Source organism: Oncorhynchus keta, chromosome 22, assembly GCF_023373465.1.
Source record: "Oncorhynchus keta strain PuntledgeMale-10-30-2019 chromosome 22, Oket_V2, whole genome shotgun sequence".
NCBI classification, from domain to species: Eukaryota; Metazoa; Chordata; class Actinopteri; order Salmoniformes; family Salmonidae; genus Oncorhynchus; species Oncorhynchus keta.
In genome coordinates, this window is record NC_068442.1 from 5,170,167 (window position 1) to 5,314,345 (window position 144,179).

Sequence of the window (144,179 nt, forward strand, 5' to 3'; positions counted from 1 at the left end):
CAGATCTGGGGAAGAGCACCAAAACATGTCTGCAGGATTGAAGGTCCTCAAGAACACGGTGGCCTCCATCATTATTAAATGGAAGAGGTTAGGAACCACCAAGACTCTTTCTAGAGCTGGCCGCACGGCTAAACTGAGCAATCGGGGGAGAAGGGCCTTGGTCAACTCCATCAACCACACCTACCATAAATGTCGTTCTTGTTAGCATGTTTCATGTAGAATTTCAACTGCTATTTTTAACCATCTCCATGTTGAATTATCATTCAAAAGCTTGTTTTCTGGAGCATATCATTAGCTAGTCCATTTATGGCTATATCCTTTGTAAACGTAGTGCTTCGTGTTAATTTGTAATTTCCTGAAATCCAATTGGTTACTGGCATTTAAAGGCCCTTTCCACCAACCTGATTGGTTCCCCTCTCTCTCAGATGAAATCTCGCGTCTTGTGACGGCCGGCCGCCCAACAACCTGCCCGCTTGACCCTATCCCCTCCTCTCTTCTCCAGACCATTTCCGGAGACCTTCTCCCTTACCTCACCTCGCTCATCAACTCATCCCTGACTGCTGGCTACGTCCCTTCCGTCTTCAAGAGAGCGAGAGTTGCACCCCTTCTGAAAAAACCTACACTCGATCCCTCCGATGTCAACAACTACAGACCAGTATCCCTTCTTTCTTTACTCTCCAAAACTCTTGAACGTGCCGTCCTTGGCCAGCTCTCCCGCTATCTCTCTCAGAATGACCTTCTTGATCCAAATCAGTCAGGTTTCAAGACTAGTCATTCAACTGAGACTGCTCTTCTCTGTATCACGGAGGCGCTCCGCACTGCTAAAGCTAACTCTCTCTCCTCTGCTCTCATCCTTCTAGACCTATCGGCTGCCTTCGATACTGTGAACCATCAGATCCTCCTCTCCACCCTCTCCGAGTTGGGCATCTCCGGCACGGCCCACGCTTGGATTGCGTCCTACCTGACAGGTCGCTCCTACCAGGTGGCGTGGCGAGAATCTGTCTCCTCACCACGCGCTCTCACCACTGGTGTCTCCCAGGGCTCTGTTCTAGGCCCTCTCCTATTCTCGCTATACACCAAGTCACTTGGCTCTGTCATAACCTCACATGGTCTCTCCTATCATTGCTATGCAGACGACACACAATTAATCTTCTCCTTTCCCCCTTCTGATGACCAGGTGGCGAATCGCATCTCTGCATGTCTGGCAGACATATCAGTGTGGATGACGGATCACCACCTCAAGCTGAACCTCGGCAAGACGGAGCTGCTCTTGCTCCCAGGGAAGGACTGCCCGTTCCATGATCTCGCCATCACGGTTGACAACTCCATTGTGTCCTCCTCCCAGAGCGCTAAGAACCTTGGCGTGATCCTGGACAACACCCTGTCATTCTCAACTAACATCAAGGCGGTGGCCCGTTCCTGTAGGTTCATGCTCTACAACATCCGCAGAGTACGACCCTGCCTCACACAGGAAGCGGCGCAGGTCCTAATCCAGGCACTTGTCATCTCCCGTCTGGATTACTGCAACTCGCTGTTGGCTGGGCTCCCTGCCTGTGCCATTAAACCCCTACAACTCATCCAGAACGCCGCAGCCCGTCTGGTGTTCAACCTTCCCAAGTTCTCTCACGTCATCCCGCTCCTCCGCTTTCTCCACTGGCTTCCAGTTGAAGCTCGCATCCGCTACAAGACCATGGTGCTTGCCTACGGAGCTGTGAGGGGAACGGCACCTCAGTACCTCCAGGCTCTGATCAGGCCCTACACCCAAACAAGGGCACTGCGTTCATCCACCTCTGGCCTGCTCGCCTCCCTACCACTGAGGAAGTACAGTTCCCGCTCAGCCCAGTCAAAACTGTTCGCTGCTCTGGCCCCCAATGGTGGAACACACTCCCTCACGACGCCAGGACAGCGGAGTCAATCACCACCTTCCGGAGACACCTGAAACCCCATCTCTTTAAGGAATACCTAGGATAGGATAAAGTAATCCTTCTCACCCCCCCTAAAAGATTTAGATGCACTATTGTAAAGTGGCTGTTCCACTGGATGTCATAAGGTGAATGCACCAATTTGTAAGTCGCTCTGGATAAGAGCATCTGCTAAATTACTTAAATGTAAATGTAAATGTAAATGATTGGTGAAAATGCCTCATCTCCCGCGAAGAATCCATGTAGAGAGACAAAATGAGAAAATCTCAAAGAATATACCTACAGTATGTGAGTAAAAATAGGTGATCTCAGTTAGCCAAAGTGAAAAATGCAGTGAATGAAAGATAAAATTAGCCTTACACGGAACCCAAACCAGCTGCGAGCATGCGCCATCGTGTATACATTTATTTTGTCCGCCCACACCAAACGCGATCATGACACGCAGGTTAAAATATCAAAACAAACTCTGAACCAATGACATTCATTTGGGGACAGGTCAAAAAGCATTAAACATTTATGGCAATTTAGCTAGTTAGCTTGCACTTGCTAGATAATTTGTCCTATTTAGCTAGCTAACTGTTGCTAGATAATTTGTCCTATTTAGCTAGCTAACTGTTGCTAGCGAATTTGTCCTGGGATATAAACATTGAGTTGTTATTTTACCTGAAATGCACAAGGTCCTCTACTCTGCCAATTAATCCACACATAAAACTGTCAACCGAATCGCTTCTAGTCATCTCTCTTCCTTCCAGGCCTTTTCTTCTCTGGACTTTATATTGCGGTTGGCAACTATCATAAATTAGGTGCATTACCGCCACTGACCTCGTTTGTCTTTCAGTCACCCACGTGGGTATAACCAATGAGAAGATGGCACATGGTTAGAACTGATTTCTCTGCTCGCGGTGTGGTCAGCCTGTCAGATTAGCCTTACCGTCCGTTCGAGGCAGTACAGGTAGAGGAGGAAAAGGAGGTAGCGCAGCAGCGCGTTGAGACCCAAATGAATTGAGATTAAGATGACAACTTGCAGCGATCAACCGGACAGCAGCCAGCCAACAGTGGCTTTTATTCCACATGTCATAAATAAACCAATTTGTACATGATTTGATTTGCCCTAAGTGTCTAAACACTGGACTGAAATCACCATAGACCCCACCAACCAGGGATTCTGTAATTCTGTCATGATAGAATGTGCAAACTGTGAAGGTGATGGTGATGAATTTAGGAGTGTTTACACTTCCTCCCGGCTGCAGGAGTGCTCCAGGGGAGATGTGGCATTTGATATAAATGTGAGGATGGCTCTTCTAGCCAACAAATTTGGACTTGGTTATGCAGCTCATTTCTTCCTTGCTCCAGCAAATGTATTCAAAGTGAATAAAACCGAGTGATGGGAAAACATAACTATGCAATGAGACTGTCACATAGGCCTACAATGTCAGGGCTGTGAGAAATGAGCTTTACATAAAGTAACTACATGCTAATATGCTAATATTTACATAGGGTAACATGCTGATATTTAGTCCCTGCAGTTATGACTGTACCCCCCACTGCAGTTGCAGAGATTCAGAGAGGGCTACAGTCTGGTGAGTGCTGCAAAGATAATTAGATGAGCATACGCAGATATAGACCCAGACATAGCAGAGTTGCTGAAGGAGGATGAGGATGCCATCATTGACATGCACGTATCCTTTGATGGCACTTCGCACAAGAGAGGGTAACATGTCCAACGACGGGATAGGTGTGTGTGCGAGCCCTCGAAAGTGATGAAAATCCACCCCGTCACAAAGGCCATACAATTTTTAATAGAGAGGTTGCACAGAAAATGGTACTTGTATATCATAGGATGTCAAATGATAACCTCCTCAAAAGAATGTAGCACGGAGGAACCCAGAATGCAAATGAATGTCTGAACTCAATGCCCCCAACCGGTCTTTGTGGGCAAAAGCCGCATTAACGGGAGAAGCCAGTAATGGCAGTAGCCACGTTCAATGAGGGAGAAACTGCTATATCAAATGTGATGATCACATTGTGGCTTGACAGCACTCTAGTGACACTGGAAGCAATCAGAGAGGAGGATGTGAGAGCTGATGCTGCTTCAATGGAGTGTGCCAAGCGGAGGCGCAGGTGCTATGTCACAGTCAACAAAGTCAAGTGGTACCAGCAACCACTCAGAGGGCCTTACATATAGGGCAGGCATAGCTGATTCATGTTCTGTGCATTTCAACAGCCATACAAAGTTCTTGAATGTGACAAATTGAGCAAAGTGATGTGAGAATTTGCCCAACAGACCAGTATTCAAGTGATATGCTCTATTGCTTGAAACAAATGTATTAAATGTGCTAATGTATTTTTAAAAGGTATATTTGATGTTTAAATATCAGTTTAGAAGTGATATATGAATGAGAGTTTAATTCATGTGACAAATTGTCATATTTATGGAAAGTACATTTTAATAATAATAATAATCATAACATTTTAATAATAATCTTTATCGGAGATTAAGCGCCCATTCATTTTTCTCAGTCTTCAAAGATGTATATTCACATTATTTTACACACAGGTTCTTAGGTCTTATAGTTAGATTCTTACAGAGCCTTTTTTTTTATATCTTGTGTCGTTTTGATTTTAAATGTCATTTTATTGTGTAAATATATGCAAAATATGCATCAGCCATACATGTGAAGTGTTTCTTAAATAATTTCATGAAATGACAATATTTTGACAAACTGATCAGTAAAAGTGTGACCATTGAGTGTCTAATAACAACAAAACAAAAACATTCTGCCTTGAAGCAATGCGTTGAAAAACGTATTCTCGTAATATGCAAATTAGCGCATATTTAAGGAGGGTTTGCATAATTTGCACATTTACATTTTTAAATAACTAAAACCTGTAATACAATAATATATTGTACTTATGTATACTTTCAACTGGTAAAGTTTCAGTCTGATGAGAGTAAAGACAAAAAACATATTATCCTGTGGTGCCTGGCCTTAAATAATATGTCACCCTATAACATATTTCCATGTGTATATTTCCACATACAGTTGAAGTCGGAAGTTTACATACACTTAGGTTGGAGTCATTAAAACTCATTTTTCAACAACTCCACAAATCTCTTGTTAACAAACTATAGTTTTGGCAAGTCGGTTAGGACATCTACTTTGCGCATGACACAAGTAATTGTTCCAACAATTGCTTACATACAGATTATTTAACTTATAACTCACTGTATCACAATTCCAGTGGGTCAGAAGTTTACATACTCTAAGTTGATTGTGCCTTTAAACAGCTTGGAAAATTCCAGAAAATTATGCTATGGCTTTAGAAGATTCTGATAGGCTAATTGACATCAGCCAAGACCTCAGAAAAAAAATATAGACCTCCTCAAGTCTGGTTCATCCTTGGGAGCAATATCCAAACGCCTGAAGGTACCACATTCATCTGTACAAACAATAGTACGCAAGTATAAACACCATGAGACCACACAGCCGTCATACCGCTCAGGAAGGAGACACTTTCTGTCTCCTAGAGATGAACGTACTTTGGTGCGAAAAGTGCAAATCAATCCCAGAACAACAGCAAAGAACCTTGTGAAGATGCTGGAGGAAACAGGTACAAAAGTATCCATATCCCCAGTAAAACAAGTCCTATATCGACATAACCTGAAAGGTCGCTCAGTAAGGAAGAAGCCACTGCTCCAAAACCGCCATAAAAAAGCCAGACTACGGTTTACAACTGCACATGGGGACAAAGATTGTACTTTTTGGAGAAATGTCCTCTGGTCTGATGAAACAAAAATAGAACTGTTTGGCCATAATGACCATCATTATGTTTGGAGACTAAGTGAGAGGCTTGCAAGCCAAAGAACACCATCACAACCGTGAAGCACGGGGGTGGCAGCATTATGTTGTGGGGGTGCTTTGCTGCAGGAAAGACTGGTGCACTTCAGAAAATAGATGGCATCATGAGGCGGACAATTATGTGGATATATTGAAGCAACATCTCAAGATATCAGTCAGGAAGTTAAAGCTTGGTCGCAAATGGGTCTTCAAAATGGACAATGACCCCAAGCATACTTGTCACGCCTTGGTCTTAGTATTTTGTGTTTTCTTTAATTATTTGTTCAGGCCAGGGTGTGACATGGGGTTATTGTATTTTCGTATTGGGGTTTGTTGTATTTGGGATCGCGGCTGAGTAGGGGTGTTGTATCGGCTTGGCTGCCTGAGGCGGTTCTCAATCAGAGTCAGGTGATTCTCATTGTCTCTGATTGGGAACCGTATTTAGGTAGCCAGGGGTTTCACTGTGTATTTCGTGGGTGATTGTTCCTGTCTCTGTGTAGTTTCACCAGATAGGCTGTAATTAGGTTTCACGTTCCGTTTTGTTGTTTTGCATTTGTATAGTTATTTCATGTATCGCTCTTCCTTTATTAAAGACATGAGTAACCACCACGCTGCATTTCTGTCCGACTCTCTTTTGACAAACGAAGAAAGACGTTACAATACTTCCAAAGTTGTGGCAACAAAGTAAAGGCATTGGAGTGGCCATCACAAAGCTCTGACCTCAATACTATAGAACATTTCTGGGAAGAACTGAAAAAGCGTGTGCGAGCAAGGAGGCCAACATACCTGACTCAGTTACACCAGCTCTGTCAGGAGGAATGGGCCAAAATTCATCCAACTTATTGTGGGAAGCTTGTGGAAGGCTACCCGAAACGTTTGACCCAAGTTAAACAATTTAAAGGCAATGCTACCAAATACTAATTGAGTGTATGTAAACTTTAACCCACTGGGAATGTGATGAAAGAAATAAAAGCTGAAATAAATTATTCTCTCTACTATTATTCTGACATTTCACATTCTTAAAATAAAGTGCTGGTCCAAACTGATCTAAGACAGGGAATTCTTACTAGGATTAAATGTCAGGAATTGTGAAAAACTGAGTTTAAATGCATTTGGCTAAGGTGTATGTAAACTTCCGACTTCAACTGTATATTCCCTGCCCACGTCTCGGTCTCCTTTTTGACGCCGCAGTCCATACCTCCAGGAACTGTGCGTTGATCTTGAACTCGGGCATGGGACGTCCCTGCTCTTTAGCAGCCTGCTGGCGCTGCTCGATGCCCCTGAAGAGGTGGGTGACTGCCCGGGGAATAATGCCCAGCTCCTCCTCCCCGATGTTCACATCAAACCCTGTACCCATGGTGTACGTCTTACCTGACCCCGTCTATAGGAGGAGGAAGAGGAGGATGATAAGACAGTGGTGGAGAGGAAAGATGAAGAGACGGGTGAGAGGGAGATAGGATAAAGCGGGGAGGATGAAGAGGGGGAAAAAGATACGGATTAGGAAAGGATGGGGTGGGGATGAGTATGGCGAGAGAGAGAAAACTAGTTTAATTTATTTCACATAATTAATTTATTGAAGTTTCATTTACATCTGTTGTGCTTGTATTCAAGTGAAAAGAACCCTCTGATTACTGGGTCAGACTGTGGGGAAAGTGTTAAAGCTGGATTAGTCCATCCCAGTACAGACTAGACAGACACATATTCTACCAAATGTCCTCTACAGTCTGAGTAAATACACAGGGACAAACTGAACAGAGCTGGGCTTGGTCAAACCGGGCTACCTAGAGCCTGGGTCAACCACTGTAGCTACTGTACATACAGTATGGATGACATACAAATAGGTTACCATCAATGCAGGAATGGAAGGGGGAAGATGAGCTTATATAAAAACAAATGTATGGATATCTTAGATGTGTGCGTGGCTACTTAACCGCATCACTTAAGACCCCACACCATTTAAATCCCCCTCCCATCAAACAGACTTAGTTCTAGACAGCCCCTACTATTGGAGAAAAAGGCTCAGTTACCAAGGCAACCGGGGTGAAGGGGAGAGAAGCCCAAATGTCAATGCAATTTCCATTGCTACAGAGTGAGACTGCCAGGAAAAGGAAAGACGCAGCTTGAGAAGAGTATGAATTGGTTCATTTGTAGGAAACGAGAGGGAGGGGGATGGAGGGGTTGCTTTGGTGGTGTTACTATACATAGATTAGTGCTTTATGATGGTTTGCAATGACAGAAGCACCGCCAGTACTCTCAGAAACCTTTTGTAAAAACTATACAACCACTCCAAGAGCTAATAAGTATTGGAGGGGGTCCGTGAGTTTTCAGGACCTCACAAACACATGTGTAAGGCAGGATTATGATATCAGTTCAGTCTTTGACTAGTGATCCAACATGAGCTTTTGCATTTCACAAATAACCCCAATAACTAATAGCTATAACCCCAATAACTGCAAACTAGGGGAATATGGGACAACTGCTATAGCCTACTGCTATAGCCCAGAGTTGTTCCTGGTCATGTGCCTATGGAAATATCAACAGGTTACACGAAAATATCCCCCAAAGGACCAAACGGCCATGCAGTAAGAACAATCAACCAAGATCAGTTGAGAAGTCTTTGAAGGCCATCGTGTAGACTTGCCTGGCCGTAGGCAAAGATGGTGGCGTTGTATCCTTCGAAGCAGCCCTCGATCAGTTTCTCAGTGCAGTCAGCATAGATGCTGTCCTGACAGGAGTCCATGTCGAACACATAGTCGTATGTAAACGCCTTGTCTTTACCCAGCATCACCTGGGGCTCCCCAGGGGTCACAAACGTACAGATGTGACATCCCTCAATCTTCTCCCGTGCCAGTTGAGGACGGATCCTGGTGGAGATAGGGAGGGGGAAAGAGAGCGAGAGAGAGAGGGAGAGATAGAGAGAGCGAGAGCGAGAGCGAGAGCGAAAGAAAGAAAGAGAGAGAAATGTCACTGTCAATAAAAGCTGAACATACTGTAATTGGTTTAACCTATGTAAATATAATGTTGTTTTTAGTCTGCACATTTGTTTGTGTGTTAAGTGTTCAATATGTACAGTAACATTCCTCACTGTTGATCTAAGTTGTTGTACTATTAAATGGACTCTTCAAACAAGGAGTTAACAAAGGCATTAACTTCCCTTACAAGCCTATAAAAAGGCCAGTCTAGCAGCTCGAGGTCGACCGAAGAATCGGCATGGCTGATTAATTAGGGCCGATTTCAAGTTTTCATAACAATCGGTAATCAGTGTTTTTGGACGTCGATTACGGCCAACTACATTGCACTCCACGAGGAGACTGCGTGGCAGGTTGACCACCTGTTACGCAAGTGCAGCAAGGAGTCAAGGTGAGGTGCTAGTTAGCATTAAACTTATCTTATAAAAAATAATCAATCTTAACATAATCACTAGTTAACTACACATGGTTGATGATATTACTAGTTTAACTAGCTTGTCCTGCTTTGCAAATAATCAATGCGGTGCCTGTTAATTTATCATCGAATCACAGCCTACTTCGCCAAACAGGTGATGATTTAACAAGCACATTCGCGAAAAAAGCACTGTTGTTGCACCAATGTACCTAACCATTAACATCAATGCCTTTCTTAAAATCAATACACAAGTATATATTTTTATACCTGTATATTTAGTTAAAATAAATTCATGCTAGCAGGCGATATTAACTAGGGAAATTGTGTCACTTTTCTTGCTTTCTGTGCAAGCAGAGTGAGGGTATTGTCACACCCTGACCATAGTTTGCTTTGTATGTTTCTATGTTTTGTTTGGTCAGGGTGTGATCTGAGTGGATGTTGGATGTCTTGTTTGTCTGTTTCTGTGTTTAGGCCTGATATAGTTCTCAATCAGAGGCAGGTGTTAGTCATTGTCTCTGATTGGGAGCCATATTTAGGTAGGCTGTTTTGTGTTGGGTTTTGTGGGTGGTTGTCTCCTGTGTCAGTGTTTGTACCACACGGGACTGTTTCGGGTTTTCACATTTCTTATTTTGTAGTTTATTCATGTATAGTTTCATTATTAAAGAACCATGAAATATAACCACGCTGCATTTTGGTCCGCCTCTCCTTCTCAGGAAGAATCCCGTTACAGGTATATGCAGCAGTTTGGGCCGCCTGGCTCTTTGTGAACTGTGTGAAGACCATTTCTTCCTAACAAAGACCGTAATTAATTTTACAGAATTTTACAGAATTATGACATAAAATTGAAGGTTGTGCAATGTAACAGCAATATTTAGACTTATGGATGCCACCCATTTGATAAAATACGCAATGGTTCCGTATTTCACTGAAAGAATAAACATTTGTTTTTGAAATAATAGTTACCGGATTTTACCATATTAAGGACCTCGTATTTCTGTGTGTTATTATATTATTAAATTATAATTAAGTTTATGATTTGATATTTGATAGAGCAGTCTGACTGAGCGGTGGTAGGCAGCAGCAGGCACGTAAGCATTCAATCAAACAGCACTTTCCTGCGTTTGCCAGAAGCTCTTCGCTGTGCTTCAAGCATTGCGCTGTTTATGACTCAAGCCTATCTCCCGAGATTAGGCTGGCAATACTATAGTGCCTGTAAGAACATCCAATAGTCAAAGGTACTGTACATGAAATACAAAGGGTATAGAGAGAAATAGTACTATAATTCCTATAGTAACTACAACCTGAAACTTCCTACCTGGGAATATTAAAGACTCATGTTAAAAGGAACCACCAGCTTTCATATGTTCTCATGTTCTGAGCAGGGAACTTAAACGTTAGCTTTTTACATGGCACATATTGCACTTTTACTTTCTTCTCCAACACTGTGTTTTTGCATTATTTAAACCACATTGAACATGTTTCATTATTTATTTGAGACTAAATAGATTTTTATTTATGTATTATATTAAGTTAAAATAAAAGTGTTCATTCAGTATTGTTGTAATTGTCATTATTATTACAAATATATATATAGAAAAGAAATCTGCCGATTAATCGGTATCGGCTTTTTATGGTCCTCCAATAATCGGTATCAGCGTTGAAAAATCATTATCGGTCGGCCTCTACTAGCAACAGGAGGTATACAGTAGTCGTCCTTACGCTACCCTGAATCTCTGACCCAATACTCTGCCCCATACAACCAGCTAGCTGGCTTCATATGTATGTTTGTGTGTGTATGTCCGTGTGTATGTCCGTGTGTGTGAGATTGGGAGTGTGTGTGTGGGGAGTACGAATGTGAGCTAGAGACGCACTAAGCTCCAATGCTGAATCTCAGTAATGCCCTCCTGATAGCTGGCCAACTAAAAGCTGGATAATGGATAATTTAGCCTGGTTAAAAGTGAGAGAGTAGGTTGGATAATTTAGCCTGGTGTAGAAGTGAGAGAGGAAGTATACACTGGGCATATACCGTTGGGGAAATTCCCCCCGGACCCCCTCGAAGTAAATGCTTTTTTATCAGAGTAATCATCACTTAAATAGCTGGTTTCAGAGCATTTCTGTGTCTAGTTGAGGAACTGAATACGCCCCAACCTGCTGTCTATTCCTGCACCCCCACCATCACCAACTCCACTCCCTGCCGCTTCTCCAACACCACTGCACTCTCTCCATAAATCATTAAGGGCTGTGCGTATCGAGGGAGAAGATCGAGGGAGGAAATGAGAGGTGGGGTTGAAAGGCTTCTTTATGCACATTTCTGCAGAAGGGAAGGGAAAAATAAGGCAGAAGAAACCTTCAAACACGAATACAGCACTCAGCACCGATGGTGCAACAGAGCAGTCCAGTTTCACATGCTTCGTTGTCCTTTAGGGAAGAACAAAGTGCAATTGACTAGTGTACAAGGAGGCCAGTGGGCCTGGGCTAGAGGCACAGTGGGTCTGGGCTAGTGTGTTCATCACGTAGCATGTGATAGATCTGGTTAGCTCCCTGAGCAGTCAGCTTTCTCTCCTAACACCCATTCTGAGTTTACAGTCACTGGGACAGATACCTTCAGAAACGGCTCTACACAGAGTGAGAGCACAGACGGGGAATACTGTCTGAAGGGGCTCGGAAGAGCTCTACTGTGTGTCTCACACACAAACACATCCTTGCATGCCCACACACATGTATGAGACAGTGCCAGTACGTGTAGTGTCACTAGAGCCAAGCGTTGGTCCAAGCTTTGATCCTAGACAAAGACCTGCAGCCATGTAGTTTTATTCACTATGAAGGAATACTGGGGTTCCTGAAACTCAGCTCTGGTCAATCATAACTATAGTGTTTACCAATAACAGTGCTCAATTTACACCTTCACAGTTTAAGCATTTCGTTTAAAATACTTAATTTAAGTGTTTGTGGAGGACAGTGTCTGCTGTCTAACAGTCTGCAGTGTGGGCCTACTGTACTGTTCTTTGTGTTGCGCTGGGTGACTTTAAAAATGGGAAGAGGTTGCCATGGATACTTGTTATGGAAGTGGCAGTTAAAGGAATAATACTATCGAAGCAGGATATCATGATACCAATGAGCCAGTTAACCAGTCTAAGTGATGTGTCCCAAATGGCACCATATTTCCTATATAGTGCACTACTTTTGACTATGGGTCAAAAGTCCTGCAGTAGGGAATTTGGTGGCATTTGGGACACAGGTTCAATTACGTCAACCAGAGCATCAACCAGCATCATACTTTACAGGCATTTTTAGTATGGCTCTAATAGCTCTTACAGAGCTGAGCTTATTCTTGATTATGAGTACACTTGACTAAGTATGTGTTAGTTATGAGTGACATTTGGAAGCAACAACAAGGGGACAGAATAGTAGGGCAGATTAAAGCTTAATGTTTCAGTCTTGGTGAAACGATAGGCCCTACAGTGCAACCCATGGTAACCCCTGTTCCCCAGCACAGTATAATCTCTCCATAGCAAGTCTAGTTCTATGAATCCCACGTTCACCATCTGTAGTATGTTGTCATCAACCTTGCCGTTTAAGCAACACATTCCAAATGTAGTTACTCCGCAATACTAAGTCGAAAGAGCACAGCAAAAAGAGCACGGCAATCAACGACGGTTGCATGTCACGGGCCGTGGAAGCCGAAGACAGCAGCCTGCCGCAAAGTAGCCTACATTCCCAATGAGAGGCCCGGAGCGGATACCAGCAACGAATAGCTTCGCCGCCCTGGATCTTCCTGCACCTTCGTCGCTGGGGTTACCTGTGTCTGTGGCCATTGTGCCTACTCCTACTCAAATCAAATCAAATGTTATTTGTCACATACACATGGTTATCAGATGTTAATGCGAGTGTAGCGAAATGCTTGTGCTTCTAGTTCCGACATGGCACTAATAACCAACGAGTAATCTAGCTAACAATTCCAAAACTACTACCTTATACACACAAGGGATAAAGAATATATACATAAAGATATATGAATGAGTGATGGTATCGAGTACAGTATATACATATGAGATGAGTATGTAAACAAAGTGGCATAGTTTAAAGTGGCTAGTGATACATGTAGCACAAAGATGCAGTAGATGATATAGAGTACAGTATATACGTATACATATGAGATAAATAATGTAGGGTATGTAAACATTATATTAAATAGCATTGTTTAAAGTGGCTAGTGATATATTTTACATCAATTCCCATCAATTCCCATTATTAAAGTGGCTGGAGTTGAGTCAGTGTGTTGGCAGCAGCCACTCAATGTTAGTGGTGGCTGTTTAACAGTCTGATGGCCTTGAGATAGAAGCTGTTTTTCAGTCTCTCGGTCCCAGCTTTGATGCACCTGTACTGACCTCGCCTTCTGGATGATAGCGGGGTGAACAGGCAGTGGCTCGGGTGGTTGTTGTCCTTGATGATCTTTATGGCCTTCCTGTGACATCGGGTGGTGTAGGTGTCCTGGAGGGCAGGTAGTTTGCCCCCGGTGATGCGTTGTGCAGACCTCACTACCCTCTGGAGAGCCTTACGGTTGTGGGCGGAGCAGTTGCCGTACCAGTCGGTGATACAGCCCGACAGGATGCTCTCGATTGTGCATCTGTAGAAGTTTGTGAGTGCTTTTGGTGACAAGCCAAATTTCTTCAGCCTCCTGAGGTTGAAGAGGCGCTGCTGCGCCTTCTTCACGATGCCGTCTGTGTGGGTGGACCAATTCATTTTGTCTGTGATGTGTATGCCGAGGAACTTAAAACTTACTACCCTCTCCACTACTGTTCCATCGATGTGGATAGGGGGGTGTTCCCTCTGCTGTTTCCTGAAGTCCGCAATCATCTCCTTAGTTTTGCTGACGTCGAGTGTGAGGTTATTTTCCTGACACCACACTCCGAGGGCCCTCACCTCCTCCCTGTAGGCCGTCTCGTCGTTGTTGGTAATCAAGCCTACCACTGTTGTGTCATCTGCAAACTTGATGATTGAGTTGGAGGCGTGCGTGGCCACGCAGTCGCTTCCCCTACGATTTCGAAGACGATGTCGGCAACCGTCCGTCCCTGCTCTGGATCGAGCGGGGCTTCTCCGTCTCTCGGAGACCTGCACCATCCTGTGAAGCGTGGGAGTGTGCCGATTTCCTCAACCTTTTCGCCAGCCGTGATTATGGGCAGCTCCATGTTAAGAAGTGTGACTGTTCCTGGTGCAAAAACAATGTCCTACCCCGGAGCTAGAGTAAATGACATTACTAAGCTGCTCCCGGATGTATTACGCCAGGACAGGGACATCGATTCTATCGTAGTCCATGTTGGTTTTAATGATATCATGAAGGGCAGCTCTGAAGAGTTGAAACTGGATTTCAAGGAGCTGATTGACTGTCTGCTAGACACTAATAAAATAGCCGTCATATCTGGCCCTATACCCTCTCTGAATCGGGGCCTTGAACGCTTTAGCGGGATTCTCACTCTTCACAACTGGCTACGTGATTATTGCAGCTCAATGGGTGGAACTTTTGTTGAAAATGTTGATACTTTTTAGAAACAAAACACGTTTTATAAGGAGGATGAAATCCACCCACACCTTTTGGGTTCCTGGATCCTTTCACAGCATTATAAGGCTGCGTTGAGACAATAACTTATCAATGACCCAAGCCCAGCTCAGTTAATCCATATAATTGTGTTGCTGATGTCACACCCTGATCTGTTTCACCTGTCTTTGTGATTATCTCCACCACCCACCCAGGTGTCACCCATCTTCCCATTATCCCTGTGTATTTATACCTGTGTTCTCTGTTGCCAGTTCGTTTTGTTTCGTCAAGCCTACTTTTCCCCTCTGTCCTGTCTCGCGATTGTTCATGTTTTCTAGTTGTTTTCCTGGTTTTGACCGGTTTCTGCTTGCCCTGACCCTGACGCTCCCTGCCGTCCTGTACCTTTTCCCCACCTATCCAGATTACTGACCCCTGCCTGCCCTGGACCTGTCTTTTGCCTGCCCCTGTTGGAATAATAAACTGTTGTTAATTCGACGTTGTCTGCATCTGGGTCTTACCTTAAAACGTGATAGCGGAGTCATCATAACGCTTTAGCAAATGTACATTATACCAGGGGCATTGGTAGACACAATGTAAGGAACCTAATTTTACGTCCCTCTAACTGCCCTGAATGCATCTGCCGATCTTACAGCTATTGTATGCAGCAATCATGTGTCTATGAACCAGATTTATGCTGTTAGCACTGAGGCAGTGTGTCCTAGGATCGAATCCCAGAGCTGACAAGGTAAAAATCGGTCGTTCAGCCCCTGAGCAAGGCAGTTAACCCACTGTTCCCCGGTCGCTGAAGATGTCGATTATGGCAGCCTTCCGCACCTCACTGATTCAGAGGGGTTGGGTTAAATGCGGAAAGACACATTTCAGTTGAATGCATTCAGTTGTACAACTGACTAGGTATCCCCCTTTCCCTTTCCATAATAGGACGTCCACTGTGTGCAGCTCACCCTGCACTAACACAAATAACATAAGAATATCTACTTCTGATAAGCTTCCTAGTAAAGCAATGAAAACAAGCAAGCATTGCAGGAGTGGTTCAAAATAGCCTGTTAACTGCTAGTCACAGACAACATTCGTAATGTGACTATCTCTGAAACTCACTTAGGCAATACCTTTGATGATACAGTGGTAGCAATACAAGGTTATAACATTTAAATAAAATACAGAAATGCCAGTGGTGGAGGTGTTTATATTCAAGTGCTAACAGTCAGTATCTGGATAATATGTGTGAAATGCTTGTAATGTATGTGATATGAACAGAGGTATATTTTCTGTGTGATTTAAATATTAACTGGCTTTCATCAAGCTGCCCACTCAAGAAAAAGCTTCAAACTGTAACCTGGTTCAGATTATCAGTCAACCAACCAGGGTAGTTACAAACACAGCAATGAAATCATCAACGTGTATTAATCACATATTTACTAATGCTGCAGAAATGTGCTTGAAAGCAGTATCCAGATTCATCGGATGTATTGATCACAATATAGTAGCCCTATCTAGCAAAACCAAAGTTCCAAAGGCTGGGCCTAATATAGTGTATAAATGTTAAACAATAAGTTTTGTAGTTATTCCTATGTTGTTGATGTAAAGAATATTTGTTGGTCCGTGGTGTGTAATGAGGAGCAAACAGACGCTGCACTTGACACATTTATGAAATTGCTTATCCTAGTTACTAATAAGCATGCACCCATTAAGAACATGACTGTAAAAACTGTTAAATCCTTGTGGATTAATGATCAATTTTAAAATGATATGGTTGTGAGGAATGAGGCAAAAGGAATAAGTCTGGCAGTACAAGCGATTGGCAAACAAACTACAAATTGAGAAATCATGCGACTAAACTGAATTTTAAAAATATAACTACACTATGAAACAAAGATAAATTACATAAATAATGAAGATAAAAAGCTTTTGAGCACCTTCAATGAAATGTTGGGAAAAAAGGCAAACTCAGCAACATCATTCATTGAATCAGATGGCTCATTCATGACAAAACCCACTGATATTGCCAACCGCTTTCATGATTTTTGTTGTGCAAATATTGCAAATATATAAATATAATGCAAATATTATTTGTACTACATACGTAGATCTACTTATTGTCACTTTAGTTCAGAGAGAGGAGGGAGGGATGGGGGAAAGAGAGAGAGATAATGACAGAGAAGAGAAAGAGAGAGAGGGGGGGTGAGCAAGAGAGAAAGAAAGAGAGAGAAAATGAGCAACATGTTTGCATGGGTGTGGTGTACACATGCCAACCAATGTACTGTATAATTACCCAAAATGTGTTTTGCTTGCATTCTTAGTACAAATCAACAACAGTAGGAGGGTCTCCATTCTGCTCCATAAACATGTCCGCAATCGCAAAGTTTAAGTCCTATTGGGTGGATGCGTCTTGGACTGGCAGAATGCGCTGACACCTCAGAGGTCATGATACATAGAACAGAGTTCTTCCAGAAATGCAGTGGTGGGAGACAGTCTATTTTGGAGAAAGTTCAGTTTAAGTGTAGGCTATGTGCTGCCTCGGAAATAAATAGCCTTCAGTTCAGAAAGTGGGTCCTCATATACTAACACTTCACAGTGTTTCACTTCAGTTACAGGACATTTGAACTTAAGGAAAGGACTATAATTAGGCCTACATTACATATCAAAATTATAGGACTGGACTATATCATGTGCATCACAAACCAGCATACGCATACTGCTAATGCGACACCAGAAACAATACAACTTAGTGGTCTTATTCAAAGATACCAGGACTGAGGTATTTACTGTAGGTGAGGGGAGTGACACAATATACCCACCCACCCACCCACACACACATCCGTCCAGATACCATTACATGTCCAAAAGTATGTGCTCGTCGAACATCTCATTCCAAAATCATGGACATTAATATGTCATTTGTCCCCCCTTTGCTGCTATAACACCCTCCACTCTTCTGGGAAGGCTTTTCACTAGATGTTGGGACTTGCTTCCATTCAAACACAAGAGCATTAGTGAGGTCGGGCACTGATGTTGGGCGATGATGCCTGGCTCGCAGTCGGCATTCCAATTCATCCCAAAGGCGTTTGATTGGGTTGAGGGCAGGGCTCTGTGCAAGCCAGTTAAGTTCTTAACGAACAATTTCTGTATGGACCTCGCTTTGTGCACGTGGGCATTGTCAGGCTGAAACAGAAAAGGGCCTTCCCCCCAAACTGTAGCCACAAAGTTGGAAGCACAGAATCGCCTTAAATGTCATTGTATGCTATAGCGTTAAGATTTTCCTTCACTGGAACTAAGTGGGCCTAGCCCGAACCATGAAAAACAGGTTCATACACCTGTCAGTAGCGGGTGTGGCTGAAATATCCAAATCCACTCATTTGAAGGGCTGTCCACATACTTCTGTATATAAACTGTACATAATGCTGGAGTGAAGCAAGTTGTTCTTATTTTCTTGACTTACATATTGACTTTAGTATTTTGACACTGAAACTGCCCTATCCTGCTGCAGAAACTATAGGCTAATATTGGTAGAAAGGAAATACTTCAGACTAGGGATGCATGGTATATCGGTGAACATATGGGAATCGGCCGGTATTAGCTAAAAATGCCAACATCGGTATCGGCCTGATGTCTAGTTTAACGCCGATGTTAAAAACCAACGTCAAAGCTACTGTGCCTACCTATATAACGTAGGTACATGACGTAGAATGTTGCACTACACATGCAACACAGCCTTCCTAACCTAGCCCACAATGTCTGCTGTGTGGATCGAGCAGTCAACAAGTCGTGCAGTCATTTGAAAGAGTAAGAAGGTTTCAGAAAGACAACTCAAAGGCGAAATCCATTAAAGCCAAGATAATGGAATTCATTGCCCTTGACAATCAACTGTTCTCTGTCACGGGTGATGTTGGCTCTCGCCGACTGGTTGAGCACTGGTACACACTACCAAGTGCGCTATTTTTCAGATGTTGACCTACCGGAGTTACACAGTAATAGCGTCACTGCTATTAGCTTCACAACATACATACTATGGAATGCCGTTTGGGTCTTTGCGTGTCAAAAAAGATATAGTTACACTGTCAAAGTTGTACAAAAAAGTGTGCAAACAAACAAACAGCAGCCACGAATGCTGTGTTTACAATACTTGTAACGGCGTTCTTCGTTTGTAGAAAGAGAGTCGGACCGAAATGCAGCGTAGTGGTTACTCATGACTTTAATAGAAAAAATGACACATGAAATAACGATACAGAAAACAAAACAACAAACGGAACGTGAAACCTAATTACAGCCTATCTGGTGATACTACACAGAGACAGGAACAATCACCCACGAAATACAAAGCGAAACCAGGCTACCTAAATACGGTTCCCAATCAGAGACAACGAGAATCACCTGACTCTGATTGAGAACCGCCTCAGGCAGCCAAGCCTATACAACACCCCTAATCAGCCGCGATCCCAAATACTACAAACCCCAATACGAACATACAATATAACATAAACCCATGTCACACCCTGGCCTGATCAAATAATATAACAAAAACACAAAATACAATGACCAAGGCGTGACAGAACCCCACCCCCCCCAAAACCAAGGTGCGGACTCCCGGACGCACCTCAAAACCATAGGGAGGGTCCGGGTGGCTGTCTGTCCATGGTGGCGGTTCCGGCTCGGGACGTGGACCCCTGTAAGTCTCCATTAAAGTCATAGTTCCTCCCCTTCATAGTTCCTCCCCTTCGCCCTGGGATAATCCACCCTCGCCGCCGACCATGGCCTAATAGTCCTCACCCAGAACCCCACTGAACTGAGGAGCAGCTCATGACTGAGGGGCAGCTCAGGACTGAGGGACAGCTCGGGACTGAGGGGCAGCTCGGGACTGAGGGGCAGCTCGGGACTGAGGGGCAGCTCGGGACTGGGAGACTGGGGGGACTGAGAGACTGGTTGACTGGCAGATCTGGAAGAGACTGGTTGACTGGCAGATCTGGAAGAATCTGGTTGACTGGCAGATCTAGAAGATCATGGCTGACTGGCGGATCTAGCTGCTCTATGCAGACTGACAGCTCCTTGCAGACTGACAGCTCTGGCAGCTCCATGCAGGCTGACAGCTCCTTGCAGACTGACAGCTCTGGCTGCTTCATGCAGACTGACAGCGTCATGCAGACTGACAGCTCTGACTGCTCCATGCAGGCTGATAGCACCCTGCAGACTGGCAGCTCTTTGCAGACTGACAGCTCTTTGCAGACTGACAGCTCTGGCTGCTTCATGCAGACTGACAGCACCTTGCAGACTGACAGCTCCCTGCAGACTGGCAGCTCAGGCTGCTCCGAACAGGCAGGAGGTGTTCAAATAGTGTTATTTGACATGTCAAAGACACAAACGGCATTCCATAGAAATCCTGGTTGAGAAAAAAAAGACTGAACTAATGAACAACGAAAAGCACAGCAAGTGAGTGAAATAAATAGGTTTTGATTACGTTTTACTGGTAATGGGGACATATGTAAATGCCAACAAAATAACTTTTTGGTCAGTGTGTGTGTGTGTGTGTGTGTGTGTGTGTGTAACCTTTATTTAACTAGGCAAGTCAGTTAAGAACAAATTCTTATTTACAATGATGGCCTGGACGACGCTGGGCCAATTGTACTTTCCCTATGAGACTCCCAACCACGGCCGGATGTGATACAGCCTGGATTTGAACAAGGAGTGACGCCTCTTGCACTGAGATGCAGTGCCTTACACCACTGTGTCCATGTGTGTGTGTTAACTATTTAACTGTACTAGAATGCTTAAAAGGCCGCAAAAATTGTAAATATCGGTTATCAGTATCGGTATTGTTTTTTTTGGCAAGGAAAATATCGGATATCAGTATTGGCCAAAAATGTCATATTGGTGCATCACTACTACAGACTGAAGTTCTGTGTAGCAGAGCCGAAAGTGCATTACCGGCTTGATGTGGATGTTATCATAGGTTGTGCTTATTTGGTGTGTGTGTGTGTGTGTGTGTGTGTGTGTGTGTGTGTGTGTGTGTGTGTGTGTGTGTGTGTGTGTGTGTGTGTGTGTGTGTGTGTGTGTGTGTGTGTGTGTGTACAGGCCTATAGAGAAGTAATTACACGATAGTAAGGATCAACTGAAAGCCAGTTATTCTGGTAGTCAACACCTGTCTTACAAATGAATAGTACACACATGCACACGCACACACGCACACACAAAACACACATGCACGTGTACAGGCACGCACAAACATTTCAAATAAGGTGGTACTGTACACACACACACACACACACTCCCACGTCTCTCATCACCTTGACTGAAAGACCCCTGCCATTATGCTACAGTACGTGTAGTTTATGTACTTAACATTGAAGTAATTACCTTATCTGGATGGTTGAACAAGTACCTCTCCACCTCAACTCCTCCCCTCATTCCAACGATGTGTGAACAACCATTAAAACTGTGTCCTGGCTCCCTATTTATGTATACACACACACACACACAAACAGGCACACACACTCTTTATAATCATAAACACACCCCATAAGAAAAAGTTGGCTTATACAGTGTATAGGTTTAGCCACGCGAGTTGGAACGCACATGTGTTGGTTGACCCCAATTCTAGGGGAGTAATTTAGAAGCATGTAAGCAGTCGTGAGGAAGGCAGCTACAGGGTTAGACTATAGTGGTGAACTGGAGGCAATAATAAGTACAACTATTTAGGCCCCCTGGCCTATGAGATTCCCCAAGTAGGGCTTTTTACTAATGAAAAGATAACATTGTCGGCATGGGTTTAAATCCGTCCCACTGCCATGTTGGTGGGACTCTTCCTATCTTTCCATTGTATCCCTCTATTAGTATTTGTTTAATTTAAAAAATCTGAAACCACGGAAAAATAATATCAATAAATAGGGTACACATGCACCACACACACACACACACACACACACACACACACACACACACACACACACACACACACACACATACACACATACACACAGGGGAGCCTGGGTCATATGTACAAATGCGCTTACAGTGCCTTGCAAAATTATTCACCCCCCCTTGGCATTTTTCCTATTTTGTTGCCTTACAACCTGGAACTAAAATAGATTTTTTGGGGGGTGGTTGTATCATTTGATTTACACAACATGCCTACCACTTTGAAGATGTTTTATTGTGAAACAAACATGAAATTAGACAAAAAAACTGAAAACTTGAGAGTGTATAACTATTTACCGTCCCCACAAAGATAATACTTTGTTGAGCCACCTTTCGCAGCAATTACAGCTGCAAGTCTTTTGGATTACGTCTCTATAAGACAGGCACATCTAGCCACTGGGATTTTTGCCCATTCTTCAAGGCAAAACTGCTCCAGCTCCTTCAAGTTGGATGGGTTCCTGCTGGTGTACAGCAATCTCACACTCAATTGGATTGAGGTCTGGGCTTTGACTAGGCCATTCCAAGACATTTAAAATGCTTCCCCTTAAATCACTCGAGTGTTGCTTTGGTAGTATGCTTAGGGTCATTGTCCTGCTGGAAGGTGTACCTCCATCCCAGTCTTAAATCTCTGGAAGACTGAAACAGGTTTCCCTCAATAATTTCCCTGTTTTTAGCGCCATCCATCATTCCTTCAATTCTGACCAGTTTCCCAGTCCCTGCCGATTAAAAACATCCCCACAGCATGATGCTGCCAACAACATGCTTCACTGTGGGAATGGTGTTCTCGGGGTGATGAGAGGTGTTGGGTTTGTGCCAGACATAGCGTTTTTCTTGATTGCCAAAAGGCTCAATTTTAGTCTCATCTGACCAGAGTACCTTCTTCCATATGTTTGGGGAGTCTCCCACATGCCTTTTGGCAAACACCAAACATGTTTGATTATTTATTTCTTTAAGCAATGGCCACTCTTCCGTAAAGTCCAGCTCTGAGGAGTGTACGGCTTAAAGTGGTCCTATGGACAGATACTCCAATCTCCGCTGTAGAGATTTGCAGCTCCTTCAGGGTTACCTTTGGTCTCTTTGTTGCCTCTCTGATTAATGCCCTCCTTGCCTGGTCCATGAGGTTTGGTGGGCGGCCCTCTCTTGGCAGGTTTTTGTGGTGGCATATTCTTTCCATTTTTAATAATGGATTTAATGGTGCTCCGTGGGATGTTCAACGTTTTGGATATTTAAAAAAAAAAAAAAACCAACCCTGATCTGAACTTCTCCACAACTTTGTCCCTGACCTGTTGGACAGCTCCTTAATCTTCATGGTGCCGCTTGCTTGGTGGTGCCCCTTGCTTAGTGGTGTTGCAGACTCTGGGGCCTCAGAACAGGTGTATATATATACAGTGCCTTGCGAAAGTATTCGGCCCCCTTGAACTTTGCGACCTTTTGCCACATTTCAGGCTTCAAACATAAAGATATAAAACTGTATTTTTTGTGAAGAATCAACAACCAGTAGGACACAATCATGAAGTGGAACGACATTTTTTGGATATTTCAAACTTTTTTAACAAATCAAAAACTGAAAAATTTGGCGTGCAAAATTATTCAGCCCCCTTAAGTTAATACTTTGTAGCGCCACCTTTTGCTGCGATTACAGCTGTAAGTCGCTTGGGGTATGTCTATCAGTTTTGCACATCGAGAGACTGACATTTTTTCCCATTCCTCCTTGCAAAACAGCTCGAGCTCAGTGAGGTTGGATGGAGAGCATTTTTGAACAGCAGTTTTCAGTTCTTTACACAGATTCTCGATTAGATTCAGGTCTGGACTTTGACTTTTCCTTTGCCATTCTAACACCTGGATATGTTTATTTTTGAACCATTCCATTGTAGATTTTGCTTTATGTTTTGGATCATTGTCTTGTTGGAAGACAAATCTCCGTCCCAGTCTCAGGTCTTTTGCAGACTCCATCAGGTTCTTCCAGAATGGTCCTGTATTTGGCTCCATCCATCTTCCCATCAATTTGAACCATCTTCCCTGTCCCTGCTGAAGAAAAGCAGGCCCAACCCATGATGCTGCCACCATCATGTTTGACAGTGGGGATGGTGTGTTCAGGGTGATGAGCTGTGTTGCTTTTACGCCAAACATAACGTTTTGCATTGTTGCCAAAAAGTTCAATTTTGGTTTCATCTGACCAGAGCACCTTCTTCCACATGTTTGGTGTGTCTCCCAGGTGGCTTGTGGCAAACTTTAAACGACACTTTTTATGGATATCTTTAAGAAATGGCTTTCTTCTTGCCACTCTTCCATAAAGGCCAGATTTGTGCAATATACGACTGATTGTTGTCCTATGGACAGAGTCTCCCACCTCAGCTGTAGATCTCTGCAGTTCATCCAGAGTGATCATGGGCCTCTTGGCTGCATCTCTGATCAGTCTTCTCCTTGTATGAGCTGAAAGTTTAGAGAGACGGCCAGGTCTTGGTAGATTTGCAGTGGTCTGATACTCCTTCCATTTCAATATTATCGCTTGCACAGTGCTCCTTGGGATGTTTAAAGCTTGGGGAATCTTTTTGTATCCAAATCGGGCTTTAAACTTCTTCACAACAGTATCTCGGACCTGCCTGGTGTGTTCCTTGTTCTTCATGATGCTCTCTGCGCTTTTAACGGACCTCTGAGACTATCACAGTGCAGGTGCATTTATACGGAGACTTGATTACACACAGATGGATTGTATTTATCATCATTAGTCATTTAGGTCAACATTGGATCATTCAGAGATCCTCACTGAACTTCTGGAGAGTTTGCTGCACTGAAAGTAAAGGGGCTGAATAATTTTGCACGCCCAATTTTTCAGTTTTTGATTTGTTAAAAAAGTTTGAAATATCCAATAAATGTCGTTCCACTTCATGATTGTGTCCCACTTGTTGTTGATTCTTCACAAAAAAATACAGTTTTATATCTTTATGTTTGAAGCCTGAAATGTGGCAAAAGGTTGCAAAGTTCAAGGGGGCCGAATACTTTCGCAAGGCAATGTATATACTGAGATCATGTGACAGATCATGTGACACTTAGATTGCAGACAGGTGGACTTTATTTAACTAATTATGTGACTTTGGAAGGTAATTGGTTGCACCAGATCTTATTTAGGGGATTCATAACAAAGAGGGTGAATACATATGCACACACCACTTTTCTGTTTTATTTTTGTTGTGCATTTTTTGAAACAAGTAAATACTTTTGAATACTTTTGCAAGGCACTGTACACACACGATGGAGCCTGGGTCAAAAGACTCTCAGTAATTTCTGATGGCTGGTTACTATGGAGACCGTGGTCGTAAAGTACCATAGAGAACAGTATCAGTCAGCTGGATGTGTCAGCCATTATTAACACATTTAAAAGATAGGGCTAACTTCACAATATTCACACTTAATTACAGTGTGCGTGCGTGTGTGTGAGAGAAAAGAGAGAGAGAGATGGAGGCAGACAAACACAAAGTGAAAGAGAGGCTGGTACTATATTTGTGCCAAATGACCCATTGTGCCACTAGATATTTCTGTCAGTGTGCCACCTCAGCATGTGTCCTCCTAGTAGGGAGCGGCCCTTATTCAGCAAGAACACAGATTTGTGATCACTCATTCATTCAACTGTCTTTATGTGAAAAAGACAAGCCTGTCTCGGGGATTAACAAAGGATTTCAGGATCCAATGACTAACACATTTGATAGCTTTAAGTATGAACAACATAATGCATTCTTTACTGCGCTCTATCTGTGGGTTTATGAGCTCAATAAGGCCATGGCAATGTTTTCTTCACTGTAAACAAAGAATTCATTTCACAGAATCCATTTCACAGTCAGAGCTCTCTAGCCTAGGAAACGGTTGGCTGTCTCTTCCTTGAAGACCGTGACTAAAAGCTCCTTTCATTGATCAACTATCGCTCAACTGTCTTCTTTTTGAAAGGATGCCCGAGACTTCGGGCACCGGGCCAAAGAGCTATAAATGCCAGATCTGTCTTTCCAACAGTTCAGCCGTTACAAAACAAGGCTGATATCATCCATTACTTGACCGGTGTGTGAGGAATTTGGGCGATGGCACTTGCCATTTGTGCACCCTGCAGTTTCTTTTTGGAGGCGTGTGATGATGCTGCGTCATGCATGGATACAGTGTAGGGCCTAACACATTTCTTTAGTAATTCTACGACTCAGAAGCCTTGGGATTGTGGTTTATGTAAACTATCAACTGCAAATTCCTAAATTCATATTGTCCTACGCACAATAGATGCAGTGGTTTGAATTAGCCTATAGTCTGCGTCCTCAAAGACCATAATATCATATGGCAACACATTTGACATAAAAATATAGACCTGTTGGTTACAAACGTATCACAATCTTTCTATGAAATCATAAAGCGCGTAGACTGGACACTGTGGCCCAAAAAAATTATGCAAGGCCTGAGACGAATCTACGTAATTGTGCCGACAGTTATGCAAATGCAAAGCAATTAAATGTAGGGCTTGAAGACTTACCTCAAAGCCACCCGGACTGAGCTTTCGTCCTGTCCCATCGACATGATTCTACAGTTGAGTGATTATCGAATAATAGAAGAACAAAAACGAGTGTAGGCTATCTATCCGTTTATTTTCATCCGACAAAACGGGATGGAGATGAGTGCGCAGCTCCCGGGAGCAAGTTGTCTGAGCAACAGAGCAACTCACCTCGACTTCACTTCAGCCATATTTCAGATTATTATAAGCATAATAGAGATTTTCAATAAAATACTGCGCTTGTTTGGTGCCCCCTTGCATTTCCAGCTATAATGCATTCTTTGGCGGCATTCTGTTGGAGCGTCAATACTGTTGCGTTAAATCCAGTTGCTTTTGCGGCTGGTTTGCTTCCAGGCTCTTTGGATGGGAGAGGGACACACGCCTCCCCGGCACACCGATTCTGCTCGAGTCGCAATGCGTCACCAAACCACGCCTTCTTCGACGGGCTCTGTCTGTGAAGGTTGAGAGTTGACATCACAATGCGCATGAAGCAGCCAGATGACTCAAAATTGACATCGAAATAGAATTTGACGTTTGAAGAAACGTGGATAAACGTCAGAATCGGTAAAAGTCAACTTGGTTAAACCGTGAGATCTAGTTGGATGGAGATCAATTCCAATTTCGACATTTTGAAGAAATGTAGTGAGTGACTTCATGCCAGGTCTTATCTTGGAATATCATCCTCACAAATTAATGTTTTCCACGAGGACCATGATGCTGGTTGTTATCAGTCAGATCATCAAATCTTCCCAAAAAATGATGAGACTTGTCTTCTACTGAATGCATTGTAGAATAGAACATAATAAAATATAACACATTTAGTCGACCATTTGGTTTGAACAGAATTGCTTTCCCCCCCAACACACCCACAATTATACTGTAGGCTACACACAATGACATGGTTGAGAGAAATATCAGTTGGTATGTAATACGCCCCAAGTGCCCTTTCATTTCATTCTAGTCTATGAGATGCTTCTGGCTATCTTGGTGTACCTCTGAGGATTTCATGAAATTTACTTGACTTAAACTCATAGGCAGTTGACGAATGTCCTACATCTCACTCTGTCCTGGACGTTTTTCCAGGTCACACCTGTTTAGTCCACACTCAGTCAGTTTTGTGGGTGAATTACTTGACACACTTGAAGTCCGAAGTTTACATACACCTTAGTCAAATACATTTCAACTCAGTTTTCACCATTTCTGACATTTAATCCTAGTAAAAATTCCCTGTTGTAGGTCAGTTAGGATCACCACTTAATTTTAAGAATGTGAAATGTCAGAATAATAGTAGAGAGAGTGATTTATTTCAGCTTTTATTTCTTTCATCACATTCCCAGTGGGTCAGAAGTTTAAATACACTCAATTAGTATTTGGTAGCATTGCCTCTAAATTGTTTAACTTGGGTCAAACGTTTCAGGTAGCCTTCCACAAGCTTCCCACATAATTTTCCCTCCACATGATGCCATCTATTTTGTGAAGTGCACCAGTCCCTCCTGCAGCAAAGCACCCCCACAACATGATGCTGCCACCCCCGTGCTTCACGTTTGGGATGGTGTTCTTCGGCTTGCAAGTCTCCCCCTTTTTCCTCCAAACATAACGATGGTCATTATGGCTAAACAGTTCTATTTTTGTTTCATCAGACCAGATGACAAGTACAATCTTTGTCCCATTGTGTAGTTGCAAACTGTAGTCTGGCTTTTTTTATGGTGGTTTTGGAGCATTGGCTTCTTCCTTGCTGAGCGGCCCTTCAGGATATGTAAATTTAGGACTCGTTTCACTGTGGATATAGATACCTTTGCACCTGTTTCCTCCAGCATCTTCACCAGGTCCTTTGCTGTTCTGGGATTGATTCGCACTTTTCACACCAAAGTATGTTTATCTCTAGGAGACATAATGCGTCTCCCCTCCTGAGCGGTATGACGGCTGTGTGGTCCCATGGTGTATATACTTGCATAGTATTGTTTGTACAGATAAACGGGTTACCTTCAGGCATTTGGAAATCGCTCCCAAGGGTGAACCAGGCTTGTGGGAGGTCTGCAATTTTTTTGCTGAGGTCTTGGCTGATTTCCTTTAATTTTCCCATGATGTCAAGCAAAGAGGCACTGAGTTAATATAATAATAATATATGCCATTTAGCAGACACTTTTATCCAAAGCGACTTACAGTCATGTGTGCATACATTCTACGTACGAGTTTGAAGGTAGGCCTTGAAATACATCCACAGGTACACCTCCAATTGACTCAAATGATGTCAATTAGCCTATCAGAAGCTTCTAAAGCCATGACATAATTTTCTGGAATTTTCCAAGCTGTTTAAAGACACAGTCATTTTAGCGTATGTAAACTTCTGACCCATGTAAACTTCTGACCCATTGGAATACAGTGAAATAATCTGTCTGTAAACAATTGTTGGAAAAATGACTTGTGCCATGCACAAAGTAAATGTCCTACCCGACTTGCCAAAACTATAGATTATTAACTTATTAACAAGAAATGTGTGGAGTGGATGAAAAACGAGTTGTAATGACTCCAACCTAAGCGTATGTAAACTTTCGACTTCAACTGTACATGATGAGATTATTATGTTTTTTTTTTTAATTATCAAATGGTAGCCAGGCATCTATCATCATGTCACCAGAATAAGACCTTCGATATTTATTGGAAAGGAGCATCACCCTCATCACTGTGGACTTTCACCACACTGTGAAGTTCATCATAACTTAGTTCATCTGTAGCCTAATAAACGGCATGCTTTCCCGAGAGGTTCTGGGAGGACCACACAACATATCATCGCGTGACTCCAAGTTGACTTCGATATGATGGTAATTATATCAATATTTTTGCGTAAAGGCGTTACCACCACCATTTCTCCCATAATTAATGTGATGCTCCAGAAATGTTGTATAATGTCAGCCAGTAGTTTGAAAGTGGTGCTCACGAGCCAAAACTGGTCCCTGTTTTTTTTTTTGTGTGTACAACATCTGTGTTGCCCAACTCCGGTCCTCTGGTCTTTCAGGACATATTTTTCTTGTGGCCCCGAACCACACACCTGATTCTACCTGTCAAATAATCATCATGTTGAGTCAGGTGTTTTTGTCCGGGGCTTCAGCCAACATTTGTGGAGTTGGAAAACACTGTACGACGTCATCCAATTGTGTACAACATCATCCGTTTCATATGATATGTTCCAACTGCAAAAAAATACATTTTGATAATACATTTTTTTTTTGCAATTCGTATGATATGTTACAAATCCACAAACGTATTGTGCTTAAGATCCTGGACTGCACTTTCCATTTTACAGAAACAAAAAGATCCCAACTTGTCTAGTGTACATTTGAGGTAAAAGCTTCGAGTGTTAACGTACAGAAGACCCAGGCTTTTACGAGAGCAGAAATCAGGGAAGCAGAAATCCTCAGAGCACAAGTCAGAATTGGGGCTCGTAACAGTAGACGGGCCAGGGTGTACATTTCCAGATTTCATCAGCAGTAATAGAATCAGGGCACAGCAGGGAACAGAGAGAGATTTGCAGTGTTGAGTTTTTGGGACCTTGAATGTGCATCAGATGGCAACAAGGTCATATTGTACAGCAATTTCATCAGATAACATGAATACAAAGCCGGAGAGAGAAGATTTCAATAGGATGGGAGGCCAAGAGTCTGTGTAACCAATAGAGAGTCAGAGTTGTGAGTGTGGGAACCAACATGGTCTGTCCCACGGTCGGGTAAATGAGCGAGTTCATAGTCAACAAACCATGCACGAGTCATGGAGCAGATAGCACTAAACACAAACAAGAAGTAAAACGGCTTGGGGCTAGCCAAGTTCAAAGAGTCACTAGACTCGCCCAAATAAAATTATGTGAGAGTAGCTCTCTATGTCCAGTCGGCTATAAAAGTCTGAGATAAAATAAATAAATAGTTGGCCTTTGCTAATTAATTAAAGTGTTCCTACTAGAAGCACAAGCATTTCGCTACACTCGCATTAACATCTGCTAACCATGTGTATGTGACAAATAAGATTTGATTTGATTTGATTTAAAGCTCATATAATAAGATTCACAAGTTAAATATCCTACATAAAAAATCCGGTCAGTCCAAAGTCTGTGGTGTATGTGTGTGCGTTTGTGCTCTTAGCTAGCAAAAGCTCGGGAGAGAAGGGGGAGTGAGGCGGGGATACCTGTACCAAGCAGGGGGAGACAGGCCAGGGCAGACAGGAAGCAGATCGCCAGGTGGGATCCCAGCATCAGTGCAGCAGTCAACAGGAGTAGGTGTCACACCCACATGGGAGAAGCTTTTGTCGGGAGGCTGAGTAGGAGAGGAGGCGTTCAACATTACCAGACAGGTGCGTGGTGGTGCAGATAAACTTCCGAAGTGGAAAAGCTGAACGAAAAACATTGGGGCGAAGACCAAACCAAGACGACGGTAAAAAACTAAGAAACAGGAACCAATTTGCCACAGTTCAAGTTTAGCCTACAGTGACTAAATAAATGTGATTTAGGTTCTCTCTCATTAATTGATTGTATAATGTACACACGTGATATCTATTTGTGAGGGTGTGATATGGGTGTATAAGTTTTTTTAAATATTTGAAAGAAAACCTATAATATTATTGGGGTTACTGAGTGGCACAGCCGTCTAAGGCACTGGATCTCAGTGCTAGAGGTGTCACTACAGACCCTGGTTTGATTCCAGGCCGTATCACAACCGGACATGATTGGGAGTCCCATAGGATGGCACACAATTGGCCCAGCATTGTCCGGGTTAGGGTTCGGCCGGGGTAGGCCGTCATTGTAAATAAGAATTTGTTCTTAACTGACTTGCCTAGTTAAATAAAATAAAAAACAATGGCAACACTGCCATGTTGATCTGAACCTTGCTGTTGGATAACCACATTAATGTCCAACTTTCAGCTGTAGCAGATGCACCTCCCCCGACTTCAGTCCTCAGCTTTCTTCTACGGTCGGTTGTTTTAACCTTACTACTCAAACACACCCATTGACTTCAACTGGTTTCAGGTCAATCTGTGATAGCTTTCTGATAATTGGTGTGTGTGTCTGTTGGATGAGGTCTTTTTCTTCACCTCTGCTAGGGATTCAGTCTACCCTAGTTTTTCAGTGGCAGCTGTAAGCCACGGTCTTGTCAAGCAGTGTGTTGTTGCCCAAAACGAAGATTGTCGCCCGAAACTAAGACATTCTGCCAAGTTGTTCTGTGGAATTATTCAAGGAAGGAAAGAGAGGAAGGCTCCACATCACTCTCTCACTTGAATATCTTACCTAGTTATTTTCTGGTTATTTAATTTTGCTTTTTGTAGCTTCCACCACGTGGTGTGTAGAGCGTATCTTGTCTGCACCATGTGCTCTCACTAATGGTGTCCCCAGAGCTCGGTTTTCGGCTCTCTCCTCTTTTCTCTATACACAAAGTCACTCGGCTCTGTCATATGCTCTCATGGTCCCTCCTACCAATGCTATGCGGGTGACACTCAACTACTTTTCTCATCCCCCCCTTCTGTAACCCATATGGTGAAAAAACTTCTCTACATGCCTGGCAGACATCCCACCTTGGATGTTGGCCTACCACCTCAAGCTCAACCTCGACAAGATAGAGCTGCTTTTCCTCCCCGAGAAGGCCTGCCCACTCCAAGACCTCTCCATCACGGTCGACAACTCCACCGTTTCCCCTTCCAGAGTGCAAAGAACCTTGGCGTGACCCTGGACAACACCCTGTCGTTCTCATCAAACATCAAAGCAGTGACTCGCTCCTGCAGGTTCATGCTCTACAACATCCGTAGAGTACAACCTTTCCTCACACAGGAAGCGGTGCAGGTCCTAATAAAGGCACTCGTCATATCCCCTCTGATCTCTTGGCCATCCCACCTCTACTGTAGGTTAGCTCCTGCTCAGTCCAGTCCTGGGACCCCAATGGTGGGACCAGCTTCCCTCTCATGCTAGGGCAGCAGAGTCGCTGCCCATCTTCCCAAAAACGTCTGAAACCCTACCTCTTCAAAGAGTATCTTAAGTAAGACATCTCAGTCTTATTACCCCCCCCACACACACACAAACAACCTTGCACTTGTCTTGCACTATAATAGCACTGACTTTGTCTCACCTAGCTATCTCAAGATGAATGCACTAACTAGATAAGATCTTCTGGATAAGAACATCCGCTACATGACTAAAATGTTAATTCCGATGTACCAAATAAAAAATAGGTTTCCATTGTATATTCAACTATGAGATTTTTCACAAAATAAATGACTTTATATAGCGAATGTGCCCACTCTAGTTTTCACGCATGCACTCTAGCCAACAGCTCACATATAGAGTGTGGGTAGGCTACCTACATGAAGAAATTCCTATTGTGGATAAAAGAGCAGCCAAGCATCGACGATCGGCAGCCAAGCATCGACGATCAAGTCACCAGAATTACACGGAACCCAAACTGGCTGCGTGCATTCCCCATCGTGCATAAATGTATTTTGTCCCCCTACACCAAACGCAATCACGACACGCAGGTTAAAATATCAAAACAAACTCTGAACCAATGACATTAATTTGGGGACAGGTCGAAAAGCATTAAACATGTATGGCAATTTAGCTAGTTAGCCTGCACTTGCTAGGTAATTTGTCCTATTTAGCTAGCTTGCTGTTGCTAGCTAATTTGTCCTGAGGGGACACACAAACTAACGAATACATTATTGTTGTTGTCAGGTTTGTATTCGTTTTAGTTGTATTGTTTGTATTGGTTGTATTTTGTTGTATTTTAAATGTGTGTCACTGTCCTTTGTCTATCAGTGTATGAGTGTTTTACTTCTCATGTTTTGTGTTGTTTTATGGACCACAGGAAGAGTAGCTGCTGCTTCTTTAAAAGCTTATGGGGATATAATGTCAGCAACATTCATTCACATAGTCACATTTGTTTTGTAAACAAATTCCTCCTCCTTTGTCATTTTTTTTTGTGGATAATTGAAAGATCTGATTCTAAGTCCTTAAGAGACATTCTCTCATCTCTCCTCAGATTATTATGTTTGTCTTTCAATAGCTCACCTGCATACTTTTCAAATATGCCGTAGAATGTTTCTATGGAAGCATTGCATTTGGGGGAGGTAAATGGTTCTGTTCTGTACAGAATGTGGTTCTCTCAGAGTTCTCAGGTACCTCAGGTTGACAAATAGCTCCATCTCCTGGTTGACTAATAGTACAGCAGGTAAGTCTATTGATGGACGTGGTAGATAGGATGACGCCGGAGAACATGGTTGACGTTTTACATTCTCCCAACCAATTGTGCTATATTTTTTTTAGGTTAACTTATTGTGTACATAATGTTGCTGCTAACGTCTCTTATGACCGAAAATAACTCCCGGACATCAGACTCATCCTTTAACGAGTCCGACGAGAAGGATATCCTGCTTTCACTGGAACAGGTGCAGATCCACACCTTTTTTTGTGAAAAAAGGAAGCAGGAAAAGGGGCCGCAGATCAGGCAGTCTTCTGAGAATCCGTAGGCAAGCGAGTAAACTCCCACTGCCATCCGTTCTTCTTGCAAACGTGCAATCATTGGAAAACAAAATGGATGACATACGTGTGTCTATTTGTCAATAAAAGCTGGTGGGCGATGTCTAATATTAAAGAAGTCTTGAGGTATTGCTCTCTTGAGGTAGAGTACCTTATGATTTGCTGAAGACAACACTATCTACCAAGAGAGTTCTCATCTATATTATTCGTATCCATCTATTTACCACCACAGAACGAAGCTGGCACTATAACCGCTCTCAACCAACTCTGTAAGGCCATATGCAAAGAAGAAAATTCTCACCCAAAAGCGGCACTCCTAGTGGACGTGGACTTTACTGCAGGCAAACTTAAATCCATTTTACCTAATTTCTACCAGCAGAGAAAAAAACAGAGAAAAAAAAATCCTAGACCACCTTTACTCCACACACAGTGATGCATACAAAGCTCTCCCCCGTCCTCCATTTGGCAAATCTGACCATTATTATATCCTCCTGATTCCTGCTTAAAAGCAAAAACTAAAGCAGGAAGTACCAGCGACTCGCTCAATACGGAAGTGGTCAAATGACGAGGAGGCTACACTACAGTGGTCCTTCTGTGGCTCAGTTGGTAGAGCATGGCGCTTGTAACGCCAGGGTAGTGGGTTCGATTCCCAGGACCACCCATACGTAGAATGTATGCACACATGACTGTAAGTCGCTTTGGATAAAAGCGTCAGCTAAATGGCATATATTATATTATTATATATTACTACAGGACTGTTTTGCTAGCACAGACTGGAATATGTTGTCCTGTTGGAAGGTGAACCTTTGCCCCAGTCTGAGGTCCTGAGATCTCTGGAGTAGGTTTTCATCAAGGATCTCTCTGTACTTTGCTCTGAGCTCTGTCAGAGTGACCAAATACTGTAGTATTTATTATAGTGTTTTTGTTTTATTAACGGAGACTTTCTACCTCAGGAAACCTGCTGACGAAATTCTTGAAGAGCACATTTTCAACTGGGGTCTGAATGGATTGTTCAGAGCTTCTGCTGTTTTCTATAACCTATAGGAAACACAATATATGGTCTATACTTGGCATGTCGGTTTCTTACTTATGGGTAGCCCAAATTGCATAATGGGAGAGAGAAATGAGCAGGGTATATGCAAATAGGAAACTGCAGTATTTGCTATAGTTTTAAAAAGTGTAGTGTTTTTGCAGACTGTAGTATTCAATACATTGTGGGTAATACTGCAGTATTTTATAGTATACTACACAGTGTGTAGTATAGTATTACACAGTGTTCGACAGTTAACTTTACAATTATATAGTAAGGACTGTAGTAGTAAACTGTAATATTTGTTTCATGTGGGAACAGCAGTTGGTGAATGGCATCCCTCAGACAATGAAGGATTAGAGACGTTTGCTGTTGAAGTGTGTGCCAAATTGCCAGTTGAAAGGTGCAGCAAGCTCATTAATGACGGCTACAAGAAGAGTTTGTTGGAAGTTATCTTGGCCAAAGGCTGTGCGAACAAGTACTAGCTCTGGCGTGCCAATAATCGAAGTAAAAATATTCCAATTAGAATGGCTTGTGGCTCAGTAGGTAGAGCATGGTTTTTGCAACGCCGTGGTTGTGGGTACGATTCCCATGGGAGACCAGTTGGGAAATAAAGTGTGAAAACTTCTGCATTCACTACTGTACAGTAAGTCGCTCTTGTCTGCTAAATGACCTACATGTCAAATTGGTTCTGCAGTATTGAAAATGCTATAAAGAGGTGAAGAGACCTTTTTATTGGATTTTCAACCAGAGGAAAATATGAAATGATTTAAGAAAAGTGCAAGAATGGCAATATATGATTTATTTTTAATTTTTTATAATCTACATGGAAAATACATTAGATTTAAACAACAGGATTATGTCATTTCAACATAGACAAAACTTTTACCAAATATATGGAATTTGTTCCTTTAAAACAAGATCAGATAATGTTGTATCCAATATCATAAAAACATTGTCTGGGCAGCACATCCTACTGGAAAATGGATCTATTTAATGTACTGTAGCTATGCTTGGGTCTCCCATTCAAAGTTCTACCCAGCCCAACTATGAGATTTGTTACTGACAATGTGCTATCATGAGAATGATTGTTGAGAGATCTCTACTTAAAAACTAAACCGACTGACTGTTGCTGACAAAGTTGTTCCAAAGGTATAACAGAGAAAATTCAATGTGACCATTCTTTATCAATCATCAATGATGATATTTAGGCTTATTTAGCATTTGCAGTCATCAACAGCAATTGTTTGAATTTAACCAAGAATTCAACTAAAAATGGACAATACAGTAGGCCTAGCGTTTCAACTCTGGTTGATTTCAAATACAATTATATTACGCAACCAAATATCAACATTTGAAGGATATGTACAGTGGGGCAAAAAAGTATTTAGTCAGCCACCAATTGTGCAAGCTCTCCCACTTAAAAAGATGAGAGGCCTGTAATTTTCATCACAGGTACACTTCAACTATGACAGACAAAATGAGAGAACAAAAATCCAGAAAATCACATTGCAGGATTTTTTATGAATTTGCAAATTATGGTGGAAAATAAGTATTGTCAATAACAAAAGTGTTCCGCCATAATTTGCAAATAAATTCCTTTAAAAAAATCCTACAATGTGATTTGAATTTTTTTTCTAATTATGTCTGTCATAGTTGAAGTGTACCAATGATGGAAATTATAGGCCTATCACATCTTTCTAAGTAGGAGAACTTGCACAATTGGTGGCTGACTAAATACTTTTTTGGCCCACTGCATCTTCTGCTTAGGGAGTTCCATCTATGCCATTGACTTGGCTTTAATTCCAGTTTATCTACAAATTAAAAATGTATATGTTGGATTCACAAATCTAGGTTTAACAATGACTAAATTAAATTAAACTTTATTTAAAGTGCATTTAAAGTTTGATATGATTTAGTCCTATTCTGTAATTTCGATTAAAAGGCATGAATCCAACATATCATTTTTTTTGGTGGACAAAACTGAAATTAAAGCCAGACTGGACAGATGGAACTATCCAAGAAGGTACATCTCCTTCAAATGTTAACTTGTCGACATGTTACAAAAATGATATTAGATTCATGTCTCCAATTCAACCAAAAATATAAGGTAAAGAATGGAATTAACTTCTTATGGCTGGGGGGGCAGTATTGAGTAGCTTGGATGAATAAGTTGCCCAAACTAAACGGCCTGCTCCTCAGTCTCAGTTGCTAATATATGCATATTAGTATTGGATAGAAAACTCTAAAGTTTCCAAAACTGTCAAAATATTGTACGAGAGTATAACAGAACTGATATTGCAGGTGAAACCCTGAGGAAAATCAAACCAGGAAGTGGCCTCTATTTTGAAAACCTCATGTTCCATAGCCTGCCTTTGATCCCTTTAGAGGGATATCAACCAGATTCCTTTTCCTATCGCTTCCTCAAGGTGTCGGTCTTTAGACATAGTTTCAGGCTTTTATTTTGAAAAATGAGCAAGAAAGATAACATTGCGTCATTGTATGGCCGGGTGCCAGTAGTGTTTTGAATGTGCAACAGAGTTTGGGCAGCCATTGCCTTTCCCTCTCCTACTGAAAAAGAGAGTTGCGGTTGAAATATTATTGATTATATTCAATATTAGGACTACTTAAAAATAAAAAATAAGGCTAACTTGCAAACTAATGTAACATTCAACCTTAAAACATCCATGGCCACATGTTGAGATTACTGTAACTATACATTTCTTCTTATGTATATAAAGCTTGTATGTTCAAGATAGCATGCACAAGTCATCACAGGTCTGTGTCGATCTTGTGGCTCCTGAGTGGCGCAGCAGTCTAAGGCACTGCATCTCAGTGTTGGAGGTGTCACTGCAGACCCTGATTTGATCCCAGGCTGAATCACAACCGGCCGTGATCGAGAGTCCCATAGGGTGGCGCACAATTGGCCCAGTGTCATCCGGGTTAGGGGAGGCTGGGGTAGACCATCATTGTAAATTAGAACTCATTTGTTTTTAACTGACTAGCCTAGTAAAATAAAATAAAAACACAATTGCTGCAATAATCTGTGCATAATCTCAATTTCACCATGCATTTTTAATGTGATCTCAACTGCAATCCAGGTTATTTGGTTCTGCTATTAGATGAAGCACATTGATATATCATCTGTTGTATAAATTAACAAAATATCTGACAATGTATTCCCATTTGAATTTTGCTGCGCTTTAAAATGGTTGAAATCAGTGATAGACATTTGGGTGACAACTAAACCAAAAATCAGACATTGTTTTTCCAGTGGAATTTAGTTATGCTGTTAGATGGTTGAAATAACACATTTAGTTGAATTTACACTTTGGCTATGTGTGCACGTCCTAACTCAACATTAACAAGAACTCTCAAAATAAAAGAAAATGACTATATTGACAAAACTGGTAAATGGAAAAATAACCAAATACATTTTAACATGTTGTGCTGTTCGCAAACAATGTGTCCATGCCAACAATGAAAACTGGAAAACTGGAATAATAATATTGAATGCATTAAAGTAAATTACCGTAACCAAAGTAACAAATATTGTAGATTAGAAATTATAGAAATAATTTACAGTAAATGTACTACCTACCTGTGATAAAGTATGTAATGGGGAATTTATACACACTGACAAACAATTCACACAATAAAGTTGAATGAGCACAAATTGGCGTGAGAGGGCGCATTCTGGAGAGAGAAGTGCGTTGTTCATCTGGGCGCATGGTCAATCGGATGTCTGCATTGGTCCATGCAGCATTCACGGTGATATGGCCTCAGCAGAAGTCAGGACATTCATAGGTACTTCTTGCGCTTAGCGGAGCAGTGCAGAGCGGTTGTCAAGAAAGTGAGTTTCGTATTTATACAGGATGTACCACCCCACCTACTGTACCTTCAACCAATCATGTCAATGCAGAGCTAAACAGAGCCCTCCCTCCACATTGTTACAAAATATGGGTAGTGAATTGTGAGCTCGATTTGGCCTCTGCATGCCTCTGGAGGCTCCGCAAGTGCATCACACCCTCCATATGGAGCCTCCGACCACATTTTTGGATCAAGCATAAATTAGCTTTTAGTTTAGGCCTCTGCATTGGATTAGTTCACTGATGGGCACAAAAATATATATTTGTTACTGCTCAACTAAAACCAACTCGGTCGATCAACAGCCTATCGGCCAATCAACTAATTGGGGTCAGCTCTAGTGTGTTATTTTTGGAATGAGTTTGGAGACTAAGCAGGTACGAGGAGTAAAACATTTAATAAATAACGGACATGGAACGAGACAGGAACAGCGTCAGCAAACAGGTAACAAACAAAAGACAATCAATGCAGAAGCGGGGAACAGAGCTGGAGAAGTGACAAATATAGGGTGATGAGTGAGTCCAGATGAGTCCAATATCGCTGATGAGCGTTACAAGGAAAGGCAGGTGTGAGTAACGGATGACAGGAGTGCATGATGCAGGGCAGCCTGGCGCTCTCAAGCGCTGGGGAGTGACCGGGAGAAGACGTTACACCGTCACCTTAATTAGCTATCATACTCACCTTCCACCGGGCATTCCACTGATTTCAAAACTGGATCAATGTATCGGCTTTCTTGTGGAGAAGGAGAGTCGGACCAAAATGCAGCGTGATGATGATTCATGATATTTTAATGAAGCGAAAAAAACATGAAGAAACTACAAAATAATGAAATGTGAAAACCGAAACAGCCCTATCTGGTGCAAAGACCGGAACAATCACCCACAAAACGCTCAAAGAATATGGCTGCCTAAATATGGTTCCCAATCAGAGACAACGATACACACCTGCCTCTGATTGAGAACCACTCCAGACAGCCATAGACTTTGCTAGATAACCCCACTAAGCCACACACCCAAAACCCCAAGACAAAACACACCACAATAAACCCATGTCACACCCTGGCCTAACCACATAAATGAAGACAAACACAATATATTACGACCAGGGCGTGACAATCAACTTCTTTAGTTACAACAATACTGTTGATCACCGTTTCAGATGACTCTACAATGTCTGGTTCAATGAAAATGTTTTTACCTAATTCAGGGATTTCGTCAGTCTGATTCATTTTCAGAGTCAGAGAGTCAGCATGGCACGATCATCTTTCAGAAACTGGAGAGCATTAGCAACACATTTGCAGTTCTTCGTGATATCTTTCAAAATGCTGCATTAGCAAGGATACTGAGTGGTTCATGTTATAGACAGTTGCATGCTACATGGCATACCAATCCGAACTCATTTCTTGGCATGTCCAGCCCATCCATTATCTCAGCCAATTACTGCTAGCGGGAAGGTTCCTGACCTTTTCCTTGGCTAAACCAAGTAGGCTCGTAATTTAACAAGTGCATGTTTATCAATAATTGGAAGAAGCAATTTTATAAATTCATCAAGTGCAGTGTCTGGATGCTCCTTATTAATCAATTCAGACCAACAAATATTCTTAACACATCATCCACATAAGTCACAGAAAAATCTTTTGTATGATCTCTTATACAGTATTTTAGGCCCAGCTCTTGGAACTTTGGCTTTCCTGGATATAGCCACAATATTGTGATCACTGCATCCAATGGGTACGGATACAGCTTTAGAACAAAGTTCTACATTATTAGTAAAAATGTGATTAATACATGTGTATGATCTTGCCCCTGTAGTGTTTGTGAACACCCTGGTATGTTGATTAATAATTTGAACCAGATTACAGGCACTGGTTACAGTGAGAAGCTATCTGTTGAGCGGTCAGCTTGATGAAAACCAGTCAATAATCAGGTCCCCAAGAAAGTAGACTTCTGTTTACATCACATACACTATCAAGCATTTCACACATCTGTTTTTTAGATACTGACACCCCAAAAGAAATGTGCCAACCTGCACAACACTTCAATAACATTTGACACAATAACTTCTCTAAGCATTACATGGATATGGCTCTGAATATATACAGCAACCCCTCCCCCATAAGCATTTCTGTTTCTTCTTCTCTGAAGAGGTGAAACAAGGATCGGACGAATACGCAGCGTGGTAGGTGTCCATGGTTTTTAATGAGAAAAACTAAACATGAACACAAACACAAATTCTCTCTTTCTTTCTCTCTCTCGGAGGACCTGAGCCCTAGGACCGTGCCCCAGGACGGTTAATGTCATGATGACATGATGACTCCTTGCTGTCCCCGGTCCACCTAACTGTGCTACTGCTTCAGTTTCAACTGTTCTGCCTTGTTATTATTCGACCATGCTGGTAATTTATGAACATTTGAACATCTTGGCCATGTTCTGTTATAATCTCCACCCGGCACAGCCAGAAGAGGACTGGCCACCCCACATAGACTGGTTCCTCTCTAGGTTTCTTCCTAGGTTTTGGCCTTTCTAGGGAGTTTTTCCTAGCCACCGTGCTTCTACACCTGCATTGCTTGCTGTTTGGGGTTTTAGGCTGGGTTTCTGTACAGCACTTTGAGATATCAGCTGATGTACGAAGGGCTATATAAATAGATTTGATTTGATATACAAAACCAATAACCGTGACCTAACCAAAAACAGTCCCGTGTGGAACAAACACTGACACAGGAAACAATCACCCACAAAATACCCAAAGAATATGGCTGCCTAAATATGGTTCCCAATCAGAGACAACAATAGACAGCTGCCTCTAATTGAGAACCAATCTAGGCAACCATAGACATACAATTTACCTAGACAGGAAACAGCCCCATAAACATACAAACCCCTAGACAAGACAAAACACATAAAAACCCCATGTCATACCCTGACTTAACCAAAATAATAAAGAAAACATAGATAACTAAGGCCAGGGTGTGACACTCAGCTAGAGTTGCTTTATTGAAGGGGGAGTGCGTTTGGAAGGAGTAAGATGGCGGAAGTGGATGCCGAGTTCGAATTACGCAATGCTTCGGGTAAATTTGGTGAAGATGAATGTTCTGAATGGACAATAGTATCATAAACTGGAAGAAAGAGGAAATTGTCTAAAATTGGAGTGGAGGATACATGTGTAAATGACAATGAATCGCTTCTTGTTGGGATGCGTTTGTTGAGAAAGGTTGTATATGTGGGGAAACCCATTTAAGGTGTCGGAAATGGTCGAGTATGCACTTGGAAAAGTGGAGTCTGTCAGAGTGATCAAGAGTGGTCTTATTCTGGTTAATTGTATTTCTCATAGGAAGATTGCAGAAGGCCTCAAAAGAATCCAGACAACATAAGTTATGTTTGAACTTTGGAGTAGAGCACCCGTGACGATGGGTGTTCAGGTTGAATACCTGAAGAGAATTACTGGTGTGGTTGGTGCTCGCGTCTGAACCGCTGGGTGAATGGAGAAAAACAAGAAAGTCTGTCGGTTCTGTTGTTTTTTGATAAAGAGCAAATACCTACGCATGTGAAGCTCGGATTTGTAAGATACGCTGTAAGAGCGTTCATCCCCAAACCACTGCAGTGTAAGAATTTCATTGGATTTTGCCATGTTTCAAGTGTGAGGCGAACAGAGTATACTGAAGAACGGTGTGTAGAAGGACGACGGTGTTGCAATTGTGGTGTGGATCATTATCCCGAGTTCCTGGACTGCTCTGTAAGGGTGAAGGAAATTGAGGTGGCAAAGGTTAGTGAAGCCTATCGAAATCGCCTATTCGAAGGCAATTTCAAATAATTGCGAAAACCAGTGATGCTAGTGAATATATGGTAGTGGATACACCACAGCCTGTAGCAAATGTTTGCTGCCAGACAAAATATACCTTGTGTGTTAAAAAGGTGGATTTTGTTGCATTCATTGCCACAGTTAAACTGTACAGCACAAGTCTCAAAGAAGTCAAAGAGACTGGACATTATTGTGGCTGCGGCAGAAATGGTTTTGGGATTTTACATCTGAAGACTTGCAAGGGGTACTGGCGCCAGAAGCCCCACCCTCCCAGGTTCCCCTTGAGCCTGTGTAGGGATCAGATCTGTTTTATTTTATGTATTCTTTTTTTCAATTATTTTTTCGTAGTTCCGTTTTTGGGGGGAATTATATTGTGTGATCACCAATATACCATAGAAGAAGAAGAAGAGTATTATTAGCATTGGATAGAAACCACTCTGAAGTTTCTAAAACTGTTTGAATGATGTCTGTGAGTATAACATAATGCATATGGCAGGCAAAAACCTGAGAAAAATCCAACCAAGAAGTGGGAAATCTAAGGTTTGTAGTTTTTCAAAGCTTGGCCTACCAAATACACAGCGTCTATGGAGTCAAGTTGCACTTCCTACGGCTTCCACTAGATGTCAACCGTCTTTAGAAACTTGATTCTACTATAAAGGAGGGGCTCATGAGACCTGTTGGAGTCAGTGGTCTGGCAGAGTGTCTCATGCTCATGACGCGCGCTCCCGACAAGGTTAGCTCTCGTTCCAGTGCTTTTCTACAGCCCTAGGAATCCGGTTGGAACATTATTGACGTTTTATGTTAAAAACATCCTGAAGATGGATTCCATACATCATTTGACTTGTTTCTAATACCTGTAACGACTATTTGGACATAAATGATGGACTTTATGGAACAAATCAGTAATTTATTGTTGAACTGTGATTCCTGGGAGTGCCTTCTGATGAAGATCATCAAAGGTAAGTGAATATTTATAGTGTTATTTCTAACTTCTGTTGACTCCCAAAATGGCGGATATTTCTCTGGCTGGAATGGGATCTGAGCGCCGTTCTCAGACGATGCATTTTCCGTAAAGTTTTTTGGAAATCTGACACAGCGGTTGCATTAAGGAAAATAACACTTTTATCTTATCTTTTATCAATGTTTATGAGTATTTCTGCAAAATCACTGGAATCAAAACATTACTACACGTAACGCGTCAATGTAAACTGAGATTTTTGGATATAAATATGCACATTGTTGAACAAAACATACATGTATTGTGTAACATGATGTCCTATGAGTGTCATCTGATGAAGATCATCAAAGGTTAGTGATTAATTGTATCTATATTTCTTCTTTTTGTGACTCCTACCTTTGGCTGGAAAAATGGCAGTTTTTTTTTACTTGGCAGTGGTCTGACATAATCATATGTTGTGCTTTCGCTGTAAAGCATTTTTGAAATCAGACACGATGGGTAGATTAACAAGAAGATTCTTTCATTTGCTGTATTGGACTTGTTAATGTGTTAAAGTTACACATTTCCCAAAAATATTTGTCGAGGTGTTCCGCTAGCGGAATACCTGCGCTAGAAAGGTTAACGTGTAAATGTTCATTCATAGTTGTAACATTGGGTTTGTACGTTTACAGAAGTAATTTAACGGTTAGGTTTCATGTTTCAAGCATGGCTTTTCTTACGATCCTAACAATACATATGTCCAAACTTTTGGCAGCTTTCTGGCTACATAAAAAGATGCGGGAGTTTGTGTTCTTGAAGTATACTACAGAAAATAGTTTCCTCCCATGCAAAAAATAAAATACTGGAATCTTTAGAGCCGATTCGAAGAAGAATCGGATCTTGACACCCAGAAATGGGAGTCGACGGGCAAGGGGTCGAGGAATCGATTATTTTGGAGTCAACTCCCCACCACTAAATGTGTGCCCACAAACTGCCATAGTCTTGTGGCTTGATAATAGAGGGCTGGCAGAAGGGGCGATGATACAATTACTGGGATAAAACCATGCGGCCATCAGCAGCTTTCAAAACTGTCAAACAAACATAAATGAAAAATTGTTTACTAAGTTAGCTAGATGAGTTGATAACGTTAGTTAGCAGTCGCTCTCAGTGATGATAGCTCATTTTAAAAGGTTAGCTAACGTTAGTTTGGCAGATTATAGCCACATTAATCTCAGATGACAATACAAAAAAACTAATAATTTAGGTAGCTACACCAATGACACAGCTCAAAGTGAATGGCAAAAACGTTAGCCTAACTGAAATTCTTTACTGTCACCTCTGCCGAGTCCGACCAAGAACACACTCGGAAAGTTAGAAAACACAGCAGCCACGCAAAACAGTCTTGAGTGGCCAAAAAATCTGCCCATTAGCTGATTCACTTTCCAAACACCCAATTTGGTTAATCCTTCCATTTCTGTTGATACGCCCACTTCCAGAGACATTCCATGTATGCAGTTACCCCATGACTCCCAAAAGGCCTTAAAAAGATCTAAAGACGTTTACCTTATGCACACTAGAGAGCAGTGTAACACAGTTAAATAGGCTGCCTATTGATGTAGCCTTAACTCAATATAATATGAGTGTGTCTGTATCTGTTGTTTGATCTGACTCATGGTTGACATTTCCCTGACAGACAAACGGTGAGATGAGGACAACACTGAACTACATAGACATCAGTGCCAAGCATGGACCAAGTTTGATCTTTAATCTCGAAAGGGAAAAAAATACATTGTGTTTTGAAGCCATTTCATGGAAAAATATTTACAAGTTATCAAGAAGAGTCAAACTCTTTACATAGACCGACAGCACATCAGTAAACAAAAAAAGAGACCAGAGTTAAGGATTTGTAGCACTTCTTACCAAAAAACAAGGTGTTCTGATATCCAAACTATTCAGATAAATATATTTATAATATTTCTATATTATATTTACAGAATACCTTAAATATACAATGCTCACCATGTATTCTATAAACATATTTATTTTACTAGGCAAGTCAGTTAAGAACAAATTCTTATTTTCAATGACTGCCTAGGAACAGTGGGTTAACTGCCTCGTTCAGCGGCAGAACAACAGATTCTTGTCAGCTTGGGGATTTGATCTTGCAACCTTTCAGTTACTAGTCCAACACTCTAACTACTAGACTACCTGCCACCCCAGTCATGTTTAGGCACACATTTTCTTTTAGATCAATCATTTGGGGGGTTCAGTTTCAATGCCATCCTTTCGCTGTTTGCACTATATTGTACTTACATTAAGGAAATGTGGTCAGCATAGCATCATTGTCAACAAGTATGTCATCCAAAGCGCCTACACTGCTACTAATCTCAGTACTCTGGGCCAGTGGTGAAGTCATAATACTGTGGGGCACATACTGTGGACAGAAGCTCCAGTCCCAAATGGAACCCTCACTGGTCCATACATAGCCTATGACCCTTGTTGACTTTCCCTGGCAGAGCCTAGAATCAGGTTTGGGTTAAGTCCATTTCAATTCTATCAATTCAGACAGTAGACAGAAATTCAAATTCATTGTTGTTTTCATAGAGAAGCAATAAAGACCATTTTAATTTGAGTTTACTTACTGAATTTACTTTACAGAATTGAATTCACACCTATCCTGCCTAGCACTATTAGTAGCCTTGGTGGAGTTGGATTCCACCTTATTGCTTACACCAATACTATCCTGTTCTGTCCACTAGGGGGTCAACAAGGTCTCCCGGACTGGGAGCTAGAGAGGATATATTTGGGACTGAGCCAAGGAGCAAATGGGTGGGGAAGACAAAAGGAGATAATATGTACAGTGGACACACCTTTTTAATCGTTTTCACGGCAAAAGGGGACGAGGAAAACATGAAGGGGAGCAGCTACGATAACTACAAAGAATATACTGAAACACTACAAATAAAAATATGCAGATGATGATTCCCATGACTAAACGCAACGGAGAGGGATTGGTTGGCCAGCCAGTAGGGTGGGAGGACCATAGACATCGCCCTACAAGTCGCTCTATAAGTCTGACTCGGGCATGTCTGGCATGTCAGCCATCAGGTAGCCGATGCCGTAGCGGCCGTTGGGTGCGGCATCGGGGACCCCTCCACTCTGCTTACGGTAGATGCTGTTGCCAGGCATGGGAGAGGGCGCTTCGCTGCCGGGCGACTTTGCGTGGATGAGGCTGGCATCATCGTCCTCCTCGGGCCTGACGCTCTCCTTGATGATGCAGCCCTTTTTGTAGGAGATGGTGGACACCACGCCAGCGTTCTCGTCGATGATGTTGAAGTAGCGGAGGAAGAAGACCACGGGCACGGGCATGATGGCCATCACCACCAGGGAGATGCAAACTGCCAGGCCCCAAGTGGGATATTTAAGGGACTTCTCACTGGCCTAGGAGAGACAGGGAAGGATCTTAAATCAGTTTTAAGTGTAACGTCCACTCCTCAAATCTGTGCTGATCTCATAATCCAAGAGGATTGGTGAAGCTAATATGGCAGAGGGCTATCACGTAACCATCCAGGTATCTAGGTATTTTAAAATGAGTGTGGATAAAGGAAAGAAGGCAAGTACAGGAGGCAATATAGGACTATAGAAAAAGAGAAAAGAGATATAGATGTGTAGTTGAATTGTTGTTTTGGTGCTGGAGTATAAAAAAAGCCTGTGTATCCCATTAATTGAACCGAAGGTCCACTGAACTAAAATACTGTATTTGACAGCTGCACCAGAGACCACAGACACCTCACCATGTCCTCTAGCCAGGCACTGTAGCTGGGTGGGGTCATTCCCAGCTGGATCACACTGGAGCCCAGCAGAAGGATGAGCAGCAGGGGGGTCACGTACTTCCACATGTAGTAGTAGAATCGAAACGGAGTGAAGCCCAGCATGTCCTTCAGGTCCTCAAAGAACCTGGGCGGAGGAACAGGGGAGAAGCAGGGAAAGGATCCCACAGAAGGTGAGGATACATAATGGTACACACTTTAGACTGTGTTGAGTTTGGCAATTATGTTTAACATACTGTACATCCTGTACAGGATACCTGAGGTGATAGCGGGTACTATTTAAGTCAAGTGTTGTTCATTCACTATTCATTCAAACTCATTCTGAATACTGAATTTAAAGAATATTTGTCATTGCATTTGGATGGACAGCTTCAAATTTGTAATTATAGTCAATAAAACCACAGATTACTGATATTCTGTATATCATTTGACATATACATACTTGTCAGTCCCGTAGACCCAAGCAACAGCCACATTCTCCAGGATGACCACTATGAGCAGGGGCAGTGTGGCGGAGTAGTCATCAAACATGGCCACCCAGTAGTTCCCAGATCGTTGGACGAACAGCAGGCCGATGAAGAAGGCTAGCAGACAGACACCCACTGTTACAAGAGGGAGAATACACAGACATTAGTCAAAAGGGACAAGGGGGATAAATGCCATCTGGGTGGTGCTTGAATTATGGTGGCATTTGGGCATGGCATTTTGGAAAAAAAAGATTTGATCTTCCCTTTCTAAATCAACTAATATGGCAGCTTAATGAAATGTGTACCATGATAATAACAATATGCCACCACAAGGAGTACTAACACCACCGATGATACATTTGAGGTAAATGTGGATTTTCTGAAATGGAGGCCACAAATGCTAAAATCTAAGGTAATCGCACGTTTTTTACTCACAATGTTATTTCCCTTCATTAAAATGTTCGAACACCAAGTGACACTTTGGATTTAGACACACCAAATGATAAATGAAAAATCCTCAAATGTATGACATATTAAAAGGGTGTGATTAGCTAATATTTTTCTTTAATAGAGACCCCCTCCCTCAATAACAGCTTGCCACTGGATCCTTGTATACCTTCGTAATCAGTGATTTTCAAGGTGGTAACACCAAATGACATAAAACTGAGGAACACATTATACTAGTAAAAAAAAAAGAAGGTATTTGAATAGCCTTCTTTGTTTTCTTGCATTCCAAATAATAGAAAGATCTCGAAACACCCAAAACATGTCACTACACCTCTACACATTACCAGCGGGACAATTTGCTATCCTCAAGTAGTTCCTACAATGCTTGCAACTAGATATTTTGCAATATTAAGGACTTATACATAAGTGACCTGTTTCATGAAGCTAGACGTATGTCGCACGTCACTACTTCACAGGAGAGGCACTTGAACGTAAACTTTTGTTTTGTTTATTAAAATGTGTTTTTTGTTGTTGTCAGAAAAGCCTTCTGGAACATGAACTTTCAAGTTCCTTAATAACAAAAACGTGTATGCCATTTGTAAATGCAAATACAATTGTTAAATTACGAGCCTAGTTGGTTTGGCCATGGAACAATACAGGAACCTTCCCGCAAGCCATGATTGGCTGAGATAATGGATGGGCTGGACGAGAGATGAGTTCGGATTGGTCTGCCATGTGGAATGCTTGTGTCTATAACATGAGCTGCTCAGTGTGTGTAAATAATCCTTTCTACCGCAGCTTTTTGGAAAGACATGAAGAACTGCAAAAGTGTTGCTATTGCTCTCACCACTGCTGGCCTGAATTTATTAGGCGCCATCGACAAAGATCAGTGGGAAAACGTTGCGATGGACTACTTTCTGGAGGACGATCATGCCATGCTGACTCTCTCTGAATCCCTGATTTAGGTCAACATTTTTCCTTGAACCAGACATTGTATAGTCTTTTGATGACAGTGATGAGGAAGAAATGGCGATCAACAATGTTGTTGTCATGGAAGAAGTTGACCGAGTTTTGAAATCAGTGGAATGCCGGTGGAAGCAGAGTATGATTGAAAATGCACAGGGAGTCAAAAAGAGAACACAGAAGGCTGTTGAATAAAACACCTGTCTCCGGATTACATCTTCAAACTAAGGGCAAGCATGGCATCCATGACAGAGAGGATGAAGTGTTCATCCATTTATACGGGTAAGAGTCTAGCTACATTTCATATTTTTTTGTTTTTAATTTTCTCAGAAAGTCATTTTCACTGCAAGTATTGTGCAGGTGGTGGGTCACATACTGTTTGTTTAATTTTTAAATAACAGTTAAATAAAAACGGAACATGTATTTTGCCCCATTTGTTTTTTTTCATTTTAAAGTGTTCACCACCGCAATTCAAGAATTCATGCACAATATTGATCAACATGTGGTTGTGCTAATTATGAAATTCTCTTTGGTGCCACACATCTACTGTGTATTGGATTAGTATTATGCAATCATTATTGAGCCAAAGGCATTAAAGCAAAGAGCCATAATACGTCACACACATAGGTAATACTTAATTGACCTGTTACTATAGAAAATACACATCAGTATAGTTCAGCTGAGGATACATTGTGGAAAAAGGTCTACCACACACTGACACTCTCTTTTATTTTTCCTCATTTCCTTGTATCTTCTCTCCTTATGTCCTCCTTCACAACGCATCGAGGAAGAAGGTACGATAGGGACCTTCTCCAATACGATTGAGAAGGAAACAAGGAGATAAGCTGAGAGGAATCGCAGAAAGGTGAATTGAGATATAACGACCTATATATATTCCTCCATCCCGTCTTGGACTGACCTGTGAGGAACTCCTTGCGGACTTTGAAGGTGTCGACCAAAGGTGTGATGATGCCCTCGATGGTACCAAACATGCTGCCCATGCCCAGGTTAACCAGCATCAGGAAAAACATGACGGACCAGAAGGGAGATGCAGGGAAGTGGGTCATGGCCTCTGTGAAGGCGATGAAGGCCAGGCCTGTACCTTGCACTGCCTGAGGAGGTGGAGGACAGGAAGGAGAAGGATGACAGGGAAGAAGAAGAAGAAGGTTTTACGTAAATTAGTCAGTAATATCCACTTCTAGTAAGACTATTTGCCCTAAGGTTTCACATGATTGGAATGACAAATCTTGACGTGTGTAGACAACATCTAGAGGCAAGTCTACAGCAGTCTGTGGAAAATAGTATTCAGTAACAGTTTACATTGCACTGTTATGACACAAAGAATGTTCATTCGAAAGGCGTAGCCAGAGCCATATATTTAGGGTGTTCGCAAATTGCCTCCAGTGTGTCAGAGTGTGCTTTGGGTCGTTTTGTAAATTCAGAGCGTTTCGCACTTAGAGTGCCCACTGGATGCTCTGGCCGGGTAGAAGGGGTTTCTGACCTCACAACGGCAGTCAAGCACCCAAGCTAACTGGCTAAAGTTGACTAGTTTGCTAGCTACTTCCAGACACAAATGAGAGGACACCTCACTCTGACCATTTTACTCACTTTTAAACAATGCTATGTACAAGATTCCAAATTCTCACCATGTATGGATGAATGGACTGCTCACCGGCGCAAACATGGCGTCCATTCAACATTTTGGCCCACCTCTCTAAATATATTGCTCTGGGCGTAGCTAATCCTGGTTTGTGACATGACGGTGCAAAAGTCAGTTGTTGTGATGATACCATGTCCGACACCAGTTTTTATGACTGTTTTCTTCAATGACCTAAAAGTGACTGTTATGATCATGAAAGATGCGAAAAGACACAATATTACCATTCTACATTCTACAAGTCCCCTCACCCATTGCCTTATGTCAGATGTTGTGACGGCCCTCTGCACCGACCGACTCGTTGCATTAGAATGATGTAGCTGTCGGAAGACAAAGGATCCTCACCTTGTTGAGCTCTTCCTCGATGCTGCAGGAGTCCAGGCCCAGGCGCGGGTAATCCTTCTCCGTCACCCCTCTGAGGATCTCTGTCATCTGTTGGTAGTCCTCAGCACTCACAGTAGCGCTGAAGTTGATGTGGTGGGGGATCAGGTCGTGGCTGACCTCATTCCCTAGCAAAGCAACTATCTTCTTTGTGTTCCTGAGAGATTGAAAATAATATAAGACCAGATCAAAATGGATACTCTATCATACAAGACCACGCTAATATCGGCCTTGTCACGTGGCTCAGTGGTACAGCATGATTCAAGTACTGGCCACATACATTGCATTGAATATACTGTGTGTCTCTATGAAAAGTATGATCGATAAAAGCATCTGCTTAACTTCAAGTCACAGGCATATTGGCCTACAGTATAATCACCAAAAGTTACGATTTGGGGGATGAGGCTACAGTTGGGGGATTAGGCTACAGTTCTAAAAGTGAGTGGCTTATAGTATACTACTCACAGTGCAACACACTTGGCGTTCATGATGTTGGCCTTGAAGCCGAGTACGGCGAATACCACCAGGGTGGCCAGCACAGAGGTGAAGAAGTTGATGAAGGAGACCAGCACTGCGTCGAAGTGACAGTTGTTATCCCGTTTGTTGTAGCTGGAGAAGGCTATGACCCCTCCGAAGCCCAGGCCCAGGGCAAAGAAGACCTGTGTGGCCGCTTCGCGCCACACTTTGGCCTCCAGCATGATCTCCAACTGGAAAGGAAATAAATTAAGAATGCACATTTAGACAGTGGTGGAAAAAGTACACAAATTGTCATACTTGGGTAAAAGTAGATACCTTAATAGAAAAGGACTCAAGTAAAAGTTAAAAGTCGGCCAGTAAAATTCTACCTGAGTAAAAGTCTAAAAGTGTTTGGTTCTAAAATATACTTAAGTATCAAGAATAAATAATTTCAAAATCCTTATAATAAGCAATAAGCAAACCATATTATGTTTTTTATTTATTTACGGAAAGCCAGGAGCACACTCCAACACTCAGACATAATTTACAAACGAAGCATGTGTGTTTAGTGAGTCCGCCAGATCAGATTCAGAAGGGATGACCAGGGATGTTGTCTTGATAAGCGTGTGAATTGGACCCTTTTCCTGTCCTGCTAAGCACTCAAAATGTAACGAGTACTATTGGGTGTGCGGGAAAATGTATGGAGTAAAAAGTAAATTATTTTCTTTAGGAATGTCGTGAAGTAAAAGTAAAAGTTGTCAAAAATATAAATAGCAAAGTAATGTACAGATATTTTTTACTGAAGTACTTTACACCACTGCATTTAGGTGAGGTGCTAAAGGAAGATAAACTATAGTTCCAGACACATCTCTCCTCGATGTGGATTCATTTGACCAATGTTTGACTCTTTAGGACAACACTACGTCATTTATTGTACAATAGTCTTTGTTAAACTTCTAGTAATGGACAAGCGATTGTTTGGACCAGTGGGGCAGATCAGTCGACATGTGAATCATGATTGAGAGTTACCTCCATTTGTCAAAACTGGAGAAGATCAAACAAGGACCCAGCAAGGAGAACATAACCAGCATGCTACTGCTCTCAAATAGCCAACAGTATAGTTAGAAGGCACACACTACACAACACACAATGAGCCCTGCTTTTGATGTCTTTCTACCTGCATACAGGAGACACAGCAAAGGCCTTTTGAAGTAGAAAGATGTCAGCTGTGTGAGAATCAGCAGACACATGAGACTTTGTTGTGAAATGAATGGAACACGCCGTCGTGGAAGCAACCAAATGAAATGATTCCAATTGCTATTGGTCCACGGCAACTGAGTAGCCAAAGACTAAAGTATTAAAAAAATATTTTTCTGGCACATTTTCAGTCAATTTGGTTTCCTTCCTCGATCAGTAAAGTGAACAACGCAACATTGATCCATAACTGGATCAAACAAATGCATTGGATAAAACTAGTGCATTGGATCAAACAAGTCTGAGTCCTTGACTGGGTCTAGTACAGTATGTTGGCTGTGTGAAGCAGAATTGTGCTGACTGTACGGTACTGTACCTTGGGTATAACCAAGGAGCAGCATTATGGTGACTACCAGGGGTTAGAACCAAAATAATTTTCAATTGTTTAGTTCTGAACAGAAAAAATATTTTTGAGATAGAGCAGCGTGCTATGGTGCGGACAAGCTGTAGTTGTGTCGATGCATTGGACAGACAAGTACGTGAGATACAACTTAAATTTTGCGGGTGGGGAGAGTGCAAGATAGGGTGGAGGCCTGAAGCGCTGGGCATCTTATTATGACATGCATTATCTGAATTAGTCCCACAGAATTATGCATTATGCATACGAATGAGCGGCTCCTATGGAGGAACTTTGAATATCTTTGAACTTCTGAGAGTTGGCTTAACGTTGAACCGGAGCTAGCTAGTCAGCTAACAATCTTGTGTGTGCAGAGCAGCATCAAAATGAACTTTTTGTAGTTAATAAATCCAATGTGAAATGTGTTAACTATAGTATCCTAAACTAGAATTGAAAAAGTGAATCTATTCTTCTCTCATAAAAAATCTCTCTCCCCAATATCTGAATCACGCTTGTAATGTCAGCAGGGTACAGTAGCCTATGCTTCAGAGGGGGATGGGCAGGTAGCCTACACATGCACACACACTGGCAAAGATTTCTAGCTGGCAGGCAGACACTGGAATAAAGCCCCATTTCCACAGGCACTTAAAATTAGGGCCAAATTCAAGTTGGCTGGAATGGAAATCTCACATTCGAGCTGGATCGAGGGAAACCCGGGCCAGCACAGCCCAGTTTCACAACTGGTGCCTGCTCAATTAGAATTTGGGCTGGTGATGCCATTACCATGCAACCGCCAACTTGATCACTGCTGGATGCTGACACAATGTTTAGCTAGCTCGTCTGGGCTTGATGCTGGCAGCTAGCACATGGACAAGCAGTACTGCAGTTGTTAGACAAGGCACAAATAAATCAAGAAATAGAGTTAAGAAAATATTTACTAAATGAAATAAAATCCAAAAGTAACACAGTAAAATGACATAAAAATAACGTTTTATTTATTTATTTATTTTTTTTCACCTTTATTTAACCTGTTAGACCTATAGGGGCAGTATTTAATTTTTGGATAAAAAGACTTTTTAGCTTTTGTCAAAAAGATGCTACTATGCTTGGAATTGATAGTTTTGGAAAGAAGACACTGGTTTCCAGAACTGCAAAGATTTTCATTAGTGCCATAGAACAAAATCTACAGGCAAAACCAAGATGTTTGATCACAACAGGATTTCTGCTGATCTCCTTATATGGCTGTGAATGCGACTGACACACTTCCTATGTTTAGGTGTCTGCAGCATTGTGACGTATTTGTAGGCATATCATTGGAAGATTGACCATAAGAGCCTACAATTACCAAGTGTCCCGCATGTCTGGTGGAAATTGGTGCAAAAGTCAGGTACCAGTATTTTTCCATCCGATCAGAGAAGAATGCAAGGGACGGCATTTCAATGAAGAGATATATGACAAAACACCTTGAGGATTGATTCAAACAACGTTGTTTCAGATATTATGGAGTTAATTCAAAAAAGTTTGCGTTTAGGTGGCTGAAAGTTTCGGTAAAATGCAAGAAAAAGAGTTAAGAAAAAAACTGGACATCTTACTAAATGAAACATCAAAGTTCTTCAAAAAATTATTTTATTTGTAACACAGTAAAATGACATAAAAATAACTTTTTATTTATTTTTTAAGAAAAGGATATTTTTTATTTTTTATTTCACCTTTTGCGTTTAACCAGATCCCGCATGCGGGATGGGGCGGCCAGGTAGGCCAGTTGAGAACAAGTTCTCATTTGCAACTGCGACCTGGCCAAGTTAAAGCATAGCAGTTCGACACATACAACAACACAGAGTTACACATGGAATAAACAAACATACAATCAATAATACAGTACAAAAGTCTATAAACAGCATGTGCAAATGAGGCAGGCTAAGGGAGGTAAGACAATAAATTGGCCATGGTGGCGAAGTAATTACAATATAGAAATTAAACACTGGAATGGTAGATGTGCAGAAGATGATTGTGCAAGTAGAGATACTGGGGTGCAAAGGAGCAAGATAAATAAATACAGTATGGGGATGAGATAGTTGGATGGGCTATTTACAGGTGCAGTGATCTGTGAGCTGCTCTGACAGCTGGTGCTTAAAGCTAGTGAGGGATATAAGAGTCTCCAGCTTCAGTGATTTTTGCAGTTCGTTCCATTCATTGGCAGCAGATAACTGGAAGCAGAGGCGGCCAATGGAAGAATTGGATTTGGGGGTGACCAGTGAGATATACCTGCGTGCTAAGAGTGGGTGCTGCTATGGTGACCAGTGAGCTGAGATAAGGTGGGGCTATATATAGGGGGTACTGGTACCGAGTCAATGTGCGGGGGTACAGGTTAGTCGAGGTAATTTGTAAAGTGACTATGCATAGATGATAAACAGCGAGTAGCAGCAGTGTAAAAACAAAAGGGGGGTTAATGTAAATAATCCGGGTGGCCATTTGATTAATTGTTCTGCAGGCTTATGGCTTGGGGGTAGAATCTGTTAAGGAACCTTTTGGTCCTCGACTTGGCACTCTGGTACCGCTTACCACGAGGCAGCAGAGAGAACAGTCTATAACTTGGGTGACTGGAGTCTGACATTTTTTTGGTCCATCCTCTGACACCAAACGTAGCTGCTCTGTCCTGCCTATGCACGGAGAAGCCAGCCAGCTCTATATTATTTGTCGTCGTTCAGTCACGTCTCGGTGAAACACAAGATACTACAGTTTTTAATGTCCCATTGGTCAGATAGTCTTAATAGTAGATCGGCCAGTTTGTTTTCCCATGATTACATGTTCGGAAGTGGTGGTTTACCTACTTGTCTGCAAATTCTTACAAGGCACCCCACACTCCTCCCCTTTTTACACTGTCTTTTCTTCATGTTGTTGACGTGGATTTGGGCCTTGTCTTGACAAAGCACTATATCCTTTGCTCATTAAAACCTATTTGGGCTATTTTGACGTCCGGATGAAGAGCGTGCCCAAAGTAAACTGCCTGTTACTCAGGCACAGAAGCTAGGGTATGCATATAATTGGTAGATCTGGATAGAAAACACTCTAAAGTTTCTAAAACTGTTAAAATAATGTCTGTGAGTATAACAGAACTGATATGGCAGGCGAAACACAGAGGATTAACCATCCCTTGCAAATTAAAATTCAGCCTACCACTGTTTCCAATGGCTTTCATGTTTATTATGAGGCCAAAACCTCACAGATTGCAGTTCATAGGGCTTCCACTAGATGTCAACAGTCTTTAGAAAGAGTTTCAGGCTTGTTTTTGGAAAAATTTGCTAGAATTTGTAGTTTTTCTAAGTGGCTCCCGTTTTGGCTGTAGTGTTTTCATGCGCGTGGATGAGAGTGCGTTCTTTGTTGTTTATCTCCGGTAAAGACAATAACGATTCTCCATCTCAAACAATACCATTTATTTACGTATTAGGGTACCTTAGGTTAGATTTTAAACATTGTTTGACTTGTTTGGATAAGTTTATTGGTAATGCTTGGGATTCATTTTGTACGCATTTTGAAGGAGGGAAACCGGTGGATTATTGAATGAAGTGCGCCAGCTAAACTGAGTTTTTGGGGATATAAAGAAGGACATTATCGAACAAAAGGATAATTTGTGATGTAGCTGGGACCTTTTGGAGTACCAACAGAAGAAGATCTTCAAAGGTAAGGCATTTATTATATCGCTATTTCTGACTTTTGTGGCGCACCTGCCTGGTTGAAATATGTCTCCATGCTTTTGTATGCAGGGCGCTGTCCTCAGATAATCGCATGGTGTGCTTTCGCCATAAAGCATGTTTGAAATCTGACACAGCGGCTGGATTAACAAGAAGTTAAGCTTTATTTTGATGTATAACACTTGTATTTTCATGAATTTTAAATATTTATATTTCTGTAATTTGAATTTTGCGCCCTGCAATTTCACCAGATTTTGTCGAGGTGGGTTGCTAGCGGCACGCCTGCGCTAGAAAGGTTAAACAAAAAAGATTTGTAATGTTCGAGGTGAGTTATTGCTGAAATATTATGTACAAAATGAGTTACAAACAATGCGAAAAAACAAAACAGCACAGTTGGTTAGTAGCCCGTAAAACGGCAGCCATCCCCTCTGGCGACATTATAATAACCACCATAGCTGGATCTTTCATACATTTTTGCACTCCACAAACGTTTATGACAACATTTAGCCCTTGAATGCAAGCTACCTAATGTTAGCCAGCAAATCAGAGTTGAAACAAGCCAGCTAGCTAGCTAGCTAGCTAAGGTTAGCTAGCAGGAATATTAGCTGGCCAAGTCATATCGAAAGCTAGCTAGCTACATCATATCAAACCTGTTGTCTCGTTTGCTTAGTTAGCTAGCTAATAACCAATGCCATGGCAAGCAAGGTAGGAATTTAGTTAGCTAGCCTGTTATTCTAGCAACGACGCTAACCGTTTAGCTAGCTAGTTAACGTTAGCAAGCGAAATACATTGCTCTGAGTCTGGCTGGTACTATAGGGGAATGTTAGTTACAGCATGGTGAGGATGAATTAAATTATTCAACATCTTCCAATTTAGCTAGCAACATTATCGAAGCCAGCTGCAGTCACATATTGGCAACCTAGCAACATTTCTAATTTCTGGGGGCAGTGGAAACACAATTTGAGCTAGCCCACCAAGGCCAGCCCAACCTTGCTTGACTTCAAATTGCCAATGGAAACGGGGCTTAAGTTTCTGAGTGACAAAAAAATGCTGGAATGTAAAATAATGTTATTAACCAGTTCCCATGCTTTTAAAACAACGGTTTTGTTCCGGAACAGTATAGATCACTTTCGTTCCCGGTTCTGATTCTGTTCCTCTGAAAATGTTGTTATTTTCCAGTTTTCTGTTCTGTTCCCTGAACCGGTTCCAACCACTGCACTGTACTGTACCTTGGGTAAGCATTAGGGTTAGGATACGGTACCTTGGGTGTGAACATGTGTCGGATCCCATCCACGGATCCCTTGAGGAGTAGAGCCCTGACCAGGAAACAGATCAGCACTACGTAGGGGAACAACGAGCTGAAGTACATCACCTGTAAAACAACAACATAAGAACAACCTTATTATAACTCAAACATTACAAAGTGAGAGGCAAACTTGAGACTTGACCCTGACTCGTGTTAAAAAAAATACTCTTGGAGTCTGACTTATGCTCAAAGACTTGACTTGCCTAAAGTTATTTATTGACAAGTCCGGCTTAGACCCAAAGTTTGGGATTAATACCGAGATAGATCCTGTGCACTGATTACTTTTGTGCTTTATCTAAACGGATCTCTGAGGCTGCCTCTTGTTGTCTACTCCTGACCTGTGGACACAGAGAAATACACAGCCTTGCGGAGTGCGGACCACAGTAAGTGGAAGAATATTGTGTTATTGTTCAAGATTATAGACTAACATATAAAAAAATATTTCAAGAGCAGCCTTTTTGCATCTTCGTAACATTTCAAAAATCTGAAACATTTTGTAAAAAAAAAAATCAAAAATGCTAATCCACGCTTTTGTCACTTCAAGATTAGACTAGATTAACATTTTATTAGAAGGTATTATCCAGAGCAATTGACAGTAGAGTGCATACACTTTCATACTTTTTCCACATGTACTGGTCCCCCGTGGGAATCGACCCAAAACCCTGACAAGTGGCAAGTGCCATGCTCTACCAACTGAGCCACATGGAACATACTGCAATGCTCTACTCTCCGGCTACCCAGATAAGGCACAAAACACATTTCAGCTAGCGCTTAACACGACTGCAAGATTCTTGACTAGAACACAAAAACGTGATCATATTACTCCAGTGCTAGCCTCATTACACTGGCTTCCTGTTAAGGCTTGGGATGATTTCAAGGTTTTACTGCTAACCTACAAAGCATTACATGGATTTGCTCCTACCTATCTAGTCGATTTGGTCCTGCCGTACAGACGCATGCCTTCTTATTGTTCCTAGAATTTCTAAGCAAGCAGCTGGCGACAGGGCTTTCTCCTACAGAGCTCCATTTTTATGGAATGGTCTGCTGATCCATGTGAGAGACACATACTCTGTCTCAACTCTGTCTTTACTGAAGACTCATTACTTCTTCATCTCTTGAGTGTAGTCTGGCCCAGGGGTGCAAAGGTGAACTGCAAGGCACTGGAGTGACAAACCACCCTTGCTGTCTCTGCTTGGTCAGCTCCCCTCTCTCCACTGGGATTCTTAGCTTCTGACCCTATTACGGAGGCTGAGTCAATGGCTTGCTCGAGCTCAGCCATCCTTCCTGTCCTTGGGCTTGTGTGGTTGGGGAGATCTTCCTGGACTATACTCGGCCTTGTCCCAGGGTAGTAAGTTAGTGGCCTGTTGATATCCCATTAGTGGTGTGGGGGCAGCCGCACCAATGTGTCGGAGGAAACACTGTGCACCTGGCAACCTTGGTTAGCGCACACTGCGCCCGGCCCGCCACAGGGGTCGCTGGTGTGCGATGAGACAAGGATATCCCTACCGGCCAAACCCTCTCTAACCTGGTTGACGCTAGGCCAATTGTGCGTTTCCCCATGGTCACGAACCCAAAGGTTTCTGTACCAAATATTAAGTTCTGCTTTTCTGATGTATCAAATACTTATGTCATGCAAAATAATGTTAATTAATTACTTAAAAATAATACAATGTGATTTTCTGGATTTTTCTTTTAGATTCCGTCTCTCACAGTTGACGTGTACCTATGATAAAAACTACAGACCTCTACATGCTTTGTAAGTAGGAAAACCTGCCAAATCAGCAGTGTATCAAATACTTGTTCTCCCCACTGTAAATATGCACTTTAGCGAACAAAACATACATGTATTGTATAACATGAAGTCCTATGAGTGTCATCTGATGAAGATCATCAAAGGTTAGTGAATAATTTTACCTCTATTTGTGCTTTTTGTGACTCCTCTCTTTGGTTGGAAAAATGGCTGTGTTTTTCTGTGAGTTGGTGGTGACCTAACAATCGTTTGTGGTGTTTTCGCTGTAAAGCATTTTTTAAATCAGACACCCGTGGGACAGATAAAGGATGGCAACAACTTCCCGAGTTACACCAGGAATGGTGGTGTGTAACAGCATCATCGGAACTGAGCTTGTTGTCATTGCAGGCAATCTCAACGCTGTGCATTACAGGGAAGAAATCCCTCATCATGTGGTACCCTTCCTGCAGTCTCATCCTGACATGACCCTCCAGCATGACAATGCCACCAGCCATACTGCTTGTTTTGTGCATGATTTCCTGCAAGACAGGAATGTCAGTGTTCTGCCATGGCCAGCGAAGAGCACGGATCTCAATTCCATTGAGCACGTCTTGGACCTGTTGGATCAGAGGGTGAGGGCTAGGGCCATTCCCCCCAGAAATGTCTGGGAACTTCCAGGTGCCTTGGTGGAAGAGTGGGGTAACATCTCACAGCAAGAACTGGCAAATCTGGTGCAGTCGATGAGGAGGAGATGCACAGCAGTACTTAATGCAGCTGGTGGCCACACCAGACACTGACTGTTACTTTTGATTTTGACCCCCTCCTTTTTTCAGGAACACTATATTGCATTTCTGTTAGTCACATGTCTGTGGAACTTGTTCAGTTTATGCATGTTAAGTTTGCTGAAAATAAACGCAGTTGACATTGAGAGGACGTTTATGTGATCGTGCCTCAAAGTAATCAAGGTATGAAATGATTGTTATTTTTCACTGCAATCTCTTTTTGGACTTAGTTGTGGTCTACAAATGATTACAATTATTTTCCGGCCTCCCGACCATTCACTCCGACAAAAATACGCCCGGGGCTGAATCTAGTTGCCTACCCCTGCTGTATGGATGGGTTGAAGCTCCATTTGCCTAACCATGTCACTATGCAGCTGAGCTGCTCTTGAACATCTTATTCACGTTGTATCAACCATTCATAAAATAGGAAAATAACAACCGTGGTCACCATGTATATAAAGAAGCTCCTTTCTGCTCAGAGAGTCTAAAAATAAAAAAAATAAAAAAAGGTTTTGTACACCGGATAGGTGCAGTGACTACTGTACCTGCCACCCATATCTAAATGTTGTATATCTGCCTCACCTATCAAAGTTTGTATCTTTATCCCATTAGATAGTATGTCATTTATGTAAGGAGAGGTGATGTCAGTCACAGATCGTAGGCGCCATCTATCATTATGACTATGTATCATCAAGATGTTGCTATGCAACTCAAAACTCAAATTATACCTTGTCAGGTCGTGATAAAAACAATCTTAATTATGTGTACTGTAAGTGCTTTAACTTTGAGGTGTTCTTTTGTAGCTGCACAGAATGCAAGTCCAAATTAGATTGAGTGGAAAATTAATAAGCCATTTAATGCACATGATTGAAGTTATTTTTCTTTCCTTTTTTTGTGAGTACACCCCTCACAATCACACAAAGTAAAAGAGCGCGTATAACCGTGGCAACCACGCTCCCCCTCGGTCTCTCTTGCACCCTCACACCCACACACAGAAATGAAAAAGAAACTGTAGTTCACAGCCTAGGAATAGGCTTTTGTGAACAAGGGGCGAATGCGACATTAATATTCTTTTGTGTGGTAAAGCCCTGATTAAGCTTCAAAGGGTCTCTCACTCTGGCCCCTTCACCAGGAGGGGAATGGAAAGTGCATGGCCATTTTCATGACCTCACCCTCGGCGACGGACGAACAGGACGTGGAAGATCGGGACACTACAGACGGTTTCCCTGTTGTCATGCCATCACCATGGCAGAGGACCAAGATTAAAGCACTTCTGTCTGAGAGGCCAGGGCATCCATCTTGTTTTGTCTGTGTGTTGTGGAGACTGTTTTTGTCTGTGTTTGTTGTGGAGACAGGGGCTTGAATAGAACCAAGCAAACACCAGACAGCTGTTGGGATAAGACCAGGGAGAGGGACAAAGGCTGGATCAAATGCTGCATTAAGATAGCACAGGATAGGGCCATGTTCCTATAAGACCAGAAATACTCTAAAGTGAGTGAAAATGGTCTTTGCTAAAATGCTCAAGGAACAATACTCTAAAAGGAGTAGAAACTTTCTTTGCTAAGACGCACAAGCGATGATAAGGACCCAATGGTGTTCTCAATGGTGTTCTCTTTCAAATACTTGTTTCGATGTATCACATGTGGGGGTTTGCAAGGACCACCTACTCTCTCGGAAACACCTAACAAAAGCATCTGTCGGAGACTGTCACGCCCTGACCTTAGAGAACCTTTTATTTCTCTATGTTGGTTAGGTCAGGGTGTGACTAGGGTGGGGAGTCTAGTTTTTATTTTCTATGTTGGCCTGGTATGGTTCCCAATCAGGAACAGCTGTCTATCGTTGTCTCTGATTGGGGATCATATTTAGGCAGCCTTTTCCCACCTGTTGTTTGTGGGATCTTGTTTTTGTATTGTAGCCTTTTGCACTACAAAGCTGCACGTTCGTTTTGTTACTCGTTATTTGTTTTGTTGCTGGTTCACATTAATAAAAATTATGAAAGCCTTCCATGCTGCACCTTGGTCCAATCCTTTCAACAACGAACGTTACAGAGACAGACAGGTGAGACCCTCACTTCCATAAAAGAAGCCACTCTCCAGGCCTCCAGTTGTTCTTGCTTCTCTTCCTCATGAAGAGTGTCATTACTCTAGCTCTCCTCATATTGACTGTATACCTGTTTGACTGCTTAATCTGCTCACCATCAAACCGTGAAGGATATTGCTGATGAGCGTAGGTCTTCAGACCCTATCGAGAGGTTGAGTAGTAACCGTAAGGTTTATGTTTACGAGTAGAAATTACATTTCTACTTCTCAGTCAGTCGGTTTCCTTCAGCCAGCACTGAGCTAGCCACGGCACACCTTCACCACAAGGTAGCTGCTAGCTAACTAACGCCCCACTAGCCTCATGGCTATAGCGTTATACGGTGATCAATATTGCTAGCAGTTGGCCACAAGGCTCCTAATTACAAGAACCCTTCCCATTTTCCACATTTTGTTACATTACAGCCTTATTCTAAAATGGATGAAATAAAAATGTTTCAATATCAATCTAAACACAATACCCCATAACGACAAAGTGAAAACAGGTTTTAGACATTTTTGCAAACGTAATAAAGTATTTATTTAATTTAAGTATTCAGACCCTTTGCTATGACAATCGAAATTGAGCTCAGGTGCATCCTGTTTCCATTGTTCACCCTTGAAATGTTTCTACAACTTGATAGGAGTCCACCAGTGGTCAATTGAATTGATTGGACATGATTTGGAAATGCACACATCTGTCTATAATAAGGTCCCACAGTTGACAGTGCATGTCAGAGCAAAAACCAAGCCATGAGGTCGAAGGAATTGTCTGTAGAGCTCTGAGACAGGATTGTGTTGAGGCACAGATCTGGGGAAGGGTAAGACGACATTTATGCAGCATTGAAGGTCCCCAAGAACACAGTGGCCTCCATCCTTCTTAAATGGAAGAGGTTTGGAACCACCAAGACACGTCCTAAAGCTGGCTGCCTGGCCAAACTCAGCAATCGGAGGAGAATGGCCTTGGTCAGGGAGCTGACAAAGAACCCGATGGTCACTCTGACAAAGCTCCAGAGTTACTCTGTGGAGATGGGAGAACCTTCCAGAAGGACAACCATCTCTGTAGCACTCCACCAATCAGGAGGCCAAAAGGCAACCAATGGACTCTCAGATCATGAGAAACAAGATCCTCTGGTCTGATGAAACAAAGATTGAACTCATTGGCATGAATGCCAAGCGTCACGTATGGAGGAAATCTGTAACCATGAAGCATGGTGATGGTAGCATCATGCTATGGGTGTGATTTTCAGAGGCAGGGACTGGGAGACTAGTCAGGATCGAGGAAAGGATGAACGGAGCAAAGTACAGAGACCTCAGCACCTCAGACTGGGGCTAAAGTTCATCTTCCAACATGACAACGATCCTAAGCAAACAGCCAAGACAACGCAAGAGTCCTTGAGTGGCCCAGCCAGAGCCCAAACTTGAACTCGATCAAACATTTGTGGAGAGACCTGAAAATAGCTGTGCAGCGACACTCCCCATCCGACCTGACAGAGTTTGAGAGGATCTGCAGAGAAGAATGGGAGAAACTCACCAAATACTGGTGTGCCAAGCTTGTAGCGTCATACCCAAGACGAATCGAGGCTGTAACTGCTGCCAAAGGGTTTTTAACAAAGTACTGAGTAAAGGTTCTGAATAATTACATAAATGTGATATTTTTAAAATATGTACTTAATAAATTAGCAAACATTTCTAAAAACCTGTTTTTGCTTCATCATTATGGGGTATTGTGTGTAGATTGAGGGGGGAAATAAATTATAGAAAAAGTCAAGGCGTCTAAATACTTTCAGAATGAACTGTATATATCTTGGTACACCGTTTACACAAGCTACTATTTGCTAGCCACCAGCATCAGGGATTATAACTATGCCGTCTAACTATGCTGTTCTTACAACAAGAGTTGCTCGGTCCACCTAGCAAGCCTTATTCATCATAATGACCACTGTTATCCTGTCCAAGGATGATCCCTATCAACAAATCAGAAACCTAGAGAGGAACCAGGCTCTGAGGGGTGGCCTGTCCTCTTCTGGCTGTGCCCGGTGGAGATTATAAGAGCACAAGGCCATTAAGGCTAGATCGTTCTCCAAGATTTTCAAACGTTCATATATGACCAGCAGGGTCAAATAATAATCACAGTAATTATAGAGGGTGCAACAGGTCAGCATCTCAGTAGTAAATGTCAATTGGCTTTTCATAGCCGAGCATTCAGAGGTTGAGACAGCAGGTATGGGACAAGGTAGCACAACCAGTGAACAGGTTAGGATTCCATAGCCACAGGCAGGACAGCAGAAACTGGATCAGCAGCACAACAAGGTGGTACGTCTGAACAGGTCAGGGGTCCATAGCCGCAGGCAGAACCGCAGAAACTGGATCGGCACCACAATCAGCAGCATGTTCTTGTGCTTGCGGCTCCATGATAGCGGAGAAAGATTCCCATCCTCTATACATAGGGAACATGGCCAGGAGGCGCTTGAGGACCAGTGAGCACTGCAGACAGCTTACGAGAGCAGGTCTGAAGAAGAGGCTGAAACGTGCTTCTATCTCGCTAGCCCTTCTTGCCTCAGAGCCGACAGCTGAGGCTCAGCTCTCTGCAACGGAGCCCTGTTGGGGTGAGTCATTGATAGCCTTGACTCCCTCCCCCCACTGTCTGACGATGTAGTGTCACGGGAAGGCGAGTTAGGGCATGACAAGGATGACTATGGGATTAATCTCACAAAGATAAAAGAGATTGCGCAGGAATTGGGGACTGACGTCTCCCGCCCACTCACACATGCAGACCTGAGTGCAGTGGAGCTGCCCCTCCTTCAGTGGAGTTTGGCCTCCTTCATGTCTGCAAGTGGGCCACGGCCAGACTCGACATCAAGTCTTCTGTAGGGGCTCAGGGCTGGCAAGGAACATATACGATGGGAAGAGACTCCAGTCCCCATACAGCCCCAATAAAGGAACTGTACAGTACAGACGTGTGTAACATTAAACTAAATGTAAATATCCATTATAGCTACAAAGAAAAAAACGGAAATGACTATTTTATATGATTGCATGGGTAAATAACTGTATGTTTTTATTAGTAACTTTTGACAAAATTACTTTAGACTTGTAGTACCAGCTTGCCTCAGGGAAGCTAAGAGCGTGTGGGGGAAAAAAACCTCATTAGCAGGATTATTGATAAAGGTACCCTGAGTCTGCACATACACATCATGGAGGAATCTGGGTTTAGCAACCCTTCCATGGTGTAGCCATCACTGACTCATCACCTCAGCCATGTTGTTATTAATGACTCACTCCCTGGGAAGGTAGAGTGCTTACCTGCCTCTGTTTCTAGGAAAAATGTACAAGGCATCAGCCCAAGCAATTAGAGCTCTCAATGTGGCCTCTTTATTGTTGGCATATCAGGCTACCTGGAGGAGGTGGGGAAGCAACTGGACTCAGACCCTAGACCCAGATGTTTGGGAGGAGATCTGTATGATTACAGACATGAGCCTCGTTGCCCCCCATAGTGCCATCCAAGGCTGTGGTCATACCATGAACCAAGAGGTGGAGAGAGAAAGGGCACTTTGGCTGAGCATATCCACACCCCAGGAGCCTTCTTAGGTTTTCAGCCAAGGGCAGCAGTCAGCATGGCAGCCTTTCCTCCGGTCTCACTGACACACGCGGCGCAGGAAGGCGAACTGTGGCCCTGTTAACCCCATGCCTATGGCCTTTTGCCTCTAACTGCTATGGCGCGAGCAATCCCAGTCAAGCCATTCAGGGTATGCGCCGTGCTGGTTTTCCCACTACAGGGCTGTACTACTCTGTACAAGGCAGGGAAACCCTAACCACTCTGCTCCCCATTCTACGGGAGGACAGGTTTCCAGGGTTCATTGGGAAACCCTCTCAGCCCGTTTTACTATTCTGAGGGGCGTTTTGTTCCTCTACCTGGCAAAGACAACTTGGCTCTGTTATGGAAAACACTCCCCATTGAACTAGAGATCAGTCTGTATAGTTGTTCCTTACTTTACTTTCTGGATTTCAGGGAAAAGGGGGGTTATCTGGTACTCCTGAGTTAACAAAGCTTTGGCTTTTCCTCGTCACGTTTTAACTGCGATTGGTTCACCCAATCGGGCCGCTGCCTGCTATGCCTACCGATCTGATGGGAGCGAGAGGCTGAGGAACTCTTTGCTCTTGACAACCCATGGAGCAGGGTCAAGACTAACAGTTATGTAGCTATCCTACTGCCCAGGATTAGGAATACTGCGCTGCAGGTGTTTCCTTCTTCCTTTTTCCTGAGGTCTTATATGTCAAGTCGCTGGATACTCTGTCCTAAGAGCTTGCTTTCTGTATCAATCCAGCCTGTAGAAGCAACAATCCCATCCCATAACATGGTGACCATGCCGTTTGGGGCGGAAGACAAAATCAAAAGGTAGATGATGCCGTATGCTTTCCCTCCTAATCTTTGAGACCCTTGATGTGACCATTTGGCAGTTTTACAACCCTGCTCACTGCCCCGGTTGGCAGTTTTACAACCCTGCTTACGACCAGTCCTGGCAGCTATCGTCATGCAAGGTTTATACTCTAGCGCTAGAGGTTCTCAAAGTGGGGTCCGCGGATGTACAGCACGGGGTTCACAGGCAGATCTCAAAATATATTTTGTAAAAACAAACCATTACATTTTTAAAAAATTAATATTTATAGCAACAACAGATGAAACACATTTTGGCCAAGGGTGTTATAAAATACAATGTAATGTCATACTGTCACAGTTTTCATGTGGTGAAGGAGAGTCGGACCAAACTGCAGCGTGTCGATTGCGATCCATGTTTATTTAAACAAACGTAAACACGACTAAACACGAACACTACAAAACAATACATGAAACGAAAACCGAAAACAGCCTATACATGTGTCAACTAACATCAACCAATGACATCAAGACACTCAGGACAATCACCCACAATACAACCAAAGAATATGGCTGCCTAAATATGGCTCCCAATCAGAGACAACGATAAACACCTGCCTCTGATTGAGAACCACTTCAGACAGCCATAGACTCTCCTAGAACACCCCACTAAGCTACAATCCCACTAAGCTACACACCACATACAAAAACCCATGTCACACCCTGGCCTGACCAAATACATAAAGAAAAACACAAAATACTTTGACCAGGGCGTGACACATACTATTAATCTACAAATGATGTTCTTAACCCTGGACAACATGGGCCTGGCTCAGAGGGATATTGGTATCCAGTGCTACACCATTTATTCAACTTAATATTTTGTAAAACAAAATGTACATAAATGCACTGTCAGTTAAAGCTATAATCCTTAGTTGCTACATCCATTTTTGGTATTGAATACCATGATATTGATTCTTGAAGAATATAACTTGCAAATGCCTCATGAGCTTAGTTCAACTGTCATACCCCGTCAGAACTCAAAATATAAGCTTGTTTTATGTACAAACACTGTATATATAGTTATCATTTTGATAGCATGGATGGTCAGTGATTGCATCCATAGCTCTGTCTATGAATTTGAGAGTGGTTACATTTCTCCAGGCCTATCCCTATGTAGAATTGCAGGAAATGAGCTTAAAATTGAATATTTTCTCTTGATACGTTCTGAGAACCATATGTTGCTTGGTGAGAGCGTGGTTGTCCAATGGTTATTTTTGCATATAACCTTCCCACAACATTCTGGGAACGGTGCAGGATACCCAGTTAGCACATAACGTTCTGAGAAACATGTTTCTTAGGTGGGAATTTCAGTACTTACCTACAGGTTTCCTCACGGTTCTATTTAAAGTCATGTTCTCGAATTGTTCCGAGAATGTTAACAAACAACGTTTTTCTGTGGGAGTTTCAGTACTTCAGCATAACGTTTTCTACAGGTTTCCTCATGGTTCTATTTAAAGTCATATTCTCAGAACATTAAGATAACTTTCCATTAAAAAAAACACAAGAAAACGTTATTAACATTCAAAGAATGTTCTAAGAATGTTATTTAAAAACATATACATTACATTCTCAGTGTCAACAAAACTCTCTCTATCCTCTATCTTGTTAAGTGTGCTCATGTGTTGGCCACGCCGACTAATTGTCTACACCTGATCTTAATGAGAGTGTAACGGATGTGAAAAGCTAGCTTAGTTAGCAGTGGTGCGCGCTAAATAGTGTTTCAATCGGTGACGTCACTTGCTCTGAGACCTTGAAGTAGTGGTTCCCCTTGCTCTGCAAGGGCCGCGGCTTTTGTGGAGCGATGGGTAACGGTGCTTTGTGGGTGACTGTTGTTGATGTGTGCAGAGGGTCCCTGGTTTGCGCCCGGGTATGGGCGAGGGGACGGTCTAAAGTTATACTGTTACAAGAGCTTGTTTCCTTTGAAATGTGGCCTGTTTGCATAGACTAAAATTAACAGTCTTAAAAAAAAACACAGCTTGCTAGCTCCATCCTGGTGAGCTTAGTGGACTAATTCCATGGATAGAGAGCAAAAAATCATAGATTTAAACCTCACTGCCATGCCACAATAAAAAATAAGTGTTTGCATGATTAATGCCTAAGCAAATTAATGACGATGTGTCCTATCTGTGCTTGGAGTTCATAACAGTTGAACTAAGAGTCTTATTGAAGCATAATTACACAAAATTATATAATTACCTTCAAATAACCTATAATATCTGTTCTCAGAACATTAATAAAACCTTTCTGTTTCACCAGTCAGGAAACGTATGGCTTCATTCTCAGAACCAACGTTCACACAACTTCTAAGGAACCAAATGTGCTAGCTGGGGGGTGCAATGTGAATGTGCAATCACAAAATGGTTTCCCAGCCCCAAAAATATTGAGAACATGCCCTAGCAATGAAACAATTCTCCAACCTCACACAAATGATTTAGCATTCGGGACATGGCCAGTATATAATTTATTTTAATGGAAAGACAGGCCTGTAAGTCTTAAAGACTGCCAGCCCCTAATACACACTCAGTTGGTGTGTTTTTCTCGTGGAAAAGCTGTGACTATACAGATTGTTCTATCCTACACTCTGTTTTCCATGGTCCTATGCTCCTTGCAGGATCTTTTGGACTGAGATAAGGTTCATCTTGAGTTCATTTTGCCGCTTTCTCTGCCTGCCAAGTACCCGACAGTGATAGTTTATCCATAACTGTAGTGTAGACTAAGGGGGGCACATCGCTTAAGCCTTTAGCTTGTGGGACGTGTGCTTAAATCCTTTCACAGCAGCTATTAGCCACTGAAAAGCATGGAGACTGCATATTGCTCATTTTGCTTTACTACTGCCCTTGGCGTCCCTAAGTGTATGGGGTGGATTTTTCAGGTTAATGTACTTAACCAATCTTTGAGCCGGTCAACTTTTTCCCCATTGTCACACCTTGGAGCCTATGGCTTTTTGCCTGTTGCCTTACCTAGAAAGGCGTCCCTGTTGTCCCGTTTGTAAGTTTCACATTTACTTGGGTTGTAAGTGAGGTCGGGCAAGGGTGTCATGCTCTTCGCTCATTGGGCAACCACCCTTAGAGGGTTGGCCCGTCTCTTTTTGACAATATCCTGCCGGATCATGGGGACCATAATATTTATTTATAATAGTGCAAGGGTGATAGCCTTCGGTGGGGCCAGGAAGGGCCCTCTCCTACAGGGGGGTTTACCTCTCGGACACTGTTTTTGGGACGTCTCATTATACTGAGATTTTGTGCTTCCCCTCGCTTTGTTATGAGGTTTCTCCCAATGGGTTCTCTCTGCACCTTCTCAGAGCTTCGGGACCTCTAAGGGTGGCTGATGTTGGGACTTCCCTGGCTTCGGAGAGCCTAATTTTGCAAAACGGGAGTTAGCCATATCCCCACGTGATACATCGAAATGAGTAATTGAAAGAGAACGTAAGGCTACTTGCGTAACCCCGGGTTACCTGGTAACATGAGTGAGATGTAGCGCCGCATTCAGAGCGTCAGGAAGAGAAGCATGCTTGAAAATATCCAGAGGGCAGGAGACTGGCTCCTTTATGGAAGTGAGGGTCTCCAATCCTTCGCCACTTGAATTGTCAGTCTCCATCAGATGCTTTTGACCGGTACTTCTGAGAGAGTAGGCAGTCCCTGCGAACCCCTACATGTGATACAGCTCACTCATATTATCAGAGAACCATGGTTATGCAAGTAACTTTACATGTTTCACACCTTGGTTAGATTAAGAAAGACCTGACACAGTTTCTCCTGCCTTGGCTCCAGCCTGACACGGAATGAAGGCTTAACGCTAAAAACAACAGCGACGTTTTCATCATAGAATTTTCCGATAGGGATTAAAGCCTTAGAAAGAAAAAAAAGTGTTAGCTGACCTTGTAACTGGCCAGCTAATAGCAGTCATATGACAAGAGAGAACATGGATAAAGGATCAAGATGACCTGCTAAAGAAGATGGCAACGGATGCAGAGCAATGTCGACTGTTAGCCAGTTCGGCTAATCCATCCGGATGCTAGTCACGCTACTCTCAACTTGGCTACAGTAACATCCAAACCCGGATCACATGAGCTCCAGATCCTTTCCAGTCAGTTACCATTAGGAAGACCTGTCAAGGTCTATCAGGTATACAGTAACTAACAAGCTTTCTCTCACAACTCCCATTTGAATGGCTAACTGACTAAACCAGGAATACCGTAACTATCTAGCTCTCTCTCTCTCTCTCAAACTTGCTCCCTTACACCAAGCTCTCTTTCTCACCAAGCTCCCCACCCCCATTTACTCTCTCTCTCTCACCTTCCCGGAGGACTGGATGCCCTTGATCATGGCGAGGCAGACCATGGACCAGGCGGCCAGCAGACAAATGGTCATCCTCCAGTTGAGGCCTCCGCTCTCAGAGATGGAGTCAGAGATGTTCAAAGCCTCACGGTACCAGTAGTAGGTGGTGGCCGAACTCTTCTCACACTCAGGCACCACAACTGGTGGGAGGAGGGACAGACAAAATGGTGGTTGTTACGGATTAGACCAGAGCACGCTTTATAATGGATTGTGTGTCTACAGTATGGCTAATGGCTTACTGTATCGCTTTCACTGGGAAGTATCTAAGCACTATGACTTTATTACCTGTTTTTTTATGAACTTGTATGCTAGTTATGAAGAGCCACCTGTATAGTTCTTGTGTAATGATGATATGAGCGCGTGCTGGATGAAGGTGAGTGTGTGTGTCTTACACATTGTGGTTTTGTTCTTGACCAGGGGACACTCGTGCCATGGCAGAGGCTGCTGGAAGGACTGGGAGAAGTAGAAGAGACTCCACCCAATGATCACATTGTAGTAGAGGGCCACAAAGAAGCACACCTGCAGAACAAAAAGTTATTGTTGAATACACACATATCACATTTGAGATCAGAATTTTAACACCCACAATGTTAAATTGAACACTTTCTTAGGAATTATATTTGACCCACCAAAACAGTGTTAAACTAACACCCCCAGAGGGTTGGATCCATAACACTGTGGGTGTGGCAAATGCCTTGTGACAGAGACATGGATGTTGTAATTCCTATTGGAATCCAGATATAGGGAGGATATTGAAACTTCTCATCACCCATAATCTGCATTCAGAATGAGTGCTATGGTGAGGAATTTGTCAAACAAGATTACCTAAACCATCTAAACTGGAAGAACAGTCTCAGTAATGGGGGCAATAGGCCCAACCACTTACAGATTGGTTTAGAAAACTGTCAGTTATTTATCTTAGATCAAATAATCAATCAATGTGCATGCAGAAAGACATTTAAAAAATAAAAAACTATTATAAAATATACCTGCAAAAAAGCATGCTGGGAAATAGGATATTTATTTTACCTTTATTTAACTAGGCAAGTCCGTTAAGAACAAATTCTTATTTTCAATGACGGCCTAGGAACACTGGGTTAACTGCCGGTTCAGGGGCAGAACGACAGATTTGTACCTTGTCAGCTCGGGGATTTGAACTTGCAACCTTCCGGTTACTAGTCCAATGCTCTAACCACTAGGCTACCCTGAGAACCCTCCCAAGTATTTTTTCACTCTGAGAGAGTTAACGGAAATGAACTCAACATGGTTGAGTAACAACCACACCACAAACTGTTGCTTCATCTGTGATTCAATCGACACTTCATTTATTCACTGCAGGTGGTGTCAATTTCAATCCAAATGGTGTAAACCCCACTAGAATCATCACTCAGATATAATGCTCACAACACTTTTACCTCCACACCGAGTGTAAATGATTGAGGTTTTACAACTAGGTAATGGTGATACCCATCTACTGTCGGACTATGGTTAGAGAGCAGGCAGAGGCAGAGATGCAATTTGCTTTAAGAGTCTTTATATATTCAGGTGATGATACATGGCATGGAATGATTGACAGTTGCTGACATGAGACTTTGTCTTGAATTGGATGGACTAGCCGGTTGGTCTGTAGCAGTGAAGGCTGCTGAGGGGAGGACGGCTCATAATAATGGTTGGAAGGGAGCCAATGGAATGGCATCAAACACAAGGAAACCATGTGCAATGTATTTGACACCATTCCACCTATTCCGCTCCAGCAATTACCACGAGCCCGTCCTCCCCAATTAGGGTGCCACCAACCTCCTGTGGTCCGTAGAGTATGTTTGTATGGCTTCTATTTCAATGACGCATACTGTTTCTTGGTGTGAGAGTTGTATGACGGTGTCCAATTGCTCAACTTTGTCTGGGTGAAGCACCCCGGATTGAAAAGAGGCGCCCTCAAACCTGCCCGTTTAAATACCTGGCCATAGTGTTATATAGCGGGTACACCTTCAACGAGTGCCCTCCATCCTCACGTGACCATAGAGTTGGGTAGGGGGCACACCTGTCACGAATGCCCTCTCCCCACCTCCACATCACCGATCAGGGAATTCTGAACACAGAGATTTTAACCACACATTTGCTGTGCACAATCCAAATCATTACAACCTGAACACAACCAATCCATCTAAAGTTATCGTTATAATGCTTTTATCAATAAAAAAAAACATTGTGACAGCAACCCAAACCTAAACCCCAGAGGAGCAAGGCCAAGGCAACACACTAGTTAAACAACACGGATCCTGAATACAGAATGCTGATCTACATTAAACCATGCTCAACCAACACGTGTTGTCATGCTGGACACGCACTGCCAGTTCGTTCGCAGAATGGTGTCGTGCCCTATTCAATACCCAAAATTTCCTCTGCTCTAAACCTGTTACTCTTTAAAGCAGCTTGTCTTATCCTTTCTCAATTATTGTCCTTTGTCTGTCAGTGTGTGTGTGTGTGTGTGTGTGTGTGTGTGTGTGTGTGTGTGTGTGTGTGTGTGTGTGTGTGTGTGTGTGTGTGTGTGTGTGTGGGCATGCAAAAAATCCTACTTGTGTGTGTGTGTCCTTTCCCCTTTTTCTAAGGTGTGGTGCCCGTAGTGGCAGTGCCGCTGACTCACCACACAGCTGGCAAACCCGATGCCCCCCAGACGAGGGCTGATGTAGTTCCACACCCCAATGCTGCCCCTGCGGATCCGCTGCCCCACTGACAGCTCCAGGAAGAACAGGGGGATGCCAATCACAATCAGAAGGATCAGGTAGGGCACCAGGTAGGCCCCTGTGGAGAAGAAGAAACACACCAGGGTCAGAAACCGTATCTCTCGCGCGCACACACACGCACACGCACACACACACACACACACCCACACACACACACACACACACACACACACACACACACACACACACACACACACACCACACACCATGTAGTGAGTTTCTGCCTCGTTGTGTCCTCGCACGACTCAAGTAATTTTCCCTCATCATGGTGTGTGGTGCCACCAAATAGTATATCAAGCTGGAATTTACTCAGGTCTCAAATTTACGCAAATCGAGCTGTGGTTACTTGAGTCCACATCAGAGAGATAAACATTCCTTATTTCCTTAATAGGGAGAATTACTAAGACACAGCCCGTAATAGCACAGCTCCGTAAAACACAGGGTCTGTCTGTCTCTCAGGAAGATACTCTCAGGGCATCAGAACATACTCAGAAGACATGAGACTGCAACTGGAAGACACATGGTAGATAGAGATCACATAAAAACCTTTGTTCAAAGGAAATGGTGGTTGGCATTAAGCATGTCCTATAATCTTTCAATGTTTTTACAGCAGGAGCCATATTGCCACAAGTAACTGGAAGAGATGAATACAATGTATAGTCAGTAGATCACTTGAATAAAAACAAACCTCCAAAGCCTTTAACTGTTTTGCTTCTAACTAATTTAACTACAAAGTGACTCATTATGAATCATAAATAAGGATATAACATCTGACAATAAGCTATAGTTTCAGAACAAAGTTGTTGTTTTTTTGTCTGGAAAACAAAAAAGTCACTGGTTGAGGAAAATTTGGTCACTGGTTTCAGCCTCCCGAAAACAAGATTAGCTGGCCCGGAACGGCAGATAGGCCGACTCGTCAACCAGGAACCAAAGCACGTTGGAAATGTATCTATTACACGAAACCTACTATATCTCCTCTCATACTGGCTCAACAAGTTTCCAACCCCACTGATCATTTTCACCTTTTTTTCTTCAACCTTTTATGGCCACGCACGTCTCCAACTCAATCATTCAGTTTGTTGACGACACAACAGTGGTAGGCCTAATTACCAAGAATGACAGGACAGCATACAGGGAGGAGGTGAGGACCCTGGCGGAGTGGTGCCAGGAAAATAACCACTCCCTCAAACAAAACAAAGGAGCTGATCGTGGACTTACAGGAGACAGCAGAAAGAGCATGCCCCTATCCACATCAATGGGGAGGCTTGCCTTCAAGTACATTAAGACCTGAAATGGTCCCTTCACACAGATGGTGTAGTGAAGAAGGCTCAACAGCACCTCTTCAATCTCAGGAGGCTGAAGAATTTTGTCTTGGTCCCTAAGACCCTCACAAAATTCTACAGGTGCATCATTGAGTGCACCCTATCGGGCTGTATCACCGCCTGGTACGGCAATTGCAGCGTCTGCAACCGGGATTGTGCGGTCAGCCCAACACATCAGTGGCACACTGCTTGCCTTCCAGGACATCTACAGTACCCGGTGTCACAGAAAGGCCAAGAAGATCATCAAAGACCTCTGCCACCGGAGCCACAGCCTGTTCACCCCGCTACCATCTTAGGAGACAGTACAGGTGCATCAAAGTTGGGACGAGAGACTGATAAACAGATTTTTATCTCCAGGCCATCAGACTTAAATACTCACCACTAACCGGCCTCCGCATAGTACTCTTCCTTGAACCTTAGCCACTGTTACTAGCCGACAACCAACCGGTACTATACCTTGCACCTTAGAGACCGCTTTGCCCTATGTATATCGAGTCATTGAACACTGGTCACTTTAATAATGTTTACATACTGTTTTACCGACTGTATATGTATATACTGTATTCTACTAATGGCTCATCCTATATACGTAATGACTGCTGTACACACCTTTTCCATTCATATACAGTGACTTCAGAAAGTATTTACAGCCCTAGAATTTTTCCACATTTTGTTGTGTTACAGCCTGAACTTAAAATGGATTAAATTGAGATGTTTTGCTCACTGGCCTACAAACAATAGTCCATAATGTCAAAGTGAACAGATGCTTTTCAAAAATTGTACCTAATTATTTCAAATCAAATTGTATTTGTCACATGCACCGAATACAACAGGTGTGGACCTTAACCAACAATGCAGTTCAATAAATAGAGTTAATCAAATATTTGCTAAATAAGTAAAAGAAAAGATTACATAACAATGAGGCTAAATACAGGGGTGCCGGTACTGAGTTAATGTGCTGGGGTAAGCTATTTTGCCACAACTTTGGAAGTATGCTTGGGGTTATTGTCCATTTGGAAGACCCATTTGCAACTAAGCATTAACTTCCTGACTGAGGTATTGAGATGTTGCTTCAATATATCCACATCATTTCCCTGCCTCATGATGCCATCTATTTTGTGACGTGCACCAGTCCCTCCTGCAGCAAAGCAACCCCACAACATGATGCTGCCACCCCGTGCTTCACGGTAGGGATGGTGTTCTTCTGCTTGCAAGCCTCCCCATTTTTCCTCCTAATAAACAGTTATATTTATGTTTCATCAGACCAGAGGAAATTTCACCAAAAATTATGATCTTTGTCCCCATGTGCAGTTCCTGAGCGGTATGACGGCTACGCGGTCCCATGGTGTTTATACTTGCATACTATTGTTCGTACACATGGACGTGGTACCTTCAGGTATTTGGAAATTGCTCCCAAGGATGAACCAGAATTGTGGAGGTCCTTCCCGCCCTCGCCTCCCACCCTCCCCCGGCTAATACAGGGCTTATCTTATGGGTTAATAATGGCTGTCATAGGAAAAAAGCTGTGGATGGATCAATATTGCAGTTACTCCACATAATGTAGGTATTAAGAGTTTGATGAGTCTGACACTGTGGCTGGTTTAACTTGTGAACAATATATTTTCTGTAGCACACCTGATGGTCACTATGGTTTTTGTTATTCCATCCATAAGCTCCCTACATTACTCTCTCCAGAAATAAATCTCTCACTGTTGCCGCCTGCTACCGACCCCCCTCAGCTCCCAGCTGTGCCCTGGACACCATTTGTGAACTGATCGCCCCCCATCTAGCTTCAGAGTTTGTTCTGTTAGGTGACCTAAACTGGGATATGCTTAACACCCCGGCAGTCCTACAATCTAAGCTAGATGCCCTTTGCATCCTGTAGCTCCAACTCCAAAAAGTTCTGGGACACTGTGAAGTCCATGGAGAACAAGAGCACCTCCTCCCAGCTGCCCACTGCACTGAGGCTAGGTAACATGGTCACCACCGATAAATCCATGATTATCGAAAACTTCAACAAGCATTTCTCAACAGCTGGCCATGCCTTCCGCCTGGCTACTCCAACCTCGGCCAACAGCTCCGCCTCCCCCGCAGCTCCTCGCCCAAGCCTCTCCAAGTTCTCCTTTACCCAAATCCAGATAGCAGATGTTCTGAAAGAGCTGCAAAACCTGGACCCGTATAAATCAGCTGGGCTTGACAATCTGGACCCTCTATTTCTGAAACTATCCGCCGCCATTGTCGCAACCCCAATTACCAGCCTGTTCAACCTCTCTTTCATATCGTCTGAGATCCCCAAGGATTGGAAAGCTGCCGCAGTCATCCCCCTCTTCAAAGGGGGATACACCATGGACCCAAACTGTTACAGACCTATATCCATCCTGCCCTGCCTATCTAAGGTCTTCGAAAGCCAAGTCAACAAACAGGTCACTGACCATCTCGAATCCCACAGTACCTTCTCCGCTGTGCAATCTGGTTTCCGAGCCGGTCACGGGTGCACCTCAGCCACACTCAAGGTACTAAATGATATCATAACCGCCATCGATAAAAGACAGTACTGTGCAGCCGTCTTCATCGACCTTGCCAAGGCTTTCGACTCTGTCAATCACCATATTCTTATTGGCAGACTCAGTAGCCTCGGTTTTTCGGATGACTGCCTTGCCTGGTTCACCAATTACTTTGCAGACAGAGTTCAGTGTGTCAAATCGGAGGGCATGCTGTCCGGTCCTCTGGCAGTCTCTATGGGGGTGCCACAGGGTTCAATTCTCGGGCCGACTCTTTTCTCTGTGTATATCAATGATGTTGCTCTTGCTGCGGGCGATTCCCTGATCCACCTCTACGCAGACGACACCATTCTATATACTTTCGGCCCGTCATTGGACACTGTGCTATCTAACCTCCAAACGAGCTTCAATGCCATACAACACTCCTTCCGTGGCCTCCAACTGCTCTTAAACGCTAGTAAAACCAAATGCATGCTTTTCAACCGATCGCTGCCTGCACCCGCATGCCCGACTAGCATCACCACCCTGGATGGTTCCGACCTTGAATATGTGGACATCTATAAGTACCTAGGTGTCTGGTTAGACTGCAAACTCTCCTTCCAGACTCATATCAAACATCTCCAATCGAAAATCAAATCAAGAGTCGGCTTTCTATTCCGCAACAAAACCTCCTTCACTCACGCCGCCAAGCTTACCCTAGTGAAACTGACTATCCTACCGATCCTCGACTTCGGCGATGTCATCTACAAAATTGCTCCCAACACTCTACTCAGCAAACTGGATGCAGTTTATCACAGTGCCATCCGTTTTGTCACTAAAGCACCTTATACCACCCACCACTGCGACTTGTATGCTCTAGTCGGCTGGCCCTCGCTACATATTCGTCGCCAGACCCACTGGCTCCAGGTCATCTACAAGTCCATGCTAGGTAAAGCTCCGCCTTATCTCAGTTCACTGGTCACGATGGCAACATCCATCCGTAGCACGCGCTCCAGCAGGTATATCTCACTGATCATCCCTAAAGCCTACACCTCATTTGGCCGCCTTTCGTTCCAGTACTCTGCTGCCTGTGACTGGAACGAATTGCAAAAATCGCTGAAGTTGGAGACTTTTATCTCCCTCACCAAGTTCAAACATCAGCTATCTGAGCAGCTAACCGATCGCTGCAGCTGTACATAGTCTATTGGTAAATAGCCCACCCATTTTCACCTACCTCATCCCCACACTGTTTTTATTTATTTACTTTTCTGCTCTTTTGCACACCAATATCTCTACCTGTACATGATCATCTGATCATTTATCACTCCAGTGTTAATCTGCAATATTGTAATTATTCCCTAACTCCTCATGCCTTTTGCACACATTGTATATAGACTCCCCTTTTTTCTACTGTGTTATTGACTTGTTAATTGTTTACTCCATGTGTAACTCTGTGTTGTCTGTTCACACTGCTATGCTTTATCTTGGCCAGGTCGCAGTTGCAAATGAGAACTTGTTCTCAACTAGCCTACCTGGTTAAATAAAGGTGAAACAATATATAATTTTTTTTTGTTAAAAACATTGAGTCTGAGAACTGCCAGCACACAGCTGAAATTAAGGAATGTTGCCCACATTCCTTGAAAATCAAATTTTGCCATTCCATTGTGTGGGTCTTAGTTGATGTATCTTGTGTCATTGGGGCTAATCATGATGATTAGAGGGTGGGGGAGGTGGGTTATTATTTCACTTTCCATCTCGTTTTGTCTTTCCACTATCATCAATCTGTAATGATGGACATTTTAAGAAATTCAACATCTACTCTGTCTGCACAGCTTCCCAGGCAACCACAGCTGCATGAATGCGGTGATATAGCTTTCCCAAGGCAAAGAAGGGAGGATATACTGTGAAGACTGAGTCACTGGATTACTGGTGCTCTTCCATGCCGTCCCTAGGAGGGGTGCGTCACTTGAGTGGGTTGAGTCGCTGACGTGGTCTTCCTTTCTGGGTTGACGCCCCCCTTGGGTTGTGCCGTGGCAGAGATTTTTGTGGACTATACTCGGCCTTGTCTCAGAATGGTAAGTTGGTGGTTGAATCCCTCTATCCCTCTAATGGTGTGGGGGATGTGCTTTGGCAAAGTGGGTGGGGTTATATCCTGCCTGTTTGGCCCTGTCCGGGGGTATCATCGGATGGGGCCACAGTGTCTCCTGACCCTTCCTGTCTCAGCCTCCAGTATCTATTCTGCAGTAGTTTGTGTCGGGGGGCTTGGGTCAGTCTGTTATATCTGGAGTATTTCTCCTGTCTTATCTGGTGTCCTGTGTGAATTTAATTATGCTCTCCCTAATTCTCTTTTTCTTTCTTTCTCTTTTTCTTTCTTTTTCTTCTTCTTTCTTTTTCTTTCTTTCTCTTTTTCTTTCTTTCTTTCTTTCTCTTTCTTTCTTTCTCTTTTTCTTTCTCTCTCTCTCTCTCTCTCCCTCAGAGGACCTGAGCCCTAGGACCATGCCTCAGGACTACCTGGCATGATGACTCATTGCTGTCCACAGTCCACCTGGCCGTGCTGCTACTCCAGTTTCAACTGTTCTGCCTGCGGCTATGGAACCCTGACCTGTTCACCGGATGTGCTACCTGTCCTAGACCTGCAGTTTTCAACTCTCTAGAGACAGCAGGAGTGGTAGAGATACTCTCGATGATCGGCTATGAAAAGCCAACTGACATTTACTCCTGAGGTGCTGACCTGTTGCACCCTTGACAACTACTGTGATTATTATTATTTGACCATGCTGGTCATTTATGAACATTTGAACATCTTGGCCATGTTCTGTTATAATCTCCACCCGGCACAGCCAGAAGAGGACTGGCCACCCCTCATAGCCTGGTTCTTCTCTAGGTTTTGTCCTTTCTAGGTAGGGAGTTTTTCCTAGCCACCGTTCTTCTACACCTGCATTGCTTGCTGTTTGGAGTTTTAGGCTGGGTTTCTGTACAGCACTTTTGATATATCAGCTGATGTAAGAAGGGTTATACAAATACATTTGATTTGAAGACAGACCCAACATGCTGTAAGTCATAGTTATTCGTTTCAAATCAATTCAGCATTTCAGGCACACACTCCAAATACAAACACAGAAAAGCTTCACCAAAAAGTGCCAAACCAAATATTTCATAATTGAAATAAAAATAAAAAAAATACCAGAAAACCCTCTCCCCTTCCCTCTGAAGCTAGGACAGCAGAGTCCCTGCCCATCTTCTGAAAACATCTGAAACCCTACCTCTTCAAAAGAGTATCTTAAATAATCCCACAGCACCCACCTGCACCCCCCCCCCCAAAAAAAGAATGTTTTACTTAATATGACTGTGATATGTTTGTCCCACCTAGCTATCTAAAGATGAATGGACTAATTGTAAGTCCCTCTGGATAAGAATGTCTGCTAAATGAATAAACTGTACAAATGTTAATCAATCTCTGTAGTTGGTTGCATTTCCTAAAGCCTAAGTAATTCACTTTTACGTGACATCACATTTTGTTCATTTGCATTGTTATTTTCAAGCATTCGGATGGGACATGAGTGCTACAAATTGTATGAATCAATGGGTCCTGCACATTGTTTGGTCGGCTGTGTGGCTATACTATTAGGCTTATGGTTTGAATCTTTTGTCAAATGACGTCTCACCATTATTTCTCGCATTTATTTCATGTTGATCAATATTTCCGCTATGCTTGCCTATTGTAGCTGATCAAATAAATGTCTGAGCAATAAATATTGTAATTTATAATGCTTAATAGAGGCACCAATAAATTGTCCAGCTCACTTATTGTATGCTCTTTTCAAGTACACTCCCTTATATCTGAGCTTCTAAAGTGACTCAGGGTTTACTAATTATTGTGAAGAAGTGTATTCAGTGAACTGTATTCTATAATTAGTTAGAAAACAATAGTAATGCAATTGTGTATTGCTGCTGTTTGTCTGATATCAAAAGTCCATGATCAGCTCTGTTGACCATGTTAGCATTTTGCTGAGGCAATGGGGTGAGAGGTACACTATTTCTGTTCGGGAATGACATGTGGCCCATTATTTACATGGTCCTCAATGACGTGCATGTTTACCTTGTTTACATGTGCATGTTTACCTGGCAACAACCACATGAGTGTTTCAAAGAGCTGTCAGTCAAGGCAAACTCATTAATAAAAGATCCCCGCCCACTCATTCTGTTCTTTCAGGTTCCCTGATAGTTAGAGATGAGAGAGGGTACAATTTCTTCAATTCTGAGCATTTTATTTGTGTAAAAATATTTAACGGGTGATGTTTTGGCTATTTTTACTTGGGGAAGAGGATGACTGTGCAGGGCCTTTTTAAGGACAGGAGTTTTTCAGGATAAAAAAAAAATGAAATGGAGATGAGCACATGCAAAATCCTCGAGGAAAACCTGGTTCAGTCTGCTTTCCACCTGACACGTGAAGATTAATGAACCTTTCAGCAGGAAAATAACCTAAAACACAAGGCCAAATCTACACTGGAGTTTGTGAACGGCCGAGTTTTGACTTAAATCTACTTAAGCAAGACTTGAATGGTTGTTTAGCAATGATCAACAACAAATTTGACAGAGCTTGAAGATTTTGTAGAAGAATAATGCAAATATTGTGGAATAATTCAATGGGTATTGATACTTTCTGAAGGCATTGTATCTTGATTAGATAAGTATTCAACCCCCCTAGTCAATACATGTTAGAATCACCTTTGGCATCATTTATAGCTGTGAGTCTTTCACATCTGGATTGTACAACATTTGTCTGGGTAAGAATCATCTAATAATGGTAAAATATGAACACAATATTTATCTGGACACTTTCAAATTGTTATATTGCTACTATGCAAATATGCACTTTCTGTATCCTGTGCATGTGATAAATATTTTAATTTATTTTTTGATTGATTTTTTGATTGATTGATTTTTTGATTGATTTTAATTGATATAGTGTTTATTTACCAGAGACGGTAATGTGAAGTACAGCATGACCTGTACCAAAGTTAGATTAGGATACAGGCCAAGGACTAGATAAAGTGTATTTTTGCTACTACTTTCACCACTTTTAGCCTTGAAATCTTTGGATGCTTACTACACTACCTTACTCACTCTGTTTAGCACATGGCCTCACATGTGAATTCTTAAAGAGATGATTGGGGTGAAGGTTTAAGATGCTGAATGGTTGTAGACCACAGGAGATTGGTGGTACCTTAATTGGGGAGGATGAGCTTGAGCTAATTCAATGTAAAAAAAACACAATTTAAAATGTTGCTACATAGGACCGAATCGAGACAGTCGGTCACAAATTAGTTTACATCCCTGTTAGAAAGCAATTCTCCTTTGTCAAGATAATCCATCCACCTGACAGGTGTGGCATATCAGGAAGCTGATTGAACAGCATAATCATTACACAGGTGCACCTTGTGCTGGTGACAGTAGAAGGCCACTCTAAAATGTGCAGTTTTGTTACACAACACAATGCCACAAATGTCTCAAGTTTTGAGAGATTGTGCAATTGGCATGCTGACTGCAGGAATGTCCACCAGAGCTGTTACCAGATAATTTCATGTTAATTTCTCTAATATAATGCCATTTTAGAGAATTTGGCAGTACGTCCAACCGACCTCACAACCGCAGACCAGGTGTAACCACGCCAGCCCAGGACCTCCACATCTGGTTTCTTCACCCGCGGGATCATCTGAGACCAGCCACCGAAAATGTTTAACTGTGGGTTTGCATAACCAAAGTATATCGGCAAAAACTTTCATAAAAGGTCTCTGCGTGCTCACAGATGAATCCCGGTTTAAATTGTACCGGGCAGATGGCAGTCAGCATTTATGGCATTGTGTGGGCGTGCAGTTTGCCGATGTCAAACTTGTCTATATAGTCCAAATCAGGATGATCCATACTTTTTCAAAAATATTTTTTACCAATCTATTGAACTTACAGGTAACAAACGATCCAATCATTATGGTGGGAGACTATAACACAGTGCTAAGTACATCAATGGTCCGTAAAGGAAATCCCTACAACCCTGACATTGTGAGATATACATGCAGACTTAATCAAGCTAGTCATCTCGATTACTTTCTTGTCTTTTTCTCACTTTGCATCAAATGTTAAACAGTATTGATAGGAGACAGAATGCGATCGGCCATCATCGAATTGGCCTTCACATAACATAACAGAATTTCCACGTGCAACACAAGTTCAGCAAATCCCTTTATTGATTGGGATACGTTTAAAATGTACCTTCAGATGTTATTTAATTCAGTTTGTCTAAAAGAGACAAGACTAACAAGGGAAATAAAGGAACTAATAGTGCAGGTAGATATCAATAAATATGGTACTACAGAGATATAAATCAAGTTAGAGGAAAAACAAAAAGAAGTGGAGGATATTCTTCAAGAATGATCTACATTTACATTACATTTAAGTCATTTAGCAGACGCTCTTATCCAGAGCGAATCTAATGTAATCGTTACTAAAGACGGAGTCATCCATGAGTCTCCGAATGACATTTTAAAGGAGGAAGCTAAATATTTGAGAGACATGTTTTCTTTTTCGTTTTCTCCGCACCCTCTGAATGATGTAATGAATTATTTCCAAATAATATATATATATTTTTTTAATTAACAAAATATCAGTGCGAAGGCCAGGAATAACTTTTTGAGGCTACTAAATCCTTTCAGTCTGGAAAAAAACCCAGGGCTTGATAGCTTACCGGTAATCTCCATTATTAGCTTGTTTTAACTACTTCTATAGAAATGGTAGTCTTTCAGGTACTCAGCAGGAAGGTCTGATTTCACTATAATTAAAACAAGACCATGATGGCAAATATAAAGATCCAGTCCAGCTAGAAAACTGGACGCCTCTTACACAAAACAATACTAGCGAAATGCATAGCATTCAGAATTAACAATACATTGGAGATAATATACGACAACTACTAGAAATAATAGAACAACATGAAACTTCTAAAGAAGCCACAGGCCTGGTATTTATAGCATATTTTGAAAAGGCCTTTGGTGAAGTAAGACTGGATTTTATATACAGTATAAATGCCTGAATTAAAATAAAAAAAATCTTATTCAATGGGTAAAAGTAATGTATAGCAACCCCAGGTGTAAAATAGTAAATAGCGGCTACTTCTCAGAGAGATTTGAACTGTAAAGAGGCATTAAAAAAGGGGGGTCTGCTGTCAAATAACAACATTAGAGGATTACAAATGCAAAGGCTTAAATACAAAGATGTCCATGTATGCCGATGACTCAGGTTTTAAGTCTGCAAGCTAGATCCCTGCAATGTCTCATTGAAGATCTAGATAACCTTTCTGTACTTTCTAATTATGACAAGTGTAACATATTACGTACTGGATCTTTAAAAAACACAACTTTGACATTACCCGGCAGTTTACCTTTAAAATGGGCTGACGATGAAGTAGACCTACTCAGTATTCATATCGCGAAATATATCAAAGAGCTCCCCACAATGAATTTCATGAGAACACTAGTAATAACAGACAAGATCCTGCAACCATGGAGAGGTAAATACCTGTCTATTTATGGGAAAAAATGACACTGATTAACTCCTTAGTCATATCTCAGTTAACTCACTTATGGCGCTGCCTACTCCTGATGATTCGTTAATTTAAAAAAAAATATGAGCAAAAAATATTTTGCTTTATCTGGGATAAGGTGTGCCTATCTATATAATGAATATGAACTGGTTGGGCTGAGACTATTAAATATAAAAGCACTAAACCTTTCTATAAAAGCTTCACTTATACAAACGTTTTACTTGAACCCAAAATGGTTCTCAAGTAGATTATGAAGAAAAGCTCATCCCTTGTTTAAAAATGGCCGTATTGCCTTTGTGCTGATTGCCATGTCTCATTTTTGATGAACTGAAAATTAAACCTTGTTTAAAGTATCTCTCTTTTTAAAACAAGCATTGCAGAGCTGGTTACAATTTCAATTTTATCCCACGGAAAAGATAGAACAAATATTACAAAAAATATTATGGTTAAACTCAAATGTGCAGGTTGATAAAAGACCTGTATTTATGTTTGAAAGGGGCCTTTTGATTTTTAAATGATATTGTAAATTGGAATTGTAGATTTATGTCTTTCATGGACCGATCGGAATTGTATGGAATGGTCTGCTCAATCCAAGATTACAACCAATTGATCACAGCATTACAGCAAAACTGGAGGAGGCAGGTGGCAGTGGTAGTGAACTGGTATGTCTGTCCAATATAAAGGATAAAAGTTTCATTTGAGGACCGGGATGTTGATAACTGTGCCATACAGATTACAAAATAGCTGGGAAGAGATTTTTGATGTACCGATTCCATGGAATAGGGTGTATGAGTTGATATATAAAACAATGCAAGAATCAAGGTGGGTTCGTGTCCCGAAATGACTTGGTGGGAGATCTGTCGACGTGCCCCTGACCCTGGTTGCTCCTGTGACTCGCTCTGGATGGGAGTGTCTGCTAGATGACTGAATGTAATGTAAATGTTGAGCGGTTTCACTGCAGGTAGATTGTACGTTTAAATATTCAATCAAAATAAAATATGTATATACAGTTGAAGTCGGAGGTTTACATACACCTTAGCCAAATACATTTAAACTCCGTTTTAAATCATTCCTGACATTAAATCCTAGTAAAAATGTCCTGTCTTAGGTCAGTTAGAATCACCACTTAATTTTAAGAATGTCAAAATAATAGTAGAGAGAACGATTTATTTCACATTCCCAGTGGTTCAGAAGTTTACATACACTCAATTAGTATTTGGTAGCATTGCCTATAAATTGTTTAACTTGGGTCAAACGTTTCGGGTAGCCTTCCATAAGCTTCCCACAATATGTTGGGTGAATTTTGGCCCATTCCGCCTGACAAAGCTGGTGTAACTGAGTCAGGTTTGTAGGCCTCCTTGCTCGCACATGCTTTTTCAGTTCTGCCGACAAATTTTCTATAGGTTTGAGGTCAGAGCTTTGTGATGGCCACTCCAATACCTTGACTTTGTTGTCCTTAAGCCATTTTGCCACGACTTTGGAAGTATGCTTGGGGTCATTGTCCACCTGGAAGACACATTTGCGACCAAGCTTTAACTTCCTGACTGATATCTTGAGATGTTGCTTCAATATATCCACATAATATTCCTGCCCCCTGATGCCATCTATTTTGTGAAGTGCACCAGTCCCTCCTGCAGCAATGCACCCCACAACATGGGCGACTTTAACCTCCCCACGTCTACCTTTGACTCATTCCTCTCTGCCTCCTTCTTTCCACTCCTCTCCTCTTTTGACCTCACCCTCTCACCTTCCCCCCCTACTCACAAGGCAGGCAATACGCTCAACCTCATCTTTACTAGATGCTGTTCTTCCACTAACCTCATTGCAACTCCCCTCCAAGTCTCCGACCACTACCTTGTATCCTTTTCCCTCTCGCTCTCATCCAACACTTCCCACACTGCCCCTACTCGGATGGTATTGCGCCGTCCCAACCTTCGCTCTCTCTCCCCCGCTACTCTCTCCTCTTCCATCCTATCATCTCTTCCCTCTGCTCAAACCTTCTCCAACCTATCTCCTGATTCTGCCTCCTCAACCCTCCTCTTCTCCCTTTCTGCATCCTTTGACTCTCTATGTCCCCTATCTTCCAGGCCGGCTCGGTCCTCCCCTCCCGCTCCGTGGCTCGACGACTCATTGCGAGCTCACAGAACAGGGCTCCGGGCAGCCGAGCGGAAATGGAGGTAAACTCGCCTCCCTGCGGACCTGGCATCCTTTCACTCCCTCCTCTCTACATTTTCCTCCTCTGTCTCTGCTGCTAAAGCCACTTTCTACCACTCTAAATTCCAAGCATCTGCCTCTAACCCTAGGAAGGTCTTTGCCACCTTCTCCTCCCTCCTGAATCCTCCCCCCCCCCTCCTCCCTCTCTGCAGATGACTTCGTCAACCATTTTGAAAAGAAGGTCGACGTCATCCGATCCTCGTTTGCTAAGTCAAACGACACCGCTGGTTCTGCTCACACTGCCCTACCCTGTGCTCTGACCTCTTTCTCCGCTCTCTCTCCAGATGAAATCTCGCGTCTTGTGACGGCCGGCCGCCCAACAACCTGCCCGCTCGACCCTATCCCCTCCTCTCTTCTCCAGACCATTTCCGGAGACCTTCTCCCTTACCTCACCTCGCTCATCAACTCATCCCTGACCGCTGGCTACGTCCCTTCCGTCTTCAAGAGAGCGAGAGTTGCACCCCTTCTGAAAAAACCTACACTCGATCCCTCCGATGTCAACAACTACAGACCAGTATCCCTTCTTTCTTTTCTCTCCAAAACTCTTGAACGTGCCGTCCTTGGCCAGCTCTCCCGCTATCTCTCTCAGAATGACCTTCTTGATCCAAATCAGTCAGGTTTCAAGACTAGTCATTGAACTGAGACTGCTCTTCTCTGTATCACGGAGGCGCTCCGCACTGCTAAAGCTAACTCTCTCTCCTCTGCTCTCATCCTTCTAGACCTATCGGCTGCCTTCGATACTGTGAACCATCAGATCCTCCTCTCCACCCTCTCCGAGTTGGGCATCTCCGGCGCGGCCCACGCTTGGATTGCGTCCTACCTGACAGGTCGCTCCTACCAGGTGGTGTGGCGAGAATCTGTCTCCTCACCACGCGCTCTCACCACTGGTGTCCCCCAGGGCTCTGTTCTAGGCCCTCTCCTATTCTCGCTATACACCAAGTCACTTGGCTCTGTCATAACCTCACATGGTCTCTCCTATCATTGCTATGCAAAGCTGATCCTCGGCAAGACGGAGCTGCTCTTCCTCCCGGGGAATGACTGCCCGTTCCATGATCTCGCCATCACGGTTGACAACTCCATTGTGTCCTCCTCCCAGAGCGCTAAGAACCTTGGCGTGATCCTGGACAACACCCTGTCGTTCTCAACTAACATAAAGGCGGTGGCCCGTTCCTGTAGGTTCATGCTCTACAACATCCGCAGAGTACGACCCTGCCTCACACAGGAAGCGGCGCAGGTCCTAATCCAGGCACTTGTCATCTCCCGTCTGGATTACTGCAACTCGCTGTTGGCTGGGCTCCCTGCCTGTGCCATTAAACCCCTACAACTCATTCAGAACGCCGCAGCCCGTCTGGTGTTCAACCTTCCAAGTTCTCTCACGTCACCCCGCTCCTCCGCTCTCTCCACTGGCTTCCAGTTGAAGCTCGCATCCGCTACAAGACCATGGTGCTTGCCTACGGAGCTGTGAGGGGAACGGCACCTCAGTACCTCCAGGCTCTGATCAGGCCCTACACCCAAACAAGGGCACTGCGTTCATCCACCTCTGGCCTGCTCGCCTCCCTACCACTGAGGAAGTACAGTTCCCGCTCAGCCCAGTCAAAACTGTTCGCTGCTCTGGCTCCCCAATAGTGGAACAAACTCCCTCACGACGCCAGGACAGCGGAGTCAATCACCACCTTCCGGAGACACCTGAAACCCCACCTCTTTAAGGAATACCTAGGATAGGATAAAGTAATCCTTCTCACCCCCCCCTTAAAAGATTTAGATGCACTATTGTAAAGTGGCTGTTCTACTGGATGTCATAAGGTGAATGCACCAATTTGTAAGTCGCTCTGGATAAGAGCGTCTGCTAAATGACTTAAATGTAATGTAAATGTAACATGATGCTTCCACCCCCGTGCCTCACGGTTGGGATGGTGTTCGTCGGCTTGCAAGCCTCCCTCCTTTTCCTCCAAACATAACGATGGCCATTATGGCCAAACAGTTCTATTTTTGCTTCATCAGACCAGAGGACATTTCTCCAAAAAGTATGATCTCTGTCCCCATGTGCAGTTGCAAACCATAGTCTGGCTTTTTTATGGCGGTTTTGGAACAGTGTCTTCTTCCTTGCTGAGCGGCCTTTTAGGTTATGTCGATATAGGACTCATTTTAATGTGGATATAGATACTTTTGTACCTGTTTCCTCCAGCATTTTCACAATGTCCTTTGCTGTTGTTCTGGGATTGATTTGCACTTTTCGCACCAAAGTGCATTCATCTCTAGGAGACAGAATGCATCTCCTTCCTGAGTGGTATGACGGCTGCGTGGTCCCATGGTGTTTATACTTGCGTACTATTGTTTGTACAGATGAACGTCGTACCTTCAGGTGTTTGGAAATTGCTCCCAAGGATCAACCAGACTTGTGGAGGTCTACAATTCTTTTTCTAAGGTCTTGGCTGATTTCTTTTGATTTTCCCATGATGACAAGCAAAGAGGCACTGAGTTTGAAAGTAGGCCTTGAAATACATCCACATGTATAATATATATATATATATATATATATATATATACAGTCGGAAGTTTACATACACTTAGGATGGAGTCATTAACTTCTTGGTGACAGGGGGCAGTATTTTCATGTCTGGATGAAATTCAACTGGCTGCTAATTAATCGAACAAAAGGACAATTTGTGATGTTTATGGGACATATATTGGAGTGGCAACAAAAGAAGCTCGTCAAAGGTAAGGCATGAATTATGAATTATATTTCTATTTCTGCGTTTTGTGTCGTGCCTGCAGTGTTGAAATATGGTTTCTCTCTTTGTTTACGGAGGTGCTATCCTCAGATAATAGCATCGTTTGCTTTCGCCGAAAAGCATTTGACAGCAAGCAATCTGACATGTTGGCTGGATTCACAACACATGTAGCTTTAATTTGCTATCTTGCTTGTGTGATTTCATGAAAGTTAGATTTTTATAGTCATTTATTTGAAATTGGCGCTCTGCTCTGCATTTTCACCTTATTTGGGGGGGTTACTGTTATTGTTGCCTATTGCGGTGTGGTTCATTGTGCCATTTGGTGATTGTTACTAGGTAAGCTGTTAGCTATTAAAAGAGGAGAGACAGAGACACTCAGACAGTCATGTGACCACTGTGATGTTGATCAGCAAGAGGTTTACCCTTAAGAGCAACACACACAAACACAAAATGTGGCAGGCTAACCTCTCCAAATCCTAACGCCATGGGCAGGCGACTTCTATACTCTAACCAATAAGAACAACAGCCACTCACCTCCTCCGTTCTTCTGACACAGGTAGGGGAACCTCCAGACATTGCCCAGGCCTACAGAGTAGCCCACCTGGGCCAGGATGTACTGCAGCTTGCTGTTCCAGGCTGGCCTCGCTGCATCATCTTCTGCGTCCGAGCCTTCGTCCTCCACGTCCATGTCTCCGTTGAGGCTAAGCTCCTTCCCTTCCCCATCACCTCTGCCGCCTCCCACGATCAGCGAGCTCTTCTTAAAGGAATCATCACAAGTGTCCTCGTTGGATAGCAGGTCTTTGACGGACTCCCTGACATCATCGTCAAGCTCTCTCTTGACGGCCTTGCTGTTTTTGGGCATTTGATAAAGCAGACCAGGGCGAGGGGTGGAATGTCTTTGGGCTAGTTGCGGGAGGGGTGTGGGAGCAGTGCAGTTCTGGTAGTTATTCTGAAATCCGGGTAGTGTCTGTACAAGGCAAGGGCTTAGAGATGGTCTGTCAGGGGTTGGATAAAGTATCTGTCTTGGAGGTTTGTGATGGAGGGTTGAGAAGGAGTTGTTTATTTCTTCATTGTCACAAAATGCCTGAGGGGAAAGAAATCCAAAAACAAAATTACTTAAGGGTACAATGTAAATATAAAAAATGCAATATGCATTACTTCAGGGAAAACAGCATGAGGGTGTATGATTCATAGCGATGCAATAACTGGTAGATGTTAACACAGGACCCATGTTTTATGAAAATCAGACTACAATATTGAACTTTTCCTCATCAGTATATGGCAACAAAATACTAGGGTACAACATCCACAACTCCAGTAAAGGCAGAATGAGAGTGTGTATTGGTGATATCACCACTCTCTGATGGTGACACAGAACTCATGTTTTAAAGAAATCAGATACTGTATTTACTCAAAGAAGAGAGCGGAGGAGAGAGGAAGTAAGGGGGGGGGTCTGTCAAAAATCAATTCCGCACAAGGAAATCATATGACAAATGTGACCAAAATCGACGAATGTGCCATTGTCTATTTATTGTCTACGTTTATTGAAACATGGATTGGACTTTTGCTATGACAGGTCTGATATCGAGACGATCATGTATCCTCGCCTCTAAATAATTCATCCCCAACGCCAAGCACCAGGCAATTTGCATACCAACCCAAACACGCATTGTCCTCGCAACTCAACATGAGCGCAGAGAAAACCAACAGACGTAAAATGTAACAAAAAATTACCCCGAATATAGCCCTTATTAAGGTATTAGTATAATAGTTGTGATGTGATCATGCTTCGGCCGATAGTTCTTAAAATCCCCATTGTGCATAAATGAAACCCCAAAAAGCACGAAATTATACAATGTTGCAATGGTGCAGAATATAGCAGTCTTCTCTTTCCCTTTTGGCCGACCCGTGGTTTAAGTGGTTAAATGATTTCCTTTGACCACTTCCAGATTAGCCTTGTTCATTCACTAAGTATGGGCTTCATTTCATCAGCAAATAAACGTACATTGTAATAAACGTACATTTTAGAGTGTAGGTGGAGTAGTACACTAGGCTGTAGCCTATATACAGAAAGATTGAAACCTATTCATATTGTCTTGTTAATATCATTTGACTACTGTATTAAATGTACATGTGCATTTCTATTTATGATGAAATAAGAAATCGTTCCATGTTCCTAATGAATACGTCGCCGTATGGCATATTCCACTATAAAGGGCTACATTAAGCCATTAAAAAGGCAAGACATGCATGTGTATGTGAATACAAAAAAATGCATGATTAAATACATAGCCTACATGTCGAAAAAGTAATGGATGAGAGGAATACCTGGCGCCATGTTGTTTATTCAAGAGACAATTTGTTGAAGGAATGAACATAAATGAATTCCTCCCTCCCCGCCCAGCCACATCTCCTCTGTAGTGCCACCCATGTGCGGTATTTCATCATACGCTCACTGCCCACATCCTGCGCAATGCAACAACATTCTATTCAGCTCAAAACATATATTTATTGTAAATGATGTTTACCTTTAGTATAGATTCGTCTTCTGTAAAATTCAGATGTTGGTCTTTTTCGGAAAGAAGCGTCTCAAGGAATGAAATTGTGACAGAAGCACATGCACGGGGGAGACATCATCACTCGTGGTGCGTCTCTGGTCCTATACTGCCGGTGTAGTGTTGTGCGAAACAAACTCAAGGTGTTCGACTAGTCTGCGTTTTAGTAATAGGCTACAGGCAGAGCGGTGATAGGAGTGCTCGGCTTCTCTCTTTGTCAATATTTGATCCAAAAGCCCATTATTTTTTGCTAAATTTTTCCCTATATATTTAGGTCGATTTAATATGGTATACTTATATTCAAACCCCTCGTGAATGCGCACGATAAACTAAATACTCGTTTTAAAAATGTCTAATCTCCCCTATTTGCACTTGGTATGATCCACTACTAACCTCTTACAATACACTGAACAAAAAAACACACAACATGAAGTGTTGATCGCATGTTTCATGAGCTGAAATAAAATATGTATAAAAAGCTTATTTCACTCAAATTTTGTGCAGAATTTGTTTTACATCCCTGTTAGTGGACATTTCTCATTTGCCAAGATAATCCATCCAACTGACAGTTGTGGAAAATCAAGAAGTTGATTAAACTCATGATCATTACACAGGTACACCTTGTGCTGGGGACAATAAAAGTCCACTCTAAAATGTGTAGTTTTGTCACACAACGCAATGCCACAGATGTCTCAAACTTTACATGTACTATGCATTGTGGCAGGTAGCGTTTTCCTTGCATCTGCCAAACCCAGATTTGTACGTCGGACTACCAGTTGTTGAAGTGTGATTCATCACTCCAGAGAACACCTTTCTACTTCTCTCGAATCCAATGGCGCAAGTGTTATACCACTCCAGCTGACACTTGGCATTGCGCATGGTGATCTTAGGCTTGTGTGCAGCTGCTCGGCCATAGAAACCCATTTCATGAAGTTCCAGACAAACAGTTCTTGTGCTGTCATTGCTTCCAGAGGCAGTTTGGAACTTGGTAGTGAGTGTTGCAACCGAGGACAAACGATTGTTACAAGCTTACACGCTTCGGCACTTGGCAGTCCCGTTCTGTGAGCTTTTGTGGCCTACCAATTCGTAGCTGAGCCAGTGTTGCTCCTAGATGTTTCCACATCACAATAACAGCATATACAGTTGACCGGGGCAGCTCTAGAAGGGCAGAAATTTGACAAGCTGACTTGTTGGCAAATTGGCATCCTATGAGGGTAACATGTTGAAAGTCACTGAGCTCTTCAGTAAGACCATTCTACTGTTAATGTTTGTCTATGGAGATTGCATAGCTGTGTGCCCGATTTTATACACCTGTCAGCAACGGGTGTGACTGAAATAGCCATGAAGAAATGCACTTTAAATGCACTTTAACATAGTAGTAGTTTATAGCCTACAACAGGTCTATATGACCAGCCACAAACATTTTATCCAAAAAATATATTTATGTTTTGTCGTAGAGATATATCCTACGGTAGCATCATCGCCTGACACTAAATGTATATTTTCACTGAATTAAAGGTTGTACTTTTTGGTCCATTTCACTTTATGTTCTAAATCCACAGAGAGACATAGGGAAATTACAGTGGGTCCAGAACAGAGCAGCATGCCTGGCCCTTAAATGTACACAGAGAGTTCACATCGATGACATGCATGTCAATCTCTCCTGGCTCAAAGTAGAGGAGAGATTGACTGCATCGCTACTGTTCAAATGACTAGCTCACAGCTCAGACACCAATGCATACATGCCACCAGGGGACTCTTCAGACAATCATGCATACCCCACAAGACATGCAACCAGGGGTCTCTTCAGACATTCATACATACCTCACAAGACATTCCACCAGGGGGTCTCTTCACTGTCCCCAAGTCCAGAACAGACTCTGGGAAATTAACGGACCTAAGAACCATGGCGACATGAAACTCTATTCCACATCAAGTAACTCATGAAAGCAGTAAAATCAGATTTGAAAAACAGATAAAACCACACCTTATGGAACAACGCGGATATGAAGAGACACATGCACAAACACGCACAGGCACATGATCGCACATGCGCTCTACACAAACATACATTGTAATATTTGAGTATGGTGGTATCATACATTTTGTGTTGCAGATATGTCGTGATGTAGTGATGTTATATGATGTACTGTTTTGTTTTGTAGCTTTTTGTAGCTTAATGTGTTTGTTCCCCATGAAGAGTATCAGCTAAAGGGGATCCCTAAAATACAAATACATACCCTCATGGATATTACAGCTAGTCTAACTTATTAATCAATAATTAGTGACTGATTGTGCTTAAACCCCCCACACCCTAAAAAAAATTAAGAAGTGGAAATCCCTATTCACATTAAATATAAGCCTATAGAGGGGTTGGGTTAAATGCGGAAGACACATTTCCACATTAAATGCGGAAGACACATGAATGTAATCAGTTGTGCAACTGACTGGGCATCTCCTTTCCCTTTTCCCTTTTTGGAGAAGCCTCTGTTTATGTACCACTCTCAGCCTTTGATCTATTTGGCATACGGGCAATTAAGGGCACAAAGTACCAAATGTACAATTAGGTAACCTAAACAAAGCTGAGGCCCAGTGACCTCTCCCGACCATTGAAAGAGACCTAGAGCTATCCCACACATCAGTGTGTTGAGCCTGGTAGCATGCCCCAAGGCTGTCCTACACTGCCTCCCTCCCAGCCCCCTTCCCATCCTCCCTGTCCCCATGTGACCTCAGCACCTGCTCTGATGACCATGCACTGTCAGGTGCCTCAAGGACATACAATAGCTCTTTCTCACAGTAGGTGTCATGTGCGCTCTGAAACAGGCAGGGTGCTGTGTGTCTGTACGTGTGTGTCTGACTGTGTGTCTGTTTGTGTCTGTGGGAGGAGAAAAAGAGAGATCGAGAGAGAGAGAGAGAGAGAGAGGGATCAAGATCGAGGCAGAGTGTTTTGTGTACTGTATGCTTAACTGGATTATAGTGAACTAGAATGAGTTAGATTGTGCTTGTGTGTGTTGATTTCTCAAACATCTTTTTCATTTCAACATTCTCTATTGTTATACTCCTCCTTCATGTCTCAGTTTGTGGTACAAGGTTTAACTCTTGCTCACAGTGCATTGTGTCCCTATCCCCTTCTGCCACAGTTTGACTTGCCTGTCTGAATAAATGACAAAGCAGTGTACGCACTAGCACCCCACCCCCCCATACACACACACACACACACACACACACACACACACACACACACACACACACACACACACACACACACACACACACACACACACACACACACACACACACACACACACACACACACACACACACACACACACACACACACACACACACACACACACACTCTCCCGCCCCTCTGCTAGAGCCTAGCGACTGCAACCAAAGCAGACAGTCTTATTGATTGTTCCTAATAGAGTTTGTGTGATATGTCCAGCAGCCTTCTGTTCACAGCATCCACTAGCTTTAGCAAGTGAAGGTCCTGCAGGCTCACAAGCTGTTTGATAAACGTACGTGGATACTGTGTTCTATCTCTACAAGAGACCAAGATAGGGATATATTTGACTCCATTCACTTTAGTTATTGTCATGGTTAGGGTCAATCAAATGAGAACTTTCTCAATTCAAAAAAGCGAATTGAAACATGTATGAATCATATTTGAATTCTTCTCCGCAATTGACCACTAACCCGAAGCTCTGGAACTGCTCGACTCCATGTCGGTGTTCAAGCTCATAAGAGGAGCAAATCTTTAGACAAGAGAGTCAGGGTAGCGTCAGCTGTCTGTCCGTCTGTTTGAGAGGAACCCTACATGTCGTTCTGAGGGTCATATTTTCCATAACAGTGACCTTTCGATAACCACACATCGACACAAACAGACACAGGCTATGTCAGATATGTCAAAGGCGCACCATTCTTGGAAGTTGGAATTGTTTGGGTTTGTGTGTGTGTGTGAGTGTGAGTGGGTTTGTGTGTGTGTGTGTGTGAGTGTGTGTGTGTGTGTGTGTGTGTGTGTGTGTGTGTGTGTGTGTGTGTGTGTGTGTGTGTGTGTGTGTGTGTGTGTGTGTGTGTACGTGTGTGTGTGTGGGTTTCAGGCAGATTGTTGTGGTACTGACTGAAAAAAAGAACCCTTTGTTCTTGGAATAGGATGGGGACTTCACTCATTAGACAACCCCAGAACCACTATGAGGTCAGCTAGTAGTCAACTGAAAACAGTGGTAATGCCCCAAGGGATCTTTGAGAACAAGGTAACGATGACATTGTAAATGGTCACATAAAGTCATCTGAGGGTAGGGGGTGAGGGGGTGACAGTATACACACTGTGAAACGTTCCCCTGCACATTTACACCATTATACTGGCAGCAGAGTTGTAAATATAAACGCAACAAAGTCTTGGTCCCATGTTTTATGAGCTAAAATAAAAGATCCCAGAAATGTTCCTTAATATGCACAAAAAGCTTATTTCTCTAAAATGTTGTGCACAAATTTGTTTTACAACCCTGTTAGAGAGCATTTCTTATTTGCCAAGATAATCCATCCACCTAACTGGTGTGGCATATTAAGAAACTGATTAAAAAGCATGATCATTAGACAGGTGCAACTTGTGCTGGGGACAATAAAAGGCCACTCTAAAATGTGCAGTTCTGTCACACAACAGAATGCCACTAATGTCTCAAGTATTGAGGGAGCGTGCAAAAGCAATGTTGACTGCAGCAATGTCCACCCGAGCTGTTGCCAGATAATTAAATGTTCATTTCTCTACCATAAGCCGCCCCCCAACATCGTTTTAGAGAATTTGGCTGCACGTCCAACCGGCCTCAAAACCACAGGCCATGCGTCATGTGGGCAAGCGGTTTGCTAATGTCAGCATTGGGAATGTTCACTTCTTCCAGTCATCTATACCACCAGGGCTCTTGATTGTTTGGTTGTATTTAGTTCACTCAGGTGTTTTAGTGTCATATAAAGATGAAATCTATTGTTGGGCTGGAACAACCAATAGTCAGGTTGTCTTATCCCAGGTTGTCTTATCCCAGGTTGTCTTATCCCAAGTTGTCTTATCCCAGGTTGTCTTATCCCAGGTTGTCTTATCCCAGGTTGTCTTATCCCAGGTTGTCTTATCCCAGGTTGTCTTATCCCATTGAGGCCTTTGTCCTATGCTGTAATGTCCATACATTTTCCCTTCTCTTATGGATAAAGTTCTCAGCAATTTATCATCGGTTCAGTGCCACTGGAGTTGGAACAATAATGTCCTTCTCCAGGATAGATGGATGTCATATTGTAAAATGTGTGTCTCCCCTTTTCATGGGCCTATATTATTAGATGGTTGTGTTCAAGACAACATCATTTTTTATTGATCTGTTTGTCAGTGTCAGCAGAGTAGGCCTAGGCAACCCTGTGATTTGTCATATAAAAAAATATTCTGCCAATGTCTCCTGTCATATAAAGTGTAGTAGAATTGCATTAAATGTGTTTATCGAAGGCCACATTTTTTCAGTGCAAAGGAAAGAAAAGAAATGTCTCTAATATACTGTAGCCTATAGGCCTATACCACTACGCGCTCAGCCATACACAGTGATTAGATTGAGTTATATTATTAGCCTAATAAATTATGACTATCCAATCTACTCATCACATTAGGAATAGTAGTCTTACAATAGTCTGAAAATGTGATGATAGATGAATGCAATGCTTTATTATGAGGTGCATTTTTATGGGGAAAAAATAGCTCCCTATACTGACCTATATTGTATGAAAGTGATTTTGATTAACAAGTAATACTTTTTTTTTCTTAAAAAGGTAGGGGTCAAAATTATTGACACCCCTGAAGATTCTCATAAATAAAGTAGTCACAAGCCTCCTTTCCCCATCACTAGCACATTCTCAGCCATTAAAGGTTTGCAGCTCTCTGCCACTCCTATCTGTCCCCTATGCACATTTAATAATTGGGGCAATACTACCATATTTGTTACACCTGTGTGTGGTGAGAGTGCATTACCAATTTAACTGATATTATCAGCCTCATTCACTGCCTTTAAAAAAAAACATACCTCATATGGCTGACTTGCTTAAACAAATGTGGTTTATAATTACAATTGAGATGTACAAACTATGGCATAAGGGGACAACAGGCAGATGAGAGGCCGTTCATAATTTTGATTAAGACATTAATGAGCGAGCTAGGATGGATGTAGTCAATATAACTGTTTGTTTAGCACTTTTGAAATGTACAACGACAGAATTCAGAATATGGACCGTTCTTACAGTGTTCTCCCTGTACACCAAGTCAGAACCGTAGGATAAATAAAGGAGGCATATAAGCAGACAATGAACGCTCTTACAATATTAGATGATTACAGGTTATAGGCTACATGTACACCACCAAGTCAGAACAGTAGGCAAAATTAAGAGGAGTAAATAGGCCAAATTATAAGGGTGAGGCACATGGGCTACTAACATCTTACTACACAACATACCCTTAGTATTACTTTCTTAGCTACAGTATATATATCTCCCTGGCATATTAGATCATTTATGCAGCAGCATAAAATACATTTTCGGACTCACCTTGTTGTGCTGTGCTCATTTGAACAGGAATGTGGCGTGGCGGTCCTTGGTGGGCAAATCTTGTCAAAGTCTGGTATTCTCTGGATTTATGGTGCTTTCAAAACAACTGGGAACTCTGAAAAAAAAAAACATTGATCTTCAGGTCGTAGCTCTAGAAAAAGGCCGGATTTACAATTGCGTGTTGGAGGACCGTTTAAAACGTATTTTCCCAGTCGGAGCCAATTTATTTCAGACTTCCCAGTTGTCTTGAACTCACTGAAGTCAAGTTTTCGCAGTTCCGAGTTAACAGTTGTTTTGAGCGCGGCACAAATCATGCTTCAGCGTGGCCAATCAGCGTGGCCAAATCAGCGTGGCCAATTTAGAATGTTTATCATTTTAAACTTGGAAAAGAGGCCTTCAATCCCAGATTTGGGACCACACAGCCACTGTCACTGATTTCTTCCAAACCACTCATTGTTGAACTCATGAGCACCGATACATTTTATATATAATTTTCTTCATTATTTCTCTTCATATGACAAGGATTAAAAAGGATTTGCCAGTAGATTGTCGACTTTGTTCATGATGACGACTGCAAGCTACGATTTTGAAAGTATGATGTCGACATTATCAGTCCAATCAAAGCATCTGTAGATATAACGTGATTTGACATCATTTTATCTCTGGCTAATGACCTTGAGCCTTCTTGGATGGGCTCTTCTAATGTAACTCTATGGCAGCACCCAAAGGGCTCGAATTTTCAAAGTCTACCCTTAGACTTGGAGGTGATGTAGTGTCAGAACACTGAGCCAATCACGACGCAAAGCTCAGTATTTTCTGCTGGCTTGCCCCACCACGACAGAAAGCACAGAGCTAGGCTGAAACACCTGCGTTTGGGAGCTGCTGTTTTAGAGACCATGTTTGCATGCGGCTTTATTAACTCAATGATATATATCTTTTTTTAATCTTTTTTTTAAAACATTATTTGCAAACTGATATGTTACAAATAGTAATGTCAAAATAACATTCAAAACAGGCAAGCCCCCCACCCCCCAAAAAGATGTGGGGCTCTACATTTTTGCAGAAACATTTTTTTGCCCCACTTGCCCTGCATGACAGGTCTACACTGGAGATCATACATTAAAAAGGGCTCATAGGCTTTATTCTTATGGCATTTTCTTACAATGCATCATAACCAGATCAGAATGGATCATACCTGTTGTCTTTAAGTAAAATATTACCCATTTATCTGATGACTTTATAACACCACCTATACACCTTTTTCTCTAAACTGATCTATTGTGATCTTGGGATAGTAAACACAGGGCCGGTCACAGTTGGTGGTTTGCCGTGAACCTGTTGAATTCTTCATGGGATAACTAATTAACCTGACAAAGGGAACCCGGTTCCACGAGGCCGTCACGAGTGTGAATGCCCGACAGCCATTGGAAAGTTTAGGCATTGGCTTTCACAATGTCATTTTCATAACCCACATGCTCTTGTGTTTACCTTAGTAGCATTCGCATTGAGAAGAAAAGCAACAACGATAAATTGATCATGTGAATAGGTTACTCTTAGACAGTCAGTTTTCCCCACATTGTACTATCTATCATCAACCACATTCGTAATCTTTTACATTTGACTTCCAATATAGGTCATAAACTGAATTGAGAAAAAAAAGCCTATAGAAAAGCCATTCTTCCGACTCTTTCCTGGAGCAAAACAGTTGGTACCCACTGTACTTTAACGAACACTAACCCTTTGTACGCCCAGTCAGGTCGCAAGCCTCCCTAGGCCACTTGCAGTTCAAACGTGTTGAGATAAAACAGTAAAAGAACACACTCAACTGTTAGAATGATGACGTTAGCCTGCTCAGCCTTGACACCAATTTCTTTTGGAACAGAAACAATTATAATATTTGGGACTTGAGAAGACATGTTGACTCTCGAGGGAGCATTATGCGTGTCTGCAAATCATGTTGTGTCTCGCTCCTTTACGTCACAGTGTTCATTACTGGAGATAATGTGCATCCAGGAATCTGGCCCTTCGAACCTCAGATGATGTTAATAGAGTTCTTTGCTGGACAATAATATCTCCTAGTGGGAGTTTCCACCATATTTCTTATACCAGTTATTTCCTTTCAAATCAGTGAAGGGAAGTGAAGTGAACGAGGGCAAACTTTGGGAGGAAGGAGAGATAATTGGGACACAACCCATCTGTTGCTTGCCCTTCTGATCATGTGTCCTCGCTTTACATTCTGTTCCATTGAGCCAAGTGATTGGTTGGATTGTTCCCATAGAGTGGACAATGTGTGAACTATAGTGCCAAACTTAATGAATAAATCATAGATCGCCCATTAAAGAAATAACATTTTTGATGAATCAATGCAAAACACTGAATTATGGGTTAGGGTTAAGGTTAAGATTACAGATTGACTTCCTCTCTGGTCCTAATTCTGATACCCACATGATATCATTGGAGTCACGTGCCTTTTAAATCCCCTCACCGCAGTATGTCTAATGTTCCGATGTTCATCACAGTTTAAAAACATGTGACTGCTGCCTACAGTCCCCCTAACCCCCAGTCAGGATGATACAGACAGCTCAAGAGGTATGCTTAGATATGTAGAAAATAAACATATATTTTTTACATAGAATTAAGCATAATTATTATGTCTCTAGATTGCAGGAAAAAAAGTTGTTTCGGGGTGTTTGAAAAAAATGCACAATTCTCCAATTTAGGGACAAGGCCTTTGGACCACTCCCAGCCATTCTCATGTACTTTGTGCCTCAGATTTTCCGGGTGCATGATGTCCCTGCACACACACGCACGCACGCATGCACACACACACGCAATTTTCTTTAAACCCATTCTCCCCACCCCCCCACCCCATTCCACCCTCCTCCTACACAGTTGATTTAGAAACAGATAATGGGACTAATATGGGGGATGGACTAGTGAATTGCCGACAAGTTATCTTAAATGAATGTTTCTTTGACAAAGAGAGGATTAATTACAGTGTAGGACTTATTAAAGCCTCCTTTCAGTGGGAACTGTCCTGTGTCACGGGGCTCATCCAAGTCATGGGATCCAGGGTGTACAGACTCAGAGCTGGGATTCTTTGAGGGATTCGGACAGCTCCTGGAAGCAGAGAGCCAGATAGTTCCCTTCAGCTGTAGCTGACCTATTTGTAATGGAAATATCGTAGTAGTTACAAAACACTGCACCAGTGGAATTTGCTGAATATTCAGACAAAGACCATCCATCCATCTATCATCCATCAATCTTCGTCTTTATTTTCTTCTTCGACTTTGAAGGGCTGAAATCGACTGTATTTAAAGGGATGAAATCGACTGTATGGCGCCAATGCAATGCCATAAGAACATTGGGTAGCACATTATTTGAACTGTAAGATAGGCCCTACGTCATAACAGTGTCATAATATTGTCATACAGATACATTGTTATCCTTACCGTCCCTTGTTCGGCACATTGTTCTGATCACCACCACCATTATATTTCCTCAATGACATCAGCATCCTGGAGGCCCATTCTAACCTCACGCTCAGTTTAAACTAGAGATATCTGTTTTTTTGTTGCATGGGCTGAGTCTCAATCCACCACATCTGCCGACGGTGGCCTTCCGCATCTGCGGTGGAAGGTGGCAGAGCTGCAGCTGTGTTTGTCAGACCATGAGACTTCCTGAAAATTGGTCTTCTCACGAAAATGTCTGCAGTGTACAAACTATTATGACCCCTCAAATTCTGAGTTTTGCTCCACCACTGCGGGACTCGTCTGAAGGTAACCCATACAAACAAACGGAAGGAAGTATGGAGGTAGATTTGTTCCAACAAAAATAAGGGATTAAATATGTGTCCCAAAAATATTTCCTGATAATATTTCTCAATTAAATATTTATCATAGATATAGAACAGACACTTCCAAACTTTATTCCTTATGATTTATTTTGTAACTGTCTTTTTGCCATTTATGAATGTGTTTTTCAATGCGTTTCTTTAGTAGTAAAGGCCAAATTCAATATTTTTTTCAAACCACTTTGAAACAATTCCATATGTTATCTTTAGTACCACCCCTCCACGGTTTAGACTTTTAGAAGATAACCCCATAATGAACAAACCCTTGAAATGGTAAGGTCATAATCATAACTTTGAAAGCCAACCCAAATCTCACCTTCGGGAATGTCTCATCTCTTACAACCCAATGTTGTTAGTATTACATTACGAATGGAGAATAATAATCATCTCATATCTGAACTTTCCCCTTAAAGACTTACAGTAGGTGACTCGTGGAGATTTGGGAGGGCTCATTTTGAGGCTCAACAGGGAGTGACCCAGAAGTGGAATGTGTTGTGTGTGAATCAAATGTGATGGCCATGAAGCACACGAATGCAATTTAAGAGTGATTATGCTTCAAATGTACGTCCAGTGCCTTCCAACAGGGATTATCTCACATGAGTCGAATATCTTTAAATGACCACTAGCCAGAAGTAACCTCATCATCCTCCGTTCCATAGGAGCACAGGGCCAGCCTTGGTACACTGCACTGCCCTAGAGGTACTGTAGTTTTATGTTAAGTTCCTTGCTCCAAAGCATAAGGGTAGGAGATCATAAACCGGCAGTCCTCCAGCTGAATGTTCAGCCTCCCATTCTTTAAGTGCCTGGACTGGGATTCAAACTGGCAACACTCTGGCTATACAGGGCTGCCTCTCTTAACTCTAGGCCACCTACCTATTCTACAATGAATACAGTACATCCCTAGTCTAGGTATTGTGAGACAACATTTTTTATTGGTTGCATCTCACACACTTTGTCTAATCGAATGAACTGTATGAGAAGCACCAGAGATACAATACGTGAGAACTTTGTTGTCACGTTTTTCATTTCTCCCAGCAGTCCCTTCTCCCCACATGGAAATGATAGGCTTAAAGTGCCCGGCTGGGACCCAGAGGCTCAGATAATGGCTACAGACGAGTAACAGAAAACCCTGGACAGAGTAAACACACAGCGACTATCCAAACTATCCAAACCGGCGCTCCATTTGGGCCGGAGCCGCCATTGACAGGCGTAATCTGCTGTGTAAATCTGCAGCTTGGGCTTGTCTGGTTTCTGTCTGGGTTCTGTGCTCCCAGACAAAAGCGCTGGACACCTTGCGCCACTGACAAAGGGGTGCATGTTGCCGGTGCCTAATCAGAGTGGACAAGGCTTGCTGATGGGGTCTTTTTGAGCAATTAATATTGATCAATGCTTCTTAGGGGGACCTGATGGAAAAGAGGGACAGGCAGTTTGATTTCAACAACAGGACCTGCTTAAAACCCTCCCTGTCAAAGGCTGGGACTGTGAAGTGGTGCCGTGACCTGTAGTGACCTTTGCAAAGCACGTATACAAACAGATACGTTTGGCGGTGTCACTGTTTGTTGAAATTTCAGAGTGCATACAGTATACATATCGACGGTGTTGTCATATTATTTGAGGGGTTGGGTCTACAGAATTTGGTGTTGATCTTTTGAGGGAATATGAATATGTCTCATCTGTCGCCATTTAGCCATTGGTGCTGTTCTTGAATTCTGGCAAATCATGAGAGTAGGACTCAATTGCCTCCGAGTCCGAACGCAAAAAGGCGAGGACACAATGTTATCCATTGAATCACTGAACAAGGTGGCAGAAGTTCTAATGTTCTTAAGTTCTGAGAGCCCCAGGGAATGGGTGTGGGAAAACTGTGTGGGCCGCTCTGGAATCTTCTCAGAGAGAAGGACTACAAGCACTGCACTTTCTCCATGTGGGAATGGTTCCTTTCCTTTGTCATCAGAAATGTCATGAAGAAAGTGTATATTGTTTGAGTGGTACAGTAGGTTGCTGTCTGTGCTGTTGGCCCCCTACTGTACCATCAACTGCAGAGAGAGCGAGAGAGAGTGAGAGCGAGCGAGAGAGCGAGAGAGAGAGCGAGATCGAGAGAGCGAGAGAGAGAGAGAGAGCGAGAGCGAGAGATGTATTAGCTCCAACTATTTACTGGTGGTAACCATAGTGGTAACCATAGCAACATGGCCACTGAGGCAGCGCCAGCAGCACCAGCAGCAGAGACTGCCCCCAGCAGAAATCAAATCAGAGAAGGAAATAATCAATTTTCGCTCTTTTGTGCAGGACTTCCCCACCCTAGGGAAGATACCGGAAACCAAAAAGGGCAAGGACAGCACCCTGACCTCTCCCCTCACCTCAGGCACTCCAATAACAGGAGCCCAGGCACGCAACAGGTTTAACCTCCCCTCTGCCTGCCTACGACCTCCAGAGCCATGACCACACCACCATCAGCCTGCTGAGAGACAGGCAGGCTCTGTTAGAGGTATGGGTTATTGAGCTGAATGAGCAGCCCCCCAGCTACACCACCACCAGCCCAGACACAGAGCTTCAACAGGACCAGATCAACCAGTGCAGGACCCAGCTGAAGAACTCTGTCCAGAAGCTACAAGAGAGCCTTGCCACAGCACTTGAGGAGGTAAAGGCCACCATGAGGAGAGAGCTAGTGCAGGTAAAGGAGGAGATGGCAAGGGAGTTGTCTGTCATCAAGAGGGTGCTGCAGTATAGAGAACAGACTGTAGAGACTCCTAGAGAGAAGCTGCAGCCCCTCACCACGACCCCCCCTCCCCACTGACCCACCCTCACCCACTACCCCCCATACCGACCACCCTTTATCCACACCCCCAGTCAACAAGGAGGCTCACATGGGGACACCTACTACAGAGAGAAGCTGTCTAGCCTCCCCAACATACCCCCACACGCCCCACCCTGTGTACCCCAGTCCCTCTGGTAAAACTCACTGAGGTGGCCATCCTCATCGACTCAAATAGGAAGTTGATCCAAGAGGATAAACTCTTCCCCACCACAAGGTGTCCAAAAGATGGTGCCCAAAAACGCAGGATGCAGTCCACATCCTGTCCCAGCCTGACTTTGGCACACCAGCCCACATTATTATTCACACCGGCACCAACAACCTGCCAGAGGAGCAGAAGAGAGTAGGCAGCCTGGTCAATAGAGTAGCAGAGAGGGCCTCTGAGTGGTTCCCCAACTCCCACATCACCATCTCCACTCTGCTGTCCAGCAAAGACTTTCATCCCTGTACCATTCAGAAAGTCAACGCTGACATCACCAGAGGGTGTGGCCTACTCACGAACGTGCACGTTGCTCACCACCCAACAATCACCCCAGAGCACCTGCACGACCACTCCCACCTGAGGAAGCAGACAGTATGGATGTTTGCCAAGTCTCTAAAGGACGTGGCACTTGTTAGACAAACAGCCCATGCCGCACTGGACAGAGGACCACCCAGAGACCCGTACCAGACAACACCTCCACCAAGGAGCCCCAGGCCCCCTCACTGCCCCACCAGACCCAGTGCACCCCACAGGCCCCACCCACCACCAGAGCATCACCACCTCCATCGGCGCAGCCAGACTGGACCGGGCCCAGCCAACTAACCCACACCAGACCACCACCTCTACCAGACCAGAGAGACAGCCTCCCGGCCAGATCTGGCCCACCTCCACTCCACAGGTCCCAAAAGCAGGACCAGCGCAGCTATGCGGAGGCCCTCAGAGAACAGGGAAACTCTAAACGCACTAAACACACTAAACGCACGCACACACACACACATAGCTATTGTACTAAAAATTGACTTGTTCAATGAATAGGATGAAGGAAAAAGAAAAAGAGAACAGATGTTTACTGTTCTCCTGTTTATCTCGCTCAGAACAACTTAGTAGTTAGAAGTTACTGTTTTTTGGACTGTTTTTCTTTTTGCAACATGAAATCCCTATCAGTTAGCATTTGGAACATTCAGGACCTAATCTCATCAACCTTTGAACTGAAGACTTTAGCACTGGAGTAAAAAAAAATCTCAAAGATGTTGTCATCATTCTGCAGGAGACATGGTGTAAGGCAGATACTGTCACTCACTGTCCCACGGGCTACAAATAAGTAATTGTGCCTTCCCAGAAACACAGCTCTGTCCATAGAGGTAGAGACTTTGGAGTATTCATAATTTGGTACAAATCCGAACTACAAAATCGAATTGATCCCCTCAGAATTGATAAACATCACATTTGGTTAAAATTGAAAAAAAATGTTGTGTTACTTTGCGCAATATATATCCCTCCCTCAGATATTCCCCACCCTTGAGGAAGACACATGCAATTTCCAGGGCCAAGGAAATGTGCTCATCAATCCGCACACAGGAACACTACCTGATCTAACGACCACACGAGGGGACAGCTTTATTACAGGCCATACTGTTTCTAACTGTCTTAATCTCCCCCATAAAAACAACAGTGACAGCACCATCAACAACAACGGAAGGGATCTGTTGCAGCTCTGTAGAAGCCTGGGTCTGTACTTTATCAATGGTAGGTTACATGGGGACTCTTTTGGGAGATTCACCTATGGCTCACCTCTTGGCCACAGTACAGTAGACTATATGATTGCAGACATTGACCCTTTCTCTCTCAGCTCATTCACTGTCAAGCCACTAACACATCTGTCTGATCACAGACAAATTACATTGTTCTTCAAATGAACAGACATGGAAACAACCAGACATTCACAGCCCAGTAAGCTGTACAACATCAGAAATTCATACAGATGGGCCAAAAACAGCACAGAAGAATACCAGAAATAAACCAGTACCCCAAAAATCCAAACACTCTTAGATAACTTCCTGGATAAAGAAGGCATCAATCTAACATCTAAACATCAGCAATATATTCAGGCAAATGAAGCACAACTGAAATTGATTAAAAAAAATAAAAAAAGACTGGTTTGATGCAGATTGTAAAATTATAAGGAAGAAACGTAGAACACTATCAAACCAAAAGCACAGAGACCCAAATAACGGTGAATTACACCTTAATTACTGTGAGACTTTAAAACTCTATAAACGTAACACTCAGAACCCCAAATGAACAGTACAACAGGAAGCAGCTGACACTAATTGAGGAGTCTATAAACACAAGCAACTTTTGGCAAAAATCTAAATTAAAGCAAAACAAATGGTGAAATATGGACAACCAATTTTAGAACACTCTACAACACCGTTCAAATTGATGCAAACACAGAACATTGCCAAATTCATGACCAGTTGAATGGATTAGGAAAAGCTAAAAAAGGACAATCAAAATCCATTTGACTCCCCAATTACTCACCAGGAGCTCTATAAGAAACTTCAGGCCTTCAAATTTAAAAATGCATGCACACCTGATGGCATCCTAAATGAGATGGTCAAATTCACTAGTGCAAAATTTTAATTGGCTATATTAAAACGGTTTAATTTGATCCTGAGTGTAGGTTATTTCCCTGACATCTGGAATCAAGGACTCGTAACCCCAATCTTTAAGAACGGAGACACATTTGACCCAAACAATTACAGAGGCATTTGTGTGAACGGTAACCTGGGGAAGGTCATCTGTAGTTTTATAAATGAAGAGTTCTAACCTTCTTTAATAAGCACAATGTCTTGCTAGAGCAGTACTGCCAGACCTGAGCCCTGGAAGTAAACCCCCAAAATACAAAAATAATTATTTTCCAGAGAAGATCCAGATCTCAGGGAATTAGACCAAAGTTCTCAATTGATACAAAATATATAGAGCACTGCACACACTACAATTACTTAGGTTCAAAAATAAGCTCAACTGGACACCTTAATGAGGCAGTGAATTAACTGAGAGCATGCAGGGAATTCTACACCATTAAATTCAAATGGAAATATCTATAAACATTTGGCTAAAACTAACATGTTTACATCATGCAGGCCTATGCAACTGTAGGCCTTATAAAACATTTACTCTCATCTGCCATCACTATTATGTAGATCGATTAATTCCAGGTAATAATTTTGGATTAAAACTGTATAGGCTAACTAGCCAGCTCAATTTAGATCACATTCACATTTTCTCCTGACACACAAATGGATTATAAATACATAACGTTACAAATTAGTTTACCCTGACCAGACGGACAGGGCGCATAGGCTGTATCCAGCCTACAGTTGACAGCCAACAGTTGATCAGACGGTCTCGTTTTCATCCCATACAGCATGTCAGATTTTTAGAGTGGTAGAACGGTAGCATAGGCCATTCTACCATTCTGGCGGAGAAAACTGCACATTCTCGCTGGAAGCTACTGAAGTTAGCAAGGCAAATTTAAATAAATTGCACTAACTTGACACAAAAATAAAGTTCTAAACCCAGAAAACAACTTAGAAAATACATCTCCTGTAAAAAAAAATGTTTAATTGAATAATGTCCCAAAAATTCTCAACTATCACTTTTAATCTCTATCCAACAATGTCACCAAGCTTCTCAACACGTAGAACCCCCATAATGCTCTGTGGCACAATCCCAATACAACACACTAGGTGCGTTCTCTATTCCTACATCTATGATTGGACGGGCAACATGTCAGTTCATACTGCAAAAGCTTTCTTAATTTTTTATTTATTTTACCTTTATTTAACCAGGCAAGTCAGTTAAGAACACATTCTTATTTTCAATGACAGCCTGGGAACAGTGGGTTAACTGCCTGTTCAGGGGCAGAACGACAGATTTGTACCTTGTCAGATCAGGGGTTTGAACTCGCAACCTTCTGGTTACTAGTCCAATGCTCTAACCACTAGGCTAGTGGTGGTCATAATTACCACATATGTCTATGGAAGGGGGTGAGGCCTACCTGCCACCTAGGTTTTGTATTGAAGTCAATGTAGCCAGAGGACGGAAGCTAGCTGTCCTCCGGCTACACCATGGTGCAAGCCCAGACAGTACTGTTGAAGTTACTGAAGACCTTCATTACAAAACAGTGTATTTGAAACAATTATCTGGTGAAATATTAATATATTTATAATAGTTTTATCTAAAAAGAATAACTTTTTTAATGTTTCACAATTTTTATTTTTATGAGATTTCACTGGGGAGGATGGTCCTCTCCTCCACTGCAAGAATGACATCTAGTGGGCATATGTATCACATACACAAAAGTCTTTACACACCCGCACTGGGGTGCTGCACACTGTCTGTTATGCAGTGGAGGCTGCTGAGGGGAGGACTGCTCATAATAATGGCTGGAACGGAACCAATGGAATGGCATCAAACACATGGAAACTATGTGTTTGATGTAGTTGATACCATTTCACTAATTGGCTCCAGCCATTAACACAAGCTCGTTCTCCCCAATTAAGGTGCCACCAACCTCCTGTGCATTATTGCCTCAATGAAACCAGGCCTATAATTATATTCTTCAAACTAAACGAGCTGTGACCTGTGTCTTTCTCTTTGAGACAGATTATATTGAATGTGAATGATATCTAGAGTCAGTTAGGAACAGAAAGCTTTGGAGCGTAAGTTGGAAGAGGGGGGGAGCGAGAGAAGGAGCAGAAGAAGCAGAGAGAAAAGGAGGAGTGGTGGAAACGCAGACAGAGTCTTTGAGGAGGAGCTGAGGAGGATAGAATAAGGCAATGTTGGTTAGATAGTTCATATCATCCGTTTCTCCCATTTTCCGTTTTTATGTTATATTATTGTCTGTCTGTAGCATCACCCTACACACATGGAGGAGATGAGAGACAGAAGAGAAGCTTCAACAAAAGTTGCGGGCCAGATTCAATCACATTTCTTTTTTATATGCCAGCACTAAAACATTGGCTATGGGAAGGGACTAGTGCGGAAGTGTTTTCAGATTGGGCTGATCTTTCTTTTCAGTTTTTATTGGTTACCTACTCGTCTCCATTCTCTCACACTAACCAGGACCTGATCAGCAGCCTCCTGAGACAGATGGAAGAGGAGATGAGGGTTTTTGAGTAGGCGCAGGAGGAAGATGCACCAGTCTCCCTGAAGGGCGGTCATCACTATCCAGGCTGCCCTCAGAGGCCTCCCGGCATGCTGTTCCAGGCACACCGTTGGACATGGGTGGAGCTCCACCACAGAAGAGAGGAACAGAGAAGGTGTGAGGAGGAGGAAGGAAAGGGAGGAGATGTGTAGGAGAGAACAGGAGGAGCTGAATCAAATCAAATCACATTTATTTATAAAGCCCTTTTTACATCAGTAGGTGTCACAAAGTGCTTATACAGAAACCCAGCTTAAAACCCCAAAATAGCAAGCAATGCAGATGTAGAAGCACGGTGGCCAGGAAAAACTCCCTAGAATGTCAGGAACCTAGGAAGAAACCTAGAGAGGAATTAGGCTCTGAGGGATGGCCAGACCTCTTCTGGCTGTGCCGGGTGGAGATTATAAGAGTACATGGCCATTAAGGCTAGATCGTTCTTCAAGATGTTCAAACATTCATAGATGACCAGCAGGGTCAAATAATAATCACAGTGGTTGTAGAGGATGCAACAGGTCAGCACCTCAGGAGAAAACGTCAGTTGGATTTTAATAGTTGAACGTTCAGAGGTCAAGACAGCAGGTGTGGTAGAGAGAGGAAGGGAGAGAGAGAGAGAGAGAGAGAGAGAGAGAGAGAGAGAGGGAGAGAGGGTCGAAAACAGCAGGTTGGGACAAGGTAGCACGTTGGGTGAACAGATCAGGGTTCAATAGCCGCAGGCAGAACAGCAGAAACTGGATCAGCAGCACGACCAGGTGTCAACAGGCCAGGTAGGCCTGAGGCATGGCCTTAGGGCTCAGGTCTCCCAGGAGCGGGGAGAGAGAGAGAGAGATGAGAATATTAGAGGGAACATACTTAAGTTCACACAGGTCACCAGATAAGACAGGAGAATTTCACAAGATAGGACAAACTGACCCTAGCCCCCCGGCACATAGATTACTGCAGCATAGATACTGAAGGCTGGACAGGGCCAACCAGGCAGGATATAACCCCACCCACTTTGCCAAAGCACAGCCCCCACACCAGTAGAGGGATATCAACAGACCACCAACTTACTACCTGAGACAAGGCTGAGTATATATAGCCCACGAAGATCTCCTCCACCGCACGAGCCCGAGGGGGAGCAAAACCAGACAGGAAGATCACGTCGGTGACTCAACCCACTCAAGTTGAGTATAGCAAAAAATCCTTGCACGACATGATACACCCCTCCTAAGGACAGCATGCAAAAGCACTAGTAAGCCAGTGAGTCCCAGTGGAGAGAGGGGAGGTGGCCAGGCAGAGACAATAGGGCGGTTCGTCCCTCCAGTGCCTTGCTGTTCTCCATCGCACCCCTTGGCCAGACTACACTCAATCATAGCTACTACTGAGATGAGTCTTCAGCAAAGACATAAAGGGTGAGACTGAGTCAGCGTCTCTCAAATGGATAGCCAGACCATTACATAAAAATGTAGCTTTATCGGAGAAAGCCCTGCCTCCAGCTGTTTGCTTAGAAATTCTAGGGGAAATAAGGAGGCCTGTTTCTTGTGACCATAGCGTACATGTTAGTATGTATGGCAGGACCAGGATAGGTAGGAGCAAGTCCATGCAATGTTATGTAGGTTAGCAGTAAAACCTTGAAATACGCCCTAGCCTTAACAGGAAGCCAGTGTAGAGGCTAGCACTGGAGTAATATTATGCATTTTTCTGGTTCTAGGCAAGATTATAGCATCCGTATTTAGCACTAACCAAAGTTTATTTAGTTATCTACAGAGGCTTGCGAAGGTATTCATCCCCCTCTGCATTTTTCCTATTTTGTTGCCTTACAACCTGGAATTAAAATACATTTTTTGGGGGTTGTATATTTTGATTTACACAACATGCCTACCACTTTGAGGTACTACTTTATATTGTGAAATTAACAAAAAACAAGTGAAAAAAAGAAAGAAAACTTGAGCGTGCATAACTATTCACCCCACCAAAGTCAATACTTCGTAGAGCCACCTTTTGCAGCAATTACAGCTGCAAGTCATTGGTGTATGTCTCTATAAGCTTGGCACATCTAGCCACTGGTATTTTTGCACATTCTTCAAGGCAAAACTGCTCCAGCTCCTTCAAGTTGGAAGGGTTCCGCTGGTGTACCACAATCTTTAAGTCATACCACAGATTCTCAATTGGATTGAGGTCTGGGCTTTGACTAGGCCATTCCAAGACATTTACATTTTTCCCCCTTAAACCACTCGAGTGTTGCTTTAGCAGTATGCTTAGGGTCATTGTCCTGCTGGAAGGTGAACCTCCATCCCAGTCACAAATCTCTGGAAGACTGAAACAGATTTCCCTCAAAAATGTCCATGTATGTAGCACCATCCATCTTTCCTCCAATTCTGACCAGTTTCCCAGTCCCTGCCAATGAAAAACATCCCCACATTATGATGCTGCCACCACCATGCTTCATTATGGGGATGGTGTTCTCGGGTGATTGAGAGGTGTTCTGTTTGCAGCAGACATAGCATTTTCCTTGATGACCAAAAAGCTCAATTTTAGTCTCATCTGACCAGAGTACCTTTGGTGAACACCAAACGTGTTTGCTTATTTTTTTCTGGCAACTCTTCCGTAAAGCCCAACTCTGTGGGGTGTATGGCTTTAAGTGGTCCTATGGATAGATACTCCAATCTCCGCTGTGGAGCTTTGCAGCTCCTTCAGGGTTATCTTTGGTCTCTTTGTTGCCTCTCTGATTAATGCCCTCCTTGTCTGGTCTGAGAGTTTTGGTGGGCTGCCCTCTCTTGGCAGGTTTGTTGTGGTGCTATATTCTTTCCATTTTTTAACAATGGATTTAATAGTGCTCTGTGGCATGTTCAAAGTTTTGGATATTTGTTTATAACCCAACCCTGATCTGTACTTCTCCACAACTTTGTCCTTGACCTGTTTGGAGAGCTCCTTGGTCTTCATATCGCCACTTGCTTGATGGTTCCCCTTGCTTAGTTATGTTGCAGACTCTGGGGCCTTTCAGAACAGGTATACTGAGATCATGTGACAGATCACGTGACACTTAAATAATGTCCCCCTGTGTGCAATCTAACAAATTATGTGACTTCTGAAGGTAATTGGTTGCACCAAAACCTTTTTAGGGGCTTCATAGCAAAGGGAGGGAAAACATCTGCATGCACCACCTTTCCATTTTTAAAGTTATTTTTTTCCGTTTTACTTCACCAATTTGGACTATTTTGTGTATGTCCATGACATGAAGTCCAAATAAAAATACATTTTAATTACAGGTTGTAATGATACAAAATAGGAAAAACACCAAGGGGGTGAATACTTTTGCAAGGCCCTGTATATGGGTAGCCAGAGAGTAGAGCATTGCAGGAGTCTAATCTAGAAGTGACAAAAGCATGGATTAGATTTTATGCATAATTTTTTGACAAAAAGTTTCAGATTTTTGAAAATTTACAAAGATGATAAAAAGCTGCCCTTGAAATATTCTTGATATGTTTGTCAAAAGAGTGATCAGGGTCCAGAATAACGCTGAGGTTCTTCACAGTTTTATTTGAGACGACTGTATAACCATCAATATTAATTGTCAGCTCAAACCGCAGATCTCTTTGTTTCTTGGGACCTAAAACTAGCATCTCTGTTTTGTCTGAGTTAAAAAAAAAAAAAAAAATGCCACCATCCACTTCCTTACGTCTGAAACACAGGCTTCCAAGGTAGGCAATTTTGGGGCTTCACCATGTAGTTTAGTTGGAATAGTGTCCAGAAGGCAGCTGGAAGGTTTAGAGGCTATGGCCATTTTCACGAACGTGTCGAGAGATGCAGGATTAAAAAACTTGAGTGACTCCATTGATCCTTGGTCCTGGCAGTTTTATGCAGACTCAGGACAACTGAGTTTTGGAGAAATACACAGAGGATTTATTTTCGTCGAAGAAGTTCATAAATTCATCACTGCTGAAGAGAAGGCCATCCTCAATTGGGAAATGCTGCTTTTTAGTGAGCTTTGCAACAGTATCAAAATGCATTTTGTATTGTTTTTGAGTGCTCTTCGATATTGCACGGTCCTGTCTTTCCAAACTAGTCGGAAGACTTACAGTCTGGTGGAGCTACGTTACAATTTTCTGGAAGCTTGCTTCAAGGCTGGGGTATTTTCTGTATACCAGGGAGCTAATTTCTTGTGACACATGTTTTTAGGTTTTTAGAGGTGCTACTGCCTCTAGGGTATTACGGAAGGTTAAATGTAAATCTTCAGTTAGGAGGTAAAATTATTTTTGTACTTGGATAGGTGGAGGGAGTCTGGAAGGGCATATAGGAATCTTTGGGTTGTCCGAGAATTCAGAGCGCAGCTTTTGATAATCGCTACCATCAGTCCTGTGTCATGCCAACAGTAAGACCATTCATGTGTGGGGTTGCTTCTCAGCCAAGGGAGGGGGCTCACTCACCATTTTGCCTAAGAACACAGCCATGAAAAAAGAATGGTACCAACACATCCTCCGAGAGCAACTTCTCCCAACCATCCAGGAACAGTTTGGTGACGAACAATGCCTTTTCCAGCATGATGGAGCAACCTTGCCATAAGGCAAAGTGGTAACTAAGTGGCTCGGGGAACAAAACATTGATATTTTGGGTCCATGGCCAGGAAACTCCCCAGACCTTAATCCCATTGAGAACTTGTGGTCAATCCTCAAGAGGCGGGTGGACAAACAAAACCCCACACATTCTGACAAACGCTAAGCATTGATTATGCAAGAATGGGCTGCCATCAGTCAGGATATGGCCCAGAAGTTAATTGACAGCATGCCAGGGTGGATTGTATAGGTCTTGAAAAAGTAGGGTGAACACTGCAAATATTGACTCTTTGCATCAACTTCCTGTAATTGTCAATAAAAGCCTTTGACACGTATGAAATGCTTGTAATTGCACTTCAGCAATCCATAGTAGCATCTGACAAAAATATCTAAAGACACTGAAGCAGCAAACTTTGTGGAAATTAATATTTGTGTCATTCTCAAAACTTTTGGCCACGACTGTATATACTCTATTGAGACCCAATCACTGGACACTTTAATAAATGGATCACCAGTTGCTTTAATGAATGCCATTTTAAATAATGGCACTTTAATAATGTTTACATATCTTACATTATTCATATCACATGTATATACTGTATTTTATACCATCTACTGCACCTTGCCTATGCCGCTCGGCCATCGCTCATCCATATACTTATATATACATATTCTCATTCACCCCTTTAGATTTGTGTGTATTAGGTAGTTGTTGGGAATTGTTAGATTACTTGTTAAATATTACTGTACTGTTGGAACTAGGAGCACAAGCATTTCACTACACTCACATTAACATCCGCTAACCACGTTTACGTGACCAATAAAATTAGATTTTGGATTTGATTTACATGCAACACCTCATACTGTCCGTCACAGTGATAAAAAAAGAGATAAAATGAACATGCTCTGATTGTCATGCCTGTACGGGACAACTCGATTACGTTTGTGGACTGTGAGAATCTGGCTAAACTCAGAGTTCTTCTACTTTGTCGGAACTGTCTGACATCCATCCAGGTGGTGCTGTGGGCCTGGACATTCTGGAGCTCTCCCACAACTCTATCACCCACATTGGTAAGCTGACCTCGGGATCCCTCTTTAAACATTAAATAGCCACTTTATACCTCAAATTCTCCAACACCAGAGATCACATGTATGAAACACAGTGATTTGATATGTTTTGAAGTTTAAAAAAAATACAAGATAACTACCCGTTATTGACGTCTCTGGTTGTAACCACTGCTGTCCACTAGAGAGCAGTATATCTCTTTTGCAGCCTCTGGACTTAGTCTCCACTCCACTGTTGCTGCTGCTCAATATGTATTGAAATGTGACTTAGTTACCGTGAATAGCAGACCAGGCGTCAGGCCTCAAGTCGTGAATTGATATTACCTGCCTGAAAAGACCATCAATGCTTTTTTATTGGCAGTTTAGGCTTCAATGTTACTAAAACGTTAACCTTGGCCCCTCACTGAAATTAGATCTTCGCTTCATATGAATTCTACTTCAGCCCCTTCTACACACAATCACATTTTGTCCTTAATACTCTTTTGGGTATGCAATTGAAACATCAACATGTCATTATCTACCACACACTAAAAACAAATGGTTCTATATAGTTGAAAATAGGGATTATTTGGCTTGTAAGTGGATCACTTTTTGGTGCTATATAGAACCATGCTCATAAGGTTTAAAATGGAACCGTTATGTTGCTATAAAGAACCCTTTCCTAAGGTTCTATGAATAACTATTTAAAAAAAAGTTCTATATAGCCCCAAAAAAGGTTCCGCTATTGTTACAACCCTTTTTAGGGGTTCCCAACTTTTTCACTCAGGCCCCCCTTCCATCATTGGGAAACATTTTGCAGGTTTAAAGCTTATTTCCTGCAATTATACACATTTTGTCATGGGATGCAGAGACCATTTGGCCTTTTCAATGCTCATTTTCTTGCAATTCTATACATTTTTGCCATGTCTAAATGTGTATTCATGTGATATTTGAGTAGCTCAAATATTACAAAATCTATGGTCTAAAAAAACGAGCGAAGAAATCGTTAGCTGATATGGGCAAGTTGACCTGGAGATTTATGTCAAGTTAAAAATAGCTCTCTAAGGTATGCAATGACTGACATGACCAGAGGAAAACTGATGATGCACTACCCCATTTTGAAATTGCACCTTGTGCATTCTTCTATTACAACTTTCAAGAGTAAGTTGAAAGCTGGATTGAGTTCCTTAAAAAAAAGTTTGGGAACCACTGCTGTACAGAACCCTTTATAATGTTTTTTTTTTTATATAACCTTCGTGGGAGAACAGTTCAATAAAGGACCTTTCTCAATCTTAAAGGTTCTAGAAATAACCTTTTGAAGAACAATAAGGGTTGTTTTTTCTAATTAACAAGTTATGCTAATTCTAGAACAGCTGGGAGTTCCTGATGGACTATTTGAGAACCACTGATTTAAACAACAGTTCTCAATTGATGCAAGGCCAGACATGAGCCTTTCACAGGACACCATCACTGGCCATAGTCATATTTTACACGTCATGGCACAACAGTGTAGATAAACTGGAAGGACACTCTCATGCACGGTTGCACAAAAAGCGCCGTGGTCAAACCACACCCCAAAATATTTGTATGAGCCTCCGCCCCTACTTTTTAAATTATCACTAAAAGTGAACAAACTGTTGTGAATAGCAAAGATCCATTGAAAGTCTAAGGGTTCTTTTAGTTATTATGATCACTCATAGAACCATCACCCTTCCCACAGAAACCTTCAGGAACCCTCATTTCTTAGTGTGTATTTATAGAACAATTTACATTAAATGCACAATAAAGTCTTCTTCGTCTTCTTCTTCTAAGATGCTCTGGAGCCGTTGAAGAGGCTGTAGAAGTTATTGCTGGACCACAACCAGCTGATCAGTATTACACGACTGAGAGAGGTGTACACGCTGCTGGACCTGTCTCCCAAATATATGTCCAGTGTAGAAAGCCTGGGACAACTGTGCTCTGCACAACACACTAGACCTGACGGGAAACACATAGTCAGCATATCAATGATTGTTAGTTAAGACCATGTGGGCCTAAATACCAGGGAAGTACCAGGGAAGTACCAGATGAAACCAACCCGGGTGTAAAATACTCCTGAATGTTGGATTACAGTATATGGAAACATTTTAAATAGCCTGGATGGATAGTTTTAGACACCCAGTAGCAGTTTGTTCTTCCTGACTTACTAACACTCACAACAGCTTTCTGCTGATGGCCGGCACCAATGAGTTGAAACTCACAGCAGGACTAAAACGTCTGACATTGACGAATTGGAGGCACTTAAGTGTTAAAGCAGCAGTAGTGCCTGTCAGCAGCGCTAGTAGCGGCCGTCAGTAACAGGTTAAAGTGTCCAGCATGGCTAGGTAAACTCTCTCTGTATATCTGTTTCTGTCTCTATATGTCTCCTCCTATCTCCCTCCCTCCCAGCCACCCGGTTTGAGAAACCAGGTCCTCCTGATAGAACTCTGTCTGGAGGACAACAGCAAGTCCTCACTGGAGGGCCTGACTGCCTGCTGGCTCCCCCTGATGCAGCCCCTCTCTGGGGCCCAAAACGTCATCTAATGCCAATGTAGCCAATGTTAATGGCCAGTTCTTATTTTTGTATTACATTTTTTTTGGTTTGCACTAGCTAATTAATTCAGTATTTGTAATAACCATTGTGTTTCTAAGAAATGTAATGTAATATTGCTGAATCATCAGTAAATATGACATGCATGTATTAATGTTTTACAGTATCACCCAAATAGTAAAAGGCATAAGATGATGCACACCCCAATTTCTTTTGTAGCGGTGCTGACTAAACAGAGAGTAAAAGAAAAAAACAGTTAAACTCTTAATTATCTTTCCAAACAATGAATGGGTAAAGCAACCTGTCGCCTCAATGACAGCCAGTCAACCTGTCGCCTCAATGACAGCCAGTCAACCTGTCGCCTCAATGACAGCCAGTCAACCTGTCGCCTCAATGACAGCCAGTCAACCTGTCAACAGCCAGTCAACCTGTCGCCTCAATGACAGCCAGTCAACCTGTCGCCTCACCATGTCGCCTCAATGACAGCCAGTCAACCTGTGGAACGCCTCAATGACAGCCAGTCAACCACCATGGGGGCCAGCCTTTTGACAATGACAGCCAGTCAACCTGTCGCCTCAATGACAGCCAGTCAACCTGTCGCCTCAATGACAGCCAGTCAACCTGTCGCCTCAATGACAGCCAGTCAACCTGTCGCCTCAATGACAGCCAGTCAACCTGTCGCCTCAATGACAGCCAGTCAACCTGTCGCCTCCAGTCAACCTGTCGCCTCAATGACAGCCAGTCAACCTGTCGCCTCAATGACAGCCAGTCAACCTGTCGCCTCAATGACAGCCAGTCAACCTGTCGCCTCAATGACAGCCAGTCAACCTGTCGCCTCAATGACAGCCAGTCAACCTGTCGCCTCAATGACAGCCAGTCAACCTGTCGACTCAATGACATCTAACATTTCCAAGTTTGTGGATCATCACATCAAACCCACGGTTGAGAATCTCCCGTCACATGTCAAAGACACTAGTCACATGATCTCATTGGGGGAGGGGCACAGTGCCAGAGGGCACCATATTGGCCAACATCCCACTCATTTGAGGTCCACAAGCCCTAAAACAAATGTACTCCAACAGAGACTCTACCCTTGCTCCATCCAGTGAAAGCGTCCTGCGACTCCCTTAACTGGTATTATCCAACAACTACTCTGTTTATGAATCAGACTTTTTTTCACCAAATTAGGGGTGTGGCAATAGGTTCCACTTTTGCCAGCAACTATGCTAATCTATATGTGGGACCATTTGAGGAAGAGCTCATTTACTAAACAGAGACACACTGTCCTGTCTAAAATCCTCATATGGAAGAGATACATAAATGTAAGTCTGTCCTCTTGGGGAGAAAGTCAGCAGGAGCTAAATGAATTAAACACGGCTAAATGAGAGCGATGGATATCACAATGCAGACTGATGGATCATTAAAGATAATGACACATCGCACACTGACTTGTACACAAAGCCCACAGACTGCAGCATCCTGCTACGTGCAGACAGTATGCATCCCCTCCCACCCAAGAATGGGTTACGACATATACCGTTTTGTAAGGTTAAACACATCTGTGGCCAACAGGCCGATTTTGACACCAATTGCTAAGAAAATGTCTGACAAATTCTAACTGAGAGGCTACAAATACAAGACTCTTACTGGTGAAAATATCCCAAATACACCGAGAGGAAGTACTCAAAACTAAGCCAACAAAGAAAAACAAAGCATACCAAGTGCTATCCTGAAAAAAAACAATGGTGTATTCTGCAATCTGACAAAAAAACAAATAGCACACCTTTTCCAGGAACCCCCCTTGGTTGGTCTACAAGCAAGGCCACAACATCGGGGAAAGCCTAGTGAGATCAGATCTGCCCCTTGAGCCCACTCAGCCCACTCAGACACTATCGGCACCCATCCCAAATGGGAATTACAGATGTGCTTCATGTGCAAAATGCAACAGCACCACAACAACATCCTTTTTTCAGATCCTCGCATACGGCTGAAAAATCCCTGTCAGGGGTGTCATCTCATGTTAGACATCTCATGTAAAAGACATCTCATGTAAGACATCTCATGTAAGACATCTCATGTAAAAGACATCTCATGTTAGACATCTCATGTAAGACATCTATCTCATCACCTGTTGTGCAGGAGACTTACGTTGGGCAAACGAAAAGACAATTAAAACAACCAATTGTTGAACACCGCAGCTCAATCAGGTGGAAGAACAATTACTACCCTACCTACTATGCCTTGTTTGAACCAAAAGAAGATAATAAATGAAATAATGAAACAATGATGAAAGTAAATGAAATGTAACAATAATGATTGTTGATATGAACATTATGTATTTATTCTATTATATCTAAATATGTTAACATAAAATGATGTAAATAAATGCCCCATGTATTCAACATCTTGACACGCTGCAAAATATTCATTTTTTTTAACAGTTCCACTTTTTCATCCCTCATTATCTTAATTTACTATGACACACCCCTCACTGTGTTCATTGGCTGCACTAATTGCACTGTTTATCGACATAACCTGGTTCAAGCGTTTACCGTCTAACCCCGAAAAAAAGTATATTTCAGTTGTACTTGCATTTGTATAAGAGAGAGTGGGGTACGTTGTTGAGCCACCCTTGCTTCTAGGAAAGCTTTCACAAAATTAATCATTTGACTAAATATTTAGGTCCTCATTTCATGGAGTCATTGGATGGAAGAAACCACATGATTCTTTAAAAAATATATATTTCACCTTTTTTTAACCAGGTAGGCTAGTTGAGAACAAGTTCTCATTTACAACTGTGACCTGGCCAAGATAAAGCAAAGCAGTGCGACACAAACAACAACACAGAGTTACACATGGAATAAACAAACATACCGTAGAAAAGGTCTATATACAGTGTGTGCAAATGAGGTACGATAAGGGAGGTATGGCAATAAATAGGCCATGGTGGCGAAGTAATTACAACATACCAATTAAACATTGGAGTGATCGATGTACAGAAGATGAACGTGTGAGTAGAGATACTGGGGTGCAAAGGAGAAAGATAAATAAATACAGTATGGGGATGAGGCAGTTGGATGGGCTGTTTACAGATGGTTTATGTACAGCTACAGTGATCTGTGAGCTACTCTGACAGCTGGTGCTTAAAGCTAGTGAGGGAGATATGAGTCTCCAGCTTCAGTGATTTTTGCAGTTCGTTCCAGTCATTGGCAGCAGAGAACTGGAAGGAAAGGTGGCCAAAGTAGGAATTGGCTTTGGGGGTGACCAGGGAGATATACATGCTGGAGCGCATGCTACAGGTGGGTGCCGCTATGGTGACCAGTGAGCTGAGATAAGGTGGGGCTTTACCTAGCAAAGACTTGTAGATGACCTGGAGTCAGTGGGTTTTTTCGACGAGTATGCATCGAGAGCCAGCCAAAGAGAGCGTACAGGTAGCAGTGGTTTGTTGAGTAGAGTGTTGGAGGCTATTTTGTAAGTGACATCGCCGAAGTCGAGGATCGGTAGGATGGTCAGTTTTACGAGGGTATTTTTGGCAGCATGAGTAAAGGATGCTTTGTGTCACACCCTGGTCGAAGTATTTTGTGTTTTTCTTCATGTATTTGGTCAGGCCAGGGTGTGACATGGGTTTTTGTATGTGGTGTTTAGCTTAGTGGGATTGTAGCTTAGTGGGGTGTTCTAGGAGAGTCTATGGCCGTCTGAAGTGGTTCTCAATCAGAGGCAGGTGTTTATCGTTGTCTCTGATTGGGAACCATATTTAGGCAGCCATATTCTTTGGTTGTATTGTGGGTGATTGTCCTTAGTGTCTTGATGTCCTTGTGCTGTGTTAGTTGACACAAGTATAGGCTGTTTTCGGTTTTCGTTTATTGTTTTGTTTTGTTTTGTAGTGTTTGTTGTTTATTCGTGTTTACGTTGTGTGATTAAACATGGATCGCAATATACACGCTGCAGTTTGGTCCGACTCTCCTTCACCACATAAAAACCGTGACAGAATCACCCACCCAACTCGGACCAAGCGGCGTGGTAAACAGCAGCGACGACAGCAGCAGCAGCAGCAGCAACAACAGCGGCCAGCATCACAGGAGGAATGGACATGGGAGGATGTATTGGACGGCAAGGGTTGCTACACCTGGGAGGAGATCCTGGCGGGAAAGGATCACCTTCCATGGGAACAGGTGGAGGCAGTTAGGAGAGCAGAGGCAGCCGGAGAGAGGAGCCGGCAATATGAGGAGGCAGCACAGGTACGAGAGGCAGCCCCAAAAAATGTTTTGGGGGGGGGGGGGCAGACGAGGTGTGATACTAAGCCAGGTAGCAGACATGAGCTCACGCCTCGTGCTTATTATAAGCAGCGCATTACTGGTCAGGCACCGTGTTATGCGGTTAAGCGCACGGTGTCGCCAGTGCGTTCCCATAGCCCGGTGCGCTATAGGCAAGCCCCCCGACAGTGCCATGCGAGTGTGGGCATTGAGCCAGGGCGTATGGTGCCTGCTCAGCGGGTCTGGTCGCCGGTACGCAGTTTTGGTCCAGGTTATCCTGCGCCGGCTCTGCGTGCTGTGTCTCCGGGGCGCTGGGAGGGTGCAGTGCGTCCTCTGCCTGCGCTCCACTCGTGCCGGGGAAATGTGGGAGTGGAGCCTAAGGGAGAGGTGCGTGTAGTAAGCACTAGATCTCCCGTGCTTACCCACAGCCCGGTCCTTCAGGCTCCTCCTAACACCAAGCCTCCTGAAGGTCTCCCCAGCCTGGTGGTTCCTGTGGCAGCCCCACGGACCAGGCTGTCTCTCTGTCTCCTCCCTGCAGGTGGTCCCGTCTGTCCGGCGCTGCTGCCGGAGTCTCCCGCCTGTCCGGCGCTGCTGCCGGAGTCTCCCGCCTGTCCGGCGCTGCTGCCGGAGTCTCCCGCCTGTCCGGCGCTGCTGCCGGAGTCTCCCGCCTGTCCGGCGCTGCTGCCGGAGTCTCCCGCCTGTCCGGCGCTGCTGCTCCTCAGCCCAGAGGCGCCAGAGCCCCTCAGCCCAGAGGCGCCAGAGCCCCTCAGCCCTGAGCTTCCTTTCACTCCTGAGCTTCTTTTCACTCCTGAGCTTCTTTTCACTCCTGAGCTTCTTTTCACTCCTGAGCTTCTTTTCACTCCCGAGCTTCCCCTCAGTCCCGAGCTTCCCCTCAGTCCCGAGCTTCCCCTCAGTCCCGAGCTTCACCTCAGTCCCGATCTGCTCCTCAGTCTAGTGGGGTTCTGGGTGAGGAATACTAGGCCATGGTTGGCGGCGAGTGTGGACTATCTAGGGACGCAAGGAGAGGGGACTAAGAGATTTACTGAGTGGGGTCCACGTCCCGTGCCGGAGCCGCCACCATGGACGGACGCCCACCCAGACCCTCCCTATTGATTTGAGGTGCGTTCGGGAGTCCGCACCTTAGGGGGGGGTTCTGCAGGGAGGAGACAGAGAGACAGCCTGGTGCGTGGGGCTGCCACAGGAACCACCAGGCTGGGGAGACCTTCAGGAGGCGGGGGAGCACTGGAGCTCTGGTGCGCAACCTTGGCACCACTTCCCCAGGCTGGACAACAACTCTAGCCCGGACCCTCCAGAGCGCAGGCACAGGTTGAACCGGGCTGTGGGTAAGCACGGGAGATCTAGTGCTTACTACACGCACCTCTCCCTTAGGCTCCACTCCCACATTTGAACCATATTTAGGCAGCCATATTATTTGGTTGTATTGTGGGTGATTGTCCTTAGTGTCTTGATGTCCTTGTGCTGTGTTAGTTGACACAAGTATAGGCTGTTTTCGGTTTTCGTTTAGTTTATTGTTTTGTAGTGTTTGTGTTTATTCGTGTTTACGTTGTGTGATTAAACATGGATCGCAATATACACGCTGCAGTTTGGTCCGACTCTCCTTCACCACATGAAAACCGTGACAATTTGTTGTGAAATAGGAAGCCAATTCTATGTTTAATTTTGGATTGGAGATGCTTAATGTGAGTCTGGAAGGAGAGTTTACAGTCCAGCCAGATACCTAGGTATTTGTAGTTGTCCACACATTCTAAGTCAGAACCGTCCAGAGTATTGATGCTGGACGGGCGGGCAGGTGCGGGCAGCGATCGGTTGAAGACCATGCATTTAGTTTTACTTGCATTTAAGAGCAGTTGGAGGCCACAGAAGGAGAGTTGTATGGCATTGAGCTCGTCTGGAGGTTAGTTAGCACAGTGTCCAAAGAAGGACCAGAAGTATATAGAATGGTGTCGTCTGCGTAGAGGTGGATCAATGTTCCTGCGTTAGCAGAGACTGTGTTCACGGTAAACGCTGCATATGTCTACTCAGTAGGTAATTACCTATACATTTCGATTGCGACCTAAGGTAGAATAAAACATTCCATCTGAACACTGGATCTTCCTGTCATTTGTGGTCTTCACAGTTTATGACTGACAATTCCTGTATAACTTTTATGAAGCGTGAAATGGCAAATATTTTTAAATGATAAGGTGTTCTAGTCGTAATATTGGCTTAGATGATGCCCGGATCTCTCAAGAACTGTTATGACTGGATTTAATAATACGAGTTGTCTACTACTCTTTTAAAAACATGTCACTGAGCAAACACTTAAGAACCATGATTAACACACCTATTTGTCACTGCCTTTTCCTCTACTGTATAGGCCTACCTGCATTCTGTCTACGTACATTTTTGCAATCAACACCCACCCAGACATATGGGTTGTTTTTACCAGGGGTGCCCCACAGTCGGCCACAATGGAGCCTAAATATTCCCAATGAACTGTACCTAACCTCCAATGCCAACGGTGGAGTTAGCCCCCTGTATTTTCCAACTCTCCCCCCGGCCCTTTCATCCAGGTCCAGTGATAACACCGGCTAAACTAAAGCACCAAAAGGAGATTGCTAAGAATTAAACTTCCAGCAGCCCTCATCCAGGGGAAGAGGAAAGCACTCAGCCTGATTAACCAGACTTTTAAGAGCCTGTTTTTTCTAGGAAGTCTTCACTAAATGAAATATACGAAGCCAGGTTAGGTTAGGTTTGAACCCGATAGAGAGAGACGGATGGGATGGAGGTTCCGGACACACCTGGAGCGAGTCTAGCCAGAGCCAAGATGGAACACTAGTCTGTTCCCTAGTTAGCGAGAGAAGGAGCTGCATGTACATCACTCTGGGCTCTGCTATAGATACATATATAGTAAGACATTTATTAAAATGAGCCAAGCATTTCCTGAGTTCTTTCATTTCGAATCTTGTTCATTAAACACACATAACCAGTGGCACGTAAATACAAAGCACGTTGTTTTCCACCCAAGAACATTTAGCTAGTGTCATTCATGGAAGTCATTATGTGTGTCATGACTTGTGCCCACTTCAATGAGCTCATGTGATGATCAAAGGTTTATTATGGTTTTCACTTCGTTACAAGGGGGTCCGGTCGGCCAGACGACGAGCCTGTAGGGCTGGAATCTAATCCTTGTTTGTGTGAGAGCGGTGAAGTGGGGCTCATCAAAACCCCATTTCCGTGACTATGCACTGCACAGCCTGTGACCTAGTACTAGAGTAATTTCTGTTGCACATGGGGGTTCAGGGGTTTCTTTTCAGTTGTTTTCTTTTTATAAACACAATTTTTCAACTCAATATTACATTTAAACATTTTATAATGGCTGATACGTACAGACGCCAGTATAATTATGCATTATTCAGATCATCACAGAAAACAAATGTAAGCCGAATCAATTTGATGCATTTGTAAACTGTCAGTCTGTAATACTGAAAGCGTTTTCTAATGCGTTTCTTTTTACAGTTTCACTTTGGCATAGATCGAACCGACCACATTTGGCCATGCATGTTCGCTTTGGAGACAATTTTTTGCTTCTGGCAGATTTTGGGGATTCCTCGGCTTCAACATCCTTAGCCTAAGGCCACTGTTACTTTTCTCAGATATGGACTTTCAGTGGAACAGCCATCCCCCTCACAGTTCACCATCAGCTGTTTCAGCTTAAGCCAGTGTCCCAAATGTGGCCCGGCATACATCTCCTCTATGAATAGTGCACTACATAGGAGTGCACTACATAGGAAATAGGTGCACTACATAGGAAATAGGGTGCCATTTGTGATGCAAACGAACTCACTCACACTTCAGCTCTAAAGATAAAAAAAAAAATGTAATAAAAAAATATATGTATTTTATGTTTGAGACTCTTCAAAGTGACCACCCTTTGCCTGGACAGCTTTGCAGACTCTTGGCATTCCCTCAACCAGCATCATGAGGTAGTCACCTGGAATGCATTTCAATTAACATGTGTGCCTTGTTACAAGTTAATTTGTGGAATTTCTTTCCTTCTTAATTAATGTGTTTGAGCCAATCAGTTGTGTTGTGACAAGGTAGGGATGGTATACAGAAGTAAGCCCTATTTGGTAAAATACCAAGGCAATATTATGGCAAGAACAGATCAAATATGCAAAGAGAAACGACAGTCCATCATTACTTTAAGACAGTTAAGGTCAGGCAATGTGGAAAATTTGTGCTCAGCACATGTGGGAACTCCTTCAAGACTGTTGGAAAAGCTGGTTGAGAGAATGCCAAGAGTGTGCAAAGCTGTCAAGGAGAAGGGTGGTTACTTTGAATCTCAAATATAAAATGTTTGTTTACTACATGATTCCGCATGTGTTATTTCATAGTTTTGATATATTCACTATTATTATATAATGTAGAAAATAGTAAAAATAAAGACAAACCTTGATGAGTAGGTGTGTCCAAACTTTTGACTGGTCCTGTATGTGTATATATATGTATGTATATGTGTATATCTATATACGAGCTGACAAGGTACAAATCTGTCATTCTGCCCCTGAACAGGCAGTTAACCCACTGCTCCTAGGCCGTCATTTACATTTACATTTAAGTCATTTAGCAGACGCTCTTATCCAGAGCGACTTACAAATTGGTGCATTCACCTTATGACATCCATGTCATTGAAAATAAGAATTTGTTCTTAACTGACTTGCCTAGTTAAATAAAGGTAAAAAAATAAAAAATATACACATCATATATACACATATACATACATACATACATACATACATATACACACATATATATATACATATATAAAAAATAAAATAAATAAATACTCTTTTGCCCCACTGTATCTGTATATATATATTTTTAAATAAAATACGTGGAGGATTGGAAATGATGCAGACATTTACATTGATGGAAGCTACAACATGCAATATTAAAGCTGATCTACCACCTAAAAATAAAAAAATACATTTGATAAATAAAGACAATGTTCATCTGTTTTTGTAAATGATTTAAAGACAGTAACCTTTGCAGACGGACACCCCTAGACAGAGAGAACACCAACATAGACCAGCGGTCAACCCTTACCTTCCTGGCCTCACCATAATTTTGTTTCACAAAAGATGAAATGCAGTGGTGTCTACTGGTATGGGTCAGACCAAGGACTCCCATGGCTTGGGGGGGACAACAGTGCTCCCCTCCCTTCACCCCTGCCCATGCTCCCTGCAGTCCCCCCCGGGCGGTAGACAATGAGCCTTTCTGGGAGTAGAGCAGGGACCACCACAGCTAGTTAACCTCTGGCACAAGTCTCTACCCAGGCCCGAGACAAGGTCCAGAGAGGCTGTGGCTCAGGCCTGTATAGTAAAGCTGGTAAGGTTGTGTAGAGATCCTGGGATTTACCATGCTTTGTAAAGTTTTACAACACTCTGGATAGAAATGAAAGGTATTTTGGGTAAAATGTCCTTACTTTCTCTATATGTTTCCATCCTATGTATTGACACATTTATTAAACACAAATATTTTGCCTCAATGGTACATTACCATCCTCAGTTCACATAGTGTAAATGGGGTCGAAGTACCTTTGTGAACAAATCCCAGTATATTTTCCATTAAAATGTATAATTTCAGTTCCATCACGTGCTTGGCCTGCAGTACTAGTAGCCCCAGGGAAGCACGTATTTGCCTTGGCACACTGTTCCCCCCCATGTAACTGCTCTCCACAGGTCCTATTTCACCCTGCCAAGACAATATGACGCTAATTCTTTAATAACAGAATTAAATTAATTAACCCATTATTTATCCAACCCTAAATGGAACTTGCTATACCTATATATTTCCCCCCTTGACTATTCACATCATTTTCCTTACCTTTTATAGGCCTCAATTTCCCTTCGATCCTGTGGTGAACTGGCAGGTATGAGGAGGTTTAGATCGAGGGGTCCCCTTCTTTTGGTTCCCCCCTCAATCCAATTGAATAGCAGTGGCATTATGAAGGCCAGGCTGTACTACCTAGGCCTTAGGGCTAGTGGGCAGACTGTGTATTGTGGTGTACTGTGTACCCCAGATGCTCTGGCTGCCGTAAGGGTCTCAGATTGATAGGGGGGTAAGCGGAACCAAGCGTTGCTAATAGACTTATTAAGTTTCCATTGAGGTGGCTTTGTACCAACTACCCTCTATGAAAGAGACATTATATGGGATTACAGAACTGACCCCCACACAGCCTTTTCAATGCATACACTGTATTAGATAATCGAATACTGTTATTCTTGAAGGTATTCATGAATTATGTATCTATGTTAGCCATTGCTTATGTACTGCAGTAGGCTTAATATATGAGAGAGGACGGAATGTACGTTACACAACCGAGAACAACATAAAACATTTTTTGACTTTAGTGATCTTCATATGAACATGTGTATGTGTTTGCAGAGGAGCGCTCTCTCCCCTGGATGCTCAAAGGCTCTCCCTCCAGCACCATGATGAAGCTCTGCAGCTGGCTGAGGAGCACAGATATGCTCACGAATACGTAGACACCACCGTCACTGACAAACAAGGTGACAAGGGTTAGCGGGCCCCCTGCTGAAAAGTCTTTTACGTAGAGGATATTGTGAGACATGGTGGTGTCAACCTGAAAACAAGACCACATGTGGTTCCCCCTTGCCATCATCAGCCCAGCCAATGACAATAGTGAGGACAAGACTTGTGAGAAGCAGGCTCAGCCGCCAGCACTCAGGTCCAAAAGCAGTCCAAGGAGTGTGTCCACTAGGGAAGATTTGAATCCAGCACCTCCCCTGAGGAAAAATTAAAAATGACTCCCGCCAAGCCATCCCCAATCCCCAAAACAAGCTGGACATGAAAATGTAAAGTGATTTATGATTTGTTGTTGTTGAATTCTTTCATAGTTCTTTCTCAAATTATTTAGTTGTTTCTCAACTCTATTTGTTTCTGCCAATGAGCATTTGTCATTGGAACTTCCCACATTTGATTGATGTCAAAAGTCTTATTCTCTCTAACACACAGTCATCATTAATCAGGCCTATCTCTTCTCAGCCAGAAGAGTGTGTATCTTTGATATGAGCTTGTTATAGACAGGCTGGATTTCTCTGGTCTCTCTGCAAGCAAGATGTTTAAACAGAAATAGATTCACGGGCTGCGTCCAAAATGGCACCCTATTCCCTTTGTATTGCATTACTTTAGACCAGGGCCCATTAGTGTCTGGTCAAAAGTAGCGCACTATTTAGGGAATAGAGTGTCATTTGGAACTCACACATTGTCTGAGAAATTGAGGGTATGACATCATGTATATTTCTTCGGAACAGAATGGCAGCGTGGTGACGTCAGAAGATCCAGCTGTCCAGCTCCAGAAGAGGGCCGAGGTGAAGAAGGAGGAAGAGTTGACGTAGGACCCAGCCATACTGGGTCAGTGCAGAGCCGTCTGGAGACAGGTTACGCTGAGACTGCCATCCAAGTAAGCCAGGGTCACAGGTAACTGGGCTGCGAGTGACTTCTTGGAACACTTCAACAGGACTTTTAGACTGGGCTCGCTGACAGGTTTTTCAACGGTGTCTATGGAAATACAAGACTATCTACTCAGAAATTATTGTCTTGCTTTGATCAATCCCGCAAATATATACATTTTTTTCAGTTGATCAGCTTTTATAGAAATGCAATTTCTCTTTTCTAATAGCTGTCCAGTAACGTTTCGGAGAATGTTTTAAATGAATTAATGTTAATTAAGTAATGTTTAAATTAATAATAAACATAGATTGTATGCAATGCTAATGTTAATTTCCAGGCCTTATGCGATATCAAGCCTTACTTAGGTTATCCTGTGAGAGAATTTAGTAGATTTCTTCTGAAACCTCACCTCTCGTCTCGCTCTACCCTCTTCGCCTCCTCTCTCTCTCTCTCTCTCTCTCTCTTTCTCTCTCTCTGTACTTGATGGGCCCTTGAGGAGCCTGGAGTTGGGGGATAAAATGATTAATCAGATTCCAGAGTTTTGCAGTAGTGGGAGCGCTGAGGATACCAGATTCCAGTACTGCTCACTTCGTGAAGGGATCCCTTTGGGAATTCTGAGGATTTAGAACCCTCGCTGGCTTTCCATTTGTCTCCTAGCGCCAAAGTCACACAGAGTTCAAACAACAGATCACTCTGCAATTAAACAGAGGTTAACATGTTTTATCTTCCTAATGGGATAACACGCAATATTTAGCTTTGTCCGTGATTCATGGCTTCTTCCTCTGGTACCTTCATTCCTCCAGGCAGTTTGGAGGGGCTTCGCTCTGAGGAAGAGGCTAGCTGCTGCTCTGGCCCAGGCTCGGTGCTTCCACCTGGGGGACCACGAGGCCCTGGAGGTGGATGTGGATGAATTTGTCTTTGATGAGGTAGGCAGTAGGTCCAAACGTTATAGACTGAATTTCTCTGGGCTGATTGATCTGAACCTCAACCCCATGTCAACCTGACCTCACGGAGCACTTCGCCAAACAAACCCGCAGAGGGAATTGAAAAACAGCAATGCTTTGTACTGTAGTCCTGTCTGTTATTGTCGTTGTTGTTTCACACTGAAGATGATTAAATCTCCTCTCCCCTGGGTTGTAAACGGACGGCCCTATAGAGAGACTGGATGATCACCCCTTTATCTGACGACTCGTCTCCCAAAACCTTCACTCTCCTCCATTCCCAGACCAGCTGCCTGCACCAAAGGTATCACACAGCACCGCCTGGGAAAGATCATAGAAAACCCTCCCTCCCTCCTTTTCTCCCTCGTCTTCTAGTCCTCCAGGACCCGACACAACTCTCACTGATTAATCCTCCAATTTATTACCTTGAAAAACACAATTACTTTTAGGAGGCCTCAAACTTCCTTTACATCAGCAGATGTCATTTTTCATCTGTGCCGAGGCCCTTTTTCTTTCCTTCATTACCTCTCTCTGGCTCTTTACTTTGGACGAGTCTTGCAGGCAGGACTCTACATTACGGTAGCTAGCCACTCTGCTAGCTGATACGTTGCAGCTGCCGCCACGGCCGGGCTGACTTTAACGCTAGCTAACGTGCACATCAAAGGGGTGGATAAACTATTTAAACTATTTACCACTTCTACAGAGAGGAGGGAGAGGTTTTTAAAATGTCATTAAGCTACGTAAGATGTGACTTTGACGTTAGGGTCTTTAGGGAATGAAAATGGGGGATTTTAGAAATATATAATGGCTTTCCTCATTTAGGCTCAATTATTTAGAATACCAAATTTTTGGAGGGTAGTGTTCTAGGTGTTCGCACAGCTCCTGTTTGCTTTACAAAACATTTAGAACACCTGTTAAACACTTGTTAAATACGCTACATGAACACAACCTTCTGTCTTCTGACTGTGTTTACTATATTTCCGTGCCCTCTACACCTACCAGAAGCCACCCACCAGGCAAGCCTCCCTGTGCTTCTGTGGATGCAGACCGTTTCCCCTGACAGCATTAGCTGGTAGGAAACTGAGTCGGCATGGCCGACAAGTAATTTTTAGGTAGTTCTCACAGAGCCAACATTGATGCAATAATCGTCAATCACAGTGCCTTTATAAATGCTATTCTTTCCACATAAAATCACAGTTGATGAGGTGTGGATTGATTTATTTCAGGACTAAATCTCCCGCCTCTGTGTCAGGGCCCAGTGGTCTTTCTGGGAGATCAGAGAAGATTCTGGTAGGTAGGGAGTGGTAAGTAGGGTCACAAAGGAGGTACATAAACTCAGCAAAAAAAGAAATGTCCTCTCACTGTCAACTGCGTTTATTTTCAGCAAACATAACACGCGTAAATATTTGCAGGAACATAACAAGATTCAACAACTGAGACATAAACTGAACAAGTTGCACAGACTTATGACTAACAGAAATTGAATAATGTGTCCCTGAAAAAAGGGGGATGTCAAAATCAAAAGTAACAGTCAGTATCTGGTGTGGCCACCAGCTGCATTAAGTATTGCAGTGCATCTCCTCCTCATGGACTGCACCAAATTTGCCAGTTCTTGCTGTGAGATGTTACCCCACTCTTCCACCAAGGCACCTGCAAGTTCCCGGACATTTCTGGGGGGAATGGCCCTAGCCCTCACCCTCCGATCCAACAGGTCCCAGACGTGCTCAATGGGATTGAGATCCGGGCTCTTCGCTAGCCATTGCAGAACACTGACATTCCTGTCTTGCAGGAAATCACGCACAGAACAAGCAGTATGGCTGGTGGCATTGTCATGCTGGAAGGTCATGTCAGGATGAGCCTGCAGGAAGGGTACCACATGAGGGAGGAGGATGTCTTCCCTGTAACACACAGCATTGAGATTGCCTGCAATGACAACAAACTCAGCCCAGCCCGATGATGCTGTGAGACACCACCCCAGACCATGACGGAACCTCCACCTCCAAATCGATCCCGCTCCAGAGTACAGGCCTCGGTGTAACGATCATTCCTTCGACAATAAACGCGAATCCAACCATCACCCCTGGTGAGACAAAACCGCAACTTGTCAGTGAAGAGCACTTTTTGACAGTCCTGTCTGGTCCAGCAACAGTGGTGTCTGGTGAGGCCTTACAACAGGCCTACAAGCCCTCAGTCCAGCCGCTCAGCCTAAGGCGGACAGTCTGAGCACTGATGGAGGGATTGTGCGTTCCTTGTGTAACTCGGGCTGTTGTTGTTGCCATCCTGTACCTGTCCCGCAGGTGTGATGTTCAGATGTACCGATCCTGTGCAGGTGTTGTTACATGTGGTCTGCCACTGCGAGGACAATCAGCTGTCCGTCCTGTCTCCCTGTAGTTCTGTCTTAGGCGTCTCACAGTACGGACATTGCAATTTATTGTCTTGGCCACATCTGCAGTCCTCATGCCTCCTTGCAGCATGCCTAAGGCACGTTCACGCAACTGAGCAGGGACCCTGGGCATCTTTCTTTTGGTGTTTTTCAGAGAAAGGCCTCTTTGGTGTCCTAACTGTGACCTTAATTGCCTACCGTCGGTAAGCTGTTAGTGTCTTAACGACCGTTCCACAGGTGCATGTTCATTAATTGTTTATGGTTCATTGAACAAGCATGGTTACCAGTGATTAAACCATTTACAATGAAGAGCTGTGAAGTTATTTGGATGTTTAACAATTATCTTTGAAAGACAGTGTCCTGAAAAAGGGACGTTTCTTTTTTAAATTTCCTGTACATTTCTGTAAAATTTGGACATTAAACCCAACTCTGTCTTGTATGCTGTACCCTCATGGGACAAATGCTGTTTGTCACGGTCAATGTGTGAGTGTTGTAGTGCTGATGTTTTAGATAGATTGAGCATGTGTCATTGTCACCCCAGCGAGTTCACTGCCGGGCCAAGAAGATGAAGTCCAAGAAGCAGCGGCAGAGAAGTACTGGGTGAGTCTGCAGAAATCAATTAAACACGTTTGATAGAAAACAAATATTATTTGAACCCAGGCCAACATTTTTTTAAACTTTATTTACAGATATTCAACTGACTTAAGCACCTATAACTGAAACAAACCCCCATGGAACCTACCTCGTCTTGGCTCCCCTTTCTCCTCTCTGTCACTCCATCTCATCTCTTTATTTTTTAAACTATATTGCCACGCTAGCAGCATTGAGACTTTCCTCCCTGTGTATTGTTAATCAGCCGTAACAGAAAGCGGAGGTAAGAGGTCTTGCCCCGTCGCCTCCTATTGGGCCCAGCCTGAGATGCCTTACAGGAAACAGCATTAATCAAACCAACTGGTGGCTTTCCATTCCAACCAACCAGACGCTCTCTCCGAGCCATCGTCCCTGAGACGGTTTTCATTACCGTGGGTCAATTACTGTGGCTACATGCAGTGATACGTGACCTCACCCCCAGGTCTGGTCCAGAACAGTGGTCCTGCCACGCTCATGTAGACTAGGCAGACAGAGGCTGCTCTTTGATCAGGATTGTTAGAGCATGACTCCACAGTACCAAAGCTCTAGATCAAGTCATCTCTCTCTGGCTCTCGATCGCTCTCTCTCTCTGTGTGCAAAATGGGTATGTGTCAACTGTCATCTGCCCCAGTAGAGCATGCAGAGTGTTAGGCTCTCTGCATGTCATCAATGGTCACTCTGCAGATCATTTCAAGTCAGTCTCAAGTCAAAGTCGAGTCTTGAGGCTCCAAGTCAAGTCTGAAGTTGTATTTTTTCTTCCCTACGTCGAGTTTCAAGTCATCAAATTTGTGACTCGAGTCCAAGTCAGGTGACTCAAGTCCACAACTCTGACTCTTACTATCGGTGTGCAATAAATAGAAACAATTAGAGATTATGGCCTGACAACGAAATTAAAGGCACATGAACGTGGTAAATAGCAGGACATGAAGTTGTTTGGGATTACAAATGATAAACAAGACGATTGTGTTTCAGCAGGGCTTTGTTGATGACCTGAAGTGTGAAATTGAGTTAAGTGCTGGGGAGGTAGGCCACTGAGGGGTTCCAGACTGAACAAACTGCAGGCCTCTTGTCTTATATGAATAGGGTTGTGGGGGGTAGTAGTCTCCTGGTTTGGGTCGGTTGGTTCGTGAGGAGCCGGTGGAGGGGTATCTAAATTGTGGGGGGTGGCTAGTCTGGGTTGGGTTGGGAGGTTGAGGTAGGTGGGTTGAGAACGGTGCTGGTAGAAGAAACAGATAAACTAGTGGGGGGGGACTAGACTCAATAGACTCCCCCTCCAGACCAGTCCAATAGACTAACAATACAGATAGGTCCAAAAAAGGGAGAGGGTAAATATTTTCTCCTCTTTTCATGAAAACTCTTTGCGGCTGCTTCCCGGCCCTGCTACCCTCTCTCCGGGTATGTAAGCCGATACCCATTTCAAGTGGGTTACTAATGTCCAGCACATCCACACAAAGAGACCGGATAAAATAAACACGCCGCGTCGGATATCTCGGAAAGAATCTGTCATGGGTTTGGGGCTAATCACCTCCAGAAGGGGCTTGACTCGAAGCCTGAAACGTTAGCCCCTGCCGGGGAGCGCTGGCTGGGCTGGCTGGCTGAGCCTGTGGCGCTGGCTGGGGATGGGGATGGATCCGAGGGGGTGCCTTTCACAGGTCAGCACCAGGGGAAGCAGAGGAGAGGGGAGGCAGCCCAGCCAAAGCAAGCCTGCCGATGGAGAGAGACCCAGAAACCCCCCAGACCTAGAACCAGACCCCGGCCGGCCAGCAAGCCTCCACACCAGCCACCCACCCAGCAGTCTAGCCCAGACGCCTGCAAAAAGCAGGTTGACATGTATTGTCATTTGTCTTGCCCTCAAGGCAGAACTGAGCGATTTCAGCTAGATGGGCCAGCTGCAATGTCGAAATTGGCTATATCGTAAAAATGTATGGAATCAAAAATTAGCTTTTTGGTCTTAATTTAAGGTTAGGCTTAGGCATTATGGTTAGCAGTGTGTTTCAAGTTAGGGTTAAGCTTAGGGTTAGGTTTAAAATCAGATTTTCTGACACTGTGGCTGTGCCAGCTAGTGACCACTCTGCAGAGCTGCCTCCAGGGTAAGATTCATGACAATAAATGCCAACCTGCCTGTAAAAAGCCAGCGGGAGCCGTTTCAATCCAGAATCCCAGCGGGTTTGGGTTACGCTTTTAACAGGGTTCCCCTCTGTAAGATCAGAAACCCAATGATGGTGGGGAGGGAGGAGAGGGGGTTAGCAGGAGGGGGAGGGGGAGGGTGACAAGTCCAAGGCTGCCTTTGTAATGGCACCCTATGTCCTTTAGGTTCCTGGTCAGAAATGGTGCACTTTGTAGGGATTAGTGTGCCATTTCAGACACACGCTAAGTCCACACTCTGCAAAGCAAGGGCCGTTTTGATGAATAGTCAAGACCAGGGAGGAGGAAAAATACTGGGAAAGATGCTGAAATATGGTTGTTTGGATGGACTGGAAGTGTTCATTAGACTTGCTTATCCAAAGTTCTGACCCACTTGATAGAGAATTTAGCATCACAGGGAAGGAGTCTGGAAATAATTCATCTGCGCTTCAAAATATACATAAATTATGCAGTAAAGATGTCATATTTAACATTGCTTCAGCCATGTCTAACCATTTGGTAACTTGTTTTATTTATTGGGTGTGTACCTGACTGTTACCTCAGTGATTTAAGTTCTCATGTCATGCTCTCAAATTGAACAATTACATGGAAGAAGCAGCCTGTTTGCTTTCACTCTCTGTTTTCATTGCCAATTTTATATGGTTTGATATGGATTAATACCGTGGACTTAAGTGACAAGCATCAGTGTTTTAGTTTCACGAATCACATATCATTCTGAATATGTAAACAACACAATTGAACATCGAGGGTCGAAAACACAGTGCGCGAGCGGCTCCTACATGCTTGACTTAGCCAGAACTGCTGTGAACTATCAACATGGACGAGGGGGAAAATGCTGTTGTTGTATGCAAGGATATAACATCCTGATTTTGATTTGGTAGGAAAATGGTAAAGCATTTTTTGGGTTGAAATGTTAAATCCAAAATGGGATCATATTGGAAAAATATGTCAAAATGACAAGCGTAAAATGCTACATTTGCGAAGTTGTACTGTGTATGGAAATAGTGCAAGCATATAGCTAATGGCGAGTCAGTATAGCACACCAATTGTTAATTGTTTGAATTATAGCATGAACATAAAGCACTCACTAAATATTTTCATATCAAAGAAAGTCATACCACGGCTTTCCTGTTTATTATGTAGAGGGACTTTGATCTGCGTGAATTGGAGCAGGCCAGGTGCCGGGCCAGCCCAGCCTCCTCCCGTTCGTTCATAAAGACCTATTATTATAGTGTCTGTGGCCTGTGTGTGTCCATGGCCCGCGTCGCCTGCCTGTTGACCGCTGGGTGACCGTGTGTGGTTTGCTCTCTGGAGGTGAAGGCTTGACCCCTGGGCGAAGGAAAGTAGGAGACATGCCCCTATGATAAAAGCTGACCTCTCCCTCCCTACTTCTCCTCTTTAAGTCTGGCGGTGGACTCCCCACAGGGGCATTTCCACCGCAGGGCAGGGCAGGAGGCCATGCTGGAGAGAGAGGGAGTGAGAGAGGAGGGGGGAGAGAGACGCTCATAATAGCTTCTGGTGAAATCTATGCAGATCCTATGAGGCTAGTTTAGCTATCTGATTTGAAAAGATTTATTGAGCCCCTAAAATGTTGCAAGTATTCCTTAGTATTGATTTATCTTTATCCCCCTCGGCAAGCCTCAGAATACCAATGATGCTTTCTCATACAATTACTCACAATGTTGACTGTTCCAAGTTACTCAGAGCTGTAGCTTTGCATGAGTTGAATGTAAGTAACTATCCAAATCAAACAACACTTGTATTAATCACATCACAACATTTAGCTATATACTCCATAACTTACTTGCGTGCATCTAACTACCTTGTTATTCCCTACATACACTGTGCATGACCTTGATGTTTTTTCCCATGAGTTGCGGGTGAGGGGGGTAACTTGCGCCTACGACGTGCCTCTCCTTTACGACCTGGTAGCTGCAGGCCATGACCCCCCCACCCATCCAGATTGTCTCAGGCCCCCACTGCACCACCCTGAGCTGATTCTCTCTCTGATATCATGACAGCCAGGAATCCCTCCTGCCTCCATCCTGCCCCCTGCCTCGATAGAAAGACCTGGAGATTGGATAATGTGCTTAAGAGCCCCACTTAACAGGCGTGACTCCTCTCGGCTTCCTGATGTCCTGGAGCAGGGGAACAGGACAGGGGGTTAGGAACATGGGGGTAAGAGGAAGGTAGGAGGGCAGCAGGACAGGGGGCTGCATGGGTGTGAGGGTGGGGGTGAGGAAGAGGGTGAGGAAGAGGAGCGGGGGGGAGATGGAAGGAGTGATAGTATGTCTGGGCAGGGGGTGAGGAAGAGGGGAAGTTGGAAGGAGTACTGGACAAGGGGCTGAGGGTGAGGAACACGGGGAGGTGGAAGGAGTGCTACAGGGCGAGGAAGAGAAGGTGGAATGAGTACTGGACAGGGGGCTGAGGGTGAGGAAGAGGGGAAGGTGGAATGAGTGCTACAGGGCTGGGGTGAAGCTGGGGCTGAAAGTGGGATGGGGCGAGGGAAAGGTGGAAGGAGGGCTAGCTATATGTCTGGACTGTAATTTAACACTAACCTCCCTACTCCCCTTTGGGCCATCGTGCGTCCTGGTCCTATCAACATCATGCCATAGACAAACTTCTGGGTGTGTTGGTCTGATCACATTTATTCTGTATTGTTGTAATGCCCTTTCCTTGAGTTTTAAGGCATTACTAAAATATATATTTAGATATGATATATATATATATATAAAGTCGGAGAAGGCGGTATTAAAACGTATGGAAAACAGATTGTTTACGTTCAACTAAAACATGTGCCACTTTTACTTTCTGCACTCTGAAGTGTGAATGACCATTTTCTGGCCTTACCGCCTCGGGGGAAGCATCCATCACTGGACATTTTTATTGGGTTCTCAATTAACCCATGACAACTGTAAACTATAAACCTTTTCTCCCCTTTTACTGCTGGGCCAAAAGCATGAAAATGAGTTAAATAAATGCGTCTTCAGATCCAGCACCAGGCTGTCAAAATGAATGATCAATTCACGCCCATCTTAGACCACATTACTGTCGGCAGTGTGTCGGCGGGCCGTGGACAGGGTGTAAATGTTTACTTTGAATTACGGCCCTTATTATGGGATTTTCATTGTTGTTCGTAAATCATCGACCTGCCTCTCGGATTTGTCGGCTTTCTCTGTTTGATACTTTGCTCAAATTAATTTAATTTCTCAAGAACACACACATACGCAAACACATACAAACCCTCAAGGGAACCCCAAACTCTCCTGGCTGTTGCGTCATTCAACGACTCAAAGTGTATTATAGTAATGCCCCCAGAGCCCTCCAAACAAATGGCTACTTTAAGCCCCAACATAAACGCTGTGAGCTTTAGCTAAGCACTGATCTCTCGCTCCTCCAGCTCAGGGGGGAAACCTAGCGGCCGACTTGTCAAACGTTGCCATAATCCAGGCTCCATTTGTTTATTTGTCCTTGCGCCGGTCCCAAATGTCACCCTATTCCCTATGTAATGTATTAACCCATACGGCTCGGGTCAAAAGTAGTGCACTATATAGGGAAAAAGGGTGACATTTGGGATGTAGGCCTGGTGTTGGTGTGCATTTGTTAACACAACCTCCCTCTTTCCTATATCAATTATCCCTCACATAATTTGCCACCCCACCTGATAGACATTGCAATAGAAGGACTGGGCAGGGCAGCAGCTGTGTGATTTTCCTGTAACTTGTCATCAGGGATGTTTAAATGAAAGAGAGAGCGAGACGAACAACATTAATCTTGCTTGACGTTTATTTTATATTTACTGTTAAGTGCAGCTCGCCCAGCAGTACTAGCCCCAGGGGGAACAGGCAGATGGACCATACGCGGTTGAACCACGAAGCATCAGGGAGAGTGGACCATACGCGTTTGAACCAAGAACACACTTACCAGTGGCTCCACAACCCAGGCTGTGCACTCTGACAGCAGACACCCTGATAGGTTAGGTTCTCTGGGCCTGATTCATACACGGCATTGTAAATGGCTGCAACTCGTATCCAACATACAGAAAGATGACAGTGAAGTTGAGTAGGTAAGATTCTATTATTGTCGGTTATATGCAGGGGATGGGAATGAAATGGATATTACATGGGTATTACTTCTTTGGCCCATTATAAAAGCTAAGGTAATGTTCTAGAATCGAATCGTTCCAGCAAGTAATGTCCCAAGAACAGTCTAAAAAAAAAGTAAATGCTTCTTTACACGTAAATAATAGCCTAATTTAGGAAAGTATACAGACAGCTTTTTTTTTTATGTAGTTACGTTACAGAAGTGAGGACGCTTGACATTCTGAACAGTACATATGTATTTGTTGAAAATGTCCATCGTTTTCGCAAAAAAACATACTGGTCGAAAGGACCAGTAACAAACGCAATGGATGCGTCAGTGATCTGCTATGATATATCCAAGGCAATTTGTGTTGAAGTGAAGGAGAGAAACTACCACGTTGATGGAGAGTGACCACTAATAGCAGAGCACTGAAACCTTAGTTTGTCTGCAGGGAACATTCCCTCCCAGAGTCTGAACCAGACATACTGAACAGAGGCCGAGTGCAGCTTCTGGTGAATTAAGCCCCTTTATTTTTGACTCACTCTACTTTCCTCCTACGACTGATTGACTTTCGCTGAGTACGTTTAAGGCCTTTTTTCCCTTGTTCCAGTGTAATGACACTTTCCATTTGATCGACTCACGGCAATTTTTTTATTTCATTTGTAGAAATACCAGTGTCGATGTGTGGTTTGCGCAGAGCACAGAATTATGTTGATGCTTCTCAGCTCTTTGAAGTTGAAATGTACAGGTCTCCCTGTGCAAAATATGAGGCCGTTTAAATGATGATCACTAGCTAAATATAACCACCCTCTTTTCTCTTTCTTCAACTACACACTGCCTTTCTGCCTTGAGAACATAGTTAGTTGTTGAAAATGTGGAGCCAGTTGCGTGAGAAATATCATGTTTGACCTTATTTTAACAGTGTGTGTGTGTGTGTGTGTGTGTGTGTGTGTGTGTGTGTGTGTGTGTGTGCACACGTGCGTGTGTTTGCAGGCTGTAGCAGGGTACAGAGCGGGTCCAGACCAGGCCCCTGGGTCGTGAGCCAGCGAAACTTCAACCTCCCCGCCTCGCAAAGAACACAATCAAGCTCAGAGAAACTCCATGGGCCGTGGGGCAACCAAGTGTACTTACTTAAGTATTTACTTCAGGTAAAGTTGGGGTCAGTTCCATCTCAGTTCAGGGAATAAACTGAACTTCCAATTTTCCTTAATACATTTTACTGAGTAAGATTTTTTAAATTGGAATTGGAATTTCAGTTTATTTCCCGAATTGAAATGCAATTGACCCCCACCCAGCTATTCAGCCCAGCTATTACCTTCCAAAATGCCATGTCTTGTTTTACTATTTGTTGGTTATATAAAACGCACCACTGTACATCTGTGTTTACCACTGTTTTATATCTCATTCACATTTGTTCATTTGTAAATAGATTCTGAAGGTTTACATACTGCTGTAGTGCAATTTCAAAATATTTGTCCTCTCAAGAACACTTTAGATTTTCCTTGACCAGGTTCTTATTTTTTAGGCTGAAGTTAGCCGGAATGTTTGTCCTATTGTACATTCCATTTGCAACTTATTCCATTGAAATGCCACTAAAGACAGAAAACTAAGTCAGAGTGAAAAACATGGGGGCTGATTGAATTATTGAGATCAAATGTGTGTGTGTGTGATAGCAGGCACACGTGTGCATTGGACTTATCTAGCAAGACACACGCCCTGTATAATGAAAACCAATTGCCAATAAGCACTTCTTCCATTATCTCACTGCAATCACTGTAGCTCAGGGTGAGATGAGAGGCCTGGACAGCACACGTTCCAAACAAACTACTGTAATAAACCTGATGTATAGTAGGTTATGATAATATAAGAGGAATGTGTGTGTTTTCTGTGCGTGTGTGTTTTATGGCTTTGAGTGTTTGTGCATTGTGCATGCGTTGTGTGAATGTTGGTTGTATGTATGCGTGCGTTGTATGTATGCATCTGTTCCTTTGCGGTGTGTGTGTGTGTGTGTGTGTGTGTGTGTGTGTGTGTGTGTGTGTGTGTGTGTGTGTGTGTGTGTGTGTGTGTGTGTGTGTGTGTGTGTGTGTGTGTGTGTGTGTGTGTGTGTGTGTGTGTGTGTGTGTGCAGAGTGGGGATAACGGGTCCATCTTAATGCCCCGGGTCGATCTGGAAGCTCGGAGTGGGGTCTAGAAGGGGACAGAGCGCTGTGAGCATTGCTCCCCGACAGGAAACGGGTATGAAAAAAAAAAAACATTTCAGAGAAGAATGACTGGCCCTTCTGTCAAACAGACTTTAGCTCAGGAGTTTGAGTGACAAAGATGCTACTGACAGGGAGGCCACAAGCAGATGACCAGATTAAACAAGCTGCAGGAATCTAAAGAAGAAGGCAAACGTTCCTTCCTAATGAAATGAAATGAGATTCCGATGATGATTTAGAAATGATATCCACGATGGCAGCGACTTGCTGCATACTAAAGACATCGCTGTAGGACTAGGATCGGGTGGGAAAGTAAGAGAAAGGCCCTCTCTCTAATCAAACAACACTTATCAAATTGTCGAGAGTAAATTGAGTTATGCATGTGTAAGCCGGGCAAATCTTTCATAAACTGCATTTAATTAG

At 43.1% G+C, this 144,179-nt stretch overlaps 2 protein-coding genes across 9 annotated transcripts in view; both read right to left on the reverse strand.

The window, feature by feature from the left end:
* The window catches only part of LOC118400814 (kinesin-like protein KIF21A), a 71,692-nt gene extending 45,167 nt beyond the window's left edge, over positions 1-26,525 (reverse strand). For 5 of the 6 annotated variants that reach the window (XM_052474724.1, XM_052474720.1, XM_052474721.1 and 2 more), the window contains exons 1-3: positions 26,116-26,524; positions 8,403-8,625; positions 6,960-7,142 (exon numbers count right to left, since the gene is read on the reverse strand). In XM_052474724.1, coding sequence (XP_052330684.1) covers positions 6,960-7,142; positions 8,403-8,625; positions 26,116-26,159 — 450 coding nt within the window. In that variant the 5' untranslated portion in view covers positions 26,160-26,524. Of the gene's footprint in view, positions 1-6,959; positions 7,143-8,402; positions 8,626-26,115 lie in introns of all 6 variants that reach the window. The other variant, XM_052474723.1, reaches the window with a different exon arrangement.
* A 19,011-nt stretch (positions 26,526-45,536) lies between these two features.
* Positions 45,537-95,007, reverse strand: LOC118400958 (sodium-dependent neutral amino acid transporter B(0)AT2-like). 3 transcript variants are annotated; one of them, XM_035798013.2, is made up of 12 exons: positions 94,898-95,007; positions 91,053-91,602; positions 74,074-74,231; positions 71,822-71,948; positions 71,388-71,569; positions 58,021-58,131; positions 51,486-51,727; positions 50,985-51,177; positions 49,902-50,094; positions 47,548-47,707; positions 47,070-47,232; positions 45,537-46,716 (listed from the first exon to the last, which is right to left on the reverse strand). In XM_035798013.2, exons 1-12 carry the CDS (start codon positions 94,979-94,981, stop codon positions 46,342-46,344), a joined length of 2,538 nt encoding a protein of 845 aa, XP_035653906.1. In that variant the 5' UTR covers positions 94,982-95,007; the 3' UTR covers positions 45,537-46,341. The 3 variants fall into 3 exon arrangements, with proteins under 3 accessions (XP_035653906.1, XP_035653907.1, XP_035653908.1); XM_035798014.2 differs by lacking the exon at positions 94,898-95,007 and adding an exon at positions 93,047-93,218; XM_035798015.2 differs by lacking the exon at positions 94,898-95,007 and adding an exon at positions 92,847-92,866.
* Between the last annotated feature and the right edge of the window lie 49,172 nt (positions 95,008-144,179).

Coding starts and splice junctions, on each gene's coding strand:
- LOC118400958 (XM_035798013.2), bottom strand. CDS start 94,981: ATGGTTCTTAGGTCCGTTAATTTCCCAGAGTCTGTTCTGGACTTGGGG. Junction 51,178..51,485: donor AACGCCAAGTGTGTTGCACT/GTGAGTAGTATA, acceptor TCAATCTCTCAG/GAACACAAAGAAGATAGTTG. Junction 47,233..47,547: donor TGGGTCTACGGGACTGACAA/GTATGTATATGT, acceptor TCCTCCGCCCAG/GTTCTTTGAGGACCTGAAGG.